This window comes from Sorex fumeus, unplaced genomic scaffold, assembly GCF_029834395.1.
Source record: "Sorex fumeus unplaced genomic scaffold, SorFum_2.1 ptg000072l, whole genome shotgun sequence".
NCBI classification, from domain to species: Eukaryota; Metazoa; Chordata; class Mammalia; order Eulipotyphla; family Soricidae; genus Sorex; species Sorex fumeus.
The window spans coordinates 11,647,416-11,788,453 of NW_026606129.1; the positions used below are offsets into that span (position 1 = coordinate 11,647,416).

The 141,038-nt window shown below is 58.0% G+C and overlaps 1 protein-coding gene across 1 annotated transcript; it reads left to right on the forward strand.

The window, feature by feature from the left end:
* The first annotated feature begins 16,755 nt into the window (after positions 1-16,755).
* Positions 16,756-61,469, forward strand: WNT7A (Wnt family member 7A). Its single transcript, XM_056129587.1, has 4 exons — positions 16,756-17,036; positions 22,507-22,730; positions 37,107-37,378; positions 60,895-61,469. Exons 1-4 carry the CDS (start codon positions 16,966-16,968, stop codon positions 61,372-61,374), a joined length of 1,047 nt encoding a protein of 348 aa, XP_055985562.1. The 5' UTR covers positions 16,756-16,965; the 3' UTR covers positions 61,375-61,469.
* Positions 61,470-141,038: the final 79,569 nt, after the last annotated feature.

Genomic DNA, 141,038 nt, shown 5'->3' on the forward strand with positions numbered 1-141,038 from the left:
GCATTGAGTGACAATCATGTTCAGTCCATAGTCTACTTTCAACATGTATCTCCCCTCCTGGGAGGATCCTCCAAACACCCTTTATTTGGTGTTCCCTTCTCTATTTGAGCTGCCCTTTCCCCTAGAGTGCCCAACTGGTCTCTAAGCCATGGAGTAATCCTCCTGGTACTGATCGTGGCTATTCTTGGGTATTAATCTCCTATTTTGTTACTTTATGTCCCCTAGATGAATGCAATCTTTTTATGTCTATCCCTCTCTTTTTGACTCATTTCGCTTAGCATGATACTTTCCATGTGGTACCACTTGTATGTAAAATTCATGACTTCATCTTTTCTAACAGCTACATAGTACTCCATTGTGTAGATGTACCAAAGTTTCTTTAACCAGTCATCTGTTCTTGGATACTCAGGTTTTTTCCAGATTCTGGCTATTGTAAAGAGTGCTGCAATGAACAAACGAGTGCAGATGTCGCTTCAACCATACATCTTTACCTCTCCGGGATATATTTCCAGGAGTGGCATTGCTGGGTCAAATGGGACCTCAATTTCTAATTTCTTGAGAATGGTCCATACTGTTTTCCAAAAGGGCTGAGCCAGTCGGCATTCCCACCAACAGTGAAGGAGGGTCCCTTTCTCCAAAACCAGATTTTAACAATCAGGAATTCTCACACCCTGGGCAGAAAGTTAACTCCGAATGTGTCGAAGACCGGTTGGGCACAGAACCCACCCCCCTGTCGCTGCATAGGGCAACCAACTTCAACGGAGCAGCATGGGAGGGCAGAGGTGCCTGATGCCCTGGGGCTGGGAGCAACTCCTGGGGCAGACCTGGCTCTCACAAACCCAGTATCCAGCTCCTCAGGGGCAGGGATAGTGGTGTTTGGAGCCGCCCATCCCGCAGGCAGCGCATCGGCGGGGATGCAGTCAAAGATGCGCTCTCAGCAGAGGGCCCAGATTCTCGGGCCAGGCCACAGCGCCCTCTGCTGGCCACGTGTGGGATGGCTGCCGCTGGTCCACATGGACCACTCGGTGCGGGTGTGGGTGGGTGGGCAGAGGGGTGGGCGGCTCCAGAAATAAAGGGATGTTTTCACTGTCTAAATGTCCACATCATAATGCTGTCAAAATGCAAAGCCCACTCCTGGCCGGAGCGTCTCTGGGAAAAGGAGGGATGCACCCTCATTTTTAGGGGAGTTGAGAGGCGGGGTCTCCAGCTTCTGTCTTGCCCATCCACCAAGAGCTGGGAAGGGGGACGCCCGGCAAGGCCAAGGGTCCTCCCCGTTTCTGCCCCTTTCGGGCGCAGGTCCCGCCTGTGCGAACAGAACCTGTAGGCTTGTCACCACGAGTCCCCTCCGGACCCCAAGGCTGTGGGGACCCTGGAGGGGTCAGCCCAGGGGTTCATGAGGCCCTTGGCAGGCAGGAGTGTGGGAGCCTGGGGCCATGACCACAGGGAAGGAGCTTGGTTAGGACCCCCCAGAATTCAGCTGCCACTGCGGGCCGGGTTGGGGGGGCTCTCCTCCCGCCCCACAGAAGTCGCCAGGTCGTTTGGGAAAAAAAAAACTCTTTCCTTCAGATGCCAGGAGTTCTGATTGTCCCTCCAGCGGAGGCCAGCAGGGCGACCCCGGGCTCCCGAGCTCAGCATGGACTGCAGGTCGCATCTTCCCAGTGTCTCTGCTTATCTCCTGGGGCGGGGGCGGCCTGCCGTGGAAGGAAGGGAGGAGAGGAGAGGAAGGAAGGAAAACCAGTTTGCAAAGTGGGTTCACACTCGGCTCAATTCTGAAATAAAATGTAAGACGTGGACGTGAACCGAAGAGAGACCTCACGTGCGCTCGAACCAAAGAAAAGCACTAAAGGGAGATGAGGCCTGGGCTGGCTCCCCCCCAAGCCCCCATTTTTCAAAATTAAAGAACTGTGATTTACAAAGTTATTCATAGTTGAGTTTTAGGCACAAAATATTTCAACACCAGTCTCACCACCAGTGTCCCTGGCTCCCCTCCCCACCCCGTCCCTGACAGGCACATGGCAAAGTCCCATGTTGGCAGCTTTGACCTCATGTTTTCAGGGCTGTGAAGCCCATTTATTTTATTTTATTTTATTGAATCACCATGAGATACAGTTACAAGCTTCCATGTTTGTGTTACAATCATACAATGACCGAACACCCATCCCTCCACGAGTGCACATTCTCCACCACCAATGTCCCCAGTATCCCCCCCAATTTCTAACCCTCCCCCTGCCTCGATGGCAGATAATTTCCTCCATGCTCTCTCTCTACTTTTGGGCATTATGGTTTGCAATGCAGATACTGAGAGGTCATCACGTTTGGTCCTTTCTCTACTTTCCCATCTCCCATCCTGACCGATGCCTCCAACCATCACTGACTTAGTGATCCCTTCTCGATCCCAGCTGCCTTCTCCCCCAACTCATGAGGCAGGCTTCCAACTATGGGGCAATCTTCCTGGCCCTGGTGTCTACTCTCCTTGGGTGCCTGTCTCATGTTATGTTACTTTATATTGGAGCCCATTCTGGATTCACGCCTCTACCTCTCACCCACATCCCCGGGATAACGGAAGCCCTGCTGCCCGCTCACCCATTCCTTCCCGTTCTCTTCTCCCCCCTGGATTTCTTTCCTTCCTTGTCCTTCCTGTCTCTGCATACTGGGGTCAGGGATGACCTAGGCACCCCCCCCCCTTAGTCCTCATTGTCTGTAGAGCCGTGGAAGTTCCCCACTCTCCTCCCGCTAGGAGTCATTCATCCTCCTAAATCAGAGGGTGCTTGGAGGGGCCCAGCCGAGGGACGCTGTGAAGAGGCTGGCGCAGCAGACGGCTCAGGTTCACTCTTTGTGTTCTTCTTTTTCTTGTTTTGATATTAGGGGCCACACTTTGAGGTGCTCAGGGATCACTCCTGGCTCTGCACTTAGGGATCACTCCTGGTGGTGCTCGGGGAACCCTATGCGATGCCGGGGATTGAACCTGGGTCTGTGGGTGCAAGGCAAACGCCCTCCCCTCTGGACTCTCGCTCCGGCTCCTCCTTGCACTATTCTCCCCTGTAAGGAAGGGTGAGGAAAGCGGTTCCTTGGCCGCACCCAGCATTCCCCGTCACGCTTTTGTTTTGTCAGGCCAGGCCTGGGACATCCCTGTCCTTGTCGGGGGCACCTCCCTTCCCTTGGGTGGGAGGTGAAAACTCCTTTATCTGGGACTGTAGCGATAGTACAGAAGAGAGGGCATTTGCCTTGCACGCGGTCGACCTGGGTTCAATCCTTGGCATCTTTTACGGTCCCCCTGAGCACCACCAGGAGTAATTCCTCAGTGCAGAGCCAGGAGGAACCCCTGAGCATAGCCGGGTGTCACTCAGAAAGCCCCAAAGCAAGCAAGCAAGCTAAGGAAGCTTCTCACCTGCCGTGTCTGCCCTGTCCATTCCCTCTTGGAGCTCCTAAGCTGCCTCCACCTCCCTTGGTGCAGCCCAGAGTGCAAATGGGAACTCTTGGGGCATGTTTGGAGACGCTGCTCATGGCCAGCTCAGTGCCCGGGTCAGAGGGTCCCACCTTGGCCCCATTCCAGAGACAGCCCCGGGGGAGCCAGAGGTCTAAGGACCTTCGGACTTGGGCTAGTGTCTGGGGGAGGGTGGTTACTCTCTCTTTGCTGAGGACAGAGGAGGCTGGACAGGCCCTAAGGGTAGCTCTGGTCCGGGGGCTGGAATCAGGGCCTGGCAAGATTCCTGGGGTACCTTGAACCCAGCCTAGCCAGACACAGCCTGGTCCCTCTGGCCTGCATCTGTCTGGAAAGAAAGGGAGAAAGGAAGAAAGAAAGAAAGAAAGAAAGAAAGAAAGAAAGAAAGAAAGAAAGAGAGAGAGAGAAGGAAGGAAGGAAAGAAAGAAAGAAAGAAAGAAAGAGAAAAAGGAAAGAAAGAGAAGGAAAGAAAGAGAAGAAAAGAAAGAAAGAAAGAAAGAAAGAAAGAAAAAGAGAAGGAAAGAAAGAGAAGAAAAGAAAGAAAGAAAGAGAAAAAGGAAAGAAAGAGAAGGAAAGAAAGAAAGAAAGGAAGAAAGAAAGAAAGAACGAACGAACAACGGAGAAGAAGCCCAACATGTCTGTTTTTGCCCTTCTAGAAACAGAGACAGTTTTCCAGGGTCTAAGCTGGTGTGTGTGTGTGTGTGTGTGTGTGTGTGTGTCGGGGGCATGAGGGGGCGCGTCTGCGTCTCCTTCAGCTGCTGGGGCATCCCCCCATCACCCAGACTGGCTTCTTCTTTCCTCCTCTGCTCCCTTCTCCAGATGGGGGAGACCCCGGAAGCAGGGACATGAGGGTCACCACAAGTCACAGGCGCTCCTGGCTGCAGGGACGCTGGGAGTGTCTGACCAGTAGGAAGTGGCGGGAGAGAGCACCGGCTTGGGGTACTACCTGGAGATGGCTGAGCCTCAGGACCCGAGCACCCCCTCATACTTAGACCCCCTGGGTTGACCTCTGGCCCGCCTGGAGGAGCTCCCCGTCCTCCTGAGCGTCTGGTGGGAGCCCCCCACCCTGAGGGGTCAGAAGCCTCTGCCCCAACCACTGCTAGCTGGTGCCCACGGGTCAGCCTGTGCTCCCTGGAAAATGGATGGGGGGTTGGGGGCTTGGAAATGTGCTTTCAGGGAATCATAAAACTTAAGGGGAAAGGGAATGCCCTGCCACAGAGGTAGGGTGGGATGGGGGGATGGGGGGTGGGAGGGATACTGGGATCAGTGGTGGTGGAGAATGGGCACCGGTGAAGGGATGGGTACTTGATCATTGTATAACTGAAACCCAGGCACGAAAATTTGTAAGTCTACAACTGTACCTCATGGTGTTTCACTAATAAAAATTTAAGGAAAAAAAAACTGAAGGGGAAGAGGGGGGCTGGTGAGAGCCCTCCCCACCTCAAGGGACCCAGCCGAAAACCTCCAGGACTCAACCACCACCATGCTCATGGCCGATCTCCACATGCCCGGGCCGAGCCTCACTCACGTGTGAATCTTTTACTGGACAGCGCGGCCGCATTCAGGCTGTGTAACACGACATACCACACACCCTACCCACACTCCAAGAGTACCACACTATATACAATGGGGTTCAAAGTAAAAGGCAACCAATCTTAAAGGGAAATTTTTTTTTACAGATATATACACACATATATATAAAAGCAAACAAGGCTCAACTTCTAACAACATGTTCGTGATCTCTTATAGAAAGGCTTAGTGGCCCTTGCGTGGAATACAACACGCCTCTCCCTCTTTCCTCTAAGGATACTTGTTGGCAGCATTTTCAGTGGTTTTTCATAACAAACTACAAAATCTATTATTTCGGTTCTGCTTCGGGGCAGGGATTGGGGTTCGGGTTGGAAACATCCGAAATTTGGTGGTGGGAAGGTGTCATGGTGGGGGGAATGGTGCTTGAATGTTAAATGTAATAAAATATTGTGGACTACTTTATAAAAAGAAGAGAGAGAGAACAAAAGGGAATGCCCTGCCACAGAGGCAGGGTGGGATGGGGGGGATGGGGGGGTGGGAGGGATACTGGGATCCTTGGTGGTGGGAAATGGGCACTGGTGGAGGGATGGGTATTCAATCATTGTATAACTGAAACCCAGGCACAAAAAAATTGTAAGTCTACAACTGTATCTCATGGTGTCTCACTAATAAAAATTAAAAAGAAAAAAAGAATAGTTGCAATGATTTGGAAAAAAAAAAAAAACAACCTTAAGGGGACATTCTCGAGGCCTGACACGCACCCAAGGGCATGACGGGCCACATTCCCCAGAGACACATCCTGAGCCTTTGCAGAGATGCTGACCCCACCCAGAGGCGCTCGGACCCCTCCGAGAAGCAGCTACAGGATTACATGAGACGGCGAGAGGACTGGCCCCCATGTAGACTTTCCAGGGACAAGCCCAGAGGAACTTTGGCTTTGGTTTTTGGGTCACAACTAATGGTGCTCAAGGTTTACTCCCGGCTCAGTGCTCAGGCATCAGTCGTGGTTCAGGGGCCGTATGGGAACCGGGGATGAGCCTGGGCCGGCCGCATGCAACCCAAGGGCCCCGCCTGCTGTACAGTTGCTCCACCTCTTAGACTAACTTTTTTTTTCTAGATAAGACTATTTTTTTTTCAGATTTTATAATACCTTTATTTATTTTGAGTATTAGCCATTTGTCATATGTGTTGTTAGTATATCTTTTTCTTTTCTTTTTTTAATTTTTATTAGTGAAACACCATGAGGTACAGTTGTAGACATACAAATTTTTGTGCTTGGGTTTCAGTTATACAATGATCAAGTACCCATCCCTCCACCAGTGCCCATTCTCCACCACCACTGATCCCAGTATCCCTCCCACCCCCCATCCCCCTCATCCCACCCTGCCTCTGTGGCAGGGCATTCCCTTTTGTTCTCTCTCCTTTTGAGTGAGATAAGCCTTATTTTTAATTTACTTGTTTGTATTAAATCACCATGAGATATGCAGTTACGAAGTTGTTCATGATTGAGTTTCAGTCATATAATATTCCAACACCCGTCCCTTTCCCAGTGCACATTTCCCATCACCAATGTCCTCAGTTTCCCTCCCTGCCACCGCCACCCCCAGTCTGCCTCTGTGGTATTTTTTTCTCTCTCTGTCTCTCTGTCTCTGTCTCTGTCTCTCTATCTCTCTCCTTTGGGTGTTAAGCTTTACTGAAAGGTTATCATCTATAATCTATATCCCTTTGCCTCCTTTCAGTACTCAGTTCTTGTCCAGAGTGATCATTTCCAACTATCATTTAGACTAACTTTTATGTCTGTAAAACTCAAAAAAAAAATTAGGAAATGTCACATAAACGCTCCTCCCGGACCACTCAGACTCCAGACCCCCCTCTCCGCAGACCTCTGTCTCGATGCTTGCCTTTGTTTTTTTGCTGCCTCATTTTCTCTGGAACACATTTCTCCTACCTCGCCCCCTGCTCCCCATCTTCCTAAGCACGTTTCAGTGGAAAAAAAATCTTGGAAGAAGTCGAAACAATCTTGCTTCCCTACTTCCCTGCTCCTAAAGTTTATTTATTTATTTTTTTGCTTTTTGGGTCACACCTGACGGTGCACAGGGGTTACTCCTGGCTTTGCACTCAGGAATAACTCCTTGTGGTGCTCAGGGGACTATATGGGATGTTGGGAATCGAACCCGGGTCAGCCGTGTGCAAGGCAAATGCCCTACCCGCTGTGCTATTGCTCCAGCCTGCTTCTGAAGTTCTTGTCTATGAAGGAGGCACTGGACCCACCGTGCCTGGTTGGGGCTGACCTGGTCTAGGCTGGGCGTTCCCCCAACACTGGGGGCCGAGGTGGGTCAAGCAGAGAGATGGGAGCACTCTTTTCTTGAGTCAACCCCCCGCCCCGTGCTCCCCCCTGAGCCACCAGCAAAGGGGACATCTGTCTTGCCAGCTGCCAACCGGCCTCACTGCAGAACCCACATTAACACGAGCAGCTCCCAGCATAGGGCACAGGCCCGGGCCAGCTGTCCAGCATGACAGGGGACGAGCAGACAGTGGGGTCCTCGCGCCTGTCCTGGGGTCCTCACCGTGTGCACAGCTCGCAGAGGGGAAGCACCATTGCCCGCCTCGTAGGGGGCTTCCGGGGGCTCCCACCACCCTCAGGGCCCAGGATCACAGCAGGCGCTGAGTTCAAACCTTGCTGAGTGATCCCAGTTTTCCTTCTCAGCCCATTTCCGTTCCTGCGACCTCGGGTCCGGACTCTCCCGGCTAAGGCCTCTGGTGGGGCCCAGGAACCAGCATCCCTGCTTCAGCTTTCTGAACCCAACCAAGTTTTCTCTCCGCAACCGGGGCACCGGGGCCAGAGAAAGGGAACCCCCTCCCATCCCCTCAACACACACGCCCTCTCCTTCTAGTTCAGAGGCCTTGGGTGCAGCCAGGATGAGCCCCGAGCACTGCTGGGTGTGGCCAGAGACCAACCAAAGGAAGCTAAGGTTCAGAGAGGCAGACACACTGCCCCCAAGTCACACAGCAAAGCCTGGGGCCCCGTGGAGCCGGGGCTGCGTGTCCCCATCTCTCCACCTCCAGAGAGCCGTCCTGGCTTTAGCAGGAATGCCTCTTCCCTCTGACTGCCGTTTCCAAGCAGGTCGAGCACCACCCTCTGACTAGGGCCATAAAGTCAGGGGGTCCCCCAGCTACCCCTTCTGTCCAGACAGCCCAGAAGCTTCCGCATGGGTGTGGCTGAGGGTCAGAGCCCCCCCAGGGTCCTGGCACCATCCAGCCGCTGAGGGCAGGGGTGTGGCCAGACCCCGAGATCCACTTTTTCCCCAGCACGACAAGCCAGGCGGGGTCTTCCTCCTCCCTGGCCTGGAATGAGCAACCCGGGAGGGCTGGCAGGAGGGCAGGGCCCAGCGCCTGCCCGGGGAGGAAGTCACACGCAGGACCCTGGGCTGACCCGGGACCGAGAGGAAGGGCCCGGCCCAGGAGATGAATCACCCGGGACACATTATCCCGAGGAAGACCTCGGGGTGCAGCCGAGATAAGCACCCTGGCCCCCAAGGGACCCGGAATGGGGAGGGGGCAGGCCAAACTGGAGCACAGGGGGGGATGGAGTAAGAACAGACAGCCCTCCCCCGCCACCCCACCCCACAACTGTTTTCCCTGTTGGCTCTACAGCGCCCCCTGCCTTGGGGAGGAGCGCCTGCATGTTAGGGATGAGAAGAGGTCTGGGGGCCAAGCCACCGGCTGGGGTCTCAGGCCCACGGTGTCCGCTTACGGATGTTGCCAGCCTGCATCCCTGGCACAGGCGCTAGGCAGGCCCTCTCTAGGTGGTCCCTGCGGGGACTGGAAGTGTCCCAGAGGCAGCCCTGCAGCGTCCAGCTACTGGGACCCGCCTGGCCGGGTGCTGGTTTGCATCTGGACAGCTCTGGGCTAGACCTCCGGAGGAGACGGGGACAGAGGGCTGCAGAGAGAGCCGGGCAGGGCCTCTTTCTTCTGACGGCTGTTTCCACACAGGGTGGAGCAGCACCCTCTGACTAGAGACCGGAAGCGTCACCGTGTCGGCCCAGCTGGCCAGTGCTGGGTCTGGCCCCTTTTGAGTACAGAGAAGGTGCCGAGCTCATGCTTCAACACGGGAGGCCCCTGGCTTGGCCCTGGTACCGTATGGGCCCCAAGCTCGCTCTGATCCAGCTGTGAATGCAAAATCTGAGGTACCCTGTCCCCCAGAAGCACTGGGTATAGTCCCCAAATAACCCCCAGACAGTGCCAAATGCGCAGACTCAAACGGAGAGAGGCTGTTTGTGGGGGCCAGCCCAGGGTGCTATCCGAACTGGAGATTGGGCGGCCCTGTGAACTGGCCCCCAAGGGCATGCACTCTGCCCCCACATATTTGATGCAAAATGGCCTGAAAAAGTGGTTGCGGCCTCCCAAATTCAGCAGGACTCCCTGTCTGCTGCTGGCCCAGGCCCCAGGGAGCCACAGCTGAGGTTCTGGGACATGAGGAAACAGCAGTCCTGGGGGAGGGGGGCCGCTAGGGCTCCCCCGCCAGCCCCAGGCTTAAGTGGCGCTTTGGTTAATTTTTATTATACCGTTGCCTAACTATACACCAGGCTGAAAACTAAAGAAGGCTCTTCCGCGATGCCCGAATCAACAAGCTCCAGAATAAATACAGACCGGCAGAGTCAACACGCCAAGGCCTAATTTCTTTTTTATTATTGCGGGACCACACCCGGTAGTTGGGGGTGGGGTGTGGTGGGGGGTGTCCCCGTGTGGCACTGGATGTGGGGTCCAGAGCAGGGTTCCTTGGGCCCCTGAGGAGACACTTAGTAAGTATTTCCTTTCCTTTTCTTTTTTCTTTCTTTCTTTCTTTCTTTCTTTCTTTCTTTCTTTTTTTCTTTTTGGGTCACACCCAGCAATGCTCAGGGGTTCCTCCTCTCTCCACACTCAGGAATTACTCCTGGCGGTGCTCAGGGCACCATATGGGATGCTGGGATGGAAGCCAGGCTGGCTGCAAGGCTAACACCCTCCCCTCTGTACTATCGCTCTGGCCCGACACCTTATGTTTTCAGTGAGTGACAGGGACCAGTGTGACACAGACTCCGAATTGGCTGCAGCCAAGGGGCCACATGAAAGCCAGTAAGGCACCGGCCGCTGCCCGCCAGGGGCCTGTGACATCAGACGTCCTGTGTGCCATGTGCCAGGAGACAATTGGCTCTCCCGCCCCTCTCCCAGGTGAACCCCCATGCCCCCGTGTCCCAACTCACTGCAGACCCCAGAAGCAGCTTCATGGCCATCAGCTGCGGGAACGCTGCCTGGCCCAGGGCTTCCTCCCCTCCAACTCCAGTGGAAATGACATCAGACCAATTTAAAATTTCTCCTTCACATCACCTGTCTCTGGAAACTCGGGACCTCCCCCATCCCAGAGCAGTGAGGCCTGGTCTCATTTTTTTTTTTTTTTTTGCTTTTTGGGTCACACCTGGCGATGCACAGGGGTTACTCCAGGCTCAAGCACTCAGGAATCACTCCTGGCAGTGCTTGGGGGACCACATGGGATGCTGAGTCAGCTGCGTGCAAGGCAAACGTCCTACTTGCTGTACTATCACTCCAGCCCCTGGTCCCATTTCTGAGTTTGGGAGTCAAAGTCCGAGAGGCCTGGCAACCTTTTCTCCCTTTCTCAGACCTCTTTGCTCTACGGGTTCATGTTCTCCCAGTGGAAGGAACTGGGTGCCAGCCTTGGTGGTCCCCCAGACAGAAGTGAGCTGTGTCCCACCCCCGGAGGTTTGAGCATGGACAGTGAGGACGGCGTGGATGGGAATGGCACAATGTCAGTGCCCATCAAGTCCAGAATCATGTCGCCAGGAGCCAGGAACTGCAGCTTGGGAGAGCTGGAACCTTCTCTCCCCCCCGCCCCCCATCTGCACCTGCAACCGAGATTCCCGCCCCCGGGAGCCTGAGCTGAGGGTGCCGACCTGGATGAGCCCAAAGGTTGCTTCCACTATTCACAGTGGCTGGAATCTGGAAGCACCTGAGCGCCCGAGAACAGACGAACGGATAAAGAAACTGTGGCACATCTACACAATGGAATACTACTCAGGCACCAGGAAAAAGGAAGTCATGAAATTTGCTTATAACTGGGTGGACATGGAGAGTATCATGCTGAGTGAAATGAGTCAGAAGGAGAGGGGCAGATAGAGAATGAACTGCATTCATTTGTGGGATAGAAAAATATATCATAAAAGATTAATATCCAAGGCCAGGGAAAACAAGGGCTAGGAGGACTGGCCAATGGTTGGAATCTGCCACAAGTGTGTGTGTGTGTGTGTGTGTGTGTGTGTGTGCGTGTGTGTATGTGGGGCGGAGGGTAGGTAAGATAAGAGAAGATAAGAGAAGAGACCAGTTTGACAATAACAGTTGGAAATGATGACGCAGAACAAGAACTGAGTGTTAAAAGTAGGTAATGGAATATACGTGACAACCTTTCAGGATCTGTATTGCAAATCACAATGCCCAGAAAGAGAGAGTCAGAAAGAGACAGACAGAGACAGAGACAGAGAGACAGAGGTGCCTGCCATAGAGGCAGGCTGGGGTGGGTGGGGGGGTGGTGGGAGAGAAGCTGGGGTGGTGTCGGGAAAAGTACACTGGTGGAGGGATGGGTGTTGGAACACTGTATGACTGAAACCCACTCATGAACAGCTTTGTAAGGGTTTATCTCACAGTGATTAAAAAAAAAAGAATTACTTCCAGTCCTGAAAATCCCGATTCCAACTTTGTTGTTGTCCTCGTCCTCTGCCTCTTCGCCAAGGGCGTTCACAGTGGTGCTGGGGACCCCACACAGGGCCTCGTACAGACAGTTGCAGGCTCAGCCACTAAGCTACACCCTAGCTTCCAGGAGCACATACTGAGTGCGTGACTAGTGCTGGACATATGTGATTGCGTGTCAGCCGGGAGGAAACTCCATTGTCCTTCTCCCCACTTTACAGATGAGAACACCGAGTCGGCTGTGGCCTGACTTGTGCCAGAAGCCCTGCTAAGGGATTCAGCCTCCTCAGGAAGGACTGGGCAGCCTCCTGCACCTCCTGACCTTGTCTCCTCTGCCCTCCCCTCCCAGCAGGCCCCTGGGGGTGGCGGGGGCAGGTGGTGGTTTGCAGGACTTGGGTCGCAGCACTGAAGCACAGGCGGTCACAGGTCCCAGCGTCCCTCCACGCTGGTAGGAGCCCCTTCCCTGCAGTCTCCCCTAGATGCATGCACCAGGACTCTGGGACCGCCAGACTGGCCCCTCTCTGCTGCGCTGACCTTGGTAACACACGCCTGTCCGCTGGCTCGTGCTCAGAGGCTGGAGGACACAAAAGCAGCAAGTGCAGGTGCTTTTCTGGGGCGCTTTTCACCAGCCCTGGGGCCCTCTGCAAAGACCATTTGTCATAAGGGTCCGCGTGGCGGTACTCCCTCTGAGTCAGGTGTGTGTGTGTGTGTGTGTGTGTGTGTGTGTGTGTGTGTCCCAACCTCACATTCCCGTAGCTTCTCCCAGGTCAGAGCCCTCCTTTCCCAGAGGGATGCGGCAGCCACCTGGTCCTCAGGGTCATCGCGGCCCCATCCCAGAGTTCTTGTCCGGTCTTCCCGGCAGGGGGCGCCAGAGCCACGGCGGGCCCTGGGCTGAGCCCACCGCTCGGTCCACCGGCCAGAGGGGCCAAAGCCTGGACACTTGGCATGACCCTGCCAGTGAAGAACTGCCCGTCCGAGGTCCCACGGGGACGTGAGACAGCACCGCCCTCGGTCCTGGTGTGGGGATGATCGGCCCCGCCAAGCCTGGGAAGACCCGGCAAGTCGGAAACTCGAAAAGGTTGGCCGCCAGGGGGCGCCGGAGCGGGGCTGCGCTCCCGGGTATCCGCCTCGGGTTTCTCCTCCCGCCTGTGGTCCTCAGCGGGTGCGCATCCCACGGGACGCAGAGACGCATCCACAGGGCTCAGAGACCCCAAGACGGGTCTTGGCCACGCGCATCCCACGGGGTGCAGAGACCCCAAGGCGGGTCCTGGCAACGCGCATCCCTCGGGGCGCAGAGACGCATCCACAAGGCGCAGAGACCCCAAGGCGGGTTCCTGCCAGCGCGCATCCCACGGAGCGCAGAGACGCCAAGGCAGGTCCTGCTCAGGCGCATCCCATGGGGTGCAGAGACACATCCACAGGGTTCAGAGATGCCAAGGCGGTCCTGCCCGCACACCCACATCAGCCGCTTAAGCCCAGACGGCCAGTGGCAGGGATGTGTCGGGATAGCTTGGGACCCCAGCAAGGGGAAGCAAGGGTGGGGGGAAGGGGTCCCCTCTGCTGTGTCACGGCTCTCTCCTGCTGCTGGCACAGGCCTGGCAACCTTTAATCCTGACTGAGCTGTTAGATGAGTCAATATTTGACGAATGAATGAGGAAGAGAGCAAGTGTCTAGGCTGGAAGCTGTGTTCACAGAGGAAGGTTTTTCCGGTGAGACCCTGTTTGGGTGACCCTGAGGGGAAGAAACCCACATGGGCTTATAGGGCCAAGTCCCTGTCTCAACTTTGTAAAGTCACAAGTGCACACGCACAGTAATGGACAGGGATGCACACACAATGGAAGTCCTGCAGTGTGCGGTGCCCAGTTGGTTCCAGGTTGCCATCTGTCCGCATCAGTGGCGCCCCCAGCGAGTGATCAGGGGACGGCATCCGAGTCTGTAGCCAGACTGCAGAGGTGCGGATGGGGGCAGTGGGGGCACTCGGCCCCTCTTGCAGGACTGACCCTGACCACTTCCTGCCCTGTGGAGCGTTCAGACCCTTCCTGCCTGCCATGCACAGAGGCACCTTCAGTGGCCTCTGGCTCCAACTCTCTACCCTCAGGCCCATCTGCCGCCAGTTCGGGCAGAGCTGGGGTCAGCCCTGCTGTCCTCTAGGGACCCCTTCATTAAAGCCGCACACCAGCGGCCCCCTGCTGTCCTGCTCAAAGCCCAAACCCACAGGCACGCTCCAAACGCATCCCCACATTCCCACACTCCCTGTTGAGCCCTTCCACCCCCACCCCCCATTTTCCAGGCCCGCAGGGTCCCGCTGGCATATACCTGGTGACGGTAGCTCCTGCCTCGGGGAGCTTCCCCTGACCCCCATTGGTTGCAGCCCCCCATCTCCAGGTGCCCACAGCCCTCTGCAATACCGCGACACCTGCCACCTTCATTCCCTAGTAGGGGCTCTGCCTCGCGGAGGGACAAAGGGCAGGTGTGAAGCTGAGACACTCTAGGCTCAAGTCCCAGCGCTGCCAGGGACTGGCTGGGGTGGGGGTGGGGGGGCTTGATTTCGTAGCAACATCGTGTGGTACCTGTGGCCTCCGCCTGTAAAGAGAAGTATAGGGACGACGTAATGGCAATGGCAGTAGAGAGAGGCCTCGCTGCCAGTGTCGGCACTGAGCGGGATGATCTGCGCAGTGAGTGCTCCCACACAGAGCGAAGGCAACCTGCATGGTGAGTGCTCCCTGCCAGGAACGAGGGCAACCTGCATGGTGAGTGCTCCCTGCGCTGAGTGAGGGTGACCTGCATGGTGAGTGCTCCCACACTGAGCAAGGGCGACCTGCCTGGTGAGTGCTCCCTGCACGGAGCAAAGGCGACCTGCATGGTGAGTGCTCCCATACAGAGCAAGGGCAACCTGCATAGTGAGTGCTCCGTGCATGGAACAAGGGCAACCTGCATGGTGAGTGCTCCCATACTGAGTGAGGGTGACCTGCATGGTGAGTGCTCCCACACTGAGCGAGAGCGACCTGTATGGTGAGTGCTCCCTGCACGGAGAGAGGGCAACCTGAATGGTGAGTGCTCCCACACTGAGCAAGGGTGATCTGCGTGGTGAGTGCTCCCTGCATGGAGCAGGAGCGACCTGCACAAGGGTCCCCAGTGTGGGAGACACTGAGTCACATTCGCAGCAGCGCTGGAAGCAGGTGCACCCTGGCCTTGCTCTGCCCCGGCCCCGTGCCAGCCTCTGCCCCAGCCTCTCAGTCTGTGCTCCCAGGGTCTGTGAGCAGCTGCGTGGTTTGTCTGGGAGGACCCTGGAGTGGGGCTCTGGGCACCTACACGGGCACCTGCAGAGCGAGAGGAGGAAGTGGGGCCCCAACCCTTGGCTGACCCAGGCCCCCCCACTCAGCGACGCCTGCCTCCACAAGGGAGCAAGGCCCCAAGCTGTCAGCCCTCTGCACAGGGTCCCAGAGGGAGTCCTACCCCCCTCTACACCCCCACCCCAGTGCTGCCAGGAGAGACCCCCAAAGAGAAGGTAGCCCTTTCAAGATGCCCACAGGAAGGGGCCATGTTGATGACATGGACACCAGGCTTGACTGGAAAGGCTGGAGCTGGGAGGCTGGGAGGCTGGAGACTGAGAGATTGGAGGCTGGGGCCTCTAGAGGCTCTTGGGCTGGGTCTTGCCAACACAGATCCTAACTGGGACTGAATTACACAGGGTCTCCTCCAAAGGCCGGGGCTGCTCCCAGCCCTGCACCCCAGGGTCCTTCTGGGGGAGCTTCAGGATGTTCCAGCCCCCAGCCTTGCCTCTCTAGACCTCGCCACGTGGGGTCCCAGCAGCCTCAGAGAACCTCCGTGTCCATGCAAAGTAGAACCCACCAGCGGGACCCCCTAGTTCCTGGACCTCCTGGCTCCACTTTGCCACCCACAGCCCCTCACTGGAGCTTCTGCACCCAGTCAGGTGGCTCCTGGCTCTTCTCTGCACCCCCCCCCCCCTCCTTCCCACCACCCTGTCATTGACATCAAAGCTTCCAGACCATCTGCTCAGTGGCTCAACGGTTGTGGAACTTTCTGAAATGCAGGGCAGGCCTCCCACGGTCCCCACGGAGTACCCTCCCCCAGCACCCGGAGCTGCCTCTATGTCCCATCACTGTCCTCATCTGTCCCTGTGTCACCATCCGCAAGGGAGGAGCGGCTGAAATCCTGGGTTAGATAACCTAGGACTGGCACCTTGAACCGGGACAAGGACACCCCATTCCCACAACCCTCGCTGCCCGCCGTGGTGCCTGGCACAGACCTTCCGCCCTGAGGAAGGCGGGGGGACAGTTGGCTTGGGTGAACCCCTGTGTAATTTAGGGGAGCAACTCAGCAGGCTGGCAGGCCTGGGGGTGGGGTGGGGCGTTCCTGGTCAGGTGCGCCTGGCTCCCTACCCGCTTCTGCCAGGCACCAGCCCTTGGCTTGGGGGCACCCCTGCCGCGTCCCTGCGCCCCAGCTTCTCTGGCCCTCTGGCCGTGACTTGAGTCCAGCAGCGCCTGATCTCGGGACGGGGCAGCCTTTGGCCAAGGGGTCAGCAAGGGGCGCGCTGGCGCTGCCCGGACCTCGGCGGGGCAGCGAGGCCGCGCGGCCGCCAGGTGTCGCCGCGAGCGCGCGCGGGCCCGGCTGCAGCTGGGGTACGGGGGGCTCGGCCGGACAGTGCGCTCGGAGGAGCGGGGACTCCGAGCAGGCTGCCACCCGCCGGGCATGGACGGGGACCGGGCAGGGCCGAGCGGCGCTCGCGGTCCCCACCCCGCCCGTCGACCGCGAGGGCCGAGTCCTGCCCGGCAGCCGGAGAGCCGGGGAGCCCGGCGCGAGGCTCGGAAGTCGGGGTAGTCGAGGGGGCCGCCCCGACGCCGGGGTCCTCCACCCAACCGTGCTCCCCCGCCCCGTCCCCGCCCCCGCCGGGCTCGGCACCCCGGGGCCGGGAGGGGGCGCCGCGGCAGCGCGTGGGGCCGGGTCCCGCGGCGCGGGGGCGCGGGGCGCGGGGCGGGCGCTCCGGGGAGGCGGGGCGGGCGCGGGCGGCGCCTCCGCACTCCCCGCGCCTGGCGCACCGGCCCCGGCCGCAGCCCAGCGTCGCCCCGCGCCGCGCTCGCTCCTCCCTCCTCCCGCTGCGTGCTCCCGCGCGCCCGGGCTGAGCCTCCGGCACCGACGGCCCGCGCCCCCCGAGCGGGCTATGGTGATTGCCCCGCCGGGGCCGGCCCGCGGGAGCAGCAGAGCCCGGCCCGCGGCCCCGGCGGCCAGCGGGGACTATGACCGGCCCACCGCGGCGCTGCCTGGGCCACCTCTTCCTCAGCCTGGGCATAGCCTACCTCCGGATCGGGTAAGGGCCCTCCAGCCCCCCGCGCGCAAAGTTGGCGGCTCCCGGGGACCGACCGCGCCGGTCACCAACTTCCTTGACCCCCCTCGGCGAGGCCCGGTGGGCGCACAAAAGCCCCCTAGTCCCCCCGCCAGCGGGCGCCCCAGGGGGTGCGCGGAGTTCCAGGGCACTGGGGGTGGGGGACGCGCTATCCCGAGGACGCGGGAGTCGGGGAGCCCCCAGAAGCAGAGGCAGCCGGCGGGGACACTCAGCCCGGGGAACCCCGGGGACGGCTCGCGGGTGCGGAAGGTCATTGTCGCCCAGGGACCCTCGGAGCTGGGCACTGCGGGTCCCGTGGCGACGAGAGCCGGGCGCGCACCTTCCCTGCCCCGGGGGAGCTCCAGCCGGAGAGGAATTCTGTTCCCCGGGGCGCGGGCGATCGCGGCGGCGGGCGGGCGGGTGTGAGCCGGGAACAGGTACCCGGAGGGAGGGACGCGCGCCGGGGCGCACCGCCCCTGGGCACCCGCAGGCGGCCAGGGGACAGCGCCGACCACCAACCCCCCCAACTCACGCATCGACACCCGCGTCCGCGCGCGGACACATACATAGACACACGCGCGCACAGGCGCGCGCGAACACACACAAACAGTCACACGCACGCGCGCGCACACACACACACACAAGCACACACGCACAAGCGCGCGCGCACACACAAAGGTAGGGCAAGAGATGGCTCCCGGGGGCAGGGAGCCCGCCAGAGGCCGCGCACCCCGGCCCCCGAAACTGGGCATCCAGGCTGCCCTCCTCGCTTCACCCCTGTTTTGGGGGGGAGGTGGCGCCCCGGGTCTGCAGAAGGGGCGGGGGCGGCTCGGGACGCGTCCCCCTTTGTACTGGGGAGATGATGCGCGGGTGCAGGGGGCGGGGGCGCGGGGCTCTCGGCGGTGGCCGCGGCGAGGGGCGTCGCTCCCGCTCCCCGCAGCGTCCCCGCGCCCGGAGCCGCGTCTCGGGCGGACCCGCCGCAGGTGCGCGCGGGCGGCGGGGCGGCGGCGGCGGCGGCGGCGGCGGCGGGCGGCGGGGCCGGGGCGCTAAGTGCTATTGATTCGCCCGCGTCGGTGGATTGTCTGTTCCCAGCTTTCATCTTCCTCCTGGCCCGCGCCCCAGCGCCCGGCGCATCCCTGTCCAGGAAGCGGGTCTGCTGATTGGCGCTGGCCGCGGGCTTTATCTCCCGGTTTAATTAGAACCGGGGCGGAGGGACCGGGCAGGAGAGAGAGAGAGAGAAAACAACAGAAATTCGTCCCCCTGGCCGCCCCGCCTGGCCGCCACTCGCCCGTCCGTCCTCCTGCTGGCCGGCGCCGGGACTTCAGCGGCCCCAGGGGTCCGACTGCCCTGGGGAGGGAGCTCCTGAGCGGGTCCTGCCAGCCCTCTCCCCGCCCCTGGGCCCTGGTTGGGGGGAGGGGGTGTGGAGCACTGTGAGAAGGAGATGGGGGCCCAGGCTCTGTTGCCCATCCAACCTCCGTGTATCTGTCTGCAAAATGGGCAGGCATTGTGTCAACTGTGACTGGCTGTAACTAGCTGGGGATTTGGCCACTGTAGCACGGTCATTGTAGCACAGTCCTCCCGTTGTTCATCGATTTGGCCATGTGCTTATTTTATGTGGAGAGTTTGCAGCTGGCTAAAATTAGGGCCACTAATGGTACTCATCGGTGGTAGTGATGGTGGGAATAGTAGTAGTAGTAATAGTAGTACTATAGTAACAGGCAGTGGTACTAAAAGTATTAGCACCAGCAGCTGAGTAAGGGCAGTAGCATTAATACCCAGTCATACCAGGAACTGTATGACTGTATTACTACAGCGCCTTTACTTAGTCCTTGAGATGTGTCTGGTGCTTCCTTTGTTTTAACGCATTAAATTTTCACAGCAAGCAGTGAGATGGGGACCAGCGACTGACCTTCTCACTTGAGGGGGGCATGAAGGACAGAGAGGGGCATCACCCACGGGCCACTCTGCCTGACCTGTGGGCAGGTCCTGTGACCTTGGCTGCTGTGCCCTCACAGCCTCCCTGGCAGAGCAGGTAGTCAGGGCGGCCCTGACCCCTGGCCGTGGTGTCTGCGGTGACTTGGCCCCGGCCACAGACCCTCGGCTGGCAGGGATGGCGCCTCGCCAGTGCCGCCTCTGCTGCCCTGACGGCCCCGTCTCCAGGCAGACGGCCTGTGTTCAGGGCTGGGAAATGGGTCTGGCTGTGCCTGGCCAGCAGGGCTGTCTTGAAAGGTCACTCGGGCGAATGCTTGTGGCCACACCTGCATACGCCTTGGCACGTGGTCGGGATTCCACGAAAGCTCATGGATGCATTCCACACATATCTCGAGGCCCCTGCTACGGTGTCGGTGCTCACCCCACGCAGCGTGTCCCGAAGGCCCTTGAGCCATTCATTCAGTAGCCCCGGAGGGAGGGTTCAAGCGATGGGACAGTGGGGAGGGCGCTTGCCTTGCACACGGCAGGCCCGGGTTGGATCCCCAGCACCCCATCTGGTCTCCTGAGCCTGCCAGGAGTAAGTCCTGACCTTGGAGCTGGGAGTAACCCCTCAGTAATGCCAGGTGTGGTCCCAGAACAAAACAAAAGAACAAAATACCCCCGGAAGCCAGCAAGCAGACACACACACACACACATACATAGACTTACACACACAATATGCACAAACACAGATGTACACACAATCACAGATACACACAGACACATACATGCAGACAGACATATACAAACAGATACACACAGACATACAGAAATAGACACACATACACATGTACACATACAGACACACAAGACACACACATACACACAGACAGACACATATAGACATACAGACACACACACAGACTTACACACACAATATGCACAAACACAGATGTACACACAATCACAGATGCACACAGACATATACATGCAGACACAGACATATACAGACAGATACACACAGACATACAGAAATAGACACACACATACACATGTATACATACAGACACACAAGACACACACATAAACACAGACATACACATATAGACATACAAACACACACAGAGACTTACACACACAATATGCACAAACACAGATGTACACACAATCATAGATACACACAGACACAGACAGATACACACAGACATACAGAAATAGACACACTTACACACATACACATGTACACATACAGACACACACACACACACACACAGGGATGCAGTCTGTGACCTGCAGGAGGCCAGCCTTCTGTGACCCCCAGCACTGCCGGGGAGCCCCACCCCCCAGGCACACAGCAGATGCATTCTTGTCTCCCCGTTCCTGAAGCCCCGAGCACAGAGGAGGAGTCCAGTGCTGCTGGGTAGTGTGAGGACAGCGTGGTGGCCGGGGAGGGAACCCCGAGGCCATGTGACTGATGACCAGCCAGTGGGCAGGAAACATCCGGGAAGAGGGAGCACGGCCAAAGGGCAAGGTCCATGGGGCCCGAGTCGTCGAGTGTGTGTGTGTGCTGGGGTGGGCGCCGGGGTCCCTGGCTGCAAGTGTGTGGCCCTCAGGCCCTCGGAACCCCGAAACAGGCCAGTGGGGCAGTGGTGATCCCGGGGAGGGGCAGTGCTGTCCTCTCTCTGGAAGCACAGGGCCACAGGGCCAGGCAGGCAGAGGGCCGCGAACAGGAGCGGGACGGTCTGCCCCATCCATTTCTGGGAGCTCCCGGGGTATCAGGAAGGGGGTCCCCGACCCCTGAGCTTCTCCTCCCTATTGCCTTTTCCCTCCCCCGCAGCTGCTGTGTCCATCTGTCCATCAGCAGGTGTCACCAAGGCCACCCTCTCACTGGTCCCCCTCAGCCCCGCCAGGGTCCTCGCCCTTGCAGCCCTCCCTGTACCCACCTCCTCAGGTTCCTGCTCCCCCACATCCCCACCCAACCCCCTTCCCAAGAAACCTGACTTCCTGTGCCCTTTGACCCGGATACTCTTCCCAGGTCTTCCCACAGCCAAGCAGGCCAATCAGGCCCCTGCTCTGCTCTCATCTTCCCGGGCAGCCTACCTTGAGCTAGAGTGGGCTCCCTTCGCTGCCCAGCCGCCCTGAGTGGCCATTGCAGGGGCCTCTGCTTCCTCTCCAGTGGGGACCCGTGTGTCATGGTCACTGTGACTATACCTGCTTCATGCCACAGTGGGGCTGGCCCATGACGGGTGTGTAGCAACCGGAGGATGAGTGCCGGCTCTGCCCGGTCCCCCCAGCACCCCCTGGGTGCCCCCATCCGGGCAGCATCGGCTGCAGGCAGGAGGGAACTGAACTTAAGAGTCTCATGGCGTGTAACACCCTGTTTTCTTGTCTGTCCAGAAAGCGTTTATTGACATACAAGAGAGGCTATAGAACAAGTGATAACATGTGTGCAGTTTTGAGGGCTCCTGAGCAGTGCTCCTGGGGGCCAGGGGGTTGTTCCCAGCAATGCCTGCATCTGGGCAGTGCAGGTGGTTGGACCTTCAAGCCTGACCATGAGGTGCTGCCCACTGCCCGGGTCTGGTTGTGCTAGCAGCTACCAGGGCCACGGCTGGTGCTGGGCACATACAGTTCATGGGTGGACCCCAAGTGTGCCCTGGGTGTGTGCTGCCTCCTGAACTGTCCCTCTACCACTGGTCAGTGGTGTTCTTTGGGTCAGCGAGAGGATTTGGGCTATTCTGGCAGTGCTCAGGGCTTAATCCTGGCTCTGTGCTAAGGAATCACACCTGGGGGTGCTCAGGGAACCCTATAGGTTGCCGGGGATCGAACTGGGGTCAGCCACTCACAAGGCAAATGCCTTAAACACCCCCTCCCCTGACTCCCATTCTACATTTGTGATTACAACACTTGTGCTTTTAAAATTTAAACATTTTTTTTAAACTTGGGGGGCACACCCTGGGGTGCTCAGGACTTACTCCTGGCTCTGCACTTGGGGATCACTTGTGGTGGTCTCAGGGCACCATATGGGTGCCAGGGATTGAACCCGGGTTGGCCGCATGTAAGGCAAGCACTGTCCACATCCCTGCTGTCCTGTGGCTCCGGCCCCAACAGTCGTCCTTTTAATGGCCAGCTCCCCTGCGAGTGTGTGAGGTGTAACTGACCGTTTCTGCCTCACCGAGGCGGTTCTGCCCTGAACTAGGCCGGATTTCGTTCCATGTGGCCCTTCCCTTCGTCTCCGCTGACCAGCCCATAACTCTCGCTTTGTTCCCCAACGCTCTGCGCATGGCACGCGGCAGCTTTTGTTTCCGTGGTATCGAAAAGGCGATCAAGCCTCGCCAGTGCACTGATTGCACGACTATGACCTGTGGAATGAGAAACAAATAAATTTGGGGGTAGGGTGGAGGGGTGCAAACAAAAAACTCAGGACCCCCAGCTGGGATGGGGGTGGTGGGGGGAGTGGCCAGGCCTGACTCCCCGGGACGGCCTGCGACGTTGTCCGCCGCCGCCGGTGTCCTAACACTCGCTCTCTCTGTGTCCCCTGCTTCAGTGGCCTCTCCGTGGTGGCTCTGGGCGCGAGCATCATCTGTAACAAGATCCCGGGCCTGGCTCCCAGACAGCGGGCGATCTGCCAGAGCCGGCCGGACGCCATCATTGTCATCGGAGAAGGCTCGCAGATGGGGCTCGACGAGTGTCAGTTCCAGTTCCGCAATGGCCGTTGGAACTGCTCGGCGCTGGGGGAGCGCACCGTCTTCGGGAAGGAGCTCAAAGTGGGTACGTGCTCGCCGAACCCCCCCTCCGACCCTGCCCCACTCCTCCCACCGGCCAGGCTCAGCCCTCTGCACGCACGGGGGGTCCTGCAGGCACCCACGCTGGGCTTTGGGACCCCTGATCACCACCCCGAGCCTCTTACGGCAAAGCTGGGCTACTCCGGGCCCCAACTCTAACCGGTTGGGGGATGCAGTGATTTAGAGCTTGAAAATTCTCCATCTCACTTAAAACGAGTCCCCAGGCCGCTTTGGAAGTATCACGCGTGGCGGATCCACCTGTCAGCCAGGAGCGTGGGTCCGTGGCGACCATCCAGCGCTCCCCCAGGCCACAGTCCCCACCACTCCCCACTGCTTTGCCCTTCACCCCGAGTCCCATTGCTGGCCCTCGCCAAGGCCAGGATGCTCGTCTGGTCTCAGGCCGCGCTGAGCAGTGCCGGGACGGCAGGTTCCGCAGCTCCCGGGCACCCGCCTGTATTCCTGGCTCCTGAGTGCTGGCTCGGGGCGGGCCAGGGAACTGCAGCTCAGCAGCCCCTGGACTCAGGTTCCCCTTGGGGGCATGTGTGGGTGCAGGGATCCCCCTGACAGAGCATCCCTGAGCTGTTACACGATCCCCCACCAACAGAGCCAATGGGCAGTGAAAATCTGTCCTTATTCTTTTTTCTTATTTATTTATTTATTTTGCTTTTTGGGTCACACCCGGCGATGCGCAGGGGTTCCTCCTGGCTCTGCACTCAGGAATTACTCCTGGCGGTGCTCAGGGGACCATATGGGAATCTGGGAATCGAACCCAGGTCGGCCGTGTGCAAGGCGAACGTCCTACCCGCTGTGTTCCAGCCCCTGTCCTTATTCTCTGACCCTCGTTCTGACCCCTGCATCCTGCAGACCCTCCCGCGGCGCTTGCCTGGGGTCTCCCCTGTTCAGCCACTGTGGGGGTACCTCATGTCCATGTGACAGTCCAGTCTGCCTCCAGCTCACACTGCCCCCTTCCATCTCTCCACCCAGACCCCCACCCCTCCCTCTCCTCCCCCTACTCCCCTCCACTACCCTCCCCTCCCCACCCCCATCTCCTGTTTCCCCATTCTGGTGCCTCTGGCACTGGTACCCCATCGCCCTATCTCAGAGCTTTCCCGTGGCTCTGAACCCCCAAACCCTGTTCTCCGTTATCCCTCCCGGCCTCCCTGTCCACCTGTCCAAGTTCCCCCACTACCGGCAGGTGCATCAGGCACTGACTGACTCTTTGCCCCCTCCCCTCATGTGTGCCAGCTCCGCGGGGCCGGTGCTCCCCACGGCTCAGCCCTCGAGGTTCTCTCCCCCATCTTAGGAAGGAGAGCTTCCCTCTGTCCGTCCTGTCCCCCACCCCACAGGGCGCCGTGTTCTCCAGCCCCTCCCCCATCCGCGGCGATGCTGGGCTGGGTAATGGGGGGGCTGCGGTGGGCCGCTCTGGAGGTTCCCTGGGTCCTGGAGGACCGCAGGTCTCTGCATCTCTTCCCAACCTCGGGGCTCACTGGCCAGCAGGAACCAAGGCCTGGGGCGAAGCGGGGACTGTCAGGAACCCCCGCCCCCATGATTGGATTTATAGAACGGGGGACCCAGCAGAGCCCAAGGCAGAAGCATATCCCAGTACCCACCACCGCTCCATGGGGTCTGGGACCCTGGGAAAGGCCAGCGAGGGGCAAAGCAGTGCTCAGAGGTCCCTGGGTCCATCCGGGCAGTTTCTCCTTTTCATGGAGCCCAGGGCCCAAAACAGTTGGGTGATGTGATTTTTTTCAAAGTTGCAACTTGAAAATTCTCTGTCTCACCTGAAACCATGGTCTTCTTTGGAAACATCATGGCAGATGCACCCATCAGCCATGCGTGTAGGCCTGTGATCGTGGCAGTTTGCTGAGAACCAGCCCAACCCCCCACCCCCCAAGCCGCAGTCCCCACCACTCCCCACTGCCACCCGGCCCCTTCCCCACACTCCTTGGAGAGTCCTGAGCGGGAGCACAGCTGCCCAAGTCAGGTGGCATCGTACGGCCCATCGTGCCACCAACACGGCAGCCCAGGGAATTCTGGGAGAGTCCCCGAGCAGTTCAGAATTCCCACATGCGTGTTGGCGGTCACTGAGTCCTGCCCTTGCCGAATACGGAGCATCCATTGGGTGCTGTTGGACACCCAAGGGAGCCAGCTGGGGGAAAATCCGGGGATAGCCTGCCAGGCAGAGACCCGTAGAGGCTGGTGCTGGGGCACTGGCTGGCCACCACAGAGGCTGGTCTGGGCGGGAGCACTGTGAGAGAGAGTGGGAAGGCTCAGTGGTTAGTGAGGTGCAGAGTCAGGTGTGGGCCGTCTGCTAGCCGAGCCCCGACATGGACGAGAGGAGGGGGGACAGCAGGCCTGGCTCCAGGCCGGGATGAGGATGTGCTGAGGACGGCTGGCCCATCCTCTTCTGGCCAGCAGCGATCTGAAGAAGAGAGGCAGCTGACCTTGCCTGGACAGGCTGAGGGAAGGGAGACGCAGAGGAAGAGGTCGATGGAACTCTGGCTGGGCTGAACAGTCCCTCCTGGACCTACAGGAGGCCAGAGGTGGGCACCAAGCATCCTAACAAACTAAGGGTGCAGTGCTACCAGATGCCGCATCGCTGGGGTCTTCCAGGTCACTGCAGCAGGACTTGGGACCTCCGGGACAACAGCTGGCCATGATGAGGACCACGCGGTGTCAGGGGTCACACCAGAGCAGCCCACGCAGAAGCCGGAGGCTTCACTCCTTTATTCTCCCATTTGACCCGCTTTTTGGTTGGGTTATATTTCAATTATTAATTTATTTAAGGTCTGGAGTGATAGCACAGCAGTAGGGCGTTTGCCTTGCACTCAGCCAGCCCGGCCGAGCCGGGTTCGATTTCTCCGCCCCTCTGGGAGAGCCTGGCAAGCTACCGAGAGTATCTCGCCCGCACGACAAAGCCTGGCAAGCTCCCCATGACGTATTCGATAGACCAAAGACAGTAACAACAAAGTCTCACAATGGAGACGTTACTGGACCCGCTCGAGCGAATCGATGGGCAACGGGAGGACTGTGACAGTAACAGTGACAGAATTTATTTAAGTAACATTTGTTTCTTCACTTAATCACTTAACTTCCCGTTAGTCGTCGATTTGCTCGAGCGGACGCCAGTAACGTCTCCATTTGTCCCTGTCGCGTGCTAGTGTAGCCCAATGGCATTTGTTTACAAGGACATAAATATTTATGACGTTTGGTTGATTTGTTTTCTGCTTTTTGGGTCACACCCGGTGATCCTCAGGGGCAACTCCTGGTTCGTCACTCAGGAATTACTCCTAGTGGTACTCAGGTATGGGATGCTGGGGATCGAATCTGGGTCGGCCCCGTGTAAGGCAAACACCCTCCCAGCTGTGCTATCACTCCAGCCCCCGTATCTGTGAGTTTTGGAGATGCAGAGTCACTATATGTAGCACCAATGCGCCTTTGTCCCTTTATCATGCGTGGAACCTAACCCTGTCCCCTTCCTCCCGCCCCTTCCGGTCATCTCAGTCTGTTGCCAGAGTCCGTGGGCTTGTTCCCGGGGACACCGCATCTCCTCCTGCTTTGCCCTCCGTCTGTCTCCCGAGGGTCTGCGCCTGCATCTTTCTCCTCTCTGATGTCGCTTAGACTCGCCCGCTCCGGTTCTGCTCCTGCAACTGTAGGGAGTGAGCTCTGCTCTCCTCTCCCGACGGCCCGTCACGAGCACGGACCCCACTTCTCTACCCCGCCCCTGCCATTGGGCACGTGAGCCAGGCCGGGCGCCTACCAGCACTGCTGCCGTGAGTGGGGCGGGCGCTTCTCTTCTCGCGTGAGTTCTTGGGCGGATACCTCAAGCGGAACTGGGCAGCCACCCGGTGACGTTTTCATTGTGTTGGTGTTTTGGTTTGGGGATCACACCCAGTGGTCCTCAGGGTTGACTCCTGGTTCTGCATTCAGGGATCACTCCCAGGGGTACTCAGGGGACCCTGTGAGGTTCCAGGGATCGAACCTGGGTTGACTGCATAGAAGGCAGCCTACGCAGGGCTTCCCTGGCCGCTGGGCTAGGCTTATTACCCTGAGAGGTCTCTATCTCACTTTCCACGTACAACCACCACCCCCCGCCCCAGCCAGGCCTGGAGGGGGGGTCCTTTTCTCCATCTCCATCAGTGCTGGTGGTTCCCCTGGCAGCGCTGACCCCCAGCTCCCCAGCCCCTGGTGGGAGGGGGACCCACAATCCCCTTGGTGGGGCTGTGGGTGTAGGGGGCTGCCTTGCCCTCTCCTGCCTCCCAGCCCCCAGGTGTGTCTGGAACCTCTTTCTGCACTCACCTACTCTCCAGGAGCCCTGCACCTGCTCTGGCCTGTTCTCTGAGCGTTCTCCCCTTGACTGTGTGGCTGTGGGGGCACCGGGGCTGGGGCCGGCAGCACCCCAGGGTATCGGGTGCGTATGCATGGGAGCTGGATTGGCAGGCCCAGAGCTGAGACACCCCTTCCCTGACCATACCCCCGGAGGCCCCGGGCTCCAGGAGGAGATGGGGTGTGGGCTTCCCCATGCCGGGTGCTCTGCCGGGGTTGCTGTCTGTCTCTCAGTCAGCACATGGGTCATATGGCCAGGGTCAGTCCCAGCCCCTGCCCCAGCACTGGGGGGCACCCCCCTCCCCATGGCACCTGGCATGAGGGTGAGCGGGGAGAGTTGGGGTGCAGTCTCTGCCTTCATCCCCAGTGCTGTGCAGTGTGGAGGAACTGCCATCCCGTCTCTGGACCTGAGACCACTGTTTGACCCCCACCCCGATCCTAAATCTGTCCCCCTTTTCTCTCCCCACTCCTTCCCACCTCTTACTGCACATCCCATCTTCAGGAAAATTCCAGAAGTCTCTGCCTGCTGCCCTGATCCACCCCTCACCGCCCCCCACCACCACTGCAGTGTCCAGTACAGCATATCAGATGTCCAGGGCATGGTGCTATTGCCCAGTGTCCAGTTCAGCACCCCAGGATGTCCAGGGCATTGGTGCTATGGCCTAATGTCCAGTACGGCATCCCAGAATGTCCAGACATTGGTGCTGTGGCCCAGTGTCCAGTTCCACACCCCAGATGTCCAGGGCATTGGTGCTGTGACTCCCCGTGGCTTTGAGCACGAAGCACCCACAGTGTCCTGACCCTCCAGAGACACTGGGGCCCTCCGCTGCCCCCTCCACCTGCACCGCTGCCTTCTGCCCCCCAGGCCTCCTGCCTCAGCTGTTCTGTCCACCCGGACACTCCTGTGTCCTTCTGCCATGGTTTGCAGCTCACGTGTCCCCCCCTCCCCCCAAAGACTCCTCCCGTCCATCACCTGCATTCTGGTCCTGTGGCTTGTCTGGGGGCTCCCAAGTGCTGGCCGGGGTGGGAGTCAGTGGCAGAGGCTCAGCCCCAGACCTGGCATGCGTACCAGCTAGAGGGGACTGGAGGTGGGGACTGCTCTGGGCAGTGTCAGCCCCTCTGGCCCTGCGGCCTCGGGGGACGCCAGACACCCCGGGCTTACAGTGTGACACCCCTTCCTGGGGAGTCTGTGTGTGTGCCCATCCATTCTGCCCGGTCAGCCAAGCCGTCACTCAGCGTGGGGGCCCATGTGTGGGGGAGGTGGCACCTGGTGGACGCTGGGGGTGGGTGTCTTGTCATCCAAGGCTGAGGTCCCTGCTGGGGGCACTGTGGTGTCTGTGGTCGGGGCTGGCAGGAGGGTGGCCGGTGGCGCAGCGCTGTTGTAGACCAGTGGATTTCCACCCTTCACCCCTGCAGACCAGTATTTCCTGGGTCTCTAAAGCAGAGAGAGAGAGAGAGAGAGAGAGAGAGAGAGAGAGAGAGAGAGAGAGAGAGAGAGACTGAGAAACTGTTTAGGGTTAGGGGTTCAGTTCCTGAGCCCGCTCATTGCCCTGTGGGCATGGCTGGGGCTAGCCCTGGAGGCCATGCGTGCTCCATCCGGCCTCACTCTCCCTGAGCATGACCCTGCCCCTCCGTTATCCATGACACCAGTGTCCAGAGTCGTAAGATCCGCAGGATCAGGGCCCGGGGTCCCCAGCAGTAACTTCCCATTTGACCAGCCGGAAGGTCCCGGGTGACAGCGCCCACTGGTTCACCTGTTTGTTCGCTGCCTCCGTGTCCTGAAGATTTGGGCAGAACATGCAGGTGCCCTGGAGTCCGTGGCTCCTGTTGACCATTAAGCACATGGAGGCAGCCGGGGGTGGGGGCAAAGGCAGCCCCCTGCACCATTGCCAGAGGCCACTTGCTCAGTTGCCATGCACGGGGCTTGGAAGGAGCCTTCCCAGTCTCTGCGTGACTCATGCAGGTAACCGGGCCCACTGCCCACACGTTTATCCGTTGACCTACCCCACAGGTGTCTGCAAGAACCTTCTGTGAGGTCAGCACTGGGGTTGGCCGGACCCCAAGACCTCACCGACTGGGGCTGGAAGAGCCAACTCAGCCAATGCTGAGGACCCCTGACCCAGGCCCCTTGGGTGAAGGGGGCCGAAAACAGCTGGAGTGAGAGATGGGGCCCAGTCAGCCCTGCAGGACCCTGAGGACCAGAATTGGGGTGTGGCTGGAAGATGTTGTGGTTCCTGTCCCCTGTGTCCAAGGGGGTGTGGGAAGAGGCCCCGAATGTTGGCACTCGGAGAAATGCGCCTGTCCCCGGTGATAAAGACAAATCACTGTCACCAAAGAAATGACCTTTCCGCCCTCTGGAGACAGCTGTCTTCTCCCCTAAACTTTTCTCTGTTCGGTGGGGGCGGGGGCCAGCGGCCCTGGTCAGGAATTGTCCAGGGATGGGTCTCTTGGCCCCGCCCACCCCATGGACAAACCAGGTAACTTGGGAGCGTTTCTGGGCTTCTGGTCTGTTTGTCCCCTCCTGGGGTCTTGGGTCTGGGCTCCACTGTGCTGTCCTTTCCCACGCGGGGCTGGGAGCGAGCCTCTGCGGGAGGGACTGTCCGAAGCCCCCGCCAGACAGAAGCCAGGGGCGGGACGCTCCACTTTCTGCCATCTCTGAACAATGCGCCATCTTGCCCCAAAAAAGACCCATTCTTCCCCTATTCTTGCTCAGAATGGAGGCGAACAAAGGACTTTTTGTCTCCTTGGCATTTTTTTTTTTTTGCAAGCTTCAGTTCATCCTGGGTTTTAGCTCCCGACACCAACCTCAGAGATGGGTCTCCGGTGCTTGTGTTTGCTTCCTCGGGTCCACGCGGCAGGCATGCACACGGACCCACATTCACGCATGTCACCGGCTGCCCCGGGCTCCCCCGCCCCCTGCAGAGATTCAGTTCCCCAAAAGTCGGGGGGGGGGAGAGGTCACAGCTCAGGTTAAGGCAGGAGTTCTGCCCTCCCCACTGCATGTGAACCACACGGGGAGGGGGGGGCCGTCCTGGCACCGTCAGAGGATCTCGGGGCTCCTTGCAGCTGTGTCCGTGGGGTGCTTACCCGCTGGGCGCGGCCTGCCTCGGGTGGGGCCTTCGCTTCTGGGCCCCTTCTGACCTCAGGAATGGGGTCGGGATAGGAGTCCACCCCTCTGGTCCCCCAAGCCCTGTTTTCCTCTTGGTTTTGGTTTTGGGGGGCCCTACCATGAGACTCAGGATTTACTCCTGGCTCGTGCTCAAGGGTCACTCCTGGCAGGGCTCAGGGCCACGTGGGGTGCTGTGGATGGAGCCAGGTCAGCCGTGCGGAAGGCTGGTGTTGTTCAGTCCCCGGGCCGTTGGAGAAAAAGGGGATTCCAAGGAGGGGACAGCACCCTGGAAGCGGAGGGCAGAGGCTGGAGGGGGCGGGGCTGAGACCAGGGGGCGGGGCTGAAGACAGGGGCGGGGTGTAGGCCAGGGGCGGGGCGGAGGCCAGAGGGGGCGGGGCTGACCCGAGGCAGGTGGTCCACTCGGGAGAAGCCCTGGGCTGGCTGGGATGGGGCCACGGCAGGGCCCCCCATGTCCATCTCCACGTGCGTGGTACTTCGCCGGGCTCAGCCAGACACCTGCTCCCGGCTCCCAGTCCTTCTGGCTGGCCCTCGGGATGCACCCTGGCTCCTCTGGGTGGGGACAGCGGGCGGGGCGGCGCCCGTCATGCCACGGGGCTGGCAACAGCAACCTTTTTCCATCTGTAGAGTTTCCAAATCATCATTTATTTCAGCTCGTGTCACTCTCTGACCCGTGCGCTTTAAATAACCCACGACAACAACAACAAGAAAAAGTACAATGCATTTGTGGTTTCCAGTAAGATACCGTAAATACACCCAGATAATATTCCGGTGCGAGCCATTTGCCGCGGCCACTCAGGGTGCAGGGCGGGGCTGTGGAATCTTTCAGGCTGGCCGGGCCTGGGGTTGTTTCCTCTGTCCCTGCCCAGGAGCTGGGACACAGGAGGGCGTCAGCCAGGCCAGCTCCACCCCCCCCCCCCTCAGTTTTCCCACCTCCGCGATGGGCTGAGCTTTGCAGAGCACCTTGGTGGTCAGTGACCAGGGCCAGAGATACCCTGAGTCTCATGCCATCTTCACGGCCTCTTGCCAGTGTCCTCCTGGTGGCCCCCATGACCCAGAGGGGGACACAGACACCGGTTCTGGCTGGCCAGCTGAATAAAGAGCAGAGGAGGGACAGATAAGCCCCATTGTCTCTGCTCACCCCTACAAACTTTACCTGGAGGTGGTGGGTGTTGGCCAGTGCGTGGAGGAGGAGGCGAGGGCAGGGCTGGCGGGGATCAGGAGAGCCTGGTTCTAACCGCCTGGACTCAGTCTGACCACTGGGGCCCCCCATGTTCCCAGAGGACGCCTGGACGCTGGGTCTGGGGCTCAGGGTACTGGATGATGAGAGCTGGTGGGGCCCGCCCCTGTCCCCAGCACTGTCCCTGACTCCCAGCTGGGCTCACGGTCGGGTTTTTTTTTTCTTCTTCTTCCTTTTTGGGTCACACTGGCGATGCTCAGGGGTTACTCCTGGCTCTGAACTGGGGAATTACTCCTGGCGGTGCTCAGGAGTACCATATGGGATGCCAGGGATTAAACCGGGGCCGGCTGCATGCAAGGTAAACACCCTCCCCGCTGTACTATCGCTCCAGCCCCTCATAGGTGGGTTTAAGGAACATCCTGGGGACTGAAGGGACATGAAGGAGAGAGGCTGGCGGGGGGGAGGGGGGGAGGCCGAGAGGGTGGATCCAGCCTGGCAGACAGGTGAGACAGAGCCAAGCTCAGCATCTTCCGGTCACCGGTCTTTCATGGAAGATCCAGGGAAGTGACGAGAGTGGAGGGGGCTTTGCTGAGGGATAGGGGAGGGGGATAGTCTCAGGACTGGGAGGCCAGAGCCTGAGCGGGCAGTGAGGGTTCATGTCCTTCTCTGAGGTCCATCTCTAGAGTGGACACAGCAGCAGTTTGGTGCGCAGGGGCCCATCTCTGGGTGTCAGGGAGTTGGACTATGGGGAACGTTTAAAACAGAGCCTGGCGAGGGACAGCCCTTGGGCCATGCACAGCCCATCCACCTGTCCTGCAGCTTCTAGAACCATCCACACAGACTCCAAGGCAGCATCCAGAAATCCAGAACACGCCCCAGCAGGAAACCTCCCCCCACCTGTCCCCCAGTCTGGCGTAGGACTCCTGGGTGTGGTTCGAGAATGGCACTGTCCCTGAGCCTTTGGGAACTTCAGGGCACTTGGCGGGGCTTCCTGGCGCTGCCTGGCTGAGTGGCCTCTTGGGCCTCAGTTTCCCCTCAGATATAATGCCGGGAGACTCTTCCCTGGGGTGGGGCAGGATGGCGACTGAGATGAGATGTCCCATCCCAGGGGCCCCCGGCCCTCTGAGCCCATTGTCAGCATCTGTCCTGTATCTGGTATCTCGGCCGTTTGGTGGGTGTTCTCGTTACTCATGTCCGTGTCAGCCGATAATGACCGGGTGACGTCTCCGGGCCGAGATAGGGGCGTCTGGATAAGGGCAGAGAATCTCAGCAATCACTCCTGGGTTCTCGGTCCCGGGGGCCTGATGGAGGTGGGGGGAGTGAGGCCACTTTCTGGGGGCCGGGGGGATGGGAAGACTCACAGGTCACTTGGCCCCTCAGAACCTCAGTTTTTTCACCTTTATGTTGTGAGGAAGGGACTCACCCAACAGACTGTGACAAAATGCCCTGCAGAGTGCCCTCCGGGAGTGGGGCCTGGGGGTGGGGACCCCGGGGGGTCTTTCCCCTCCATCCTTCTCCCCCTGAAGCAAAACCCGAAACAGGCTCTCTCACCGGGTCCGGCCCGGCCTCGCTCTGCCGCTTCTCTCTGCACCTGGTGGGGGTGCAGTGGGCACGGTGAACCTGCTCCCCCCCCCCCAAACCTCCTGCCTGGACCAGTGGCCACTCCGGAAGGGGCATGTGGTGCTGGGACTCTCCTGAGTCTGTCTGCTTGACTCACGGGGAGCGTGCCAAAGCGCCTGCTTTCCTGATGGTTCTATGCCCAGGGACTGTGGGCCGGAAGGGGTGTGTGTGTATGGGGGGGGACGGGGGGACGGACAGGTAGCGGCCAGGCAGTCCCGACCCCTTCCTGAGGCAAAGCGAAGTTCCCAGAGGTGACTTGCCCAAGACCAGTCCACTTCCGTCAAAAGTGGCCCCCGGTGGGGCTGGAGCAATAGCACAGCGGGTAGGGCGTTTGCCTTGCATGTGACTGACCTGGGTTCGATTCCCAGCATCCCAGATGGTCCCCTGAGCACCACCAGAAGTAGTTTCTGAGTGCATGAGCCAGGAGTAACCCCTGAGCATTGCCAGGTGTGACCCAAAAAGCAAAAAAAAAAAAACCCAAAACAGAAGTGGCCCCGGATCTGGGATCTGCTCGGGTGCCCCCCACACCCCGGGCTGCCCGTGAGCCATGAGAGCAGGACAGATGTGACCCCTGGGCCTGTGTGAGCTGGTGGTCACAGCGACAGCTTGGGGGGGCAGGGTTCAGAACCCACCTTGGCGGCTCCACCCAACTGAGCCCCCACAGCACCCTGTGGGTGCGGCCGTGCCCTTAGCTCTGGGGTTCTGGGGTTCACACACCTGCATATGTTCCCCCACCTCTGCCCCCAGTCCCAGAGAGCGGCAGAGCCTGATTTGGGCCCCCCCCCCGGCCAGCTGAGGCCCAGGTAGTTGAGGGGAGGCCGGGAGCAGGCAGTGGCGGCCCGTTGTTGGTGGGCAAGGTCAGAGGTCAGAGGCACAGGTCCCCAGGAAGCCTTTTACCCCCGGGTTCTGGGGTCCCTCGTGATATCAGAGTGCAGGGGCGAAGGCCTGGCGAGGCCCCTGGTCTGGGGGTCCCACCTTGAATCCGGGGACTCCCTGTGCCAGTGTGCCATGGTCCTTCCCCATGGGATGGGCGAGAGGGACCCTGTTGCTGTCTGTGAGTTTCCCAGGGACATGGGGGGACCCTGCCCTGCCCAGGCAGGAGCTTTCCAGAAGGACACGCCCCCGTGGCTCTGAGGCTGGGTCCCTCCCCACTTGTAGACCCTGTTCTTGCTCTGCTAAAGGGGCGCAGCCTCCCTCCTGCCCCCCACCCTGCAGAGCCCCGCTCTCCCCAGCATTGCGCAGGCTGGATGGGGGTCCGGAGGCCAGGGCTGAGCTCTGCTGTCTCCCTGGGCTGTCCCAGCCACTGGGGACTTTCCCTGGCCCTGGTTGCTCCATCGAGACCCCACTGCGTTCACACAGCCCTCGCACACGGGGTTTGTGCGGGGTTTAACTTAACGCAGGGTCACACAGCCCTGAGCGGCACCAGGGACTGTCCCTATCACCCCCGCCGTCTGCTTGCTGCCTGCTCCCCAGATTAATTTCCGGGTGCTTGGCCCTCTGTCTCCCAATTTTATCACCCAGTTTCTTTCTCAGTGGCCCAGAAACTCAGCGATGAGGAACCAGTGCCCCACTTGGCTGGGCCGCTCCAGGAGCACCCGAGCCCTAAGTCTGCACCTCGGCAGCAGGGTGGCCCCAGCCAGCACCCATCCAGGGCCCTCACCTCCTGGTTGCAGTCCTGGGCACCTTTGGCCAGGTGGGGGGATTCTCCCAGCTCCGGCATTTACTCTGCGAGTCCAGCTGTTGAATCTTTTTTTAAATATGAAGATACTTTACTATGTTTCTGCTATGTAGCATAATAGAGAATGTTTCGATTATATTTTGTCACACAGCAGATGGGACGGGTTTCTCTCCGATTCCGGAGAATCTCAACCTCATCTGTCTTTTGGATGAGCCGGTTTCTTCTTCTCTTCCTCCCTCTCGCCCTTCCTCCTCCCTCCCTCCTCCCTCCCTCCCTTTCTTCCCCCCTTTCTTCCCCCCTTCCTTCCTTCCTTCCTTCCTTCCTTCCTTCCTTCCTTCCCTCCCTCCCTCCCACCCTCCCTCCCTCCCTCCCTCCTTCCCTCTTTCTTTCTTTCCTTCCTTCCTTCCTTCCTTCCTTCCCCTTTCTTTCTTCTTTCCTTCCTTCCTTCTCCCCCTCCCTTCCTTCCCCTCCCTTCCTTCTCCTTCCTTCCTTCCTTCCTTCCTTCTTTCCTTCCTTTCTTTTTTCTTCCTTTCTTCTTCCCTTCTTTCCTTCCTTCCTTCCTTCCTTCCTTCCTTTCTTCATTCCTTCCTTCCTTTCCCTTCCTTCTTTCCATCCTCCCTTCCTTCCTTCCTTCCTTCCTTCCTTCCTTCCTTCCTTCCTTCCTTCTTTACTTCCTTCCTTCCCCTTCCTTCCCTCTCCCTTCCTTCATTCCTTCCTTCCTTTTTTCTTTCCATATTTCCTTTCTTCCTTCTCTCTCTTTTTCCCTCTTTCTTTATCTTTCCTTCTTCCTTTCTTTCGCAACCAGCAATGCTCAGAGGTTCCTGGCTGTGCACTCAGGAATTTCTCCTGTTGGTGCTCATCACATGGGATGCTGGGGATGGGACCTGGGTTGACCGCATGCAGGGCAAATGCCCTCCCCAGATCCAGTCTTATGGCTCCAGCCCAGATGCAGCCTCTTTGGATATCTGTGACGCCATTTGCAAGGGCAGTAATGGTGCTTGGTAGGACATTTTGCTAAGTTGCTCTGTCACGTGTCCTTGCTCGGAACACTCACTTTCCCCCTGTGATCTGGTTTTGAGCACTTGACTGTGTGCTTCTTCATGTTTGTGCACGGGCCTGGCAGAGGACGAGGCGTTGTGTGCCCATACGGGCGCCCACAGAGGGTGCAGTGTCCTCTCGCCTCACCCCCATCGAACCAAAGCGAGCTCAACTCTGTTTGAGCCGGAAGGAAGCGTTTCAGGACAGCTCTGCCCGGTGTTGCCCGTCTTACTGCCGCAGTGCCACAGAGCCAGGAACAATTCTCAGCCCTTGACAGCTGCTCACTGAGAACCCACCTCCTGTCTCCCAGCCGCCGAATCTCATTTCTTTCCTCCTGTCCTGCCAGGCGGGTCCATGGCCACTTTCCTTCCAAACCTCATCCTCCGCTGGGTCCCCCCAAACCCGAGCTGGGCACGTCTCGCCTCTCCCTGCTCCGCGGGGGTCCGTCTGCCTTTGGCTCCGGCCCTGCCGGCCTTCCCTGAGCCCAACCTCACTGGGGAGATGATCACAGACGTTGAGTCCAGAGGATCAAACCTGCTGGCCGCCACACCGGAAGCCAAGCTGCTGTGCGCTGTCCTGGTCCCGCTGCCACCCTGGGTGCTCTGTCCACATGCCCCGCGGGCAGGCTTTCAGGTGCTAAGTCCAGAATATGTGCAGGTCGGAGCCCAGGAGATTTTCAAGTAAACACCCTGCAGCCAGCCCCCAAGTTTGGGGGCGGCTGAGGGCAGCCTCTGAGTGAGAGGGCAGCACCCCAAGGTTTCTGAGGCACCCCGAGCCCCTCCCGCTGCTGTCCTGGTTTCCCCCAGGCAGACGGCCGCCCCACCTCATCCCCGTCCCCACCATCTGGGTCACATGCGAGCTTCCGGGCTCCTCTGCCAACACTCACAGTCTGGAGTGGGGTGGGGAGGGGTAGGGACAAGAGGCGGGGACAGACCCCGAAAGTCGCGTGCGCCCGGTGCGGGGGACAGACAGAGTTCAGGGTGTCGGTCTGCCTCATGGCACCAAGCGGCACCTGTGCCCGTCCCACAGCTGGAGGGACACGACCTGAGTTCCCGGCTGCTGAGGGAAGCCCCGGGGATCAGCCCCGCTCTGGCAGCAGGGGTAGAAGCCTCAGCCACCTGCGCAGTGGCTGGTCATCACAGCACTGGGGGACCCCTGGGCTGGTCCCAGGCCCAGCAGCCAGCCCGCGTTTTCCCTGCCTGCTTCTCCGTCGGCACCTGCGAGCAGTCAGGACAGCGGGTGGAGAGGCTCAGGCCTGGCACAGGGCTGGACAGGACAGGGCACGGTCCACATCTCCAGCAGGCAGTTTCTTGGTGACCATGAGCTTCGCCTCCCCTGGGCCTGCCCCTCCAGCCTGGCCCTGACCCCCGCCTCTCCCCACCTCTACCCGTAGGGAGCCGGGAGGCTGCCTTCACCTATGCCATCATCGCGGCCGGCGTGGCCCACGCCATCACGGCCGCCTGCACCCAGGGGAACCTGAGCGACTGCGGCTGCGACAAGGAGAAGCAGGGCCAGTACCAGCGGGACGAGGGCTGGAAGTGGGGCGGCTGCTCCGCCGACATCCGCTATGGCATCGGCTTCGCCAAGGTCTTCGTGGACGCCCGGGAGATCAAGCAGAACGCCCGGACGCTTATGAACCTGCACAACAACGAAGCGGGCCGCAAGGTAGGGGCGAGGGAGGGGGGGCATCTGCTGGGTCTCGCTCCCAGCACCGGGGGTGGGGGGGATGCTCAGCATTTGGGGGGTAGCCGGTCGGGGACCCCCAGAGTGGAATCTGGTTCAAAGATCGTGGGAGTCACTTAACGCAGTGAAAGTGGGCTGGGGGTTTGCGTTTGTCTGGGGGGGCCACCGGGTCAGCTGGTCAAGCCTGGGTTTGGACTGAGGAGGGCGGGGCAGGTGAGCTCAGTAGGAGCCGCCCGGCTGGAGCACCTGCCGCTGCTAATGTGGCCTAGGTCATCTCAACCAAGGTCTGGAGCTCAAAATAAAGGAGGTGATGGTTCATTTGCTCAAGTTCCTTCGGATCCTCCCTGGACTCAACTTCAAGACAGTCAGGGATGAGCCTGGTGGAGGTGGCCCGAGCACCCCTGCCCATGGGAGCAGAGAGGCACACAGGGCTGGGGAGAGGGGTCTCAGAGAAGCAGGCAGAACAACCCCCACTTTTGGGAAACTGATCCAAGCAAAAAGGGTGCACAGCTCCCTCAGGGCAGCATCTGAGCAGGGGCAGCTTGGCCAGGCATCCCTGGGCATCCAAGCCTGGTGCGGGCAGTGCACTGGACTCAGCCTGGAGTGGACTCTGGGGGTGCTCAGAGCCCCCAGACCCAGGAGGGGCAGGAGGGCACAGGTTGGGGCCAGCTGCTCAGGTGCCAGGACGTGTGTGGGCACTTCTGGGTCCCAGGGGTCAGGAGGAGAAGAAATGACATTAGCCAGGATGCCCTGTGTGGGGGACCAGGGGGGGCAGAGCGACTCAGCCGTCCGGGGCGCATCCCCAATGCCAGCTCTTAGGACAGGAGACTTGGTCCGCAGGGCCCTGGTTCCTTGGAATTCCTTCATTCACAGGCAGGGGCATCGTGAAGGGGCCCCATAAGTCTCAGAAAGACAGAAAAGGCAGGCCGAGAGATCGCACAGCGCAGAGGGCATTTGCCTTGCACGCGGCCAGCTGGGTTCAATCGTTGACACCCCACAGGGCCCCCAATACCTCCAGGAGTGATTCCTGAGTGAAAGGCCAGGAGTAACCCCTGAGCATCACCGAGTGTAGCCCCAAGCCAAAAGAAGTTAATAATTATTTTTTATTTTTTAATGAATCACCATGATGTGCAGTTACAGACTTATACACCTTCATGATTACATTTCAGTCATAAAATGATCGAGTACCCATCCCTCCCCTGGTGCACATTTTCTGCCACCAATGTCCCCGGTATCCCTCCTGTCCCCCCATCCTCCTACCTGCCTCTGTGGCAGGCACACTCCCTAATAAATAATTTTTTTAAATGTCAAAAAGCCTGGGAAACTACCTGTGATGTATTCGATATGCCAAACACAGTAACAAGAAGTCTCACAATGGAGACGTCACTGGTGCCCGCTCGAACAAATCAATGAACAACGGGAGGACAGTGCTACAGTCAAAAAAAGCTTTAGCAAAAGACAAAAAAAGGCGAAAAGAAGGGTCCTCATGGGGCTACAGCTGAGACACCAGCAGGGTAACCCACGCAGGGGCCGGGGCCCAGCTATCTGCAGGGGTCCTCAGACACACTTGTTGGGGGGGATCAGCCTTGAGGTGGCCCCTGGGAAAGGATGAGCTGGAGCTGGTGTTCTGGGTGCTGAGTGGAAACCAGGCCTGTGCAGGGGCACCTGCAGAGAGCAAGACAGGGCCCAGTGCTGAGCCAGCCATGGTACCGCCAGGTGGGACCCAGTGGGCAGAGGACAGCCTGGCCCGCAGGGGAGTCTGTCTGGAAGGGGTGCTGGGGGCCCGCCCCACCCCTCCGAGGCCTCTCCACATCCTGTGTGTCATTGCCTCAGGCCCACGTGTGAGTCACACAGAGCTCACCCAGCCAGCCCCAGGGTCACATCCCGGGGCCATGTCAGCCTGTGCCGTCCCCCCCACCCCCCGCCCTGGGCTCCAGATTTCTTAGGGCTGAGGCCACAGGTGATGGGCACCCCTCGCCCTGGCGGTTCTCACCCTCTGCAGCCAAGAGAAGTGATGGCAGCTCCCAGACTGACTGGGTGGCTCGTCGGCAGGGCCTGTCTGGGAGCGCAGGATGCGATTCCAAGCCTGGCCTGAGTATTCCATGAGGGGCCTGGGTTTCAAGAGCCCCACCACCCCCCCACCACCCGCACAGCTGTGGGGGCCACCCCCCCTGACTGACACAGAGCGGGAGGGGCCGTGCAGAGGTCCTCAGCCCAATCTTGGTAGGCTTCCTGGAGGAGTGGGCCCCTGCAAATGCATGAGGGTTAGCCAAACAGACGAGAGAGGGGATGCCCAGGCTAGTGTGGGCTCTGGTGGCCAGAGGTCAAGAGTCCAGATGGCTGGTCTGTGGGCCCCTGAGGTCAGCCGCAGGATCATGTCCAGGACAAGGTACCAGACAGAGGTCCTGGGGTGTCCACTCCCAGCTGCCCATGTGCAGAAGGGCAAGGGGTCCTGGGGAGCTGCTGGTGGGCTGGAAGAGAGACAGCGTCTTCAACATTAGCCCCAGGCAGGGATGCGAGGTCAGAACAGGGTCCACACTGGGGCTTGGGCAGCAGGAATGGAGGACCACGGCCATGCAGGGCAGGTAAGTGCCCATCCTAGAGCAGGGCTGGACAGCGGCCACTCAGCCCAGCCAGTCCCTCCTTCCCAGTCCTGTGACCTAAAGGCCCCACACATGTCCAAGTGCTCAGGGACCAAGAGGGCCCTCTGGCCTGGTCCTCAGTTTCCCGGACAGTCAAGTGGGCTCGCGAAACCCCATGACTCATGTCTCTCAGGCACGTTCGGGGCCAGGTGAGGGCCCCCATCGGAGCTGCCCCGGTTTCCTGGAAGGCACAGCCCTCCCGGGGAAAGCCCGGGGAAGGTTGGGCCGCCAGCGTGCGGCCCGGCCACAGCCACTACTCCTCTTGGAGCGTCTTGGAAACGCTCACAGATGTGTTTATCGCCGCTCGGGGCTCCCGCGGCAGGAGACAAGACTCAACCTGACGCGGCTCTGGGGCTCGTTGGCAGCTGGGGCGCGAGCAGGAGGAGGCGGGTGAAGCCGGGGAGGGGGTGTGTGGCCCAAAGGGCAAAGGTGGCCGGCGCGGGGTGCTGGGTCCTGGGTCCTGCGAGGTCTCTGTGGCTGAGCGGCTGGAGGGAGGCTGGGGTGAGCGGGTGAAGGAGGCGGCCGGCGCTGACATCTATCTCCTTGGGGGGTGGCTTTGGGATCAGAGTTTCTCTCTGTTGAAAGCCCAAGTGGTTCAGGTTGAGGTGGCTGGATATTCATTGGGGTCTGACTGCAAACACTGACATTGTGGGATGCCCCGTGGGAAAGAGTCAGAGGCCGGGAGCCGCTCGGAGTCTGTGGACGGCAGGAACCCGGGGGCCGGGGCTGCTTCCCTCTGGCTTTGGTGGGGACGACTCTAACCCTCCGTCGCTGTTGGGAGGTAGAGTTGGGGGGGGCGAGGATTCGGGGCTCCCTGCCAAGGGGGAGTGGGAAGCTCAGCCTGGGGGAGAGGGCCCCTCCTCTTAGCAGGCTGGGGGGCTGGAGGGCAGGAGCTCCAGGTGGACACAGTGGGAGGGTGGACAGGGCAGATGGGGGCGTCCAGAGTCGCGTCCTGGACACTCACAGCAGCGGCTGCGCTTAACAGGGCCCAGGACCAACCAGGCTGTGAGAACTGGGGGTGAACGGGGGTCCTGGGAGTAGAGGGGAACCTTTTGGGGGTCTGGGCATTCATACAGGGCCCTGGGGCCCTGGGGGGTTCTGCAGGCCCCGGGAGCCTCCTGTGGGGTGACCTGCAGAGACCATGCAGAGATGGGGGTCACGGGCTTCCTCTCAGGGGGGTCAGAGCAGCAGAGAGCCTGGCACTCTCACCCACACGGGCCTTGGAGTGGTAGCAGGAACAGCTGCTGAGGCAGCAGAAGAAACGGGACCGGCTGATGGGTGGTGGGTGGACACTGCCCCGCGCTGGGATGAGCAGGACCTTGGCAGAAGCCCCTGGGCATGGGAGCAGGTGATGGATGCTTGGGTCATCGACGGGACCCCGCGGCCAGCAAGGGGGGTGCCCGGAAGCTGCCACTCCCTGCATTTTCATTCAGCAGAGAGGCAATGTCTGAGCCCTTGCTGGCGGCCCCTGGCACGGGTGGGCAGGGCAGAGGGCAGAGCCCGGTCCAGGGGACACACAGTGGCCCAACTCTGGGTGTTAGGAATGACGGGGTCGCACCTGAATGACGAGGTCGGGGAGTGGCATCTGGGGTGCGTTCCCCGCGAGACAGTGGCGAAGGGGGCTCTCAGTACTGGCCCTCTGCTCCCTACAGCCCCATCCAGGGCCCCCCGGAAGCCCCCACGAGCCTCAGGAGGACGTGGCCACCGGCCGGTGGGCGGGGGAGATGGGGTGTGGGGTCCCCGTGCCCCGGGGTCTCCGGCGGCCGCTGGCCCTGCTGGAATGCACCGTTGGCTGCGGCCCGCTCTGGCGAGATGAGCTCAGGCCGATGGAATTCCACCTGAGCTCGAGTCCCCTCCCTGGCCCTGCCCAGCCCCTCGCTGGCTGGCGGAGGTGCCGGTCTTGTCCCTTCCTGCCCTGCCCCGTCTGGTCTGCAGCTCCTGTGAGCGGGTCCCACTCTGCCTGGCCAGGGGAGGCCTGAGTCAGGGTGTCCTGGGGGTGGGACCCAGATAAGGGCCGCTCAGCTATGCCCCTCTCTGCCGTCCTGAGGGCCACTTGCATATTTGACCCGAGAAGGCGTTCAGGGGTGGCATGTCAAGGGCCGTGGTGCCAGGCTCTACCAGGCCAGCTGCTGTGGCCTCCTTCCACCTCAGGGCCCAGGGCACAACTGGGTTGTCACCTTCTATGGACCTGGGTGCATCGCCTATCTCCAGGGTTTCCATAGTGGGACCTTCCTTCCAGCCCTACAGGGGTCTTACAGGGCGGGGGTGGACACTGAACCCGGAGAGCAGACACACACGCGCCCAGAGTTCGGGCTTATACCTGCCTCAGGGCCTTTGCACATACTTTCCTTTTGTCTGGAATGTCCCTCCCTTAGGTCTTTGCCTACCCACCTCCCAGGGTCCCTGCGGCTCCCTGCTGGCCTCCCCTGCAGCAGCCTCTGCCGACTCTGTACCACCCTTACCTGATTTCGCAAACACTTCAGCTCCGGGTCACGGTGCCTCCCTTCCACTCTCTGCCCTGTGTGTCTGCTGCCTGTGTCCACCCACACGCAGGGCCGCGCGAGCAGAGTGTCCGGCTTATCCCCTGTGCTCAGCGTGTTCATGAATGAATGAAATGACACACATGCACCCTGACCTTGAAAGTAGGACCCCCCTCCCCCGCCACACACACACACATACCTTGGAAACTCAACTTTGAGATGGACTGGGGAGATGTCCGAGTGAGCACGGCCAGATATCCGGGGGACAGAGTCTGCGACGGTGTTTTCTATCGCTCAGCCCCGTGAGATTTTGCCGGTTTCAAGGAAACGTTCGTTGAGATTTTATAGACTGACCCGCGCTGACCCAGACTCCCCAAGTGTCTGTCCTCTCAGCTTGATGGCTTGTCAGTGCTCAACTCTCCTCCTAAGCGGTCCTGTCCCGCCCACCTCCCCCCCCATCCCCATCCCCTCAACTCCCACTCCGCTCCCCAGCACAGCCAGTCTGTGCTCGACTCCTAGGATGGAATCATTCAGGGAAGTTGTAACGCGGAACTGTGCAGTGGTTGGGGTTGGCTTTCCCGGGCTCGGTTTTATTCCCTCGAGACTGCTTCATGGTGTTTCTGGAGAGTTCTTGCCCCTCACTGCCCAGTGATCCTTCACAGAGCAGACGCATCCCCGTGTGTAACCTTCTGCCTGTTGAGGTCCATCTGGGGTCCCTTCTGGTGACTTCAAGGCTCTGTGTGACAGTGGAACCGTTGGTTCTCTGTGCCGTGCCCAGCACGCAGGACTGGAGGGGCTGGTCAGTGTTCTTAGCCGTAGGGAAGTGTCCAGCTCCCAGCAGCCACGGTGGAAAAGCTTTGCCTGTTCCTGCCAGTACCACCCACGCGGACTGGTCTCTGCCCACTCCCTTGCCCTGGCATTGGGGTATCCCTTTATCAGCTGGCCACTCTACCGGGGCCAGCTGTGATGGGCATTTCCCAATGGGTCTGGTGGGTTTCGTCCCCTTCTCGACTCGCTGGCGATCCCTCCTTGGTGGACGCTCATGGCGCTTTTTGCCGGATTCTACTTAGACGCTTGAGCTTTGAGATTTCTTCATCTGTTCTAGAGGTTTTTCCCCCTCCGACTCATAGTTTGTCTTTGCAGAGGGTCTTTTTCAGAGCAGAAGTTTTTTTTTTGGGGGGGGGGGTGTTACACCCAGTGATGCTCACGGGTTACTCCTGGCTCCGCACTCAGGAATCGTTCCTGGAGCTGCTCAAGGGACCATATGGGATACCGGGGGTCGATCTTGGGTTGACATATGCAAGTCACACGCCCTCCCCTCTGTACCCTACTCCAGTCCGCCTCTGCTTTCTCTCTCACTCAACCAAGCATTCTTGGGACTGTCCCCTGCTGGAATGTTCTCTGCTGACTGGCTTGTCCAGCCAAGTGCTACGACATCCATCCAGGTCCTACAATATGGACAGTTTTTGTTCAGATGGTTTTTGTTTCGTGTGGAACCGGGCTGGAGCGGGTAGGGCGTTTGCCTTGCACGCGGCCAACCTGGGTTCGATTCCTCCGCCCCTCTCGGAGAGCCCCGCAAGCTACCGAGAGTATCTCGCCCGCACGGCAAAGCCTGGCAAGCTGCCCGTGACATATTCAATATGCCAAAAACAGTGACAGCAAGTCTCACAATTTGTTGTGAGACGCTGGTGCCTGCTCTAGCAAAATCGATGAACAACGGGAGGACTGTGCTACCATGTCATGCCGTAGGACCAACCATGCCCAGATGCCCAGTAGGGCTATTCCTTCTAACTCAGCTCTGTGTGGCACTAACTCCTGTTCTCCTAACGCTGTACTGTTCCTACTAGCTGTTCAGGAGTGAGCCTGGCAGTGTCTGGTTAAACTTGTGGGGTGCTGGGATTCTTACCAGGGTTGGCCACCTTCACCCCTGAGCTATCTCTCCTGTCCCCCTTACAACCGATGTTGAATGAATGATTCCATAAAGAGAACATTTGGCATCTGGGTCATGTGCTGGTATGTGAATCTCCCCCTCTGGCCATCTGTGTCTCCCAGCTCCTAGTGGACAGATGCTGGCCAGAGGCTCAACAGTGAGTGAGCAAAGGAGCAGGCCGCCCGCCTGGCCACCAGGGCTGGCCTCCCACCCGCCCCAGGGGAGCCAGGATGTGGGAGCTGCTGGTGGGGGCCCCTTGGGGCACAGCCTGAGGCACAGGCAGGCAGGCCAGGGCAGGCAGGCCTAGAGGAAGGTGCAGTGGACGCGACTGAGGAGGGTCAGGGTGGAGCCCAAGGAGGTTCTGATTTTACTGGATGACACAGCCAGGACAGAGCCCAGCCAGGTCAGGTCAGCAAGGGCCCCGCGGGATAGCCCAGGAGGGGCCCCGCTAGAAGGCCGAGTGGGATGTGGGATGCCATGAGGGGCCAGGAGGGGCCAGGAGGATCCCCCCTCGGGCCTCATGCCCCCTGGCCCCGGGAGTGCCCCCTTGACCCTGGGCTGCTAAGACACTCTCCGCTCCAGCCCAGGAAGGACCCAGAGGTGGTGGCTGGAGCTCGTGGCCTGGGAGGTGCTTGGGGAGCGCAGCCTGGAGTGACGGTCACGGCAGGTGCCACTGACCCTGTCACTGATGGCAGCGTGCGGGGGCAAGAGAGACACAGGGCTCGTGTCTGCGAGGAAGGGAGTGCTGAGGGCAGTCCGGGGTGGGGAGCGAGGGGTCACCAGTCCCACTCTGATTACCCTCACCCCACATCCCATAAGATAGAGCTCTCTGGGACTCGCTTCCCTTTGCCAAGGCCAGGACGGGAACAGAGAGCTTCAGAAACCTCCCCCTTGCTCACTCACTGTTGACCACAGCCTCGGGCCAGCATCTGTCCACTAGGAGCTGGAGGACACAGATGGCCAAAGGGACAGATTCACACACCAGCGCATGACCCAGATGCCAAATGTTCTCTTTATGGAGTAATTCATTCAACATCGGTTGTGTGTGTGGGGGGGGGGAGGGTGCAGGGACCGTTTGACCACTCCCGGGGGGCTACGGGGGCCACGGTGTGTCCATCCTTCACCCCTTCCCATGCTGGGGTGCATGGTTCATGCTAGCATGGGGGCCCTGGGGACCCCAGTTTTGCTGCTTGTGGGTGGAGTGGCCTCAGACATGTTACAGCTCCTCTGTGCCTCAGTTTCTCCATCTGTAGACCAGGAGCAGCGATCCTGGTTTGTGGGGTAGTGTGGGGCCCCGGGAATTGGGAGGAGCTTCAGTTCCAGGGTCCCGAAGAGTCGCTGGCGGCCCCCCATGAGTCCTGCCCTTGAAATCACCAGGGGAGCAAGATCAAACAGAGGCAGAGGCTACGGTGCCCGAAGGCCTGTCGGACATTAGGGTTATTGATAGGAGCCATGGGGGTCAGTCCTCCTGCCTTCCTGACCCCCCGCCAGCCTGAGTTGGTTGTCGGGTTGTGGGGAGAAACCTCTGGTTTCCTGGGAGTTTTCCCACCGGCTGCTGGGGCTTCTGCTGGGGCCTCACTTGAAACCCCCCAGAGGGGGTGGTGGCAGCCTGGGGGGGGGGCCTGGGAGGCTCCCCAGAGAGGTGGAACCTGGGCTCAGTTACACCCTGATGAGACCAAGTCAAAAGGCGCCCACCAGGGGACAATCGCCCCCTTTGTCCTCCAGGGCGCAGGACTCTGGGGTGTTATCAAATCTGCCGGGAGGGAAGAGGCAGGAAGTGGAAGGGGAGAGGGCCAGGGGGCCAGGAACACGGCCCCAAAACACCATTGGTGCCTGGCTGTTGGTGGATGGGTGTTGTCTTCCCGAAGCCCCAACACTTCTGTGTCCCCAGAGAAGTCCAGGGGCCCAGGATCTCCCAACGGGCTCCTCGACCCGCCTCCCGGCCACTTTCTGCCAGCACGCTCAGTGGCTTCTGAGGCTCAGTGAAGGCCGCTACTCTTGGGATGCCTGCACCCCAACCCCTGCTCTGGCTTCAGGGCTTGTCCTTGCTATGGCCTTGGCTCCCCACTAGGCCATTCCCGCAGATGGGCGGCAGGGCCCAGGCCATGTCCTTCGGGGTATCCAGGCTCCCAGGCAGTTCCCACTGCAGAATGAGACTCCCCTAATCCCAGAGTGCACCCCACCAGGATGATGCAAGGGGCCACAGGCGAGAGTCACCATTGGGGGTCAGGGCATGAGGCTAGGAGTCACAGGAAGGAAATGGGGCCCAAAGGGGGCCATATTTGGGAAAATGTTGAGAAGCACCAGCCAAGGCGTGAGGCATCCCGGTTGTCCTGGGCTCCAGGGAGGCTTCTGGCTTTCTTAACTTGAGCAGATGGCAGATAGGCCAGGGACGGGTAGGCCAAACAGTGGTGGGGTTAGAGGGATGGAGAATGGATGGGTGGGTGGGTGGGTGGGTGGATAGATGAATGAGTGAATGAGTGGACAGATGGGTGGGTGAGTGGATAGATGAATGAGTGGGTGCGTGGGTGAGTGGATGGATGGATGGATGGGTGGATGGATGATGGATGGATGGATGGATGGATGGATGGGTGGATGGATGGGTGGGTGGATGGATGGATAGGTGAATGAGTGGATGGATGGGTGGGTGAGTGGATAGATGAATGAGTGGGTGAGTGGGTGAGTGGATGGATGGATGGGTGGATAGATGGGTGGGTGGATGGATGGGTGAGTGGATGGATAGGTGAATGAGTAGATGGGTGGGTGGATAGATGGATGGGTTGGTGGGTGGATGGGTGGGTGGATGGTGCATGAGTAGGTAGATAGATGAGGGAATGAATGAGTGGGGTAAAGGATGGGCACTGGAGGATGGATGAGTGGGGGAGGGCATCTGGGATGCATGAGTACTTATTTAAAAGGATAATTGGTTGAATGAGCAGGTTGGAGAGCTGTTCTCATCGCTGGCAAGTTGGACATTTTCCCAGTGTGGTCACCAGACCTGCGGAAAGAAAGGGCTGGAAATCCACTCATTGATTCATCCCCTGGTGTTCGAGAAGCACCTATTGATGTGTCCGGTCATGTCTTAGGCCCGGAAATTAGATGGCACTTGCCTCGACGGGGTTGACATTCCAGAGGGAAAGCAGAGGGCACGCTCGTCCCCGAGAGAGTTGGAACCTCTGAGGGCCACAGAGGGAGAAATGAAGCAGGCAGAGGGGCCATTTCCCATGCGGGTCAGGAGGGCCGAGCTGGGAACAGGAAGTGCGGTCCCGAGAGAACAGCGGAGGGGCTGGAACCCGGCCCTGAGGAGGCAGGAGGGAGTGAGCTGGGTGTGTTGGGGCGCGGAGTGGGAGGGGGGGCAGCAGAACGGGGGCGTGGGGAGAATCACCAGAGGTGACTTGGACCGTGGGCTGACTCACTTCTGAGGCTCGGCCCGGCCTGTGGGTCCCTGGCGCGTTCCTGCCTCTCCCTCCTTGCTCTGGGCAGTTGGAAGCTGTCAGCGTTTAATTACAGCCCCCGCTCTCCGTGGTTTACAACTCGACCGTAAAACAGGCCCTGGGCGGCATGTGGCACCTCCGAGTGATTCACTTGCTCCCGTGTCTATATTTAGTGCCATTTCATGCCCGCGGGCCAGGCGCTCAGAGAGAAAAGGGAGCAGGAATTCAGGGCGAGTTGGGTAGGTTGGTTCGCGTTTGTCTTTCAGCACCAAGCCCTGCTCTCACTCCCTTGCTGAACCCGCTCTTTGGAAAGTGACTAGCGGCCTCGACCCGCGTTGTTCTTCGTTTCCAAAAGGGTCCCTGGTTGAGGCCCCTTCACTCCCGAAAGCTGTGTGTGGGCCCTGGGGAAGGGACTGGGGTATGAAAGGCCACTCAGGTGACAAAGGCCCCGCGGCCTAGACTTTCCCATGACGCAGGCTGAACCCTTGCAGACTGAGGGCCACGCCCTTCCAAAGTGGGGGTTCCAGAGACTTCCGGTCAGGTCATCTGTGGGCACTCCGGGTTTTGTTTGTTTTTTTTGGGTTTTGGGTCACAGGGGTTACTCCTGGCTCTGCACTCAGGAATTACTCCTGGCGGTGCTTGGGGGACCATATGGGATGCTGGGAATTGAACCCGGGTTGGCCTTGTGCAAGGCAAATGCCCTTCCTGCTGTGCTATGCCTCCAGCCCCACACTCCGGCTTTTGATGGTGCACCAGGCGCCTCAGAAACAGCCAAACTGCAGCTGCCAAGAACTTAGGTCTGTGGAGGCACCTGGACTCTGCACACCTGCCCCCAGGACCACCCAGCCCGGGAACCGCTGAGGTTCTGACCCTGTTCTCCTTGAGTGACTGGCGGGCTCCCCCCACCTAGTGGTCTTCGTGCTTCTCTGGCCACATCAAGGAGCGAGGAGGTCTCCTAACATCCCTCGGTGCTGTGGAATCAGCTGAGCGCACAGGTCCGTCCTCTTTCCTGCGGTCACGCTGGGTCTTTGGAATCTGGCCTTTGCTTTACCTTCTCTCCCAGCTCAGTTCAGGCCCAGGTCAGCTCCAGCCCGCAGGTGCCTCCGCTTTGGCCAGGGCAGAGCACCAGGCAGCTTGATTGCCCCTGGGAACAGGGAGCTCACTCTCCTTAGGACGCCACCTCCATCCTCTAGGCTCTCCCCAAGCCGGATGCCACCCTCTGTAGAGCACAAACCTGCAGAAACCTGGAGACTCGAACCGGCTCTCTGCCAAACCTCGGGGCCCGAGCACGGACCCTCTAGCAACCTGTCTCCAGTCTCTGCTAGCACCCTGACGTGGCTTCCGTTATTATGCACCCCCAGTTTTCCCGAGGCTCGGAGAGGTTAAATAAAGCTCCGTCACCCAGCAGCTAGGGGGTGGCAGAGCCAGGGTCCCCTGTACCACAGAGCCTGGCCTGCTGACAGAACCTCAGAGACGCCCAGGAGGGTGGGCGCGAGGAGCGCCCAGTGGCGGGACAAACCCCAAGTCCCTCTTAAGCTCCGGGTCTCAGCTCCCAGACAATCCCTGGAGTTTCAAAACAGTAAGAAACTGACTCCTCCTTGAGCATGACCCCCCATTTCATCGGCCTGGGGGGTGCTCCCCCCACACCTTCCCAGGATCTTCCCTGGGGACGGAGATAACCCTGGATGTTTCCCTGCCCCTCAGCCCACCACCCTTAGCTCCCACCCACCACCACCTGGCTGGAAAAACCTGACTCTGCCAGGACAGAAAAAATGACATCGCCAGGAGGTGTCCCTGCGCGGGAGGGGACCTGGGACAGGACACTGACCAGCACAGAAAAGAGGGAGTCAAAGGGCTTCATTGGTTTGGGGTCACCTGGCTGGACTTTGCAGGGGCTGGGTGGGCGCAGCGCTCTCAGCTGCCTCCCTGCTCCTCCGTCCCCCCTGCAGTGACTGGCCCCAAGACCCAGCTTGGTGCTTCTCACCCTGCTCCAATGGGGACGTGTCGAGACTCACGGCGGGCCCCCCCCCCCCCCCCCCGGGAAGGACACAGACTCAGAGAAGAGTGAGTCACCTGGGCTGGAGCGATAGCACAGCAGGGAGGGCGTTTGCCTTGCATGCAGCCGACCCGGGTTCGATTCCCAGCATCCCATAGGGTCCCCTGAGCGCCGCCAGGAATAATTCCTGAGTGCATGAGCCAGGAGGAACCCCTGTGCATCGCCTGGTGTGACCCAAAAAGCAAAAAAATAGAGTGAGTGACCTCACTCAGGCACTGATGCAGTAGCATTCAGAATCCCCTCATTTCTTCACTCATTTCTTTCTTTGCTCATTGAATTACTCATTCACTCACTTATTGACTCACTCCTTCGCTCTCTTACTCACTCACGTCTACTTGTTATTCGTCCTCATTGCATTGTTCACTCATTTATTAACTCATTCGTTCCTTCACTTATGCAGTCATGGGTCACTCATTTATTGGCTACCTGTCCACTCACTGCATTATTCACTCGTCTTTTTACCAACTTGTTCATTTGCCCGTGAGTCTGCTCCTTCATGCAGGCTCTCGTTCGCTCATCATTCATTCATTCATTCATTCATTCCCGCATCCTTTCCTCTGCTGGCGGAGGCCCCTGAGACGCATCTTTGAGAGCCTGCAGACGAGACAGAGTGCAGTTCCGTGGTGATGCCCCTCCAGTGCTCTGGGTGCTGAGAGGGGCAGCAAACCAGGATGTGGGTGCGAGGGTGCGTGGAGAGGTTGGTGGGGAGGGGCTGGAGCAGGGAGGTGTGCCATGTGCGTTCATGGGGGTCTGGGTGGGGCCGAGAGTCTCCCCCCATTCTCACCGCCCCTGAACCTTCTCTCTGTGCCCGTGGACTCGCCTTTCCTAGGCCTGGAGCGTAGACTCAGTGCGGGCTTTGTGGGGTCCACTGCCTTGAACGCTCCCTGGGTCCCTCCGAGCGGGTCAGGGCTTCTTCAGGTCACTGAGCCCCAGTCCCCGAGATCCTCCTGCACCCGCTGATGGACAGTGCTGAGACACAGTTCTCCTTCCCCCACAGGGCTGCAGACCTGGGTCTTGGGGGACAGTTTGTAGCTGACTGGCTGCTCCAGGGGGTTCTGGGGCCCAGGCTCAGGAAAGGGGTCACGGCTGAGCCTCCATCTGCACCCACTCGGGCCGCTGGCAAGGGTGTCTCTAATGCCACATGCCCACTGTCCCGTGGGGCCTCGGTCCTGCTGCCTGGCCTTGTCTCCTACGCACTGGGTGACTCTTGGACTGAGCACGGCTATGTCCAGCACCCCACAGCACCCGAGCCAGGAGCCGACGGGTTCAGGCCCTGCCTGGGGCAGCTGGAGAGAGAAGAGGGTGCAGTGGACCCCAGCTGCCCCTGCCCTGCACCCCCTGCACCCCCAATCAGGTGCCAGGCACATTACTTCCGGCCCTCTCTGGTTTAGGGCAAAACTTTTTGTGTCCCCCTCCTCGAAGGAATGGAAAGGAACAATTCCTCTAGAAGGCCAGGCTGATTCTTATCATGGCATTGTCTCCAAAGTCCCAGGCAGGGAGGGGACTGCCTGGGGCAGAGACAGGAGGGGCCCCCTGGGCAGTGAGGCCAGACAGCAGGACGGTCCTTGGGTCCTTGGCACTTTCCCTGGAGAGTCCATGGTAAGTGGGTGTGGCCAGCAGCACCCCCTCCCCCTCCAGAGGGGACCCCGGATCAGAGTGCCCCTGTCCCTTTTGACCACCCCCCCACCCTTCTGAGCAGAGGGGAAAGATGAGACCAGTGAGGGACTTGAGTACAGCGGGAGAGGGCGTTTGCCTTGCATGTGGCCTGCCTGGGTCCAATCCCTAGCACCCCATATGGTCCCCCGAAACACGGCCAGGAGTGATTCCTGAGTGCAGAATCACCCCTGAGCATCACTAGGTGTGGCCTGAGAACTTTTTTCAAAACTGAAAAAAAAATAGAATCTGTGATGAATCTGTGAATGACTGAATTAATGGCTGCGGCCGGCTCCCGGGGTACAGGGGTTTTCGTGGCCCCCCCGGCCATCAGCGCCCCGGAAGCCCTTTGAAAGGCTGGTGTCTGTCTGTCCGTCTGTCTGAGTCTAGGACGCACATGGCAGAGTTCATGGCATGGCAGACTTCTGTGTGAGCCCCTTCCCATGCCCTGTAGGACAAGTAGGAGCTGTTTGCGGGTGTGAGTGTGGGTCCGTGTGAGAGTGTGTGTGTGTGATTATGTGTGTATGAGCGTGTGCATGTGTGCCTGAGTGTGTGCATGTGTGCATGTGTGTGAATGCTAGTGTGTGTATGCCTGTTTGAGTGTGTGAGTATAGGCATATGTGAGCATTGTGTGCACACAGATGAACTTGTGCATACGTGTGTATGTATGTGTGAGTGTGTGCTTTTATGCTTGTGAGTGCACATGTGTCAGCCTGACTGCGTCTGTTCTAAGGGGCAGAGCGGGGCGTGGTGTGGGCACCCCTGCTCGGGTGTCGGGTGTGGGGTGGGGCGCGAGTGGTGAGGAGGGCGTGTGATGGGGTGAGCTTGGCAGTGTGTGCCCACTGCCGAAGGGGCCTACAGCTGTATCAGGGGGCAGGAACCCAAGAAGAGACGAGTCTGGGGTGGCCGGGGCGTGGTCACGAGAAGTTCTTACAAGATCCCAAAGCTGGCCAAGGCCACTGATGGGGCCGGAGAGTCAGGTGGGGCTTGGCGGGAGGCTGCTCGGTGCCCAGTGCTCAGGGCGAACCCTGCTGTGTCCTGGTGCCCCGATCCCTGGCACACCGCCCCCCCGCATCCCCACCCAAGATGGGAGTGTTTGTTGGAAGCCCGCATGTTCAATAGACTTCAAGAACGCGACCAAAAAGAAAATACTCGGAATGTTTCCCGAGAGGCTGTTCTCGCCACTTTCATCTGTGTCGCCCAGAGGAATACAGCTGCAGGGGCGTGCGGGGAGAGAGGGGCAGAGAGGGAGGGCTGGGGAGGGAGGAGCAGGGGAGAGAAGAGCAGAAGCAGGTGTGGCAAGGGGGGGGAGAAAAGGTAGGATGGGGGGAGGAGCAGGGGGAGGAGGGTGGGAAGAACAGCAGGGGAGGAGCAGAGGAGGAGGAGCAGGGGAAGGAGTTGGAAGAGGAGGAGGAGCAGGGGAAGGAGGAGCAGGGGAGGAGGAGTAGGGGAGGAGTGCAGAGAGGAGCAGGGGGGGAGGAGCAGGGGGAGGAAGAGCAGGGGAGGAGCAGGGAGAGGAGCAGGGGAGGAGCAGGGGAGGGGGAGCAGGGGGAGGAGCAGGGGGAGGAAGAGCAGGGGAGGAGGAGCAGGGGAGGAACATGGGGAGGAACATGGGGAGGAGCAGGGGGAGAGCAGGAGGGGAGGAGCTGGGCCTGCAGGAGGTCCTGGGTGGTCCGAGTCTGTGGCCCCCGCCCTCTGTCTGTGCTGGGCAGTGGGTTCGCGCCCCATTTCTCTGCTCATGTGCGCCCTGGTGCCCCGCCAGGGATGATGGGGGCCGGATGCAATGACTAGGTGCGGCTTGAGTGAGCTGAGTGAGGGGTGCCCCATAGAGGAGCCCCTGCTAGTGCCCGAGCCCCCCACTTCATGGTGAGACGTGGGGAGGGGGGAGGGGGAGGGGAGGCCCCCCAGGACCAGCCCGTGCTGTCCAGCCAGCACGGGGGAAGGACGGGGGCAGGAGAGATGGTGTGGGAGTTCCTGTGTGGTGGAAGGGCCTCCTGGAGGGTGGGGGACACCGGGAGACAGGTGGGAACTTGGGTCCCGCAGGAGCAGCCGCAGTCCCAGTCTCAGCCGCAGGAAAACGGCACTTGGGGCTCCGCAGTAGGACCACGGTCACTCCCTCCCGCTCTCCGCTCTGCGCCCCCAGTCCGGTCCGCCCAGGGCCACTGCCATAGAGTCTATTTCGGGTTTCGAATAAGGAGTGTCTCAGATCCGAGTTTCCCCGCGGGCCCCTCCTGGGCCGAGCCCCCTCCCTGGGCGATGCTGGGCTCTGGGCAGCACCTGGTACATTGTTGGCACCTCCCGGGGACCTGTCAGGGAGAGATTGATCTCCCTCCCTCCAGCGGTGCGGAAAATCCTTCCTGCTGCTCCGGGCAGGTCTGGGGCCGGGTGGAGGAGCCGAGACGAGAGCCGCCAGGCCCCACCCGGCCCAGGAATCCCCCCAGGACCCCCCCACTGCTCCCCAGCGCTCTGGGCACCCGCAACTCGTCCCTCCCAACTGTGGTCAGCTGGAGGGGATGGCTGATGTCCACCCCTGGTCAGGGGGGCGGGCAGTCCTGCTGCCTGGGACAGGGTGGCAGAAAGGGCGTGGCGGTGAGTGGGGACCCCAGAAACTGCCTTGGCCAAGCTAAGCAGCTCCATTCTTGCAGTGGGGGTCTCCAGCCCTCACCCCGCCCCGTCCCTGTGCTCTGCCTGTTTCTGTCCATCTGCTGGACTCTGGGCCCATTCTGGACACCACCAGCACAGACAGCCACCTCTGCCCTGCGTGGGCACTAGACCTCAGTTAATATGGCCCCAGAGGACTCTCATTTTGTCAGGGACCTTGACTGGTCACCCAGGGCCGCCCCTCTTGCCGGGTCTCCCCGTCTCTCCCTGCGGTGGCCAGTCATGGCTTCTAACACCCAGCCTTGTTCGTAGGTGCTGGCTGTGGCTGGCTCCGCCCTGTGCATTAGTCTGTGGGTACCCTGGGGCCCCTCCCTCTCCCCCTACCCCCTCCCCACATCACCCCCAGTCTCCAGGAGGCCTTTCTGCTCTCCAGGTGCCCCTGTGTCCTGCCACTCCTGTCCCCTAAGTTCTTCAGCAACCCTTGCCCGCTCAGGACACAGCCTCTGTGTCTGTCCGGCTCCATGTCACCAGGGATGCCCCCCGCCTAGCTCCCGCTGCCCACCCAGCCCCCCCTCTGCCGGGGTGACCAGTGGCTTCCCCTGTCTCCCCCCTGCCCCGCCTGGCAGGACCTGTGAAGGCCTCATGGCTGCCCCATGTGGGTGCCCCTTAGTGGAGCTCCTTGCTCAGGGACAATCTAGAAGCTTCCCAGCTGCGACACCCCCACCTCCCCACTCCCTCTGTCCCCAACCTGCCTCCCCCCTGCTCCTCACACCCCTCCCCTTCCAGGCCTGGGAAGAGTCTCCCCCAACGTTGACTCGCCCTCTTGCTCCCTGCAGGACCCTCTTGGAGTGTGGGGGGCTTCCCTAGTCTTCCTGGGCTCTCTCGCCCTCCTTACCAGAGCCCCCACTTTATGATGAGATGCGGGAGAACTGAGGAACAGGTGAGACCCCCCGGGACTACACAGCAGCTGTGATCCCCCCACGTAGCACCCCAAGAGGTTGGGGCCGTCACCCCATTCCCTCCCATCCCAGTGCCCCTGTGGCCAGGGCTAGGAGGGGGTGGGAGGGAGGGACTCGGGGCAGCGGTGCTGGCCGGGGTCTCTCAGGCTGGCCCTTCTGTCCCCAGTGCTCTATACCTTGTGCAGTCCGAGGCAAGTTCCCAACCAGGGGAGCGACGCTATGCCCCTGGCTGCCCGGGGTCCACCCTCCACCTTGGCTGGGAAGCGAAGCCTCCGCTGAGAGGGGGTCTGGGAAGTGCATCTCTGTGTCCGCCCCAAATGCTCTCGGCTGGGTGGCAGAAACTGCAGGCAGAGAACCACCCAGGGCCTTGGCCATGGAGATTCCATGGGTGAAAAGGCCACGGGAATGGTCCAGGAGTGGGGGTGGGGCCTCACTGCTCTAGCAATCAGGGAAGGCTTTATGGAGGAGGTGTCTTTTTCACACACACCACCACTAGTACGGTAGAATAGCTGAAAGGTACAAAATGCAATTCCCTGAAAGGGAAGGCAGCATGTACTCGGCCCTTCCTGGAAACAGGGGCCAGAGGGGCAGCCACCGTCACCAGCTTCTCAGCATTCTTCCAGAGGACTCTCTCCCGGGTGCTTACAGGAACACGCAAGCGTAGGGTCTTTCTCAACCCAGTCGGCGCGTGCTCGACGTGCCTTCTGCCCCGGGCATTGTTTTCTCTGCCTGGTATCTCGAAGATCGGCCTCCCACAAGCACAATGTGGAGTCCAGGCGCTCAGGCCTGTCCCCAGGGTGGGCCCCAGGGTGGACCTTTAGGCTCTTGGGGCCTCCTGAGGGATCAGATGGCGCCTGTGGGCAGCTCGTGGTCACTCCACACACAGGCACGCGCCTCCCGGGGGCTGCTCATGCTTCCTTCCTGAGGCCACGCTGGGCCTCCCTGATACAGGCCGGAGGGTGTAGGCAGCGAACGGGGATGCCCGAGCACAGGGCTGAGCCGCGGGTGGACGGCAGGAAGATGTGGATGGGAAGAAAGGAGAGTTCGGGAAGCCACCACTGGCCACAGGTGGGCCCCAGGGCAGCCACGGCAGGGAGGAGTTCTGCCCGTGCTCCCCACACGTGGGGGTGCAGCTGGGAACAGAGATGGTCCCAGAAGGCCACATGCTTTAGGTCCCTGTTTAAAGGAACTCTCTAGAACAGAGTGCAGGAGGGAGGAGAGGGCGGGGGACTGACCATTCATGCCCATGAGTTTCTTGCGGGGAGGGGTCCGGGGGGTGATGATACTATTAGGCAAGTCGTGGTGATGGGGCCATGACCCCGAATGGGGGAAGCCCCCAAATTTGTTGTTTCTCACAGTCACTGATGAGAGAACAAACTGATTTCTGGGGTGCCCACACCGTCTTCCCAGCCCTCTTCTGCCTGGGGTCCCCCGGACTCTGCTGCCCTCCCACACCTAGAGACATGTGGGAGAGTTTCTGGGGGTAACTGCATGGGTGCGGGATGTGCCCCCCTGAAGCTAGGATGGGGGAAACGGCCTTGTACCCAGCACTGCTGGAAGGGGCCTGACTGGCAAAAGTAGGTTAGAGATGGAAGGAAGGAAGGAAGGAAGGAAGGAAGGAAGGAAGGAAGGAAGGAAGGAAGGAAGGGAGGGAGGGAGGGAGGGAGGGAGGGAGGGAGGAGGGAGGGAGGAAACAAGAAAAGAAGGAAGGGAGGGAGGGAAGGAGGGAGGAAGGCAGGAAGGAAGATGGACGGATGGGTGCCTTGTCACCCCTCAGTCCCTCTACCGTCTCTGAATCATCCTTAATTCAAGGTTTCTGGAGCCCCGGGTGATGGTAATAGCCTCAGAGGGTGCAAAGACTTGAGCTTTGAGTTCGAGGCTGGCTCTGCTCTTAGGAACCACTCCTGGTGGTGTTTGAGGGGCCCTGAGTGATGCCAGAGATTGAACTAGGGTGGGCCACATGCAACACAAGTGCCTTAACCCCCAGACTATCTCTCTGGCCCCCAGAGCACGTGTCCACACACTTTCTATGCTAATGCCCCATCTTGGCGAGGGGACTGTGTACCCATCCAGCTGTCCACCTCGGCCACCAGTCCTGCCCAGGTTAGTGGAGACATAATTGTGGTCACAGTGGGTTCTCAAGATGCAGAGTTTGCTGGCTTAGAGATGGGGTGTTGATCAGGGCCTCCCCCAAATACTGAGATGGCCCCGGGGCTCCTAGTGGCCTCATGGGAAGAAGGGGGTTAATGTGTGAAAGCCACGAGCTGAGGGAGTGGCAGCCGGACCCAGCAGGACCCAAGGGCACCTGGGCTTCCTGCCCGGTGCCCACCGCAGCGAAAACACTTGGTCCCAGCCTTGCAAACACAATGCATCACTTTCCGCTAAAAGCTTAAAAAAAAAAAAAACCAAAAAACCCCAACCAACTTTATTAAGGTGTAATTCACGGCGCATGCCCCGGGCTCGCTTGAAGTGCATTGTTCTACACTTTGAGATATATTTGCAGATAATGGGCTGCCGTGGTGTGGATTGATTTTGTAATGTTTTTTATGACCTCGGAGGGAAACCAACACATGCAACCCAGCAACTCCCGGTGTCCTCACCTTCCAGCCAGCCCACGGATCTATCCGCGACTCTATAGATCTTTAAGTTCCAGATGGTGTTTAAATGCATCTTAGGAGGACAGGGCAGGGTGAAGGCACATGCCTGGCGTAGGCCCCAGCCGGGTTCGATCCCCAGCATCCCCCGATTCCCCTGAGCACCAATGGCCACACCTTCAGCACCCCTGGAGGCTGCTGAGCACCACTGAGGTGACCTTGGCGGCGCCTAGCACTGCGGCATCCTCTCCTCGGGCCTCAGCACAGAAGAAGCACGGCCTCATTGGTGGAGAGAAGGGCTGGGAGTGGCCCTGGGGCCAATTGGGGGTCCCCTGTTCCCCCTGGCCCTACAAAATGAACAAGCGCGGCTGAGGTCCACGTGGGGCTGGTTCTTCCCTCGGCCCATGGCTTCCCCCAGGCTGCGGCCCGTCAGAGCCTGTTCCCTTTGTGGCCGGCTCCCTGTTTTCTCGCCCGTGCCCCGGCTGTGGTGGGCTCGGGAAGGAGGCGCCCTTGTGCGCGGCTTTATTTATTTTTTTTCTTTTGGGGTCACACCCAGCGATGCTCAGGGGTTACTCCTGGCTCTGCACTCAGGAATCACTCCTGGCGGTGCTCAGGGGACCATATGGGATGCTGGGAATCGAACCCGGCTCGGCTGTGTGCAAGGCAAACGCCCTACCTGCTGTGCTGTCGCTCCAGCCCCATCTGTGTGCGGCTCCTAAGTCTCACCGCGGACCTTGAGTGTCCCTGCTTCTGGCCCTGCACCTCAGGAGCAGAACTGCCGAGCCCCTGCCAGCTGCCAACTCTGGACACCAGGGACGGGCCCCCATGCTCAGCAGGTGCACGGGCGTTGGAGCGCGAGGCCCAGGGCTGATGCGGCAAGAGCGGCCTCGGGCGGACTTCCGGCTTTCTGGCCAGCATGTTCTCCCAGGTCCTCCAGGGGCCTGGGCCGCGGTGTCTCCTAGTCCTGGGAGGCACTGTGAAGGCCCCTCCCCTGGAGCCCCGCTACCATGACCAACCGTCACCTTCAGGCGTTAGGATTTCCACCCCGGCATTTGGGGGTGGCACACACGTCCAGGTCTGCACCTTCTGTTCACATCCTGGATGCCAGGAAGCAACTGGGTGCTGGGCCTCTCAGCAGCCTGGCGCCCAGTGGAGCTCCTCACATGCTGATTGGCCACTAGGCTTGTGCTTTTCTATTTTTCTTTTTTTAATTTTTATTAGTGAAACACCATGAGGTACAGTTGTAGACTTACAAATTTTTGTGCTTGGGTTTCAGTTATACAGTGATCGAGTACCCACCCTTCCACCAGTGCCTATTCTCCACCACCACTGATCCCAGTATCCCTCCCACCCCCCATCCCCCCTATCCCACCCTGCCTCTGTGGCAGGGCATTCCCCTTTGTTCTCTCACTTCTTTTGGGTGCTGTGGTTTGCAAAAGAGGCATTGAGTGGCAATCATGTTGGGTCTAGAGTCTACTTTCAGCATGCTTCTCCCATCCTAGGCGGATCCTCCCAACACCCTTTATTTGGTGCTCCCTTCTCTATCTGAGCTGCCCAAAGGGTGAGATCAGCTTTGGGGCAAGAATGGCTCACGGGGCGGGGCCAGCAGGAGAGAATCATGAAGTCTGTCCTGGGCAGGAACAGAGGCCGGCAGCACCCAGAAACGCCCCCGGGTGACACCTGGGCCCCAGCGTCTCCTTTCTGCTGCCTTCACTTACCTCATTTACCCAACTGCACAGATGACTGAGGGGGCAGGCTCACAACAGGGCCGCGCCTTCCCACCCACATAGTACTCCCTTATGGAAATCCATGATGGAAGCCCAGGGGAGTTTAGAAGAAGGGAGAGGGCACATACCATGTAGCAGCTGCCAGGGATGGTAGACCCAGTGCCCGGGCTCTCAGACCCGATGTGTACCTCACCTGATAGGCATAAGGCATCCAATTCCGTGACCTCTGCTGAAACACAGCTTGTTCCCAGGAGGCAATAGGGAGTGGTGAGGACTGTGGCCGAGGGAGGGCAGGGAGCTCTAAAGAAGGTTCTCAGAGCTGTTGCCGTGACAAGGCTGGGATCTTGTGACATCCTGGGACAGCAGGACTGGGCTTCGGCATTGGTGGTCAGCTGTATGCCAGCAGGTCAGCACCCAGTGGTACCTGTTTATTAGAACAGTTGGATTTCTGCCTAGAGTTGCTTGGTGTTTGACTTTGCCAAAAAAATTAAAAAAAAAAAAGGATCTGCCATCAATGGCTTTTTAAAATCTCTCAGTTTTTCAATGTTGGTTCCAAAATGATTTTAAAAAAATCTATTTATTTATTATGATGTTGCGGTCCACGCCCAGGATGCTCAGGGCTGACTCCCTGGTGGGGCTCAGTGGACCATATGGGGTGCCAGGGACTGAACGGGGTTGGCAGCATGCAAGGCGCCCTCCCCTTGGCCCCTCCAAAATGTTTAGCCCTGTGCTGGCAGGCCAGAGAGAACCAGTGTATTGGTCTGAGCTGCCCAGAGCTCACCCACCTGCCAAACGAAGGGCCTAAGAGGAAGGTCAAGCAGGCTCCAGTGTGTGGGGTGGAAGGCAGAGCCCCAGGCCTGAGGTCAGGGACTCCAGGTCTGGGTTCCCAGCAGCAGGAAAGAAAAACATAAGTTTGGGGAGGAGTTGAGCAAGGCTGAGGTTGACCAGGCGAGACTGAATGGGTGGGGCAGCTCTGGGGTGGGTGGGGCGGGGTGAGACTTAGTGGGCGGGGCCTGATGGGCGGGGTGGGTCTGGAAGGGTAGGGCAAGGCTGGATAGGCGGGGAGAGACCCTGGGGCGGAGTCTTGTGGGCGGGGCCTGACGGACAGGTTGGGCGGGGCATGGGTAGGGAGGGCCTGATGGACAGGTCGGGTCTTCGTGGGTGGGGAAAGACTGGGTAGGCGGGGCGAGGCCTTTGGGGTGGGGCAGGGTGGGCAGGGCAGGGCTGTGTGGGCGTGGTCTGGGTGGATGGGCTTGGTGGGCGGGGCGGGACTGATGGGCGGGGCTGTCTGTCTGGGCGGGGATTGGTGAGCGGGGATTGGTGGGCGGGGCTGGTGGGCGGGGCCGGGCGGGGGCGGGGCGGGGCGGGCGCGGTACCCAGCCCTGCAAGCAGTGACGTGTTCCCGCCCGCTCCCCGCTGCAGATCCTGGAGGAGAACATGAAGCTGGAGTGCAAGTGCCACGGCGTGTCGGGCTCGTGCACCACCAAGACGTGCTGGACCACGCTGCCGCAGTTCCGCGAGCTGGGCTACGTGCTCAAGGACAAGTACAACGAGGCGGTGCACGTGGAGCCGGTGCGCGCCAGCCGCAACAAGCGGCCCGCCTTCCTGAAGATCAAGAAGCCCCTGTCCTACCGCAAGCCCATGGACACGGACCTGGTGTACATCGAGAAGTCGCCCAACTACTGCGAGGAGGACCCGGTGACGGGCAGCGTGGGCACACAGGGCCGTGCGTGCAACAAGACGGCGCCCCAGGCCAGCGGCTGCGACCTCATGTGCTGTGGCCGCGGCTACAACACCCACCAGTACGCCCGCGTGTGGCAGTGCAACTGCAAATTCCACTGGTGCTGCTACGTCAAGTGTAACACGTGCAGCGAGCACACCGAGGTGTACACGTGCAAGTGAGTGTGCCACGGTGCACGCATGCGGCACTGGGTGTACCCGTGCTAGGGAGTGCACTGGGGTGCACACGTGCAGCTCTGGGGCACGGACGGGCCAGTGAGCCCCGTAGCCCCGCCCGCTGCACCCCAGACCTCAGCGGACAGCACCGGCTCCCTGCCTCACCACTGCGGTTCACCTCCCAGATCTTTCCCGCGGCCATGGTAGCTGAGGGGGGCGCTCTCGTGGGGTTCCCGCAGACCCCTTCCTGCTGAGGGGACGCGCTCCCCAGCGCCCTCTCCTCCACCCACTGCTGCTCTTCTGGACCCCCGGACACCGCTGGGGGAGAACCCCTGGGCTGGCACCTAGCCCTTCTCCGCAGAAACTCTGGACCTTGGGCCTCATCATAGCAATATTTAACGATTTATTCTGATTAAAAATAATATTAATTTATTTAATTAAAAAGAATCCTCCCATCTCGCCGGGATCCGTTTTCTGCAGTCCAGGGATGGTCCACGTGCTTTCCTTGCAGGACTTTCCGCTGGGACCAGGAGCCAAGTCACAGCGCCAGACGGAGCCCCTCCCGCTGCGATGAAGGCGCTGGCAGGCGGGAGCAGGGCCCCTTCTCCTGGACCGGGCACTGGGCTTGGACGCACCTGTTTGCCGTTTGCTGCTACTTACCCAGAATTAACGTGGCGAGGCGTTTCTCACCCTCTAACCCTCGGCAGGCCAGACTCCAGTTTGGGGGAGAGAGAGAGAAAGGAAGAATAAAACTCCCATCCTTTGGAAGGTGAGGGTGAGCCACCACTGGATAAAGAGATTATTTTATAAGAGACTATTTTTATATGAATCTTTTATTTATACCGTATCCTTCCGCAGTCTGTGCTGTTTCTCATTCTGGTATCCTTGCCTTGGGCTGGGGAAGGGGTGAGACCCTGAGTGGCTCCATTCCCCCAGGGACCGTCCCCTGGGAAGTGGTCTGCGGGTCACTGCTGAAAACTGGGAGAGAAAGTGGGTCCCAGCCTCAGCTCAGGCCTTGGGGCAGCATCGCTGAGTGGTCACCACACGGTGGCCATGCAGTGGCCACGCGAAGAACCTGTCCAGGGGGGCCACACCATCCCCAGATGACCGAGATCGAGTTCAGGGACTCGGCCACCGGAAGAGACCAGCTCAGGGAGCCTCTGTGATGCCCCGCGATCCCAGAGTGCTGCCAGTGTCAGTGAGGGGACAGGAAAGCGATATGGGGGGCAGTTTGGCCTCAGGGCAGGCTGATGAAGCGGTGGGCAGGTGCCCTCGCCTCTCTGCCCACAAGGAGGGTCCTAACATGCCTCCAGGGCCTTTGCGTGTGTGTGTCTGTGCATTTAGGGTTTCTTGGGGGTGGTCATGTGACTTTGCACCTTCCATCCCCTCTGGGTGCTCGTGTCTCTTTCTGGACTCTGCTGTGGGTCTGGGTGTCCCTCTCTATGGGCCTGGGGGAGCGGGAATGGTGTGTCTCCTACATCCGTGCAGCTACTGTCCCCCGTGTGGGGGAGGCGAGGGAGAAGGATGGCAGGACCATAGGAGGCAGCGGCACCTCGGGACTCCGTGCTCTCAGACGCTGCTGAGATGACAGCTCTGTGGCCCCTTGTGCTGGACGCCCCTCAGATTCTGGCCATTGGACTTCCCCCTGAGGGCACTGTATCGGGATGACAGCGTTGGCAAATAAAATGGCTGGACATCTGGCTGGTTTCCTCCCTTGGACCTTTTCTTTCTCTGTCCTCAGGTGTCTGGATAGGAGGAACACATGGATGCATGTGTGTGTGTTTGTATGATGAATGCGTGAGCAGACACTTGGGTAGTTTCATGGATACGTGGGCCGGAGGCTGGAGGCGTGGGGGATGGATGCCGGATGAACAGGTAGGTGAACGGATGGATAAGTGAGGAGATGGATTATTGATGATGGATGAGTGGGTGGGTGGCTGTATGTATGTTTTGATAATGATGGACAAATGGGTGAACGGATTGATGGGTGGCAAGAATGAATGGGTGGATGGTTGGGTGAGTGGGGAGGTGGATAGAATGATCAGTGTTTGGGTACGTGGTCATGCGAATGGACAGATGAGCGGGTGAATGGGTGGGCGGATGGACAGACGTGTGGGGGAGAGAGTGGGTTGGTGCCTGGATATGAAATCGGACGCACAGATGGGTGAGGGGACCCCCGCGGGGTGAAGCCACAGTTCCTCTCTGCCTCGGAAAGTATCTGCCCTGAGAGAAGGGGCTCCCTGAGTGCATCCCCTGCTCCTGCCTCACGCATCGGGGGGGGGGGGATGATGACCAGCCTGCCCGAATGACCAGTTAATGCTGATTCCATCACCTGGTACCAATGAAGCCGCCAACCCACATCCTCCCTCACCATCCAGGTGAACCCTGGGCCTGGCATGAGAACAGTCAGACTTGTGGGAGAGACAGATGCTGTCACCCAGCTCTGGGGCCCTCACACCCCCAGCAGTGCTCTGAACCTCAGTTTCTCCACCTCTCAAAGAGAAGTGTTGGGAGGGACCTTCCTGTAAGCACTTTGAGCTCTCAGCCACATGGTTTTATTATTATTTATTTATTTGCTTTTTGGGTCATACCCAGCAACGCACAGGGGTTACTCCTGGTTCTGCACTCAGGAATTACTCCGGGCGGTGCTCAGGGGACCATATGGGATGCTGGGAATTGAACCTGGGTTGGTCGTATGCAAGGCAAATGCCTTACCCACTGTGCTATTGCTCCAGCCCTGTAATTATTATTCTTAACTATTACTTTTCTTTCCATGGGGGCAGAATTTATTATTATTGTTATTATTATTATTATTATTGCTTTTTGGAATGCTCGGAGGTTACTCCTGGCTCTGCACTTAGGAATTACTCTTGGTGGTGCTCAGGGGAACCATATGGGATGCCGGAGATTGAACTCGGGTCAACCACGTGCAAGGCAAACGCCCTCCCCGCTGTGTTATCCCTCCAGCCCACATTTCTCTTTCTGTCAGCTATTTTGATTGTGGTCGTGATGATGAGACTCACACCTGTGAGGAGTGACTCACACCTACCCGTGACTCACGGGCTGGGTGGCTCAGGCAGTCAGCCCACCACCTCTCTGTGCCTGGCTCTGGAGCAGGGGTGAGAAGCGAGTCCATCCGCGGAGCTGGCACGGTGGCACAGGCCAGTTGCAGAGCCTGGCTCACGGCGCAGGCCCGGAGGCACGAGGTCTGCGGATCGATTTCTGCTGCTGAATGCAGGACTTTGTCTTCCTGGCCGCTGGGTCCCCGGGGCCCACACACAGTTGGGGTTCACAAGTATCTAATGGACTAGAAGGAGCGAAGATGCAGAGCCTGGCTTCTGACCCCGCTCCTGTCCTCTTGGGAGCAGGGCGGGGGGAGGGGAGGGGGACCCAAGGGCCTTCTGGCTGGAGGCTAATGCGACCTTTGGTCTTGCTCTGTTTTGTTCCGTTTGGGGACAACACCTATTGGTGCTCGGGGCCACTCCTGGGCAGCCCCAGATCCCAAGGTACCCTGCAACGGGGCATCTATTTTATAGAGGAGAGAGTGTCACCCATCCTCCAATCGGTGAGCGCGGAGGCGTGGCCACTCCATCTACAGTGATCTGATTGGATCCCGTCTGCCCGACTCCGCCCCCTGCCCTGCGCTGCTTTTTCCTCTTTTTTCCCCTTGGCCGTGCAAAAGACGAGGGACTCGTGTGGGTCGGCACCAACTACAGGCAGAGGAGGCACGGGCTGGCAGGAAGCCCGAAGCCCGTTCTGTCGGGACAGGAGGCAGCCCAGAGTTGAGACAGAGCCAGAGAGTGCAAGAGCCCGGGGAACACGCTGAGTGCTGTGTGATCCTGGGCAAGTTGCTTAACCCTTCTGGGCTCCGCTTCCACCTCGATCATCACGTGAAGGTGTGCTCAGGCCCTGGGTCTCTCCCAGTGCTCACACTGCGTTAGATTCTGCTTTCAGCCTCAGCATCAGATTTGCCAGGACTGCCTGGCAAACACAGGGCTCACGTAGACCACGGGATTTCCTTCTGCATCCTTCGTTCTGCAGATCAGGGTGTCCCTAACCAAGACTCTGGCGGGTGGCACCCTCTTAGGATAGACAGGGCGACTGTGGCCTGACTGCTGTCCTTGGTATGCAGTGGTCACTTCCGCCCAGGTCTGCCCATGTGGTCCCGATTCGTGTCTCAATGTCCCACGACCCCCTTTGACAAGGACACCAGCCTTGTGACCTCCCATGGAGTTGACAGCTACAAAGACCCTCATCTCCACAGAACGGCCCAGTCTAAGAACTGGAGGCAAGACTCCCCCCCTCCCCCCCCACGTGCCTCGGAGGCACCACAGTCCAACCTGTAAGCCCTCGTGAGCGGTGCTGAGACAGGGAGAGTTTAAGGGATACACACCCAGGGGCCAGGGCAGGGCTGTGGCCAGCCATCGCGTCTGAGGCCCTGGGCTCGATCCCCCAAAGCAAACGGAAGCTAGGAGCAGGATTCAGCGGGCGTCCCAGAGCCCAGGTCCTCTGCTCTTAGTCCACACTGTCTGCGCCAGACCTGGCAAGCCTCCTCTCCAGCGGGTCCCGAAAGGGCTGATCTCTTCCCTCTGATGGACGGGACCTCAGAGGAAAGACTTACAGAAACACAAACATCTCAAGCTCTGGCTGTGGCAGCATCACCAGCTTGGCACGCAGGTGAAGACCCTCTAGACACGCCAAGAAGATTGGCACCATTAACAGTGAAGGCGGGAAAAAATCAACAGTCCAAACTGGACATTAGGACACCTGAGGAGGACGTTCAAGTGACAAGGTGACAGACAGACACACAGGTTCGGGAAAGACAAGCTGGGCTAAAGACAGAAAAACGGTCTCCAGGCTTGACACAGTGGGAGGAGCTGGGGCCCCTCGGTTCCCTGCGGAGAGATGCTTGGGGGAGGGGGTCCCCTGGCTTCCACCTTCATCCGCGGCCCCCGGGAAAGAGCCTCCAATGGCTCTGTCTTCCCTAGTGTGCCCTGAATTGGGATGGCCTGCGGGTCCAGTGGGGTGATCCACTGGACTCTCAGGACTGGGCAACAACTCCCGGGGAGGGTGAAGGGTACGGAGCAGCCTGGGTTAGCCCAGAGCTCAGGAGTGGTTGTTTTCCCCTGGGGAGTTGGGGGTGTTGAAATAACCCCCACTTCAGGCACAGGCACTGCAGAGAGCACTCATCCTGTGAGTCCTGGGCTTTGCATGGCCTTCCATTCTCCCCCCCCCCCGCTCCAAGTGGACTTTACTGATTTATTTCCTTTTTCTTTTTTTTTTCTTTTTGAGTCACACCCAGCGATGCTCAGGGGTTACTCCTGGTGGTGCTCAGGGGACCATATGGGATGCTGGGAATCGAACCTGTGTTGGTCATGTTGGCTGCGTGCAAGGCAAACGCCCTACCCGCTGTGCTATCACTCCAGCCCCTATTTCCTTTTTCTTGAGGAAGGTTCTTCCCAGTTCAGTTTCAGGTATGCAGTGTTCCAACAATGACACCCCCGCACCCACCCACACACATTTTTTTAAAAATTTTTATTAGTGAGACATCATGAGGTACATGACTTACAAATTTTGTGCTTGGGTTTCAGTTATACAATGATCGAGTACCCATCCCTCCACCAGTGCCCATTTCCCACCACCACGGGTCCCAGTATCCCTCCCCCCATCCCCCCATCCCACCCTGCCTCTGTGGCAGGGCATTCCCTTTTGTTCTCTCTCTCTTTTTGGGTCCTGTGGTTTGCAAGAGAGGCATTGAGTGGCAATCATGTTGGGTCTATAGTCTACTCTCAGCATGCATCTCCCATCCTGGGAGGATCCTCCCAACACCCTTTATTTGGTGCTCCCCTCTCTATCTGAGCTGCCTTTTCCCCTAGCGTGGGCGGCTGGCCTCCAAGCCATGGAGTGAACCTCCTCGTACTTATCTTGGCTATTCTTGGGTGTTAGTCTCCTATTTTGTTACTTTATCTTTCCCAGATGAATGCAATCGTTCTATGTCTGTCCCTCTCTTTCTGACTCATTTCGCTTAACATGATACTTTCCATGTAGTACCACTTGTATGTAAATTTCATGATTTCGTCTTTTCTAACAACTACATAGTACTCCATTGCCACACACATTTTAAGGCTCCTTCAGGCCCAGTTTTGCACCAAATTCCTTGGTAGCCAGGAGCCGAAGATTCCTTTGCTGGGGTTGGGGTGTGCCGGGGGAGCCAGAGACACCTCCAGCCGGACACCCCGCTGGCAGATGAACCCCCACACCCTGCCCAAGGGAGGGCGCCGTGAAACCCACCGCACAACCCTGGAGAATGAGGGCCACTGTCTGCGCTGGCCACTCCAAGGCGGGGTGCTAATGTCTGCCAGTCAGTAGGGAGAGGGACACATGGCTGAGAGGGAAGGTGGGGGCGAAGCTATCAGAGAACGGGGGTGGGGGGCAGGGGGGAGGCCGAAGAGCACGAGGCATGGGAGAAGGAACCGAGCAGAGCTTCCGGCCGTGACCTCTAAGGAGCGGCAAAGGAGGGTTTCGATGTATTTTAAGGCTCTGGTGACGATTGAGAATGGCTACCACCAGGTTCTTGGAGTCTGGACTCGTTTTAAAGTGCTCTGACCCCCAAGAGTTCTGTTTCTTGCTCCCCAAGGCAGCACCCCAGGGCAGAGGGCTGGGATTGCTCCAGCACTGTGTCGTGGCTGGGGAGGGGCATTTCCTGCCTCACAGTGGCCCCGGATCTAACCTGGGTGCAGCCAACCACCCTCTGCCATGGCCCCATGATGCCTTTCAGGAACTGGAGGACCAAGCGCCGGTGGTGGGAGCCCGGCGGGGTATGTGTGAATCTGTAGTTTCGGCTCTGAGGTGCTGGGGCTCCAGGGTCTGGGCCCAGCAGGCAGCCACGGGGAAGCCAAGAAAACAGGCAGACAGAAGGAAATGGCCAGGTCCCGGGAAAGCAAACAGGGGCCAACGTCCTCTTGCAGCCGCCAGCCGTTCCCAGGGCTGCTCCTGGCTTCCTCCTCAGCTGCCCCCGTGTTTGGACAGCTTGAGAGACTCGGGGCAGAGGAATCGGGGCGCAGAGAGCCAGGCCTGCCCGCCCAGCTGCATCCTCAGCCTGCCTGACCCTGGGCGCACACACACACACTCCTGCCCAGGGACCCGACTCTGAGGGCTTACGGGGAGGGGATGGCGGGAAGGGATGCTGGTGCAGGGCTGCAATAGCGTCAATGATAACGCTAAGCGTTGACGAAGTGCTTCCCAGGTGCCTTTCTTGGGAGTGAGTACAGAGTATTTCATTCCGTCCTTGGCCAATGAAGTCACAAAGGCCTGACAGCCTGCACGGGGCCGGTGGCCGCCCCCTTGCCCTGCCACACGCGACCTTCCCAGAGATGAGGGTGATGGCCACCGGGAGCAAACGTGCAGCATGCTTGATTCTCTTCTGTCCTGCCATGACCCGACGAGAAGGGCAGCCTCTCAAGCCTTGTAGTTTTCTAGATAAGGTAAACTGAGGCAGAGCAGTGGAGTCACTGGCTGGAGATACTGCAGGAAGGAAGCAAGGAGGGAAGGAAGGAAGGAAGGAAGGAAGGAAGGAAGGAAGGAAGGAAGGAGGGAGGGAGGGAGGGAGAGAGGGAGGAAGGGAGGGAAGAAAGGAAGGAGGAGTGAGTCAGGGCCAGTTTCTGCCCTAGTGGGGGTGGGGCAGGTGGGTCCCTGCAGTGGGTCTCAGCACCAGTGTGGGTGACCTTGGCTCGTGACCCCTACAACTTCCGAGCAGAAACCCCCTCAGACCTGCTGCCCCTCAGTTCCCTCCGAGGAGAATGGTCCAAACCCTGTGTGCCCGGGGGGCTCAGTGAAAGCCCCTCACTGCTGCCAGAGCGTTACAGGGGGGCTGAGCCCAGACTGTGCGCGGGGGGCCTGGATGTGGTCCCCAGGCAGCAGGACCGAGAGAGACCCCTGAGCAGGGCTGGGTGTGGCCTGGAGAAGCCAGCCACGTGGTCCTCCCTTCTCCAGACCCAAGGTTGTGGGTCAGGATGGGGACTCCCTGGGCGCCGCCTGCAAGCTACCCCATGTTCCCGTGGTCGCTGGGGCCTCTCAGAGGCGTGACTGTGGGCACCCTGGACCACTGCTCATGCCTGGCATCAGGGCTCAGATAGGTGTGGCCCTGAGGGAGGACGTTACGGGCCAGCCCTCCACCGCGTGGCCTGCCTGTCCCTCAGGGGCCCACAGCACCCCGATTCTGTTACTCTGGTGCGTGTCCAGGCCTTGGGGCCCTGCCCCTCCCTGGCACACAGAATGGGCTTGGTGGACAGCCACGCAAAGAGCAGGCAAGAGTGGCCTGGGGAGTCCTGGGTAGGCAGGGGGCAGGCCTGGGGAGGTCCCGGGGGGCCTGGCTTCTCAGGGGTGCTCTCCTGACTACTGCGGGGGGTCCAGGACTGGGCCGCCCCATGCCCACACTGCCTCTGGTCACACGGGGCTCCCAAGCCCCCAGATGGCTAGTTGGCCCAGCAGGAAGCAGAGCCAGGGTATTCCCCTCTGTGAGTCGGGGTGGTCCTCCTCTGTGGGAGCCGGGGTGCTCCTCCCCTGTGGACTCCGGGGCACACAGAACTGTTCTGGGAAGGTGGCGAGTCACAGGTCCCGTCCCTGCCCACGGCTGGCCCTGGGGCCATGCCTGCTGCCTGAGTTTGAGGGTGCTCCCCTGCTGCACCCGGGACCTGGTGGCTGGTGATGCCCACCCAACCAGCTGCTCCCTGGACTGCGGCTCCTCCCCTGGGCTGGGGCTCCTGGGACTGAGACTGGGGAGGCCGCTCCCCTTGGCCCACCCTGACCCAGCCCCCCGCCTACCACGCAGCTCCCTAGACTGAGGCTGCATCTCCCTGGGGTACTCACGAAGCTCTGGGTGGCAGGCACCATTGGCACTCGGGGGCAGCTGTCCTTGAGCCGGGCCTGCAGTCTAACCGGTTCGAAACTGTGTGACTTCGGGGAAATCGCTCAGCCTCTCTGGGCCTCTGCCGGAGCCACGGGTACCGTGAGCAGATGGACAGCGAAGGCCCCGACCGTGACCCCCACAGGGGCCACTTAGACGTCGGTGCAGCTGGCGACCTCCCCAAACGGGGTCTCCTTAACCCCTTACTTGCATGCCGGACAGAGTGCCCACAGAGGTCAAGCGACCCCCCAGGGCTGCGTGGGACCGGGGGGCTCCCCTCTGGGCCCGCTGCCCTGCCCAGGGCTGTCCCTTCTCCCCTTCTGTCCAGACTGCTGGGGACACGCAGGGGCCTTCAGCCGGGGCCACATGCCCCCCTCGCCTGGCCGGCGGGCCGGTAACCAGAGCCGCAGCGGCGGGGCCCGGCTCGCACAGGTATCAGCTGACCGCCCGGGTCCCGGTCCGCCTTCACACGCTGGGCAGCTAACAATGCCCGACAGTCCTCACGGGGGCCCGGGCCCCCCCGGGAGCGCTCCCCCGCTGCTATCGGGCCACACGATCTCGCCCCTTAAAAGGCCTGGCCTCCCTGCTGACAGCCGCACAAACGGAGCCTTCACTGGCTGCCAGCGCCCCTCCGCCGCCCTGGGACGGGCCCGGAACCCGGCCCCCGTGCCAGCCGGGCCACGAGGCGCTGCCCTGTGAACGCGCCTCCCGCGCACCTGACCGCTCTCCCTGCGGCCTGGATTACACCCCGTGAAAGCCCTTTGTTTGGGCCCTGGCGAAACTGGGCCTGGCACGGTGAGGGGCTGCCCGGCTCTGCCAACGGGGCATCTCCCGGTGGGCGGCCCCCTAGGGCCCGGCTGCCTCCTGGTGGGACCCCAGCGGCCAGCCGGGGGGCAGGGGGCAGTGAGGGGCCAAAGGGGCGCTGCTGCTCCCTGTTCAGAGTCAGTTCGGGGTGAGAGCCACGCGGACCACGGGCCTCCCAACAGGCAGGGTCACCGGCTCAGCAAGTGGCCGGATCTCCTGTGTGGGACAGTGCAGGTCGCTGGGACAGCAAAGGAGCACTGGGTGCAGAGCTGTGAACAGATGCCTTCCTGTGGGGTGCGGCATAGCCAGGAGCACTGGCTCTGACCATTGCCAGGGAGCCGACCTCGGACATGGCGGCCTGAGGGAGGATGCCCGGAGCCCCAGGCCAGGCCCTGCCCGTTCTCCAGAGGGGCAGTCAAGGCCCAGGGCTTCGGCCAGGGCAACGGACAGAGGAGGAAGCCGAGCCCGGAGGCCAAGAACTACACAGGGAAATTGTCCTTGTGGCTTTAAAAGATCCGGCTGCATCCTGCTCTGCCCTACTCAAGATGCTGGGCCTGCCATCACCATGGTAACGGGAGGAAAATCGCGCCTTGATTTGTAATCAGCAGCAGTTCCTGCTGCTTCCTGGAGCGCATTGTTCCCCCAGGAACCCCCCCCCCCGCCCCCCACCGAGTCCAGCCCCCAGCTGGCCGCTGACACCCTTTTCACAGCTGCCATGGCAGGGCCGCCATCCCAGCCCTGTGCTCTGCGCCCACATCCTGGCCCCTCACCGTTCCTGAGGCTCCACACAAAAAGGGGGAGCACCCCACTCCCTGCCCGGTGCTCACAGTCCTCCAGCCCTCTCTCCTGCTTACTTCTCAGCTAACCCCGGGCACAAGGACCAGGAAGAGACTGCACACTGTAAAATCACAAATGTCACCTCCTTCCTCCTTGGTGTAGATCTTCATTTATAGGACCTGAATTTAAGACAACTAGTCCATGAGCCCACCCGCCCCCTCTCTCCGTCTTTCTCCCCTCCCCCCCAACCCTGCCCCTGTTCAGGTAATTTCAGCCTTTGTGACAAGGCATCTACCCTAATGAGACCCACCGTCCCATGGCCTGTGTGATCTGTCCACTCGCAGGTCTCCCAAGGAACCTGACCCAGCCAGAGCACAGCCCCTGAGAGTGCTCCCGAAATCAGTGCTCAAGCAGTGCCTCAGCATCGCGGCTCCCCATCTTTCCCTCCACTGCAGGTCTTTGAGTTGACCTGGTTCCCCCCCCGCACTAGACCTCGGCTCCTCCCGGGGGCTTCAGGAACCCTCCCGGCCCCCACAACTCCCCTGCCCCTCCTGCCCAAGCCCCCAGCACCATCCCAGGACCCCCAGCCAGCATCGACCTGGCCTTGCCGGGCCCCGAGTTCACTCTGCCCTGCCTCACCCGGATCCCAGGCACGTGTCTTCGGGGTCCGGGCACTGCTGCCCATCGGTCTTGGGTGCCCTCCCCGCAGCCCTCAAACCCATGCCCCAGCCCTCCCCAGTTCAGCCAGTCTGTGTCATCATGTCCTACCCGATGGTGCTTCTTCTTTCGTCCCCACGTGGAGGAGGGCACCCCGGCCGGGCAGGGAGGAGCTTGGCTTGGTCTTCCCCAGCCCCGGTTCGGTGCTCCGTACACAGCAAGTGTCCAATAAGTGCTCGAGGGTAAGAGGGCTGAGTGGCGGCTCCTTTGTCCCATATGGCTGGAGACTGGTGCGAGGGGCAGGCGGATGTGACCCTTCTGCCTGGAGATCAGTTTCCCCGAGAAGCAGGTGATGAAGGGAGCCTCGAGGGCCCCCGGATCCTGACACTTGGCTCCGACGGTGTCAGCACCCTGGGCAGAGCCTCCCTGGGCACCCCCAGAATGTTCCACAGCCCCTGGGGGCAGCCTCTGTCCCCGAAGCATCCAGGCCGTGTCTGTGCTCCAGGGTCAGAGTTGACAGCTGGGGGACACGGCCTGGCCTTCTCGGACTGAGGCCCTTGTGGCCTGTCTCACCTGGTCACCAGGTGCTCTGGGCCAGGTGCAAGGCCATTCTCCCCATTTCACGGATGAGCAAACTGAGGTCCGTGAGACTTGGCCCGAGTTACATGGTTAGTGGCACATATGGGGGGATGCCAGGGGCTTTGTCGGCCAGCCTAACCCAAGGCCAGGGAGCTAGTCAAACTGGAGGGCCCGGAGCTGGACCTACCTGGGCTCGGGGGTCCTGACAACTCTGCCCCAGGAAGGTCAGACCTGGGGCTCCCACAGAGGTTCCCCCTCCCCACGGAGCAGGAAGGGCTGAGATAGGTGGGAGGGGAGTGAGGCAGGAGCACCCCCCCACCTCAGCCCAGGCCCCCCGCTCCACTGTTTGCGTCCTGTGGCCCCACGCTGGCCTCTAGGGCTCCCCTGGCTCACGCTGACCAGCCAGCCCTGGACCCCGTCAGTCACAAGTGGGAACGACCAGGCCAGGCAGGGGGGCTGGGGACTGTGTTCTAGGGGACTCTCAGCCGGGTCTGGGAGAACAGGGTGAGGGCGTGGAAGGAGCAGGGCAACCCCTCTCTTCACCCCTGCACCCCGGGTCTGGGGACGCAGCTCCATCTGGGACACAGTGACCTAGAGGACAGAGGGTTCACAGCGCCCCCCGCCCCGCCCCCTACTGCCTCTCCCGATCTCTGGAAAGGGGGGGGTCTCAGAGGAGCTGGACTGGGTGGTTGGGGCAGAGCAACCGGAAGCAGGGCCTCCCCTGCCCAGGGTCTCGGCCACTACTGGGGCGAGGGGACCTTTGTTTGCCCATCTCCAAAACGATAACTGAGAGGAGCCGGGGAGAGGAGGGCATTTGCCCTGCTTGTGGCTGACCCAGGTTCGATCCCCAGCATCCCAGATGGTCCCCTAAGCCCAGCAGGAGTGATTTCCGACTGCAGAACCAGGAGTAACCCTAGCTGCATGGGATGTGGCCCCCAAACTAAAACCAAACAACTACGACCAAAAAACCCTCCAAAACAAACAAAACCCCCACAAAAAAACCAATAAGGGGCCGGAGCAATCGGACAGCAGGTAGGGCGTTTGCCTTGCACGCAGCCGACCCGGGTTCGATTCCCAGCATCCCATATGGTACCCCGAGCACTGACAAGAGTAATTCCTGAGTGCAGAGCCAAGAGTAATCTCTGAACTTTAGTGGGTGTGACCTTCCAACCAAAAAATATACATATAAATAAATAAAACAAGGGAAGAGAAACAGGCTCTGCGGAGAAGGGGAGTGATGGCCAGCGTCCTCTGTCGCTGCTTGTCCTTCCTGCGGCCACTTCTGTCTCCCCCCAGGTGGCCTGACACCCCCCACCCACCCCTAATCCTGCGGAGGGCACAGGATGAGACTCTGGGAGCGCCTCCACCTGTCCCCCACATCCAGGCCAGGCCTCGGGGTGGAGCCACCGAGGGGCCCTTTGCCTTTCTGGGGCCCGGGGGCTCACACAATGGGCCAGGCCAAGGCCGGGTGGCCCAGCCCGCGCCCGCTTAGCATACAGGGCGGGGCCCCGCTCCTTCCCAGAGGCTCCGGGAGCGGTCAGAATGCCCCGATTGTCACACAATGCCATGATGGAGGGCCCTGTCACATTTTTGTCCCCGTTACTGGGGTCCCCATTCACGGCCACTGTCACCAAGTGCAGAGCCGGCCAGGCCAGGCGGCCTCCTTTGCATGAGAATGGGCCGAGGAGCGGGGCCTCTGCTATTCAGCTGGGCAGAAAACAGGATTAGGCCTGGGGGTGGGGTGGGGGGCCGAGGGGGCACCGGCAGAGGCTGCGCTGGCTTCAGTGTGGCCGGCCTGGGTCTCACAATGCAGCCGCGGGGTCCTGTGACCCTTCTCCCCCAGCCTCAGTTTCCCTGGAGGGAAGGCAGGAAGGACACGTCCACCCAGCAGCACATAGGAGATGCGAGGGGCTGGGGGGGACCCCAGAGGTGCCGTCATCTCTCCTCATCCTAGTGGGGCATCCCCCAGGAAGAAAACCGCAGGGCTGAGGCTCTTTTGGAAGCTTCTGGAATCAGTGCTCAGCAGCGGAAAGAAAACACAAACCCCTGGGAGGAAGGAGAGGCCAAGTGCAGGAACCCTGGGGATGGGGTTCTGGGGGGCACCCGGCATCGGGGAGATGGCCCGTCCAGGGGACAGCTGAGCACATCCCGAGGCCACTGCTCCAAGCAGTTAGGGGGTGTCTGTGCCCTGGGAAGTTGGAGGCAGAGAAATAGGAGCAGAGGCCAGACGCGGGCAGCAGCTCCGTGGCCGAGGTGTGTCCGGGCGCTGGTCACAGCGGCTCCCTCTGGCCACGGGCTGCGGAGGCCCAGGGGATTCTGGGGCCTGGCCCTGCTGCAGAACACACACACACACACACACACCCTCGCTGTGCCCATGCCCTGTGGCCCCTGGCCGGTGACCTCAATGCCCACAGGGCCCTGGGCAGGAAAACGAGGTTGAAAAGAAAATCCTCCTTTTACTCTGTGCTGTGTTTTATTATTTGAACTGTGGCATCTTATTTTCCTAGAAACATGCTTTGCAACATGCCTGCTACATGCTTGCGTTACAGCCTCTGCCCTGCCCAGGGTGCCTCTCCGGGTCCCCTTGCTGTGGCGTCACTAACGTCAGTCAAATAATACTGAGCACGGCCTGTGAGCACTCTGCATGCCCCACCGGAGGCTGGGGAGATAGTGAAGGGGTCAGGGTGCTTCTCCGCTCACAGCCACCCCAGGTGGCCACCTGGTGGGGCAGAGCCTCCCTGAACTAGCTAGCCAGAGTCACCCCCACACCTCAAGGCCCGGGCAGTACCACAACCTTGGACCTTCTCCTGAAACCACCAACCAGTGGGCGACAATCACTGTCAGGGCCCCTGGCCACCTGGTCCCTTTTGGGTGCCCCTGAGAAACAATTACTGACTCCCACGGGGCAGAGGCAAGCTCTGGGCCTGCTGAGCTGGATGCCACAGCAGGGGGTTGGGGGGGTTGCTGAGCAGCCAAGACGGGGCAGGGGTGCTAGGAGCTGGGCTCTGAAGGATGAAGAAGAGTTCTCCAGGCGGGGCTGGAGCAGGGAAGGCATTTCCTCGCACGAGGCCAACCCAAGTTTAATCCCTGGCATTCCATTGGGTCCCTGAACACCACCAGCGGGGATTCCTGAGTGCGGAGCCAGGAGTAAGCCCTGAACATCGCCAGGTGTGACCCCAAAGGAAAATCGAAGTTTTCCAGACAGAACATATCAGGAAGGGAGAGTTCTCAAGAAAAGTGCCAGCACACCGTGGGCGTGTGTATATGCACGTGTGCACGTGTATATTTGAGCGTATGCTCATGGGTCATGCATGTACCTCTCTGCATGTGTCTACACACATGTGTATGCATGTGCATGTCTGCTTGTGTGTACACGTGTGCATCCACATGTATGCCTGCATGTGTCTACATGCATGTGCATGTACACGTCTGCACACACTGTATGCATGAGTGTATACCCATGTGCACATGTGTGTATACAGGCATGTATGTGTGTGCATGTCTGCGTGTGTGTGTACGTGTGTGAACGTTTGCTGCTATGTATGCTTGTGTGTGCATGTACATAGCTGTATGTCTGCATGTGTGCATGCATGTCTGCAGGTGCGTTTACACGTGCACATGTATGTGTGTGCGTGCCTGTGCATAAGTGCATCTGATAAAGGGACCTGCTGCTCCTCCCCCGCCCTGCAGCTCCCAGCACACGCCAGGTGTCCAGTAGTCGGCCTTCCCGAGTGCCCAGCGTGGCCCGGCTCTGTTCTGCCTTTCCACTGGCCCATTCTGCTGACCCCGAGCCGTCTTTACAGATGGAGCAAAGAGGGCTGGACACTCCCAGGCAGCAGAGTTGGACCGGGGCAGTGGGCACCAGCTCTCCCCCCTCCCTCCATCATGCCTTTGCGCAGGCTGCCCCCCGCCAGCACATAAGGCGTGTGCGTGGCCCTAGGGAACCCTCCCCTCAGCTGTGTCCCCTTGGAGATCCGGGAACAGGCAGGAGCATCTCAGGGTTTCCAGCCTGGCCCCCAGCGCCTGGTCTCAGGAGCTGTCAGTGCGGGTTTCAACCCCGACATGCCCAGGCCTCTCTCGCCCATGTGCAGTGCCTCTAGAGAGTGGCGTCCACCCAGGTGGCAGGCCTGGACACAGGGGCAGCAAGGGGCCTGATCAGCAGGAACATCAGCCAGAAGGTTCTCGAGCCCACTCTCTTTCTCTCTCTCTCTTTCTTTTCTTGCTTTTTGGGTCACACCCAGCAATGCTCAGGGCTTACTCCTGGCTCTGCACTCAGGAATTACCCCTGGTCGTGCTCAGGGGACCATATGGGGTGCTGGGAATCGAACCCGGGTCAGCGGCATGCAAGAAAAACGCCCTAACTGTTGTGCTATTGCTCCAGCCCCTCTTTCTCTTTTTTTCTTCATTTTTGGACCACCCCCAGCTGTGCCCAAGGGTCCCTCCTGGCTGGCACGGGGACCATCTCGAGTGCTGGGGATCGAACTCAGCTGCCTGCAAGGCGAGCGCACTGCCCACTGTGCTCTCTCTCTGGCCCCATCAAGCCCATTCTTTGGGGGCGCTGAGCGAGTCAAGCCGCACACACGAGGGCCAGTGACTCAACCTCTCCTTGGATCTGGGGGCTCAGGGGAGGTCCCGGCAGTTGTGCCCTGGGGGCCAGCCTTCCTCTCTCCACTCCTCCGACGACGACGACATCCGTCCGGCTTTGCCTAAGACGTTCCTGCCGCAGTCCCGGCGGGACCTCTGACCCCAACCCCCGCAGCTGGGGAGCGCAGGTCCGATCCGCGTCAGCGGGTGTCCCAGCAGCTCCAGCTGTTCAGCTCTAGCAGCGCGGCCAATGGGGGCACCTCCCGGCACCCTGCCTCGCCAGCCCCAGAGACATGGCGGGAGCTCTGTTAGATTAAATGGCACTTACGGCAGCTGTAAGCACGCTTGCCTTGATCACCCTATAATTTGTATGCAGTTGCAGGTCATTAGCGAAATGACAATTAAACACCGGCACCCTGTAATTAGATGTTTTTATGAATTAGGTCCTCAGGTATTAATGTCAGATGTCTCCCGGTGGCCCGCCCCCTGCTCCCGTGTCCCTCCTTGGCCAGACAGAGGGCCCCGGGGCCCTGTTTGGCTTCCAGGACACCCCCGGGCTGAGTTCGGCCAAAGATGGGGCCATGGCGTGAATGGTGGACACCAGGCCAGGCCTCGGTTACAGTCCCCCAGGTGTCACGCCTGGAGGACAGCGACAGTGTCCCGGGGCTCGACCCCAGGGCATTGGGCTCCCTGAGAAAGGACAGGTCTTGGGGTGAAGCAGAGTTTGCAGGCTGCTGGGCAGAGCTGACCTGGAGCAGGAAGAAGCCGTGCAAATGTCCGGGGGTGGGAGAGCCAGGCCAGCAAGGAAAAGCCAGCCAGCTGAGACCAGTGACTGGGGCTGGGGTCTAGCCAAGGTCTAGCCCTTGGTGGGTCTGGGGGGACACTTTGGTAGGTGCTGGGAAAGTCTTTACGGGAGGAATAAGGGGAGCAGTTTCCTCCTGGGGGAAGGGATGGGGAAGGGGAGCATTTTGCATGTGGTTGCATTGCAGACTCATTCCCTGAACACCAGCTCTCTGCTTGGCAGTGCGAGGGGGAGGGTGGAGGGTGACTGTCCAAATCCCATGGGGAGGTCTCCATGGACCCCTCCACCCCCCCCCCCCCCCCCCCACCCAGTGTCAGAGGGAGGCTGGCCTGAGCCAGGGTCATTGTCATTGTGGAGCCTTTTTGTTCGGCAGGTTTGGGTCTGGGTGGGGACACACCGGGCAGTGCTGAGTCAGGCCTGACTCCTGGCTCTGTGCTCAGGGATCACTCCTGGCAGGGCTCAGGAGACCCTATGGGATGCCGGGGATCGAACCTGGTTTGGCCGTGTGCGAGGCAAAGGCCCTCCCCGCTGGACTATGGCTCTGGGCCCTCGTCATGGGAGCTGTGTAGAGGGGTGAGGCTGGGCCCCCGAGCTGCTGCCGGCTTCACGCCCAGCTCACCGCACCCCCACCCGCCTCCCTGTGTCATTTGGGCTGGGCAGTTGCCCGCCTCCACAACAGTTTCCCCTAGAATGACCCAAAGGGGAGGGAGACCTGCCCCCTGGCCCCCATGAGCGAGTCCCAGGTGTGAGAACCACCCCACTAACTCCGTTCCTCTCTATCCACGTCCCCAAGCCTGAGTTTCCCAGAGGTGGTGGTGATAAGGCATTCCTAAGGTGTAGCGCCCCCACCCCCTGTCCAGCTGCCCAGAGCATGATGGGGCTGAACCTTGATGCCCTAGTGATGTCAGGTGACCACACATTTCTTAATGCCTTGAGACGTAATTGTAATCAATAGAGGCCTTTGAAGGAGGAGGTGCTTACTTCAGGTCAGATGAGCCAAGATCTACGTCTAGCCTAAGGGAGGGGATGGCTCACCTCTGTCTGAGGTGGGGACACCGTGGATGTGGGTTCGAGCAGGAGTGAGGGCAGCCTGCCTCAGGAGGCCAGATCAGAACCAGGGTGCAGACCTCTGATCCAGGTGGGCAGCTGTCACACAGGAAGTCAACCAGAGCTACAGACTTCAGAACCCATCACTAGGGGACTAGGTGGACGCCGGGTCCACTGCCCCGCCACCTTGGGCAGTGTCAGTCAATGACTGCTGCAGGAGTGGAATCGAGGGCACTCTCCCAGGGGACGGGCAGCCGACTGCGGCCTCTTGGAGGGAGGGGCTCGAGGGGGACCCTGCCGGGCTCCCCCCCACTCCGCTCCCTGGGGGATGCCACTGTCTCTGGAATGGTGTTTTGTGTCCCCTGCCAGGGTGTTAGGACATGCCCGAGCCCCTAGACCCCCAAAGCCTGCGCTTGTCCTGGCCCCAGCATCCCAGCCTGTGCTCCCTTCACCTGCACGCTGAGGGGATGTAGTTCCCCACCCGCCAGCGCCCGGGGGTCCTGCTTCCAGAGGCAGACAGCGCTGGGCCTAGGGAGCCCTGGAACCTGACCACAGGAGCAGTCAGGCAAAGCCAGCACCAGCAGGTGTGTGGGGCGCTGTCCAGCCCTGGCCAGCGGGCTCCCTAGAGAAGGCTTCCCAGGGGCCCGTTGGGGGACTCAGCAGGGGCGCGGAATCCCTGAGGGGTCTGTCACCCAGATTCCTGGGCCCTGGCCCAGATCCGCCCAGCCAGGGCCTCGGGGCCCAAAGTTCATCAAGCTGCATTTGGGGGGCCGGAGAGATAGAGCAGGGGGCGTGCCCGCCGTGGTAGACCTTGGCTGGATTCCAGCCCGGCGCTGGGAGAGGACTCAGAGGCAAGGGCAGCTCAGGCTGTCCCCGCACGCGCCTCGGACCCAGGGCTTGGCTGCAAGGCTGGGAGGGTGGCGTAGGGGATGAGCCCCAGCCCCTTTGTGCCTTCGCCTGCCCTCCTTTGAGCCAGCTCCCTCCCCGGATCTGCGTTCCTGCCCTCCTGACGGTGACTTCCTGTGAGGGTGGACCCCAGCCTCGAACCTTTGCAGCTGAAATCATCATCGGACCCTGTGGCACGGGGGCGTTCGGAGGGGCAAGGGGTGAGACATTGGCATCATCACAACCTCCAGCTACTCTGGTTCTGGGCTTTTCTGGCCACCTGGAAGTGCTCCGTGCTTCATCCTGTTTCTGTGCTCAGGAGCACCAGGAGAACGCAGAGGCCGAGGACGAAGGGCCCCGAAGGCCCCGGGTGTCACCGTCACACCCAGCGAGGCACCATTCCCAGACTAGGGTGTCCTCTGCCCAACCACACACCCCGTTTCCGTTGCTCTGGGCTCCCAGAGGCCCCTGCTGACCCGGGATACCCCCCGCCCCCCCGCTTCTTGGATGGGAAACTCCTGTGTGCAGACGACTGGGGTTTCCCAAGGCCCAAATGTGGGTCTGCATTTGGGGTGCGGTGTGGTGCACACACAGAGGGCGCGGCAGAGAGCGCCGGTCCCCAGGGGGGACACTGCTCTGTCCTTCTGACCCTGTCTCCTGGCCGGCAGTGACCTGGCTGCTGGGATGGGCGCGGCCCAGACAGGGGCCCGGAGGGTCTCAGGGCTGGTCCCTGGAAACATCGGTCCAAATCCCCCAAGGTGAGCCCCAGACCTCCAAACGTGGGCGCCACTCCATGTGTGCTGGGGTTCAGGGGCACCTCCTGCCCATCCACAGTTCCCACCGCACCGCGCGGCTGAGGAGGGGGCTGGGTGGGGTGGAGGGGCTGGGCCGGCTTGACGCGGGGCTCCCGGGGACAGTTGGGGGACCTGGCCTGACCAGCTCTCTAGTAGGGACTCAGGAGATCGTGCACTGAGGGAGTGGCCGGGAGATCAGCGAGGGGCTGCTGGACCACGGGGACTGTGGCCCTCCCGGAGGAAGTGACTTTCCTTGTGTGGTCTGCAGGGACCACGGGAGACCAAAGGGCAGGTCTGGGGCCCCCCACCCCCGTGAAAAAGGTGGGGTGGGGCCTGGACCAGGAGGCGGCCAGGGCAATGGGTTCGGGGTCCCCTGCCCCCGAGTCAGCTGGGAGAGGGGACCCCTGCTGAAAAGCTGACCCCACCAGTGTTCTTCCAGGGTTCCCTGGCCCGGTGCTCTGGTGCAACTCCTGGACAAGTTCACTGTGTCTGACTATGACCCACCCCCACGCCCCACCCGGCCAGGGCTCTCCGGGACACTGATAGGACATCAGGGTGAGGGCACCCCACACTCAGCCCTGCTCTCTGCCTACCGCAGCCCCCTGAATTTCCCCTGCTCCCCACCCCCTGCAGTACCCCCCCATGCCCCCCAGGTCTCTGCCTGTCTTGGAAAGGTCCAGGCATGAAGAATCCCAGACACCGTAGGGGCCCGAGCAGGGGTTAGGCTCCTCCAAGCCTCAGTTTCCCCCTCTGGGGAATGGGCAGGCACCGTGGGACTTGCTGTCAGGCCGCTGGCCCCCGGCTGGCCCTTGGGGCGCCCCCCCTTCTTCACGGGGAGCCGGAGTCTGAGTGAGGCTGCCAGGCAGGCGGGCAGACGGGCAAGCCTGGCCCACTACAGGGATTAGGGGGTGCTGGCATGGGGATTATCGCCCCCCGCCGCACGGGGGAGCAGCAGGGGGGCAGTGGGGAGGGGGTGACTCCACACCTGCACATAATTACCCAATGATCCGCCTCCTGGGAATATTGTTTTATCTTAATCTTTTATTTGGTTCCAAATAAAATGCGAGAAGGACTGGGAGGCCCTTGAAGTGGGCAAGTGGGGGCCCCTGGTCAGGCGGGGGGGATGGTCCTCGAGGTCAGGGCACCCCACCCTCGAGGCTTGGTGGGCGCCCCCAGGACATTCTGACTGGTCTGCACCCCTGGGGAGTGGGGCCCTGTGGAAGCCAAGGAGAACCCCACATTCTGCCTCTGGGGGAGGGGAGAGGGAAGAGAGGCGGGGAGGGAGAGAGAAAGAGAGGGAGGGGAGAGGGAGAGAAAGGGAAAGAGAGCAGAGAGAGGGAGGGAGAAAGAGAGGGATGGAGAGGGAGGGCAGGAAGAGAGAGGGAGAAAAAGAGAGAGAGGGAGGGAGAGAGGGAAAGAAAGAAGGAAAAATGAGAGAGAGGGAAAGAGAGGAAGAGAAAGGGAGGGAGAGAGGGAAAGGGAAAGGATAGAGAGGGAGAGAGAGAAGGAGAGAGAGAGGGAGAGACAGGGAGAGACAGGGAGAGAGAGGGAGGAGAGGAAGGGAGAGAGGGAGAAAGATGAAGGAAGGGAGAGAGTGAGAGAGGGAGAGAAAGGGAGAGAGAGGGAGAGAGGGAGAGAAACGGATAGAGAGGAAGAGAGAGAGAGGGAGAAAGGGGGAGAGAGGGAGAGAGGAAGGGAGAGAGAGGGGGAGAGGGATAGAGAAGGGGAGAGAGAGGAGAGAGAGGTGGGAGAGGGAGGGCGTGGGCAGGCCTGGGTGAAGGGGTCTGGGGGTTCACCTGAGCAGTGCATTTAACTGAGCATGCGTGTGTGCGTGTGCGTGTATGGGGGGTGTAGCCTCTGGCAGGGGCTGCGTGAGTGTGATGTGTGCATGTGCGGGGGTGGTGGGTCTATGCAGCAAGAGATTGTGTAGGGACGCTGTTGTGTGCATGTGTGTGTGTGTGGGGGGGGGGCTCCCTGGCCTTCTCTTTGTCTTGAGAGGGGTCGGCCAGAGGCCCGAATCTGCACACCCAGGGGCCAGGATCTGAATGCCCCGGGCCTGGCTGAGGGTGTGGCTGGACAGACGGGGACACTGGAGCCCAGAGACAGGAGTGCCAGATCTCTGAGGGGTCCTCAGGGAGGAAATGGTCACTCTGTGGTGACCCCAGGCGTCCCAACCAAGGGAGTCTAGAGTGGGTGGATGGGGCTGTCAGTATCTCTTCCAAGAGGGTGGTCAGGGAGGGCCTCTCAGAGGAGGTGCCTCCTGAGTGGGCAGCCAGAGGCCAGGGTGAGCCCAAGAACGGAACAGGACGAGGTACCCGGGGCCCAGCAGGTGCAAAGGGCCTGCGGCAGCCAAAACTCAGCTACAGTGGATGACCTGGAGGAAGAGGGGAGGAGAAGAGGCCATGTGTGAGCTCCCAGGAGGGGACCTGGGTGCCGGGCTGACTGCTGGGCCTCCCTGACTGGGTCCTAAGTCTGACCGGGAGTCTCCCTGACCGGGAGTGCCAGCGGAGAGTCCAGGATGCCAGCCCCAGGCATGGGGCAGAATTCTGACAACAGCACCTGGTGGGTAGCCCCTAAGCGGCCGCGCCTCCCCGGGACACTGGACAAGCCTTTGGGGGACCCTGGCTGCTGGTGTCCAGCCTGGGACACGACCACATCAACGGACAATGCAGTGACGGTCACAGCGCCCGCCCTTGCGCCCTCTGCCCCGGGCCCTCGTCTCCACATCCCCAGGACAGCTGCAGGTGAGCAAGGGCGCCCCCCCCCCCACAGGAGCGGAGGCCCCACCAGGAGACGCCCTGCAACTGCACCCCTCCCCCCTCCCTCCCTCCCTCCCACAAACCTGGGCACTCCTGGGGGCAGCGGACCGGACCTGGTGTGCGCAGGCTGTGTCCGGGCCGGCAGGCTGGGCCCCGGGGTTTCTCAGTGAGCCCCAGCCCTTTTAGGCGGTGCCCAGGCCCCTGGTCTCTCTGACCAGGTTCCGGAGGAGACCCCTGCCATGCCCCCCATCTGCACCCTGGTGGTGGCTTCTCAGGGGCTCGGGGCCTTTGGGAAGGGGGGCTGTGAGACCCCCTCCCTGGGACGCGTTGGGCCACGTCATAAGAACCCCAAGCCCAGGACAGCTGAGGGGGGCAGAGAAGCTGAGGATCCGGGTGTGGGCATGGGGGTCTGCCGCTGAGGGGATGGATCTGGGGGTGTCCGGCTGAGTGAAGACAGACACGGCCAGGGACAGCCTTGGGGGTCTCGCTCGTTTGTGGAGCGTAAAGAAGCAGAGCGACGGAATAGCCGAGGCCAATGGGAGCAGAGTCGGGGAGCCCACGGGGGTGGCGGGGGGGGGGGTGAGAGGGGACTCTGTCTGCAGGGCGGGGAGGGGGAGGGGCAGGCGAGCCGTGGGAGACCTGCACCCTTCTCATTGGCAGCCCTGAAAACCTCGGTGCCTCAAAGAAAATATTTTTTTTTCTTTTTACTTTTTGGGTCACACCCGGTGATGCACAGGGGACCCTATGGGATGCTGGGAATTGAACCTGGGTCAGCCGCGTGCAAGGCAAACGCCCTGCCCGCTGTGCTATCGCTCCAGCCCCCATATAAGTATGTTTTTAATATTAAAAAATGGAAAACGAAATAAAGTTCCAAAGCAGGAAGCAAGAGATGAGGCATGTGGCGGGCGTCTCCCTGTCCCTCCTCCATCTCTGGAGCGGCCGGATTCTCCCTGACCCCACAGCCGGGTCCCGACCTCTCTCCGCTTCAGCCCCTCCCCTGTGACTGAAAAGAACCCCAAAATGCCAGCCTGGAAGGGCGGCGTGTCAGGGCTCCAAATGCCAGGGGCTGTCGGCAGGAGCTTGTTCAAGGGGTGTCTCCCCCGGACCCCCACATCTCCCCGATGCCTCCTCCCGCTCAGAGACGGGCACAGTCCCGGACAAACACGGCCAGTGGTCGCCGGTCCCCCACAAGTGGGCGGGCACCAGGCCTGGGAGCCCCCCGGGTTGGCTCCTTTTCAACCCCCCCCCCCCACAGCCCTATTTCTTTTGGGCGGGTTCTGATCCCCAGGGTCCAGAAGAGGAAACTGAGGCTCACGGAGGCAGCAGCCCGCCCCACAGCCCTGCCCAGGGCTGCTGCTCAGCCCCTGTCTGCCTCCCGCCGGGCAGAGGGACCAGCTGGAGGGGTCTGCGGGGGGGGGGGGGGGAGGCGGGATAAAAGGGGAACCCCCGGGCTTCCCACAGTGCTCCACGGCCCCTGCGCTCCAGGTGGGGAAGGGGGTCGGGAGCCGGGGCCCCAGGTGGGGAGGCGTGGGGGTGGGGGTACCTCTGGCCTTTCATCCAGAGCCCACAGCCCCCACCCCTCAGTGGGGGGCCCCACGATCACTCACCTGGAGCCATAAATGAGCCGGTTCTGAGGCCCACCTGTTGCCTGGCAGGTATGCCAAGACCCGCGAGGGGGAGGGGTCCCCACGAAGGCAGCGTCACCCCCTCAGCGCAGCCATGCCAAACTTTTGAAGCCCCATAAAAGCTCCCAGACTTTCCCTCTGCCAAACCTCACCTGCTTACCTGTCAGCCCCGCCCCCGCCCCGCCGGGCCCACAGCCCCTGCGCCTCCCGCCCCACTTAGGGGAGCAGCATTCCAGGGCACCCCCAGCCCCCCCACACCCCCTCTGGGGCAGCCACAGGGGTCCCGCGGGGGCGCTGGCCCGGCCAGGCCTTGCTCTGTGCGGGAGGGAGGTGGGTCCTGGCAGCCTGGCCCATCAGCTGTTCTGCGGTTCGGGGCTAAGTCTGCCCCATAGCGGGCAGGCTGGCTGGGTGGTCCCTGAGGAGGCAGCTGGGCGCCCGGGCCCAGACAACAGGCCCAGCCTTCACCTGGGGGCTGCGCGGACTGTCTGCCTGTCCCGCGCCGGGCGCCGGCTCCACTGAGCGCCTGCTGTATGCGGCTCCCAGGCAGCGGCGGAGGAGGTGAGACTGCGGGTCTCCAGGGCTGGAGCCGGCTCCGAGCAGCTGTCCTCGACCAGCCTGCCCCCGGGGACACCGAAGCACCTCTCTGAGCCCTGTCCACCTGCTTGGGCTTCAGGACTCGGATTTTCTAGAAAAACAGGTACGAGTGGAATGGAGACAGAGCTTCAGGGGCAAGCCTCCTGGTGAGGGATACATGCATGCACGCGCACACACATGCACATGCACACACACGCATGCACACACACGCAAACACACACATGCACACGCACACACATGCACATGCACACACATGCATGTACACACGCAAACATGCACGTGCACACAAATGCACGCACTCACACGTGCACACAAACACACACACGTACACACGCAGGCACGTACACACACATGCACACAAACACACATGCACACACACACACTCACTCACTCTCCCTCTTTTGGTCTCTCCCTCTCTCTTCTTTTTTTAATCTTCAAAGTGACTTGTGGAACCCAGGCTAATTAATTTCCCCAGAGCAGGAGGACTGTCACCTGTCTTGCTCCCAGCGCCCCACCCCGCCCCCCAGCACAAGGAGAGGGGTGGGGTGGAGGGGGGATGGGCTCCCCGCTCTGCATGCTCGGAGATGGCAGGGAGGGTAACTCAGCTGGCAGAGGCCTGGGGGGAGAAGCGAGGGTGGGTCTGGGCCTGGGAGGCTGCCCGGCCGGGATGCGAGGAGTGCGGGGAGATTAGAGGCTGCAGGAGCTGGGAGCAGGCAGGCCTCCACCTGCCCGGCCATCGGGACGCCTGCTCCGCCGTGCCGGGCCCTGCACGGAGCCCACGGGCAGCTGGGAACGTTCATTTCTTCATTCTTCCTCTCTCCTCGCTCACCAGCAAAATCGTCCAGCCGGGACCCGAACCCTCCTGTCTTCAACTAGGATTGGGGATGAAGAAACACATGCCTCCGTGGGTGGGGGTGGCCACGGGACAGTGGGAGCGAGCGGCAGGGCCCAAGGAAGTGCCAACGAGATGCTGAGGCAGACGCCAGGAGACTTGGGAAGCGTCAGAGGAGACTTGGGATCTAAAACGAGGTTTTGAGGGATGCGTAGGAGTTTGTCAGAGAGACCTGAGCAGGCAGGGTGTGCGGGCAGAGAGAACAGCCGGTGGCAAGAGCGGGGAAGGGCCCCACATGAGTCCTCAGTGAAGTCGGGGCTAGTTGTCCAGAATGGGACATTGGGCTCTCAGCCTCAAACCACCGCCTAACGCTGTTCAGGGCAACAGTGTTGTGTGTGTTAGCACCTGGGGAGATTGAGAGCGCTGCTGGGGGTCAGTGAGTTCCTGGCATCCCCCCCACCTCAGCCCACAGGAGCTATATGAGATCCACAGATTTCACAGCTCAGCGTGCTGGTGTTAACCAGCCCATAAACGGGAGAGTGTGATCTAAAGCATTAGCGCTGATGGAACAAGCGTTCCCAGGGGAGCCTGTGCTTGTTTCAGGGGTTCGGCCGCATCACAAGGAGTCAGCGTTTCCTTATTGCCCGTGCTATCACTCGCCATGGGTGCTCGCCCTCATGGCCACAAGAAGGCTGCCACAGCTCCAGCATCACAGCCCCTCATGGGAGCAGAGCCAACAAAGAAGCATCAGGGAGTCACCCTAAGGAGCTTTTTCGATGCTTGTCCCTCTCTAGGCAAATCATTCCCAAGGTTCCCCTCAGTCCTTCCTTAGAAACTATTGAGCAGAGCCAAGCCCCACGTCCCTCCCTGTGCCACCTCCAGGCGGCAGGCCTGCAACATAAGCAAGTTTCCCACGGTCTTCCAATCGGGCGCAGAACTGTCCCGCGGTCGGACGGGGTTTGGCCAGGAGCAGAGATACTCAGAGGGTTTTCCTAGCTCACTGCTCAGAGGCTCCTCTCATGGTGCTCAAGGGACGATGTGGTGCCAGGGATCAAACCCAGGGACCAGGACCAGGGATGGGGCCCAGGGATTGAGCCCAGGGGCTGGGGCCCAAGGCTTCCAGGGCCCCAAACTGGATTTTTCTTTTTTTTTTGCTTTTTGGGTCACACCCGACAATGCATAGTGTTTACCTCCTGGCTCCGCACTCAGGAATTATTCCTGGTGGTGCTCAGAGGACCATATGGGATGCTGGGAATCGAACCCGGGTCGACTGCGTGCAAGGCAAACGCCCTACCTGCTGTGCTATCGCTCCAGCCCCCCAAACTGGATTTTTTTTCAAAATCAGGAAAGACAAAATGATATCAGATCAACTCTTAAATTTGGGAAAAATAAGTTAAAAAATATTCCTGTCTTCCTCCCTATCCTAGTCCTATTTTCTTAGTTTTTTCTGCTCTGAATTGTCTTTTTTTGTCTGTTTGATTGTAGGTTTGGGGCCACACCCAGCGATGTTCAGGGGTTACCCCTGCTTCTACACTCATGGATCACTCCTGATGGTGCTCAGGGGCCTCTATGGGATGCCGGGGATCAAAACTTGGGTGATCCACATGCAAGGCAAGCGGCCTCCCCACTGCACTGTTGCTCCAGCCCCCTGCTCGGAATTTTTTTCTACACCTGCTCCCCACCAATGTTTCCACTCCGGGCATTCAGGAAATTCTCTGAGTTGACTCTGTACCGGAAGTGAGGAGGGGAGAGAGTGGAGGGGAAGGAACTGACAGGTCAGGGAAGACCTGTAGACCTGGAGACCATGTGGGGGACCGTCCACAGGGCTGGACCTGGGGAAAGATGCCCACGGGCAGAAGGGTTAGCGGACCAGGGAGGGTTTGTGCAAACGTTTAAGCCAGGAAGAGAGAATATGAGCCTGGTTACTGACAACAGAATGAGATTTTTTTTTTTTTTTTTGCTTTTTGGGTCACACCTGGAGATGCACAGGGTTTATTCCTAGCTCTGCACTCAGGAATGAGTCCTGGCGGTGCTCAGGGGACCATATGGGATGCTGGGAATCGAACCCTGGTCGGCCACCTGTAAGGCAAACGCCCTACCTGCTGTGCTGTTGCTCCAGCCCCAGAATGGGATTTTTTTTTTTATAATGAGATTTAAAAAAAAATTTTTTTTTGCCTCCTGGGGGTGGGGTGGGGAGCAGAGGCCCTTACAAGCCTTATTCACCCACTTCATCCCCCCACAATTTATTCAAACACCACGATGTTCATGATGATTATTTTTAATAGGCATTCAATATTCCACCCCCAATCCCACCACCACTGTCACCTCCCCTCCATCATTGTCCCCATTGTCCCCAACCATCCATCAAGCCTGCCCCCAGAGCAGGCCCACAGTCATTAAGCCCACACTGGGCCTTTTGGGTCACACCCAGTGATGCTCAGGGGTTCCTCCTGGCTCTGCACTCAGAAATGACTCCTGGTAGTGCTCAGGGGACCCTATGGGGTGCTGGGAATCAAACCCGGTTGGCAGCGTGCAAGGCAAACGCCCTACCCACCGTGCTATCACCCCAGCCCCAGTCATTTATTTTATATTGCTTGTGGCCACTAAATGGCTAATGAAATGATCAAAAATACTTAATGAAAGAAAAGTTGTGAAAATCGCTATAGCTCCCCATGGGACTGTAAGTTCCTTGCCTGAGGGTTTGCAAAGCTGGTGTTGCTAGCTGAGCCTTCTGTGTTCATGCTTTTGTTCATGTTCACGTGCGCATGGTCCGCTTCGTTGCCTTCTGCATTACATCCCTTTCCGTCAGGTGAGCTGCTACTGGGATTCAGTGCGGGGAGCTCAGAGATGTCACGCGGCCACATTCGCTTCAAAACTCCAGAATATTTAACTGGGCAGTGAGCTGACGTGGCTACAGTGTTGGAGTGTGGGTGTGGCTGCCGGGGCCTGAATGTGTTTCTGATTCCCTTCCTCCAGCCTCCGAGACCCTGTCTCTAACACATCTTCTCCCCAGAGAGCTCTCCTTAACGGCTCCCCCTCCTCCAGGAAGCCCTCCATGCTGCCTTCATTCAGCACAGGGCTAGGTCTGAGCCCTACTCAGCCTCCTGTCATCCCCTCACAGTGCTCCACGTGTGTATGTAGCAGATGCTCAAACACATGTTTGGATGTAAAAGGAACCAGAGACCCACCGTGGTTTAGGCTCTAGATGGCAAGGGAGCTCAGATGCACTGCAAGTTTGCACCCCACCCCGAAATTGCTGGAAGCCGGGGGAGGGGGCAACATGAACCCGGAGTCCAGATTGAGTGAGGGGCAGCTGGGGGTCTTGAGGCCTGAGCAAGACCAGCCGGGGAGGGAAGCAGGGAGCTCCTCATGCTTGAGCACCATATTCCCTAACATCAAAAAATCCCATTTTGCAGAGGGAAAAGCTGAGGCCCAGGGCCCTCTGCTTACTAGACTTCCCTCAGTTAGCCCTGACCCATGATTGCTAGCCCTATAGAAGTGGGCTCCACAGAGGGGGCTGCAACCCCCAGAGGCCAGTGGCTGTGGGCAACTCCGTCCACTCAGCTGGCAGGAGCCTGGGCGCTGCCCTGTCCCTCGGGCCGCCCACCCAGCTCCCTGTGCTGAGTCCAGGTCTACGCTCTGGTGACAGTCGCACGTGGCGTGATCTTCTTCATTTATTTCGCAGAGTTTTCCAGCAAATGGGCCTCCTGGCTGCTTCCACCGACAGCCAAGAAAAGCCAGTTTCTCTCTCCCCAAACTGCCCAGAATCATGGGCACTCCAGAAAACCACCTGCTGTGCCCACTTCACGTGCCCCCAGATGTCCTTCTGTCTGTCTGTGAGCCTGCCCGGGCAAGTCTCCCAGCTCCTATTCTTAGCCCTTATTTCAGAGTCTTGCATTATTCAGCGCAGGGGGCCTTGTTCCACGCGAGAGGCCATCGTAAATAGACACAGTGATTTGGCGATTCTTCTCCTCCCCTGCTGGCGGAGTCCTGCATTCGGGTCAGGAAATAGATTCTCTTTGTGCAAATTATTCTGTTTATTTCATACCATGTTGTATTGATTTGTTTAAATTTGGGCTTGGAAGGAGGTAATGTCATTTGTGAATCCGGTTTCAGGAGAGGAAGGGAGTCAGCGCGAGAGGTTTGTGGGAGAACGTCTGGGGGTGGGGCGTCTGAACCCCAAGCCGTGACCTTGGCCCAAGGGCGGTTCCCTGTAAATGTGACAGTGGCCAAAGCCACATGGCTGTGTGTGTTCTCACAAGCACTTTGAGGCTGTCCTTCTAAATCAGACTCCTGTCAGGGGCTGGAGTGATAGTCGAGCAGGGAGGGCATTTGCCTTGCACGCAGCCAACCTAGGTTCAATCCCTGGCATCCCATATGGTCCCCTGAGCACCACCAGGAATGGGGGTAATTCCTGAGTGCAGAGCCAGAAGTAACCCCTGAGCATTGCTGGGTGTCACCAAAAAAAAAATCAATCAATCAATCAATCGATCAGCCTCCTGTGAGGGGGGTGAGGGGGGTTAACCACTCTATTCCTGGCAATCATGAAGCACATACAGGTAGAGGTGGGGAAGGTGGGGGGGACCTGTCAAACCTGCCGCTAGTCTTTATCAACATTTGGGGGGCAGGGAAGAGAGAGTGGGTTTGGGCCACACCTGGCGGTGCTCAGGGGTCATTCCCGGGGTGTTTGGGGGGACCATGCGTTGCAGGGGATCAAATTAGCGCTGCCTACATGCAAGGCAAGCATCTCGCCCCTGCACTATTTCACCCGCCCGTCACTCATGTGTCATCCTTGGCAGGGCCCATGCTCGCTCTAGAGTGCTCCCATTTTAGTTTATACGCTGCTGGAGCGTGCACTGAGGGAATGCTCCATGAATTTGCCATTATTAGTAGCTTGGGGTTTTGTTTGTCTGGGGGGCCACACTCCTGGCAGTGCTCGAGACACCCTCTGGGGTGCTGGGGATTGAACCCAGGTCAGCCACGTGCCAGGCAAATGCCCTCCCCACTGTGCTGTCGCTCCGGCCCCATCACTAGCGTTTTTCAAGTCCTCAGGTCTAAATGAGAAGAGCGAGTTTCCTTTAGAAGGGATAGTGGCCACAGAAATAGAGTCACCAAAGGAATGAGGGGAGGAGGAAGGAGGTGATTTTCAGAAGTCAACTTGGACCTGGCAGCCGGGGGATCTGGGACCCTCGAGACTGTCAGGCACGACCTGGCCACCAGGTGGCAGAGTTGGCACAAGACAGCTTGGCTGCAGCCTCAATAGCGTACAGGGCCGAAAAGGGAGGCAGATAATGGGGTTATCGGGAGGGGAAAGCCAGACATTCCTATGTAGAAACTTGTCAAAAACCAAGGATCTGGTGATTTCAGCCCCAACTGCACTGTATTTTACATCTGTGCGATAAGCTGGGTGTTCTTTTTTTTTTTTTAATGCAATTGAAATGTATGTAATTGCGTACGCCACACGGGCTCAGAATAATGACGACCCTTCCAGAATGTCTGATCCAAACTGACTTAAGCAAAGGGGATTTTCCCCCTCACTAATTAAAAAGGCAAAGAGCATATCTGCCTTCAGGTAAGGCTTCATACAAGGGTCAAATTATGTTGCCAGCACCAGTTTCTCTCACTTCCTCTACGGGGTTGGCCCCCCTTGTCCGGACTCCCTTTGGGGGGTAAGGGAAGTACAGAGGTCCCCAACCATGAACCCAGCTCTCAGGGCATCCTAGCAAGAGAACTCAAAGACCTAGAACTCACTTAAAATTTATTTTCCATAAGTAGATTTTATTTTTTATAGGATTTCTGTGGGGGGCCCACACCCAGAGGAGCTCAGAGGTGACTCCAGACTCAGGAATTACTCCTGGAGGTGCTCATATGGGATGCCAGGGCTCAAACCTACATCGGTCTTGTGCAAGGCAAGAACCCTACCCACTGTACTATAGCCCCAACCCCTGTCTTTTCTCAGGACTTTTAAAATCGAGTCACTGTGAGATTGACAGTTACAAAGTTGTTCATGATTGAGTTTTGGTCATATAATATTCCAACACCGAGGGTGCACATTTCTGCCATCAATGCCCCCAGGTGAACTAGCTTTGCTTGTTCCTGATTGGTCGGGTTTCAGCCATGTGATAACCTTGGAACTAATAACAGTGGGAAGGAAATGATCACCGGATTAGCTTGGGTCAGGGTCGTGGAGAATGGGTGGAAGTTACCATGCCCAGACAATTTAGGCTCCGGTGCAACCAGAAACTGAATCCCCCACTGCCAGGTGCCAATGGCACTTCCTGTCTAGCTCCATAAGCTGTCCTCCCGCAACTAACGCCAGGAGAAACTCAGGGCCACTCCTGTTTCACCTTCCCTACCTCATTTCCCTGGAGCTCCACCTATACCCAAGGTAAAGGAAGATTTTGCACCTGTTGGATTATGTCCAAGCCTGGGATCAATAAGAGTTGAAGTTTTTTTTTAAATTAATGAATCATCGTGAGATACAGTTACAAAGCTTTCATGATTGAGTTTCAGTCATACAATGATCGAACGCCCATCCCTCCACCAGTGTACATTTCCCACCACCAATGTCCCCAGTATATCCCTCCCACCAACCCCACCCCACCCCACCCACTGCCTCTATGGTCGACAATTATTTCCTTCTTACTCTCTACTTTTGGGCATTATGGTTTGCAATACAGATACTGAGAGGCTGTCACGTTTGGTCCTTTAAGGAGTTGAAGACTTAACTGCGTGGGCCACGCCACTGCAGTTTCCAGCGTTGAAAGTTCAGTGTGATGCCATCAGCAAGCAAACAATGTTTTGCTTAAATTGTTATCAGCCTTGGATCTTTTCCTTCTTCCTGTTCTCAAACACTATCAGTCTGATTTTCATCCTTGATTAATAGAAGCTCCAAGAACCTGCAGGAAAATCAATAAACCCAGCGGGGAAATAGCAAGTGACTACAACTTGGTCAATATACAGAAGGAATTTGTGTTTTATGTATCAACAAACCACAGTGCAGGACACTCATCTTTAAGATAGAAATTATAGGAACCGGAGTGAGAGTACTGTGGGTAGGGTGCTTGTCTTGCATGTGGCCAACCCAGGTTCAGTTCTGAGAATTCCATATGTCCCCAAGCACTGCCAGGAATAATTCCTGAGTGCAGAGCCAGGAGGAACCCCTGAAAACTGCCAGGTGTGGCTAAAGGGAAAAAACCCCAAATATATATGTATGTGTGTGTATATATATATCACTATCACTATCACCCCGTTGTTCATCTATTTGCTCAAGTGGGCACCAGTAACGTCTCCATTCATTCCTGTCACATGCTAGTGTAGCCCGATGGCATACTGGGGGCTCTTTCAGGGTCAGGGGAATGAGAACCATCATTGTTGCTGTTTTTGGCATATCGAGTACGCCACGAGTAGCTTGCCAGGCTCTGCCGTGTGGGCAGAATACTCTCAATATCTTGCCAGGCTCTCCAAGAGGGATGGAGGCTTTTGGGGCAGCCTCTAATCACCTTTACAGGTGTTCCCAGTTAGGCATATATACAAGAAGATATTCTCGGTAGCCTGCTGGGTTCTCTGAGAGCAAGAACTAGAGCTTGGTTTTATAGTCTCTAGTTCTTGGCCATTGATGGGGTTACACGGCAGTTGGGGGGGGCGTAACTGTCTAGCTCCTGGAAGATGGAAGATCTGGGTGGAGGAGGCCCAGTCCTGACCCGAGCAGGCTTGGAGATCTCAGCCCCAGGTCCCGCACACCTGGGTTCCTCTGCCAGTTCCTTCATGTGTGAGGCTTGTCCTAGCTTGTGAAGGGTGGTCTCGGCATGGCTGTGGCTGGGTCCTGGAGGTCTTCAGCTGCTGGGGCTCTGCTCAGGGCGGAGAGGGAAACTCAACCCACCCCGCTCCAAGGGGCCCCTGTGAGGGCAGCCAGGCATGGGAGCAGGAGACTGTGTTGTTCTCCTCCGGGAGCTTGGTTTTATAGTCTCATACACATATATACATATATTCCTGGCTCTGTGCTCATGTATCATCCTGAGAGTATTTGGTGAGCCATATTCAGTGCTAGGGCTGGAGCGATAGCACAGCGGGTAAGGCATTTGCCTTACAAGCGGCCAACATGGCCGACCCGAGTTCGATTCCTCCACCTCTCTCGGAGAGCCCGGCAAGCTACCGAGAGTATTCGATATGCCAGACACAGGAACAACAAAGTCTCCAATGGAGACGTTACTGGGCCCGCTCGAGCAAATCGACGATCAACGGGAGGGCCTTTACCTTTACCTTACCTTTTATTCAGTGTCAGGATTTGAACTGGGGTCAGCCGAATACAAGGCAAGGACTTTAACCCCATGAACTATCTTTCCAGCCCCTCAAGGGGTTTCTCTGGGGACCTTAGGAGTTTTTATAACATCCACAAAATATTTTATTTTATTTTTATTAGTGAGACATCATGAGGTACAGTTGCAGACTTACAAATTTTTGTGCTTGGGTTTCAATTATACAACGATCAAATACCCATCCCTCTACCAGTGTCCATTTCCCATCACCACGGATCCCAGTATCCCTCCACCACCCAACCCACCATCCCACCCTGCCTCTGTGGCAGGGCATTCCCTTTTGTTCTCTCTCTCTCTCTCCTTTTGGGTGTTGTGGTTTGCAAAAGAGGCATTGAGTGGCAATCCTGTTTGGTCTATAGTCTACTTTCAGCATGCTTCTCCCATCCTGGGAGGATCCTCCCAACGCCTTTATCACAAAAATATTCTAGACTCAATAAACACTTCATAAATATAAAAGGAAGAACAACACGCAAAGACCTGTGTGTTCTGTACATCAGAAATCAACCCAAAGGTGAAGATGAAAAAGTTTCAATTCCATAAAATAGCATCCGTCAAGAAGAATAAAAGGCTCAGGAATAAATTTAATAAAAGCAGTTCTAGTCTTCTCTACTGCACTGTGCACGTTGCTGGAAGGAAGATCTGAGTAAGCGGGAAATAGGCCCACCACAGGGATGAGGTGGCTAATTAGTGGTCTGAAGGCAGTTGTCCCCAGACTGAGTGACAGCCTCAGACCACCTTACGCCAGACTTTCAACTGTCCTTGTTAGGGAAACTGACAGACTGACCCTAAAACCTATCAGAATAGACAAGAAACCCCCAGTGACCAAATGATACTTTTTCCCCAAATAATATTTGTATTTTCTTTTGTTTTTGCTTTGAAGCCACATCCCTCAGTACTCAGGGTTTACTCCCAGCTCTGCACTCAGGAATCACTCCTGGCAGTGCTCCGGGAACTATTGGATAGCCAGAGATCGAACCCGGGTTGACCCTGTGCAAGGCAAGCGCCCTACCAGCTGTCTTATCTCTCCAGCCCCACCAAATGATACTTTTTGTTTGTTAGTTCTGGGGTCACACCCAGTGGTGGTACTCGGGGCTTCCTCCTGGCTCTGTGCTCGGGGACCACTCCTGGCAGAGCTCTGGGACCCCTATGGGGTGCTGGGATTCAAGTTGGGGTCAGTTGTATGCAGGGTAAGTGCCTTAACCCACTAGATAGACTACCTGATTTCAAATGAAACTTGAGAAGAGAGAAGATGCAAGAGTCGGGCTTCTTGATTTTAAAAGTCAGTTCAAAGTTCCACGGACATTGTGGGGCCGGCGTGGGAATAAGAACGCAGATAAATAAGAAAGAACTGATGGATCAGAAATGACTCAGGCTATAGACCGAACAAGATTGCCACTCAATGTCTCTTTTGCAAACCACCGCACCCAAAAGGAGAGAGAGATAACAAAAGGGAATGCCCTGCCACAGAGGTAGGGTGGGATGGGGGGATGGGGAGTGGGAGGGTTACTGGGATCATTGGTGGTGGAGAAAGGGCACTGGTGGAGGGATGGGTACTCGATCATTGTATAACTGAAACCCAAGCACAAAAATTTGTAAGTCTACAATTGTACCTCATGGCGTTTCACTAATAAAAATTAAAAAAAAATAAATTAAAAAGTAGGTTTTAATTTTGCGAGTGATTTGAATAGACAAGCCTCCAACGATGCACAAATGGCCCATAAGCCCTTGAAAAGTTGTTTCATGTTTAACATCAGTCAAAGCAAAGAAAAAGAAAGTCATAGACGTGCTGGTGAGGATGTAAGGAAACTAACACTTTCCTACAATGCTGATGGGAATATAAAGCAACTGTGGGAAGAAATTTTGAGAGTGTTCTTGAGGTTGAACACACATGCTCTTATGACCCAGTGCTCCAAGGCATATAGCCTAGAAAATTGAAAACATAAAATCATGCAAAAGCTTGTGCACGAATGTTCATAAGAATACTTATGAACACACAGTAGCCAAAAGACAAAAACTGTATCAACTTTCAACATCTTTTGAATGGAATTTATATACCTATAAATATTCTTTTTGGTGTGGGTGGGAAATACTCAGTATGGTGCTCCGGGCTTACTCCTGATTCTGTACTCAGGAATCATTCCTGACAGGGCTCAGGAGATCATATGGGGCACCAAGGACTAAACTTAGGTCAGCCACATGGAGAGTAAGAGCTGCAACCAATATACTATGACTCCAGCCCCTATATATAAAACATTTATATTTGTGTATATATATGTACTTGGGCTGGAGCGATAGCACAGTGGTAGGGCGTTCGCCTTACAAGCGGCCAACATGGCCGACCCGAGTTCGATTCCTCCGCCCCTCTCGGAGAGCCCGGCAAGCTACCGAGAGTATTTGATATGCCAGACACAGGAACAACAAAGTCTCCAATGGAGACGTTACTGGGCCCGCTCGAGCAAATCGACGATCAACGGGAGGGCCTTTACCTTTTATATATGTACTTATATTAGGCTGAATAAAACAGTGGAATATTATTATTATTTATTTATTTATTATTTATTTATTTTTTGCTTTTTGGGTCATACCTGGGATGCACAGGGGTTACCCCTGGCTCTGCACTCAGGAATCACTCCTGGAGTCACTCAGGAAACCACATGTAAATGCTGGGAATGGAACCCTGGTCGGCCGCGTGCAAGGCAAATGCCCTACCTGCTGTGCTATCACTCCAGCCCCCCACAGTGGAATATTATTTAACAAAAAACAAGAAAAGAAACACTGGTAGGAGATTCACAGTATGAGTGAGCCTTCAAATATTATGCAAGGACCAGGGAGAGACATCAGCAAACTGAAGCGTAAGTCTGGGGTGCACAGGACCCTGGTTTGACCCTCATACCCCCCCCACAGCCTCCTGAGCATTCCTGAGGAAACCCCAAAACAAAAACCAATACCAAGGAAAGATTATACAAGCTGACGGAGCAGAGATCATATAGTTCTGATTCCCTGGAGTGCAGTGACCAAAGGGGTCAGCTATGGAGACTGACAGGGGGTCAGCACTCAGATGGCAGAGCCACAGGCTGCCAGAGGGGACCTTTAGGGGGGCGATGGCTTTCTGGAAGGAGAGAGCGTGGAAGAAACAGAAACCTGTGCCAGTACTAAGAACCCAACACCGTACCCTTGTTTGTTAGGTAAACTGGGGGTGGGTCACACCTGCCAGTACTCAGGACTTACTCCTGACCATTGCTGGGGAACCCTATATGATGCCAGGGATCAATTCTGGACTGGTCACGTGCAGGACAGGTAGGTCCCCTAACCCCAGGATCACCTCTCTGTTCCGATGAAATGTTTCTCATTACACGCTTTAAGTGATGACGTTTTAATGTATGAATCACACCCCAGCTTTTTTTTTTTTTTTGGCTTTTTGGGTCACACCTGGCGATGCACAGGGATTACTCCTGGCTCTGCACTGAGGAATTACTCCTGGAGGTGCTCGGGGGACCATATGGGATGCTGGGAATCAAACCTGGGTCGGCCGCGGACAAGGCAAACATCCTACCCGCTGTACTATCACTCCAGCCCCATCACGCCCCAACTTAAAAGAGAATAATAAATAATGCAAAAATTCTATACGGAAATAAGATGGAACATTCACGGCTGAGAGCAGAGCCAGGACCAGCCCCCGAATAGCATCGGGGGCTGCTGCTCATATCACGGGTTGTGTGGCTCAGACCTGAGTGTCGGAGCAGGGGGCCTGGTGTGGGGGCGCTGCCCTGGGGCGCACCTTCCCCCTTCCCATAGGGCGGCCGTGCAGTCAGCAGCGATGGCATTCCATGAATGTCTGAGAGCCTCTTCTTGCAGGAACCCACACGGCAATCCATCATCCCGTCAGGGGTGCACAGACGAGCCGGCAGGGGAGACGGTGACACCCAAGTCTGCTCCCAGTGCATGGCCGCCGGCGTCCTGCACAGGACCCCAGGGCGCAGCAGGGGCAGATGGTGGCTGCTCTCCGGGCCTCCCGGGTCAGAAACCTCCGTGAATGGGGACAGCAAGAGAGAACAACAAGCAGGGGACATTTGCCTTGCACGCGGCTGCCCTGAGTTCGATCCCCTGGTACCCCAAATGGTCCCCCGAGCACCACCAGTACTAATTCCTGAGTGCAGAGCTGCTGGAATAAGGGCTGAGCATTGCTGGGTGTGGTGCAAAAAAGAAAGAAAGAGAGAAGGAGAGAAGGAAAGGAGGAAGGTAGGTAGGGAGAGAGGAGAGAGACAGAGAGGAGAGAAGGAAGGGAAGGAGGGAGGGAGATAGAGAGAGGGAGAGAGAGAAAGAGAGGGTAAGAAAAGAGAAGGAAAAGAGAGAGGGAGGGAGGGAGGGAGAGAGAGAAAGAGAGGGAGAGAGAAAGAGGGAGGGAGAGAGAAAGAGAGGGAGAGAGAGAGGGAGAGAGAGAGGGAGAAAGAGAGGAAAAGGGAAGAGGAGGAAAAGAGAGAGGGAGGGAGGGAGAAAGAGAGGGAGAGAGTGTGTGGTCGTGTGGCTGTGAGGCTGTAAGGTTGTGAGACTATGCAGCTGTGGTTGTGTGGTTGTGTGGTTATGTGGCTGTGCTGTGTGGCCGTGTGGTTGCATGGCTCTCCTGGACAAGCTCAAGTCTGGTTTTGGGTTTTGTTGTTGTTGTTGTTGTTGTTGTTCGTTTTTAATTTAAAAAAAAATATTTAAAATTTATTTTTATAAAGTTGTTCACAATAATTTATTCCATTCAATATTCCAACCCCTATCTCACCACCATTACGCCTTCCCATCACCATTATTTCATATCTTCTCACCACGACCCGAGCTGTCCCCCTAAATAATTTATTTTGTGTTGCTTGTTATGAAAGTTTGAGTCTTTCATGTCTATATAGATATTAAAATTGGTTGCCTCTACTTTATACCCCATCAACTGTGTGCTACTCTTGGTACATCAGTGGTATGAAGTACGAGATGTTGCATGACCACAATGCAGCTATACGCTCCAGGAATTCTAAAATTTTAAATAGGGTGCTAGAGCTGGAGTTGAATTTTTAACTGGACGGAGATTTGGGGGTCCAGAGGCATCTCTGCAGCATGTTACTCTCTTCTGAGATTTACTTGTGGGTCTCTGGATCGTAGCCGTTAATGAACTTATATGGCGCCCAGAGGCAGTTCTGCCGTGGACATGACTGCCGGGCTTCTGGAAGCCCAGGGAGAGATGGGAGGAGGGCGCCCATTCCCAACTCTGTGCAATCCTGGAGGTTTCAGTCATTAAACTCGCATTCCTGGGTTTTTCAGCGGGTTCATTCTCATGCATGAGGGGTTTGTCCCAAGCTGGTGAAGATTAGCCGTGAGCATGGCAGTGATACGATTGGATTCTGGAGGTTTTTCGGCTACTGGGGCTCTTCCCCCCTATGAGATGCCCCAGATGAAGTCGGCCTGGCGCGGGGTGAGGAGGTATCTCGGCAGCGTGTTGTCCTCTTCCAAGATTTATTTGTGTGTCTCTCAGGTCTGTGTTTAGAGCCAACATTCCTGCTCTCTGGAGACAGGGAGGACACGGACTGACCTGGATTTCTCTGGATGTGGAGTGCAGTGCTGTGGATTCTCCAGCAGGCTGAAGTCCTGAGGAGCTGGCTCTCCTCTTACCCCTTACACAGCGGAAGAGACAAAGAGACAAAGCAACTTGCAGGAGCTGAGTGTGGAGGGTGCTGACTTGCACACGGCTGCCACCGATTTGATCCCCAGCACCCCATATGGCCCCCAAACTGCCAGGTGCAGTTCTCGAACACAGAGCCAGGAAAAAGCCCTGAGCACTGCAGGGTGTGCCCCTCCCCCACCCCCCAAATCTGTACTATCTAGAGAACAGAGCTGCCTTGCTCAGCAACATCTGAGGAGTGGCCTTTTCATTTTTTCATTTCCGGTTTTCATATCTCATATTCCCTTGGACAATTTTTTTTTTTGCTTTTTGGGTCACACCCAGCCAATGCTCAGGGGTTACTCCTGGCTCTGCACTCAGGAGTTACTCCTGGCGGTGCTCAGGGGACCATATGGGATGCTGGGAATTGAACCTGGATCGGCCGCGTGCAAGGCAAATGCCCTACCCGCTGTGCTATCGCTCCAGCCCCTTGGACAAAGTTTTGATGGGTGAGAGAGTCCTGGTGATGCCACATAAATTTCTTGTCTCCTCAGATTCAGCCCGATCATCTGCAGAGACCTGGATGTCAAACGGCTGTCTTAGCACACAGCACCACCACCCCCCCCCCCCCACCAGAGTAGCAGTACCCCCTTCCCAGAGACTTCTCTGCTGATCCACCACCCACTATCCCTTGGAAATCCCATAGTCCTCAAGAGTCAAGAGTTTGTTTGTTGTTTCAAATTGATTCACGTGAGTTACAAAGTTATTCATGATTAAGTTTCAGCTTGCAACAATGTTTCCACACCAAACCCTTCACCAGTGTCCACTTCCTCCCCCTAATGTCCCCAGTTTCCCTCTCGCTATCATTAGAAGATTTTTTTAATTTTTCTTTTTGGGTCGCACCTGGAGATGCACAGGGGTCACTCCTGGCTCTGCACTCAGGAATCACCCCCGGCGGTGCTCAGGGGACCATATGGGATGCTGGGAATCGAACCCGGGTCGGCCGCGTGCAAGGCAAATGCCCTACCCGCTGTGCTATCACTCCAGCCCCTAGAAGATATTTTTAAGGACTAGGTATTCCTTTATAGTTGTATTCCAATTGCGTTAGCTTATTTTTTATTTTTTGTTGAATCACTGTGAGATAGACCATCACAAAGCTATTCATGATTGGTTTTCAGTCATACAGTGTTTTAACACCCATCCCTCCACCAGTATACACTTCCTACCATCAATGTCCCCAGTTTCCCTCCCCACCCACACCCCACCCCCTTCTCACCTCTATGGCAGGGACCTTTCCTCTCTCTCTCTCTCTCTCTCTCTCTCTCTCTCTCTCCCCCCCCCCCACCCCTTTGTGCATTATGGTTTGCAATACAGGACTAAGAGGTTATCGTTTGTTCAGGGAGTTCAGTATTTTTATTGGGAAGGTAAAACTGGGGTATCTTTAAACTGGGTGGCAGCTTGGGGTGTGTACATGACTTCTGAGGCTTCCAGAAGTACAAGGAGGTGGGGGGGGAGGTAGCCCACCCCAACCCCGAGAAAGCCTGGAGATCCCAGTCATTAAACCTGCATACCCAAATTTTCGGGCTGGAGCAATAGCATAGCGGTAGGGCGTTCGCCTTACAAGTGGCCAACATGGCCGACCCGAGTTCGATTCCTCCGCCCCTCTCGGAGAGCCCTGCAAGCTACCGAGAGTATTCGATATGCCAGACACAGTAACAACAAAGTCTCCAATGGAGACGTTACTGGGCCCGCTCGAGCAAATCGACGATCAACGGGAGGGCCTTTAACTTTTTAACTTTAACCCAAATTTTCAGCAGATTCATATCTTGGTGAGGTTCATCCGGAGTCATTGGAGTCAGGGCAGGGACATGGTAATGATTTTGGATTGAATTGTGGTAGCAAGTGACTGCTGCGGACTCTGGGCAGGCACCAGGCTGACCCACCACCCTCCGACTTACCCCAGTCTGTTCAGTCTTATGCATGTCCAAGTTTAACTGCAGCTTTTGATCTCTTTCAAGATTTATCTATGGGTCTCTGAAGTGAGGCTGGCGGCAGAGCTTACATGGTGGCGCTGGGGTTGGTTCATGGAGGTGACTGCCGGTGCTTCCAGGAGTATTGGGAAGTGGGGGGAGGTAGCCTGATCGCTTTGGCTTTAAACACATCAGAAAACTCAACACCTGCTCTGCACTTGGGAAATTTTCAAGTGGCCCTAGAATTGGCCTTGACTCTTCTGGTAGCGAGCGGTACGGCCAGTTTCTCTTCAGGCCACTCTTTTCCTATAGGAACAGTTTCTACAGCAGAATGCCCTGTAACCTCATTAAAAATATATTATTGATTTATTTGGGGGCTTGGGGACCACACCTGGCAGTGCTCAGGCCTCACTCCTTGCCCTGCTTTCAGGGATCACTCCTGGAGGAGGGGATACAGGGGGGCAGGAATCAAACCTGAGTCAGCCACATGCAAGGCAAGTGCCCTGTCCACTGTACTATTTCTCCAGCCCCTTGTTAAAAATTATTTATAGCATACAAATAAGAGAGAGAAAAATAATGTTTGCCAAGACCAGAGCCCACCCCTATGAGTGGGTGGATCAGTGACTTTTATGATATTAAATTATGCCAAAGTCATTTCAACTTAGGTGTGAGTTTAGCTCTGTATCTTTACACTTGAATGCATCTTCAAAGACACAAAAGATTTAACAATCCATGGCTCAGAGGCCAGCTACACATGCTAGGGGAAAAGGGAGCTCAGATAGAGAAGGGAGCACCAAATAAAGGGTGTTGGGAGGATCCTCCCACGATGGGAGAGGCATGCTGAAAGTAGACTATAGACCAAACATGATTGCCACTCAATGCCTCTCTTGCAAACCACAGAACACAAAAGGAGAGAGAGAGAGAACAAAAGGGAATGCCCTGCCACAGAGGTGGGGTGGAATGGGGAGGATGGGGGCTGGGAGGGATACTGGGATCCGTGGTGGTGGGAAATGGGCACTGGTGGAGGGATGGGTGTTTGATCATTGTATAATTGAAACCCAAGCACAAAAATTTGTAAGTATACAACTGTACCTCATGGTGTCTCACTAATAAATTAAAAAAAAAGATATAACAAAAAAATTAAGTCCGGGGGCTGGAGCGATAGTATAGTGGGTGGGTTGTTGCACTGCACGCAGCCTACCCAAGTTCAATCCCTAGAATCCCATATGGTCCCCTGAGCACCACCAGGAGAAATTCCTGAGTGCAGAGCCAGGAGTTAACTCCTGAGTATCACTGGATGTGACCCCAAAGTTAAAGAAAGGCCATTTTTAAGCATCAATATGCAGGCCAGGATGGGGCTCAGTGGTAAGGACCCCCCATTTACACATGGGTTTGAACCCCAGCACTGGAAAAATACCTGCCTGTATTCTTATCTAGCATTTTCTCCACCAAACCTCCAAATACTCTTGTTAATGCCAAGGCCATCAGTCATGGTTTGGTGGCCCTAACTTTGTAGTCACTTTCACTCTCCAATAAACTTATGCTAATGACTTTTTAAAAAATTGTTTAAGTATTTTAAGAATTTTTGACTATGAAACAATTGTTTTTTATATCCAAGTCATTCAAGCTTGGATACTTCAAAGTGGAGGGCTTTAAACGTGTTTGCATTGAATCGTACCTGTGTCTGAATAGACTGTTACATTATTTTTCCAGCTTCTGATTTTCCTTTTTATTTCTTTAATTTTACATGCCTTGGGTTTGATTTTAATTTTTTGGTTTGGGGGCTACATTCACAGTGCTCTAGGCCTGCTGCGTGCAAGGCAAACACCCTCCCTGCTACCCTCTCTCTGGCCCAAGCTTCTGATTTCCTTTTCTCAGACACTTTTCTTCTCTCTCCCCTCCCTTCCCCTCCCCTCCCTTTCCCTTTCTTTCCATTCCCTCACTTCTCTTCCCCTTCCTTCCCTTCCCTTTTTCTTCCCTCATCTTCCTTTCCCTTACCCCCTTCCTTCCTTCCTTCCTTCCTTCTCTTTCTTTCTTTCTTTCTTTCTTTCTTTCTTTCTTTCTTTCTCTTTCTTGGTTTTGGTCCACACTCCACAATGCTCAAGACTCATTCCTGGCTGTACTCAGGGCGTGGCTCTGCAGTGCTCAGGGAACATATGCAGCAGCAGAATCCAAACTGGAGTCAACTATGTGCAGAGCAAACACCCTCCCCACTGTACTATCTCTGGGTCACACCCAGTGATGCGTCGGGCTTACTCCGGGCTCTGCGCTCGGGAATTACTCCTGGCAGTGTTGGGGGAACCATATGGGATGGCGGGGATCGAGCCCAGATCAGCCACGTGGAAGGCAAACACCCTCCCCGCTGTACAATCTCTCCTGCCCCTTAGACCTCAGTTTTTGAGGAAAAACATTGCTACTTGTTCTTCTACCCCTGCTTGCAGGCGGGGAGCTGACCCTGAGACCCATCGGCCAGAGTCTGTTGGAGTCCTGGCCCCATCTGGTCACTGACAGCTCTGTGACACTTCCAAAGCAGGTGACACAGCCTGTAGCACTGCCCGAGGGTCTGTGCCGGGAGACTTCACTGTTGATAGAGTCCTGAGCAGGTCGCTCAAAAGCCCTGCCAGCCCTGTGACCCCAGGGTCGGGAGAGACCAGCCAGCGGCTTCAGGCCGTCTTGGGCCTGGGAGGAAGAATCGGATCAGGGCCACTTTGTCCTGGTAGACCAGGATTGGTGTTGCCAAGCGGACACAGTGAGGTGGTGCCACAAGGCTCCAGTGCCAGCTCCTGGCTGTGTCCGGTGAAGCTGCTGCCCCCTGAGCCCCTGCGCCCCGCTTCTCGGCATTCACCCCCTTTCTTCCCTGCTTTTTCCAGAAATGTGACGCAGCCCTGTGGGCCCCCAGGCGCTTGCCCTCCCCAGGGAACCCGGCCCCAGGGGCACCTCCAGGCGACTGGGGGTGATGGTATCAGGGAATGAGCAGTGGGGATGGGCCTCTGGGTAGGGCCGGGTGATGACCTGGGAGGGTGGGAAGTGGAGCACCACGGGCCGAGTCCTACCTGCTGTATGGCACCCAGGGACCTCAAGTGGGGCCGGTGCTGGCTCTAGCCTCTCGGCACCCAATAGGGAGCCCCAACAGCCTTGCAGGGAAGACATCGAGGAGTGAGACCAAGGGGAGTGACAAGGCGGTCAGCGAACAAATAGGGGAGGAGGGGTGGGGTAAATGGACTGTGGGAGACGCTAGAGCGGAGGTTCCCCAGAGGGACCCTCTGATTAAGAGCAAAAGTGGGTGAGGGAGCCAGTTTCTAGAGCAAGATCCAGAAGAAAGATCCATTGCACAGACCCTGAGATAGGCTCGTGCAAAGGCCTTGGGGGTAGACTTGTGCAAAGGTCCTGGGGCAGATTTGTGCAGCGTCCATGGGTCAGGCATATGTTAAGACCCCAGAGCAGGCATATGCAAAGGTCCTGGGGCAGGCACAAGACAGGTGTGTGCTCTCAGGAGCCAGGAAGTTTGGTGGTTCAGAGAAACCAATGACCCAGATGCCCAGTAGCAGAGGCCAGCAGACCCTCAAGAGGGTTTGTCTCTGCCTCTGAGGAAGATGGAAACCACAGAGGGAACACGGCAGGACTCCCTGTCCTGTGTCTGCCTCTGGCTGCCTACAGAGAAATGGGTTCTAGGAGAGCGGGAGAACAGTGCAGAATGGCCCTGATCCCAGCACTCATGTCAACTCCTGGGGCCCCGGCCTCCGCGTGCCCTGCACCCCAGCCCAGGGCGCGTTCGCTCCGTGGGCTCTGCCAGCTCCCCCTCAACCCCCCGCCCCCGCCCCCTCCCGGGAAGGGCCCAGGCTAGCGGAAAGAGACGTTCAGAAAGCGCCAACCCTGCAATTACCGTAAGATGGATTCTTCTCCCTGACAGGGCGCAGGAGGCAAGGAGCCTGTTATTACCAGGCCTAATTACAGCGTCTCGGCCTGCAATGCTCCTCGCGAGAGAAATACCAGCGGCCTGCAAAGCGGGGCTAATTGTTCCCCCTCCCTCCTTTCTGTCAGAAGCACTCAATCTGCCCGAAATAATTACACCTCCTCTCCCCGAAGGCTGGATTCGGCTTCTCCCGGGGCTGGGAACCCGGGTCCTGCATCTAGACGGCCAGCAGACAGCCTAGCCAGGGGCCGCGTTGCAATGGGCGCTCCAGGCCACTGTTCTTGGCGTGCTGGTCCCACACCACCCAGGCCAGTCAGGGTGTCCGGTCAGAGTCACTCTCAGTTCTGGGGTGCAGAAATTCACAACTCCCTGAAAGGGGTCCCTGCCTGCTCCCATGGGGCGGGAGAGGTTCTCGGTACTTGGTGGCCAGCCAGCCGCAGAGTCTGTGGATGAAGGATGTGTGTGTGTGGGGGGGTCCCCTGTTGCTCAGACGGACGCTGTCCAGGATGGTCCCGCAAGAAGCTGGCAATCGTGGGTCAGGAGGGAGTCGAGTGAATGGTCTCCTGTCAACCACGTGCCCCAGATGACCCAGGAAAGAGGGAGTATGATTCCAGGGCAGGGCCTGCAGCTGACCCTGGAGACGGCCACAGCGGCAGGTGCCACAGCATGGGGAGCCAATGACTGTCTGAGAAGCAGCGTCCAGCCTGGGGACCAGGAGCAGGCGAGCCCAGGCCCAGACCCAGGGTTCCTGATGGGAGGTGCCATCGGGCACCTGAAGCCTGGGGTCTCCCTGATTTCTTCTCCTGTGACTCCCGGGGTACATCTCAGCCTGCCCACAACCATGGGACCCTCCTCTGTCATGAGGACCCCACAGGGCACACTCAGCTTCCCCTGCTCACCCTCACCTCCATCCCACTGAAGAACTGAGCCTCACTTCTGCCCTGACCTCTGACCTTGTGTCCAGAGCGTTGGGGCTGGTTTGGGTTTTGTTCAAAGAGAATCTGTCAAGCTTCCACTTATTTAAGTGAAAATGTGAATGGCTCAAAAAGCTACTATGGTGACCCAGGTTTAATTCCCGCATCATATATGGTCCACCCCTGGAAGTGATCCCTGAGTGCAGAGCCAGGAGGATGCCCTGAGCAGCTTGGGGTGTGGCCCAAAACCGATAAAAGAAAATCTAAGGACAAGTGCCCTGTGGAGATGGCAGCCACGGGGAGCGGGCGATCAGTTGGAGGACAACCCCAGGGTTACACTCAGGAGCTCCCTGTCTGGGTCCCGAACAGAGAATGCCACAGAGAATGTCACAGAGAGAATGCCATAAGAGAATGCCACACAGAGAATGCCACACAGAGAATGTCACACAGAGAATGTCACACAGAGAATGCCACACAGAGAATGTGACACAGAGAATGTCACACAGAGAATGCCACACAGAGAATGCCACAGAGAGAGTGCAACACAGAGAATGTCACACAAAGAATGTCACACAGAGAATGCCACAGAGAGAGTGCGACACAGAGAATGCCACAGAGAGAGTGTGACACAGAGAATGTCACACAGAGAATGCCACACAGAGTATGTCACACAGAGAATGCCACACAGAGAATGCCACGTGGAAAATGCCACATGGAGAATGCCACACGGAGAATGCCACACAGAGAATGTCACACAGAGAATGCCACATGGAAAATGCCACATGAAGAATGCCACACGGAGAATGCCACCAAGAGAATGCTACGCTGCCAACTCCCCCCAGCCCATGCAGCCTCAGCTGTGGACCCAGGGCAGCCTCTATGATACTCTCTGCAAAGGCCTTGGGCCTCAGTTTCCCCAGAAGAGAAGGGCCCGTCCTTCGCAGCCCTCCCAGCCTGGGTCCCCTACCAGGTGCCACCCCTGAGTGAGATGTCAGGGCGGGGGTGCGTCTGGGCTGATGTGCTAATGAGGGGCCCTGACAGCCCGGGGACCTGACATGTCTATTTCAGGAAGTGTAACATCTGGCGCCGACCCCGCGCTGCTCGGCACCACCTGCCCGGCCCAGCGCTCGCCAGCCGCGTCTGTGCCTGACAGATTGCCCCTCTGATATCTTTATTATTGCTTTGAAACGACGCCATGGTGGCTCTGACCCACAGCCCCTTCCTGGAGAAACGCTCCCCGCAGGGCGTTCCGATGTCAGCGGGTTAAGGATGTGACACCACAGGCAGTTCCTGGCCAGAAGTTCCCCCTGTCACCCGGACGTCTCCATAAATAATGCCCAGCCTCTCCGAGAGGGCTCGGGAGCTGCAGGTGCTCACACGGACACAGCCGTTCCCACACTTCCTGCCAGAGGCCCGTTCCTCAGACAAATTCAGAGAAATCGGATTCCCAGCAACGCCATCAGGAAGGGAACCCACGTGCCGTGGGGCACACGCTTCCGGGGGCGTGGAGGTGGGATTCCATCCTGTCCCACTCCCCTGAACACACCTGTCTGAGCATTCATTCCACGGCATGCGTGGATCTAAGGGGCAATAAAAGGCATGGCATGGGCAAGGAGAGACGGGTGACCTATGAGGACCTTCGTGAAACTTCAGAAACAAATGCAACTCGGGGACCTTGTTTGCATTCTTATTGTATTCTGACAGTGGCGTTCTCTTGAACCACCATCGTTGAACACAATCCAAGTTAGAAAATAAGAAGTCGCCCATATTATTTAGATGCTTGACGGTTTTGTGGTTATTAAGAAATATCCTTAACTGGGACTGGAGAGACAGTACGGCAGGTAGGGCGTTTGCCTTGAATGCACATGACTTGGGTTTGATCCTTAGCACCCCATTCGGTCCCCTGGACCTGCCAGGAATGAACCCTGAGCCCAGGGCCAAGAGTAAGCCCTGAGCATCATTGGGTGTGGCCTAAAAGCAAAACCCAAAACAAATCCTTATCTGTGAAATTTGGAATTCCTTGAAATTATCCTAGGCAACTCCCCTGCAACACCCCCTCTTCATACACACACACACACACACACACACACACACACACACACACACACACAGGCTGGGACCTGAGTTTTACCTGTGTAGAGCCCTCAACTATCAAGTTCTCAGACCAGTATTACTGGGAGTGAACCCAGATCTCTAAACACAGCTGGGAAAACTATCCCCTTCCAAGGAAAAGGCAAAATCAACGGATATGGGGGGCGGGGGGGGGGGGCGGGGGGGGGGAGAGAGAAACGGGATTATTTGAGAGTCACGCCCAGCAGTCTTCTCTCTGGTTCTGTGTTCAGAAGGGATACCTGGCAGTGCTCAGAAGACCAGATAAGGTGCTGGTCGAACCAGGGTCAGCTGTGGTTGATCCAAAGCACAGGTACAGAACTGTGTACTTTTGTGTAACGAAGAGGCCATGCTCTCTAATTCTGAGAACGTGTTTTCTCTTTTATTTTTGGTTTGGGGCCACACCCAACAGTGCTCAGGGCTCAGTCCTGGCTCTGTGCTCAGGGATCACTCCTGGTGGTGCTGCGAATCCAACCTGGGTCAGCTGTGTACAAGGCAAGTGTCCTCCCTGCTGTGTTGTCGCTCCAGCCCTCAATCCAAGAACATTTTCAATGTTTATAATGAAAACAGATGGAAGGAGGTGTGTATAAACTCAAAAAAGACGGCCACGGTCTATCTCTCCCGCTGCCCGTGTTCAGTCGTCCCACGCTGGTTCTCCCACCCCGGGGAGGTCGATGGCGATGGGCAGGCGAAGGAAGGAAACGAGGGCCAGGCTGGTTGGTGTCAGCTGCAGTTTATTCCTTTCCCATCTCCATTCTCCGATTCTCCTCCTGCCTCTTCCTCCCCCATGCTACTTCATTCTCCTCCTCAACCCCCCTTCATTCTCCTTCTGGCTCTGGAATCTGGATCCCCTTTCTCCTTCTCCTTCTGGAGTCTGGATCCTGATCCCCCAGCCCATTCTTACAATCTAGTTATATCCCAACCCACGAGGAGTTGGGGCTTACACATAGGTGTGGTCACAATCAATAGGGGTAAAGTTCTTTCCCTCGGGGAAAGCAGCTTCTAGGACAGAAACTCCCTCAGCAGGACGACCCACCCTAGAACAGAATCCCCTGGGTGTGTTTCTCCTCTCCTTGTCCAACAAACATATAAGCATACATAATATAAATCATTTGGTATGGATACAGTAAGAAATACCTTAAACTTACAGAATTGCTCTCCTGGGGCCATCTCGATCTCAGACTACAGTGCTCAGGCCAGATAGTCTTTCCTATCCCTAGCAGGGTCCTAGTCTCGTCGTTAGTTTTGGATCATGACAGCATTTGTCTTTGATCAAGCACTTAACCTGTAGTTAAGAATAGTGGCATTTTGGCCTGGCCCATTTCGATGCCAGGGTAGCTCTCCGCTTGCCCTGGGTCCATTCAGTCCCTCGTCGGGACCCTGCTTGTAGAATGTTAGAAACTAAGGGCAACTGAATCGTAAATCGAGAAAGCAGATGCCCGGGAGTGAATAATATTCAAAGCCAATTAAATCCTAAATTACAAAGCATAATATTAACTGTCTTCCTGTATCTATACAAAAAGGACATTGCATTAAACTATTCAAAAGACATAAGGAGAGGAGAAAGGCAACATTAACTTACAATTTCAGTGTCCTAGAAGGACCTGACCTTACAAATTAACAGATTCTGATTAGGGGGGAAAGCTGATTAACTGGTTGGGAAGAGAGCAGAGAGAAGTGGTTACAGATAAACAAAGGAATGGGAGTGACTCGGGAGCACTGTGATGGGTGTAACCTGATAAACCTAAGCTCCTTGTGGCAAGGGACAAAGGACAAAGCAATGTCATCCTACAGAGGTGGGAGCCAGCAGCCAGACCAAGCTGCAGGCTGGCTACGGAAGTGAAATGGAGCTCAGAAATATTACTTCCTGCTGCACATCTTCTGTAGCACAGAGCTGATGTTCTCATCTCTGAGTAGGGAAGATGCAGAGTCTTGGAGCAGGTAGGGCCTTGCACACAGCAGACCGGGCCGAACCGGGTTTGATTCCTCCGCCCCTCTCCGAGAGCCTGGCAAGCTACTGAGAGTATCTCGCCCACACGGCAAAGCCTGGCAAGCTACCAGTGATGTATCTGGTATGCCAAACACAGTAACAAGAAGTCTCACAATGGAGATGTTACTGGGCCCGCTCGAGCAAATCGATGAATAATGGGAGGACAGTGACTGTGACAGATTATATTGTTTGACAGAATATTAGATTAGTTTGAGGCACATGATATGTTGCCTTGACACATTTATATTTATTTATCGCAGTTTTATTATGACCCTGGCAATAGCTAACATCTCCTCACATCAGATAATTATCTCTTCCTTGTGCGCATGCTTAAGTTCTCACTTAATTTGTTTTGAAGTTTCCAGGCATAGTCTCTTTATCATCAAAACAGAGTATCTCGCCCGCACCGCAAAGCCTGGCAAGCTACCCATGACATATTTGATATGCCAAACAGGGTAACAACAAAAAGTCTCACAATGGAGATGTTACTGGGCCCACTCAAGCAAATCGATGAACAATGGGAGGACAGTGATTAAATGTATTAAATCCAAAAACAAAGAGAAAACCTGAAAGCAGTAGAGAAACACGATTCTTTGCTTACTAGGGAAGCCTGCTGAAAGAGATTTGTGACTTCTCACAACAGCAGAGGCCAGATGCAAGGAGATCAGGTGCAAAGTGTTCAAAAGAAAAAACTGTCAGCCAAACTCCTATACCCAGCAGAACTATCTTTCAAAAGCAAAGATACACAAAGTGTTTGAAAACCGAGGACTCATTCTAGCCCACCTACAGGAAAAGCACTTTAGGGCACAAATGGATGGAACACAAAAAGCATGAGCGGCCACTCTAAGAAAGCTGGAACGACTATACCTCATCAGACCAAACGGTCCTGGAAACCAAACAGTTCCTCGAGGGGCTGGAGAGAGAGCGCAGCGGGTGGGGCACTTGCCTTGCTCACGGCTGACCCGGGTTCTAATCCCAGTACCGGGTGAGGGTTCCCCTGAGCACCTGCCATGTGAGCCCTGAACACAGCAAGTTGTGACCCAAAGTTATGACAGTTAATAGAATTAGTTTGGGATTTCTTTTTTTTTGCGGCGGGGGTGGAGGGCACACTGGACAGTGTTCAGGATTTACTCCTGGCTCTAATCTCAGGGATAACTCCTAGTGAGGTACAGCAGATCATATGCGGTGCTGGGATCAACCCCAGTTTGAATGAGCAGAGCGCAGGCCCCCAATTCACTGTACTATCACTCCAGCCCTGAGAGCATTAATTTTTAAGTTTGTTACATCAGGATGCTCTAATAATTATAAACACATGTGCTCTTAACGACAGAACCCAATCGCATAAAGAAAAAAAAACGAGGGGCTGGAGCAATTGTATAGCAGGTGGGGCGTTTGCCTAGCATACCGCCAACCCGGGTTCTGTTCCCATGTGGTTCCCCCAAGCACCACCAGGAGTCATTCCTGAGTGCAAAGCCAGGAGTAATCCCTGAGCATCACCAGGTGTGGCCCTAAAATAAAATAAAACTAAAGAAGGGACAGACTTGAAAGAAATTAAAGTTAATTCGACATGAACAATTGGAAGTTGTTAGCCCCCAACTTTAGTAATGGATACAACTAGACAATGAAAGAGGAAATAAATGACTTGAACGACGCAGTAATCCAGCCAGACCTGCCGGAGTTCCCACTCAGCAACAACAAATCCACTTTCTTCTCAGGTACACACGGGACATTCTTCAGCACAGATCACGATAGGCCACAAAATGAAAGCCCGTTATTCCAAATGAAATAATCTACCCATTTTAACAAGCAGGCTGAAGTTATAGACCAGTAAAGAGGGGGAAATGGAAATTCACAAGTATTTGGCAAATAAACAATGTTCTCCTTAACATTAATCCTCTGAGTCAAAGGAAACTTTTAAAGATTCTTCTTTTGTTTTGCTTTTGGTCCACACCCAGCAATGCTCAGGAGTTACTCGTGGCTCGGCACTTAGGAATTACTCCTGGCCGTGTTCGGGAGACCATACGGGATGCTGGGGGTTAAATCTGAGTCAGCCACATGCAAGGCAAACGCCCGACTCAATGTACTATTGCTCCAGCCTCCAGAAAATTAAAAATTACTTTGAATGAAACAAAAGTACTTACAATGAATGAAACCAAAGACATCACACCTCAAAATTATTTCTGATATTTTCTAACAAAAACCCCAAAATGATGTCTAGTAATATCTGAGACACCGCCAACGTCACTTAGAAGAAAACTTAGAATGTTTAGATTTAAAACTTACTGTAAATAACTAGATTTTAAAAGGATAAAGAGAGGCCAGAGATAATACAGCGGAAAGGTGCTTTTCTTGCCTGCAGCTGACCCTGAGCTCCACCAGGAATGACCCCTGAGCACAGAGCCAGGAGTACACCCTGAGCACTTCTGGATGTGGCCCCCAAAACAAAATTAAAAAATACAAAATAAATCAATACAAAATAAGGCACAGGCTAAAGCACGTGCCTTGCATGCAGCCAACCCTCACTCCATCCCGGGCACTGTTTACTGGCCCCCTAAGAACCACCAAGAGTGATTCCTGAGCACAGACCCCTGAGTACTGCTAGGTATGGCCTGAGTACTGCTGGGTCAGCCCCAAGTACTGCTGGGTTAGCCCCAAGAACTTCTGGGTCAGGCCTGAGTACTGTTAGGTCAGCCCTAAGTACAGCTAGGTCAGACCTGAGTACTGCTGGCTCAGCTCCAGGTACTGTTGGGTCTGGTCTAAACACTGCTGGGTCAGCCCCAAGGACTTCTGGGTCAGCTCTGAGCACTGCTGGGTCAGCCTTAAGTACTGCTGGGTCAGCTTTTAGTACTGCTAGATTAGCCCCAAGTACTGTTGGGTCAACTCCGAGTACTGCTGGGTCATCCCTGAGTACTGCTAAGTATGATCTGAGTACTGCTGGGTCTGGCCTGAGTACTTCTGGGTCAGTCCCAACTACTGCTGGGTCTGGCCTGAGTACGGCTAGGTCAGCCCCGAGTACTGCTGGGTCAGCCCTTCGTACTGCTTGGTCAGCTCCGTGTACTGCTGGGTTAGTCCTGAATACTGCTAGTATGGCCTGAGTACTGCTGGGTCAGCCCCAAGTACTTTTGGGTCTGGCCTAAGCATTGCTGGGTCAGCCCCGAGTACTGCTGGTCTGGCCCAACCCACACCCCCCAAATAAATCAAAGTACCAGGCAGTGCTCAGGCACTTCCCACCCAAATCCTTTGCGGCCTTTGATCGTTTCACGGGGTGGGGCACCTCCCGCCTGTTGGGTTCCCTCCCCCATCACCTGGCGCAGATGTCTGGTGGACGGACTCAAGCTCAGCCCCAGCACACACCCAGGTATCGGGGGCTGCTCTGGTCCTGAGCAGTTCTGTTGTGGCTGCCTGTGCCTGCCCCAAGTCGAGGGGTTTCGTTTCGTCCTCCTGGTTTTCATTTCCGTTCACGAAGATGGGAAGGTTGATTCCATGAAAACACTAGGCAGAAAAGCAAGTTGTCGGCCGCTGAGCCTGGCGTGCTCACTTTGTCCACACCAACTTCCCGTCTGCCGACAGAAGAATCGCTCTGGCCAGGGGAGGGGCCCCATGGCCGGACGGGGCAGGAAGCTGACTTGCCCCAAATTACTTCTCACCCTTTTTGATTTTTCAACCGTGTGAGCATAACTCAGGTCCCCCCAAAAAATTAAATGAAAAAATAAATTTAAAATGAAGACAAGCGTGAAATAAATGATGGCAATGCTCACTCAGAAGGCAAGAATCTGCACTGCGGCGCCCGAGTGGCTGAGCGGGGGGTAGGGGTGGCCGGCTTCTGGTGGTGCACTGCCCACCCATTCTCCACGCTGGCCCTGGCTCCTGGGGGACCCAGAAGCATGCCATTTCCCCTCTGTTCTTGGGGCTGGCCTGGAGGGTCTGCCCAAGCTGGACCCAACCCACCCATGTTTACCCCAGAACCTAGAGACCCCACCTCCCAGGCAACACTTGGTTAGGTCCACGGGCCAACAGGAGCAGCTGTGGACAGTCCGATGAGACCCTCAAGTCCCTCCTCACACCCACCCTGGACGGTAGTAACAGACCAACACTCCCGCAGCCCCCTTGTTCTAGACTCTCCAGGACACAGCAAAGCCTTCCTCATCCGCAACTATCCTCTTCCTCAACTGCCACTGTCACCGTCTTCATCCTCGTGATCTTCCTCCTCCTCACTATCCATATCATCCTCCTCCTCCCTCACTATCCATATCATCCTCCTCCTCGCCCTCAACCACCACCATCCCCTCTGCGTCCCCGTTTCCCTCACCCTCATCCTCCTCATTCTCTCCTTTGCCCAGTGAGGACGTCGAGGCTGGGGGAGGCTAGGCCCTGAGGTCACATACCGGAAAGGCAGAGTTGAGGTTCGAACCCAGTCATCCCCCAGAATATACATCCCTTCCCCACACAGTCAGAAGCCAGGACCAGAGTTGCCTAGGGGTCTGCGGCCGCATGGCAGACAGGAAGGAGGCCAGACCCCAGCCTGGTGGAGGGTCCCCTGCGACTGGGGACATACCTGTCTGTACCTGGTGACCGCCAAGCAGCCCCACCCACCGCCCCTCCCTCCAGCCAGTCCTGCCCCCTGCAGTGACCTCCTGGCCTAGAGGAGGTCACAGACATTGTGGAGGAACAGCCATTGTGGCATTGTCCTGGGGTACAGCCGCGTCCCCATAACAAGGCAGACTCTAGAGTGACCCTTTGGAGTCCAGACCTGCAGGCAGGGGTCGCTGGCACTGCGGGGTCACCTGGAGTCAGCCGGGATCCAAGCCTGCCCCTCTTTCTCAGTAAATGGGGTTTCCCAGACACCCAGCAGCTCCAGCTGACGTGTGTGAAGCAAACACGCAGTGCCGTGTGCGAGTCTCTCCTCTCTCGTCTCTCTGTGCCTCAGTTTCCTTACTTGGATCTCGCCCACTCTGACAGCGCCTCTGAACTCCTTCCTGAACGAGCTGCAATATTAGGAGGTGAAGGAGCACCGATCATCAGTTTTCAATTCTTCCCTTTGTTTTAGTTTTGGGGCCACATCCGGAAGTTTTCAGGGCTTACTCCTGACTCAGTGCTCAGGGTTTTCTCCTGACTCAATGTTCAGGCATCACTCCTGGCAGGGGCTCAGGGGATCAAACTCGGGTTGTCCTTGTGTAAGGCCGATGCCCTACGCACGGTGCTAGCCCTTGGTCCCTGATGACCCCTTTATACGGGAAAATTAAGAGCATCTCCAGCTTCCAGAAGTGACCTACCCAACCCCACTGAGTCATATACATCAATCCTAAACCCAGCAACACTGAGTTAAGTGGGTGACACCTGGGACAAACCTGCACCTGAGCACAGGGCCAGGGGTCCCCAGGGATGGGTGCTCGGGCGACCACAGAATCAGATGCTCCGTCTCCACCTTCTGCCCTGGGGGCAGAGACCCTTCCTGGCTTCCTCTGGGGCTGCCAGAGCCAAGTGACCAGTAGGACCTTGGGAGCGGGGGCGGGGGGGGGTACCAGAAGACCCTTGAGGGGTTGGACGGGAAGGGGGGACAACCCCCGCTACAGAGCTCTGTTGGGACCCCGTCCTGTGGGACCACCCCTAATTGGGGCCCCAGGTGGACCATGTCCTCACCTCCCCCACCCCCCACTGTCCCTGTCCCTACCGCAGAGGAGCCCGGCCAGAGAACCAGCCTGCAAGGGGTGTGGGTGTAGTTCAGCCCCCTACCTCTCAGCCCTGCATGGCCTCCCCAAGCTCATGCCACCCCCGGGCCCGCTTCCTCCCCAGAAGGCAGCCCCCAGCCGGCCCCTGTGCAGAAGGGGGGCAACAGACCCTGCTCCCCTTTTCTCCCAAGACAGCCCGTTGCCCTGGGAGCCTCCCGTGTGCCCTACAAAGGCGCCATGTCAAACCCTCCCACTCCTGCACAGATGCCATCACTGCTGTCTGGGGTCGCGTCCCTCGCCCACCTTCTCCCCCAAGGAAAGTTTCCTGGCCACTCTCTGCTCCGTCTCCTCTTCTCTGGGACCAGATGAATAGAACGATGAGACCTTCTTCCCTGAATGACTGGGGAGTTGTTTGAGATAGCCCATGCGCAGAGGTGAGGTTTATTATTACTGTCATCACTATTATTATTATTATTATTATTAATACATTGTCTGGAGCGATAGCACAGTGGGTAGGGCGTCTGCCTTACACGCAGCCAACATGGCCGACCCGAGTTCGATTCCTCCGCCCCTCTCAGAGAGCCCGGCAAGCTACCAAGAGTATTCGATATGCCAGACACAGTAACAACAAAGTCTCCAATGGAGACGTTACTGGGCCCGCTCGAGCAAATCGATGATCAACGGGAGGGCCTTTACTTTTACTTTACTTTACTTACATTGTCATCATTGTCTTTGCAGCCATTCCTCTGTCCTCCGGAGGGCAGCGATGGGGGCTTGTGGCCAGAGGGGTGGGGGCCTGCCTCTGGATCCTGAGCCTGCGGGGGGACATGAGGCAGCTCAGAGGAGTGGACTCGCGGCCAGTCAGCTTCCCTGGTCTCCAGGAGCATGTGGAAAGTTCCATCTCCACAGGCTTCCCAGAGACCCCGGCCTCTCAGGAGTCAGGGGTTGGTGGTCTCAGCATCAGCAGCTCTGTGCCTGGCAGTTGGGGTCACAATGAAGCTTCACTCTCCCTGGCCCCTGTGTGCTGGCTGCCTCCTCTGGGCACGACCCGGCTCGTCTCCCCAGGGTGCCACACCAGCAGCCGAGGGCAGCCGGGGAGCAGCTTCCACAGAGACTCAGGTGCAGACACGTGACCTGAGACCCGCCCGGGACCCCTAGTCCTTGTATTCCTGAATCACACCCCAGTCAGCATGAAACCACACAGGAGAAACCCAGCTACCTAGAGACCAAGAAAGGGTAGGGTGTGGGGATAGACAGTGACCTCAGAGCAGCTGCGGCAAGTTAGAGGATGTGCAAAGGCCCTGGGGCAGAAGGGTGAGAGGGAGCAGCTTCTTGATCGAGGGGGTGGGGGTGCAAAGCCAGGTGGTAGGGGTAGGCTACAGGAGGGTGTCCAGTCACAGCACTGGGACTCAAGAACATCCAGCGAGATCGGGGAGATAATGCAGCTAGTTGGTGCTTGTCTTGCGCACAGCCAGCCAGCTGGGATCCCCGACACCCCATGTGGTCCCCCAAACCCTCCAGAAGGGACCCCTGAGCACATCAAGGTGTAGCCAAACACCAAAAAGACGAACAAGCCTTGCTAAGGGTTCTTTCTCCACCCCTGCACCGTTTGCCCAGCCCGTTCTCTGCTCTCTGCTCTCAAGGAGGGTCTGCAGGGTGGGCGGGGCCGCAGTTCTGACCCCGCTGCTCCTCTTCTCCCAGCTCAGCTGTGCAGACTGGGGTGCAGGTTCCCTGGCCCCCCCCCCAAAATGCTGGGGGACACATGCTCTCCAGCTCAGCACAGGAGAGAGGCATGCTGGCGGGGGGTAGGGGGGCACTGGGGCTGGGGACGAGGAGACCCTGGTGTGACCCCCAGCACTGCAGGGCCCCCCAGCCCAGGCGGGAGAAGGCCCTGAGCATCACTGAGTGTGATCTAAACCACATCCCACTTTTTCAAAATGAGATTAATACAATGGATCTGAAAATGGGGCTCCTGGGATCACCCCAGGACCCAGGCAAGCCCCCCCCAGGAGGCAAGAGGCCTCCCCCCCAGACCATCAGCTCGGGAAGAAATTACCAGAAATTACCATCACAAGCACGGTGATGAGCTAATCCACTCCCGCCCCCCAAAGCAACAATGCAGCAATCAGCACCTCAGGCCCCAGGGTACCCGGCTGCTGCCATCTGAATTAAAGGGGAAGATGGAACAGCTGGTTCTGGGAGGCTGGAGACCCTGACACACACGGGCAGATACACAGGAAGGACACACCACCCACGCGTGCACACAGGAAGAACATGTGCATAGAACGATGTGTATGAAGGTCACACACGCGCTCACACGCAGGAGGCATGACATACAACGTGTACAGAGGAAGAATGGCATGCGTGTACACAGGAAGGAGTCACACACATGGGGAACGCCAGCACATGGGTGCACATTAGATGTGATCCACATATACATATTAAAACATGCACGTGCATAAGGAAACAGCCATGTGAGGGCTATACAGATGTACAAACACACATGTGCATGCACAAGGACACACGTGTTGCACCCCATGCAGGCTCTTGTGCCCGTCTCCCTCACAGTGACTCACATGAGCCGCCGTGGGCGCCCCTCCAGCCTGGAGCACAAGGGTCATGGGTCATACATGCAGCCCTCCGCCTCAGACAGATGCTACCCTGGTGAGACTGAGCCCCAGGCATGGGGTCCTCCCTTTCCCCAGGCAGACCCCTCCACACACACACATCCTGTCTAAAGGGTCCTGTGTGGAGGCCCCTCCACCAACCTCCCCTCTTAGGCCCCTCCATTCCCCCTCCCCTCTCAGGAACCTCCGTCCCCTGTCCCCTGTGAGTTTTGTTCACGGTCTGTCTTTGTTCATACCAGGCCAGTGCCCTCCCCCGGGTTTCTGGGGTCTCTGTGATGCCTGCATGGTGCAAGGGCATCTCTACCTTCCACAAAGGGAAACTGAGGCCGAGGCAGGGAGTGTATCCCCGAGCTGGTGCATCCCAGAGTTGGGAATCAGAGCCAGCCTGTGAGGTCAGTTCTGTTCTGCCCACAAGAATCAGCCCAGGAAGACGCCTCTGCACCCAGACCTGCCTCGTGGCAGCAGCTCAGGGGACCCTGTGACCCCAAGGACACCTGCATCACAGGAGTCTCTGACAGTCACATGTGAAGGGCTTCCCTCCCTCACCCCAAATGTTGCAGGTTGTTCTGCTGGGGGCAAGCTGGGGTAAAGTCGGGCTTCCCCCCTCCGCTGCCGGCCCCCCACAGAGACGAGTGGGCTATGACCCTAGTGACCCTAGACTGAGGCGCGGGTCTGAGGGGCCTTCCAGAGTTTTCTACCGGATTTCCAGGCCCTGGGTGCTAGTCCCCGGGAGGACCCTGTGCCCTGACAGCCCCTTCCAAGGCCACCGTGGAAGGAAAGCAGAGGACCTTTGGAGGGGGGCCAGGCCTAGAGTGGGGACACCCTCTGCCCACAGAATTCTGGGTCAGCCCCTGGACTCCTCTGGGAAGACAGGAAGTGGGGCAGGGGAGCCCTTCCGCCTTCCTGCACCCCCAGGGGACACCCCTCTCCCTGCGGTCACTGCAAGGTCTGGGAGCCTCTGAACAAGGTTTGGTGCCCACTTCTGTCTCTCCCACTCACACATACACCACACATACATACCACACACACACACCACACACACACCACATACACACACCACACACACACACACCACACACCACAGACATATACCACACACACACCACACACACAAACACACATGCACATCACACACACACCACACACACAAACACACACGCACACCACGCACACACCACACACACCACACATACCACATACATATACCACACACACAAACACACACACACAAAAACACACACGGTGCCTCGGGCTGGGGCCAAGAACAAGAACCTTCCCAAGTTCCTTCTCGGGCTAGAGCAGAAGTACAGTGGGGAGGGTGTTTGCACGTAGCTGACCCGGGTTCTATCCCCGGTATCTCTTATGGCCTCCTGAGCCCACCAGGAGTCATTCCCGAGCACAGAGCCAGGAGTAACCCCTGAGCATTGCCTGCCTTGGCCCAGAAACCATTCAAAGGAAACCAGAAACTGACACTGACCGCCAGGGGGCGCTGCCTCTAGTGAGCCTGGCAGGGGTGAGGGACCAAGAAGTCACTGTGGGGGCAGCGGGGATGCACTGTCCCCCGTTCTGCAGCCTTAGACTCGGACCTGTGCCTCTGCTCGTGCCTCCACCGCCCTGGGTTGGTGTGGGGCAGATTCAGCCCCCAGAGGCAGGAGCCCCGAGCCGGAACCTGAGCCTGGGTGGATGGACAAGAGGCCGTTCCCGTCCAGCACACCGTTCCCCGGGCAACACTACTTCCCCCTCGCTGCATCCCAGAGGCCCGTGTGCGGCCACCCCCTCCCATCCCCGACCCGTTTCTCTCAGGCACCCTGCCCCGCCCCTCGGTGTCAGAACCCGTCGTGAGACAATGCTGTTGAGGGAATGTTGGGGGAACCGTTGTCACCCCGGCCACAGCTGGGGGGTCGCCCAGATGCATCTCCTGCACTTCACACCCAGAAGCCCTGCCCCCCAATTCTATTTTTTTTTTTTTTGCTTTTTGCTTTTCGGGTCACACCCGGCGATGCACAGGAGTTACTCCTGGTTCATGCACTCAGGAATTACTCCTGGTGGTGCTCAGGGGACCATATGGGATGCTGGGAATCGAACCCGGGTCGGCTGCGTGCAAGGCAAACGCCCTACCCGCTGTGCTACTGCTCCAGCCCCTGTCCCCCAATTCTTTATTCCTTTGTAGTTCCACTGCCAAGCCAGCTGGGACACTCCTGGAATACCTGAGAAGGGCAGCTGGATGCTGGCCAGGCCCTCGCGTGCGTCCCTGGGGCGGCAGCTGCGGGTATGCCCCGGGGCTCCTTCTGCCAGCCGAGTCATCCTGGAAATAGAACCCAGAGGACTGCACCCACTCAACGATGTCCCTCTGCATCCTGTCACCTGCGACCGGCCAATGGCACCTACTTCCGGTTCTCAGGCTCATGCTGCAGTTCCTAGGATGGACTTAGCGTTGGTCCGGGGAAGCTGGCCCCTAACACACATCCCCGGAGCCCACTGCCCATCAGCCCTGCGGACACCTTCTCCTCGCCCTGGCACTGGCCTGCGTGGCTGGGCCCACGGCCTCAGCTGCTCCTCTGGGACCACAGGACCCTTCTCTGGCAGGTTGGCCTGAGAGAGGTTCATCCACTGTCAGGACGGATGCTGGTTGCAGAGTCGGGACGGACCAACGCTGGGTGTCTGGGTCCTGCCTGGACTATCGATGCTCGGGCACCCCCAGGGCTCTGCTGCCGGCACTGTGTCCCGTGGGTCCCAGGCAGATGTGGGAGATCGTGCTCCCGACCGCCCTGGGTTCTTCTCCCTGACCTTCCTCCCATGGCTCCCTGACTGCTCCTCAGGGTCCCCTTCACCTCCGCGTGCCCAGCACAGCCGGGGTCAACGTGTCGGGAAATTAACAGGTGAGTCACCCACCAGCGATTGTCCCAGTGGTGGCCTCTCACCCTGGCTTCCCCACCCCTCTTCCCCATGTGTGTTCGGCTCCTGATCCCATGGATGGGGTCCCCACACAGACCACCCAGTCCTAGTCCTTGTCTCAGGCTCCAGTTTGGAGGAGGCTAAGAACCAAGGGTCTTTGTCTTCGTCGAAAAGTCAGTGAGCCCCAAGCTGTCCTGTGTGACCCCGGGGCTCCAGGCATCCAGGGGCCACGCTGCCTTCGAGGGGTCCCTGGTCCTGTCCAGCCTACAACAGCAGCCTGGTGAGCTTCAAATGGCCTTTGGGAAACTCCCTTTGTGCCCTCGGCTCTAGGGACTGACGTGTCCATCCCTGGGAGACGGGAAGGACAGACTCAGCTCAGCATCCTGGAGCTAACACTGGCCTGGCCCTCTTCTTCCTTCACTTCCTCGACATGGACACCCACAGATCATCTCTACGGATTAGGGGTGACTTGCATTCCCCCCAAATCCTCATTTTGTGCTCACTCACCAGCCTTTCAGAAATGACGATTTGGAGGCAGATTTTTTCAAGAGCTCATCAAGTTAAAATGAGATTCTGAGGGGCCCTCATGGATCCGACGGGTGCCTGCAGGGAGAGGGAGTTAGGGACCACCGTGCCTAGGAGAGGAGAAATCGTGTGAGGCCAGGAAGAAGGCGGCGAGGGGGGAGGCCCCAGCCTGGTCGCTTCAACAACCTGATCTTAGACTTGGACTCGGGCCTGTGGGATGAGAACATCAAGGTGTGCAGCTCAAGGTCTGTGTGACCCAGACGGAAGCAGCTTCACACACACACACACACACACACACACACAGATACACACACACAGGGATACACATTCATACACACATGCACACACACTCATTCACACACAGATACATACACACACACTTATACACAGATACACACACACAGATGCACATTCATACACACATGCACACACCCTCATTCACACACAGATTCACATGCACACACACAGATACATACACACACTCATACACAGATACATGCACACACACTCATACACACACACTCATACACACAGATACACACTCATACACATGGAGATACACACAGATACACAAACAGATACCCACACTCATATGCACACAGAAACACACACTCATACACGCTCAGATATACACAGACACACACACGCACACACACTCATACACATAGTTATGCACAGATACACACACTCATATATACACAGATACACACTCATACATACTTTCACGCAACACACACATGCAGCTTGCAGACATGAACACATATACCGCAAATATGAGCATACAAACACACATGTGCACACACATGCACACACTCATGCACATGCATGCCTCCACCGTGGTTCTGCTAGAAGGTCCCTCCCCAGCTCCCCAGCCTACTTCTTCCCCTGCCCTCACGGTCCCCCTTGTTCGGTGGGGCCTGACCTGGAACCCCCACTTCCTGCCTCTACTGAACAGCCTTAGTCACACCCTGCCCCAGCCAGGGGAGGAGGGGTGGGAACCCCAGCCACCAAGTGTTTGCAAAAACAAAGGCTCACAGCTCCCACAGTCTCTGAGGAGGGACGCAGTGTCCCCATCTCTCCCGGACCAGCCGCGTCCTGGACCTGGGACCCTAGAACCTGCTGTCCCCGCCAGGGTCAGCCCGCTGACCCACCAGCACAGCGGCCTCCAGAGCCCCGCCCCACACGGGCACGATTCTGTCCCTTTTATTCTGTCTAGTCGGGCCCTGGATGGGTGCCTGTCAGCTGGTTCCTGCTGGAGGCCTCAGCCCAATGACAGGGTATGCAAATGAGATGCTAATCGCGCCCCTCAGCAGAGAGCGGTCCCTTTCGCATCCTTTAGCGAGCAGCATAGCAACTGTTGGCATGGAGACCGGTTTCCAGTGTGCTTGAGGGGCAGGCCAGGAGTGGGCCTGCTGCTCCTTGTACACCCTGGGCACCCCCAGTCCCCCTCCCCACCCTGAGATCAGCCTCCCGTGAGAGTGTGGGGCCTGAGTGGGAGCCAAAGGATTTGCCCCCAAAGAAGGTTCTGACACCCCCCACCCCCGCCGCCATCACCACCACCAACGAGCTTCCAAGTCACACATCCCCGGGTTTGAACGCTCCGCTGCGGGGTGTAGGACCAGCTGCCAAGGACCTGGGGACTTCATGCCCTCGGCTGTCAGTTGGCTGCATCTGGCATGGGGTAGGGGACCGGGGAGCTGTTGGAAGTGAGAGGGGACCACATCCCCCACTGCAGTGGCCAGCGGCCCAGCCTGAGGGAGCCAGGAACCGCGGTGTCTGCAGCGCGCAGGAAAGACTTGCCGCCGCCGACCTTCCTCCCACACTCGCCTCCTTCTCCGGCTATTTGTGTTCGTGTTTGGGTGGAAAAGAGCAAGTTAAAGCAGAGCACGAAATCCGAGGAAGATTCCACCTTAAGGGGAAAGAAGAAAAAAAAATCCATCTCTGCAATAACAAATAGTTGAAGCCGCTGGTGGTGCCTTCCCGTGGGTGAAACCGTCCCCTCGAGACAAGTCTAAACGTTGCAGCATCCTGACAACCCGGAGGACCGCTTTGCCCCTGAGAATTTATGGCCCCGTCATTCCTAACAGACAGCACGCCCGCAGCCCAGGGCGTCCCTCTCTCCACGGGCCAGGGGGCTGCGGAGCCGAGCTCTGCGGCAGGTCACATACTTCTGCATGTTGAGGGGGTGAGGGGTGGGGGCCGGCGAGGCGGGCCTGGAGCGAACACTCAGGAAAACCCTCCCCAGAAGGCAGCCTGGGAGGGCCCCCAGATCCAACGGAACCCCCTGCCCCCGTCGTCTCCATCCCAGCTAAAAGTAGGCTGGGTGAAGACCCCCGTTCCACGCCCCCTCCCCTGCAGGAAACGCTTTCATCCTGAAGACGGAGAAACCAGCACATGCCTCCGTGGAAAGAAGCTTCTAGATACTTCTAGATGCTTCGTGGCTGCCTGAAAGGAGTGTAAGGAATTCTGCCAGGATCAGAGTGGCTGGCACGGGGTCTCGCCCTCGCCCTTGGGGGCGGGAAGGGCATGGCCAGACCCTGAAACAATCCCCACCCTCTTTCAGCCCACAATCAGCCTCGTTGGGTGACACGTGTGTGATCAACAGGCCCTGTGGCTCCCAGTAGCTCTGGCCCTCGGCAGCCCCGGGTCACCCCCAGGACGAGTTTAATCCCTACGGCCCCTTCCCTGCGCGTCCGTCCAAACTCTCCCCAGTTTCCAATCTCTCAGACCCGGTTCTCTGTTGGTGATTTCCGGTGGAACTGGGTGTGCCTAGCGGAGCCTCTCGGCCACACAACGACAGAAACGGGGTCCGAGAGATTCGGTCTCTCTCCTGGGGTCATACACCCTGGTAGAGCCAGAGCCGGGCTCAACCCGGGGTGTCTTTGACTTCACGGCTGAGGATGCTCCCCACCTCACCTACCCTCCACCCCTCCCCCACCACGTCCCCTACATCAGCTCCTGAGCACCGGTGAGGTGCGGAGCTGCCTGCCCTGGGCCTCTCAGCCGCGGCAGCTTTTCATTCCCTCTGAGGTTCAGAGAGGCGGAGTGACTGGCCCAGGGTCACACAGCAGTGAAAAATGAGGTGCAGAGTAGGAACCTCGAAGGGCTGGAACTCGAGTCTGACGTGCTCTGTGCCCCGAGTTCTACCCCTGGCGCTACAGGTCCTCTTGGGCACCGTGAGGGACGACGGTGGGAGCCCAAGTGTCCTTGGGAGGAGCCCCAGCCCCTCTGGGAGCCCCTCCCACGAAGAGTGCGGCAGGATTCCAAGGCTGGTCAGGTGACGGGGGTCAGGATGCTCAGCCAGGCCACCAGGCCGGCAGGGGGTGCCAGGGAGGATGTGGCTGGGGGGAGCTGGGTGATGAGAACCCACCGGGTTGGGGGTCCTTGGTCCCCTGGCTGCAACTGAGTTCTGCTGCGGAGGTAACTTCAGGGACGCTGGCCAGTGCTTGTCCAGGACACAGGTCAGACCGGCTGCCAGGACAGACCGAGGGCAGGACAGGGCCCCCCGCGGAGAGAAAGACCCGCAAAACGGAAGAGGAAAGTAGGCAAAGACGCCTGCCCTGCTGAAGGATCTCCACACGGGGGCCATGAGTGAACGTTTCCTCCCTCCCTCCCTCCCTCCCTCCCTCCCTCCCTTCCATCTTTTTCTTCCTTCGTTATCTCTCTTTTTCTTTCCTTCTCTTCTTTCGTTCTTTCTTTTTCCTTCCTTCTTTGTTCTTCCTTCTTTCCTTCCTTCCTCCCTTTCTTCCTTTCCTACTTTTTTTTTCTCCTTCCTTCCTTCTTTCTTTTTCTTTCCTTCTCTGACCTTCTTCCTTCCTCCTTCCTTCCTTCTTTCCTTCCTTCCTTCCTTCCTTTCTTCCTTTCTTTCTCATCTTTTCTTTTCTGTTATTGTTTTTTTGCTACACCAGGCAGTGTTCATGACTTACTCCTGGATCTGTGCTCAAGGGTCACTCATAGCGGGGCCCGGGGGACCCTCTGGGGTGCCAGAGACTGAACCCAGGTTGGCCGGGTGCCAGGCCCGCACCTTCCACTGTTGTACCATGGCTGGGGCCAGAGCACCTGCTGCTTCCACTGTCCACTGTCCTCCCATTGTTCATCGATTTGCTCGAATGGGCACCAGTAACGTCTCCATTGTGAGACTTGTTGTTACTGTTTTTGGCATATTGAATACGCCATGGGGAGCTTGCCAGGCTCTGCCGTGTGGGTGGGATACTCTCGTAGCTTGCCGGGCTCTCTGAGAGGGACGAAGGAATTGAACCCGGGTCGACCACGTGCAAGGCAAACGCCCTACCCGCTGTGCTATTGCTCCAGCCCAGCTTAAAAAAGGTAAAGGTAAAGGCCCTCCCGTTGATCGTCGATTTGCTCGAGCGGGCCCAGTAACGTCTCCATTGGAGACTTTGTTGTTACTGTGTCTGGCATATCGAATACTCTCGGTAGCTTGCCGGGCTCTCCGAGAGGGGCGGAGGAATCGAACTCGGGTCGGCCATGTTGGCCGCGTGCAAGGCAGACGCCCTACCCGCTGTGCTATTGCTCCAGCCCAGCTTAGGACTCTGGAAATACAAACACCCTCAGCTCTCTGTGGTTAGTCAGGGTGTTTGGAAGGGGGCCGCTGACCAGCCCAGGGTCGGGGCTCGCCACCACCCGATGTGGACCCTGGCTCTGCCGCCCTCCCCGGGGGCACCGGGGCCAGGCCTGGGCCACGCATCACAGACCCAGCCCAGGAGAGGCTGGCAGTGCCAGGCCCAGCGCCCAGGTGCCCGCACGGGCCCCCTGCTCGCCTGCCCCGCCCCATGGCTGCTCCCTTTGAAGTTCAAAGTGGCCTCACCCTCAGCGGTAAATCAGGCAGGAGAAAGGAACCTGTCCCAGGCCCCTCTGCTCCCTGCCTCTCCCCGACTCTGCACTCTCCGCTCTCTCCTTGGGGATAGGTGGCACTGCTGCTTGCAGACCTCCTGTGAAGGGGGCTCACCCCCACACTGACCCCGCCCCAAGCTCACCCTTCCCTGCATCAGGGGATGTTTCTGAGAGTTCCCACCCTCCTCTCCTGCTGCCCCGTGGGCACACCTCTTCTCTCTCTCTCTCTCTCTCTCTCTCTCTCTCTCTCTCTCTCTCTCTCTCTCCTCCCTCCCTCCCTCCCTTCTTCCTTCCCTCCCTCTCTCTCTCTTCCTCTCCCTCTGTCCCCCCTCTCCTCTCTCCTTCCCCCACCCAGGGACAGGGCGACCTCCTGATGGTTCTGGGTTTCAGAGCTCCCAAGGTTATAGGCGTGAAGTGGGGACCAGGCATTTGTGGTTGTGCTTGTGTGTACTCAAGGCTGTGGCCTTGTGGGTGGATGACTGGGTGGGACCAGGGGTGCCACAGGTGTGACTGAAGCTCTGGGCAGCATGCAGGGGCCAGGCCTGTGAGTGTGTGTGTGTGTGTGTGGCTGGCGGGCTGTTGGGGGAGTGGGGGCTAAGTGGGGGGCAGTGCACGTTCCCCATATGTGATTGTGTGTTTGCGATGCTGTTGTGTGTGCCTGTGTGATGAGGGGTTGTGGGGTGGGTGTGGGCATATTGTGTGTCTCTGAGTGTGGGTGTAAGGTGTGTGGTGTGCCAGTGTGTGATTGTGTGTCTCTAGGCATTGTGTATCTGTGTGCACTGTGTCTGTGCATTGTATGTTTGTGTGATTGTGTGTGTTGTTGTGTGTGTTATTGTGTTTTTCTATGCATTGTGTGTCTGTGTGACTATGTGTCTGTGTGCACTGTGTGTCTGTGCATTGTATATCTGTGTGATTGTATGTATTATTGTGTTTCTCTGTGCATCGTGCATCTGTGTGATTATATGTCTGTGTGATAGTGTAGCTCTGTATTGTGTGTCTGTGTGGTTGTGTATCTCTGAGCATTGTATGTCTGTGTTATTGTGTTTCTCTGCATTGTGTGTCTGTGTAAGAGTGTGTCTGTGTGATTGTGTAATTGTGTGTCTGTGTGAGAGTGTGTCTGTGTGATTGTGTGTCTGTGTGATTGTGTATCTCTGCATTGTGTGTCTATGTGATTATGTGTGGCTTATCTGTGTGTGTTGCGTATGATGGGGAGAGGTGTATCGCCACCAGGGCTGCATCGCCACCCTGGGGGTCCCAGTGACAGGGCGCACTGCAGTGACTACTGATCCACTCCGGAGGCTGCCTGACCCCGGCTGGGTCACGGAGGCTTAGAGAGGCAGCTCTGCAGGGCAGCGGCCCCGGGTGCCCCTACAGCCCACCCAAGCCCTGGCCCAACCCTCAGCGCTCCACTCCCTGGGGCGGCCTAAGGGCCCCTCAAGAAGCCCCGGAGAGCCGTAACCTCACGCTCTGTGACACCTTGTGACCTCAGCGTCCACGAGGAGGAAAAGCAGGGGACAGTGCTGCCCGGCCCAAACCACACCACGGCCGGTCCTGTGTGGGCCTGGGATGAGGCCGGGCACCCCAGGGCGGGAGGACACTCAGCCCAACTCATCCCTCCCGCCTCCGCCTCCTTCCTCACCCCTCCTGCCTCCTGCCTCCTCCCTCATCCCTCCTCCCTCCCTTCCTCCATTTCCTCCTTTCTTTGCTTCCTTTCTTCCTTCCCTCCCTCCATCCTTTTTCCCTTCCTCCCTTCCTTCCCTTCCCTCCTTCCTCCCCTCCACCTATGCTTCCTTCCATCCCTCCATCCTTTCTCCTTCCTCCCTTCCCTCCTTCCATCCTCCATCCCTTCCTTCCTCCACCTGCCTTCTCCTTCCAGATCATTCTCATCCTCAAGCTCTCCCATGACTCTCTCCAGTAGATCTGTCCCGCATGCAAGAGCTGTAAGTTCTGGGAGTTTTGGAAAAGAGTCGAGGAAAAGCCCCGGGTCTGTCAGAGGGTAGATCAGGCTCAGACTGGGGGACTGTGCATAGGGTGGGGGGCTGCAGGGGTCATGAGCTGTGTGGGGGCACAGCACCGCCATGGCTTCCAGGACCCTCATTCCCAATTCCGGGGACCCTATTGGAGAAAAGGGGTGCTGCTCCCCCGCCCCCAGGCTCTTTGCTCCGAGGGCTCAGAGTGCCCGACTTGCTGCGGTGTCATGGCTGGTGTCTGCGTCTGGCCCATCACCCTCTGAGCAAGGACGTGGGGGGAGGTAGGGGACACCATCAGCAATGAGGGTGCACCTCCAACCCTTCTCTACAAAGCAGCAACAGCCTCGTTTAGGCCGGGGAACCGTTGTATCCGGGCCAGTCCCCTTGGCGTCTTGGACTGTTCTGTTTTGGAGGTTCACCTATGTTTGCGTTTGAATCTCAAACTCATCACTGGAATTGAACCAAATAAACGGAAAGGCCCAGCAGAGCCCCGCGGAGTCCTAGAGAGAACAACGGTATGGGCTCTGTGTGAGTGGGTGACAGCAGGGGTGTCAGGGGGGGATGGCGTCCGTTCTGCAGTGAGAGTGACGCGGGCGGAGGGACTTCAGGCGTGCAGGTGAAGACCACACAGCAGAGCAGGGGTCTCTGGTGACACAGAGAAGGCAAGGCTTTTTGTTTGTTTCATATATTTTTTTAATTGAATCACAGTGAGATACACAGTTACAAGGTTGCAGTTACAAGGTTGATCATGATCGGGTTTCAGTCATACAATGTTCCAACACCCGTCCCTTCACCAGTGCACATTTCCCACCACCAATGTCCCCAGTTTCCCTCCCACCCCACCCCCAGCCTGTCTCTATGGCAAATACCTCTCTCTCTCACTCTCTTTTCTCTCTCTCATTTTTCTTTTAGGCACTGTGGTTTGCAATCCTGTTCAAAAGGGTCACTGTCACCGTCACTGTTACTGTCCTCCCGTTGTTCATTGATTTTCTCGAGTGGGCCCAGTAATGTCTTCACTGTGAGACTTGTTGCTGTGTTTGGCATATCCGATACGTCACGGGCAGCTTGCCAGGCTCTGCCGTGCGGGTGAGATACTCTCGGTAGCTTGTTGGGCTCTCTGAGAGGGGCGGAGGAATCAAACTCAGGTTGGTCATGTTGGATGCTTGCAAGGCAAACGCCCTACCCGCTGTGCTATCACGTCTATCCCTTTTACTCCTTTCAGCACTCAGTTCTTGTCCAGCGTGATCTTTCCTCACTATCATTGTCACAGTGGTCCCTTCTCTGTCCTAACTGCCCCCCCCCCCCCGCTTGGTGGCAAACTTTCCGCCGTGGACCAGTGCTCCGGGCCCTGGTTTCTACCATCTTTGGGTATCGTTCACATACGAGGTGGTTGTTGCTTTATATCCCACAAACAAAATATATTCTAGGCCTGCCCCTCCCCCTCTGAGTCATTTCACTCTGCACGATCATCTCCACGTCCATCCACGTCTAAGCAACTATCACAGAGAAGGCAACCCCAAGGGGGTCTTCTTGGAGGTGGGGGTCTCTGTGGCGCAGAGTCTGAGCATCACTGACTGCCCTGGAGAGTCTTGCTCTCTTTCTGAGCTGGGCACCCCGACTCCAGTGCCCCCAGGGCTCTGTGATCTCATCAATACAGTCCTGCTCAATCACGTCACCCACACTGAGCCCAGCCTGCGTGAGCATCAGGCAGGCCAGAGCCGAATCCTTCATGACGAGGGTCAAAGTCCCTGGGTGGGCAAAGGCCGTTCCTTGGCAGAGCCTCGCTGGGCACAGCCACCACCCACGCCATGGAGCCCTGAGACAGTCCTTTAAGACGAGTGCAGGGACACAGAGTAACAGTCACGTGCAGACAGGAGAGAGTACTCCATAAGCAACTGGAGACAGAAGTCTGGACTAACGGCGTGACGTGGTTCGTGCTCTTTCCCAGGAAGTTTGTGCCCTTCTACGGAGGCAACCAGAGATGTCGCGGTTCTCCGTGTTCTTGTCTATGAAACAGGGCACCAACCCCTACCTCACAGACACGCTGGCTGTGAGAATCACCTGAGCCCAGAGCATCAGACACAGGGGCCCCTGTTCCCTCAAGGCCTCTTCGTGTGTCATGTGGCTTTTGCGTCAGGAAGGATGCTTTTGGTGGCAAAAGCAGAAAACAAATTTGAACTAGTCTACACTAGAAAGACGGGGGGGGGGGGCAGGAGGGTTGTTAGAGAACAGGATGGATAATTCTGAGCAGAGATGACATCAGGTACAGTTTGATCAAGCAAAGGCTACGAAGCAAACTACCGAGGCAGCGCTCCTTTTCGGGGGGCTATTTCCGGGCATTTCTGAGGGTGTGTGGGGCATAACCAAGCCTGGCCTCGCCCTGCCCCAGGTTCTAATTGCATTTCTGCAGGCACGGCCTCCCTAGAGCCCTGGGCCTGTCCGCCAGGTGCCACTCCGGTCTTCACACTCCAAGGCCATTAGGTGGGGGCTCAGCAGTCACTGGCCACGGAGGCCACTAAAATGAGCCACTTGGTGACAGGGCCACTGAAACCTCATGGGAAGGGGGACATTCCTGGCTCGTCCTTCACACCCTACCGAGGTCACGGGTTGCCCCCCACGAGCGGCTCTCTGGCACTGCCATGGCTCCAGAGCCACAGAAACCAATCTCATAATTATCTGACTCTCAGCAGAAATACTTCCAGGCTTAATAAGTAAAATATCAGAAATCCAAAATCATTTGGTTCTTGTAACCAGCTGTAAAAAAACAAATTATTTCACAATGCCTTTTCAGCAGGTCTGATTTTGGGGTGTAAACTCTAAAGAATAATGTTGCATCTTTTGTTGAAACAATGAATCTAATCAAAGTAGATAGAGTGTTTACTAGAATTCATCTGCCTCACAGGCATTGGGAGGGGTGGGAGGGGGGGTTTATTGGGGTTCTTGGTGGTGAAAAATAAATACCGGTGAAGGGAAATGTGTTTGATGATTGCATGACCGAGACTTAAACCTGAAAGCTTTGTAATTTTTCCCACAGTGATTCAATAAATAGATTAAAAATAAATAAATACAATACAATAAAATAGTAAGTAAAGGTAAAGTAAAGGCCCTCCCGTTGATCATCGATTTGCTCGAGCGGGCCCAGTAACGTCTCCATTGGAGACTTTGTTGTTACTGTGTCTGGCATACCGAATACGTCACAGGGAGCTTGCCAGGCTCTGCCGTGCGGGCGAGATGCTCTCGGCAGCTTGCCGGGCTCTCCGAGAGGGGCGGAGGAATCGAACTCGGGTCGGCCATGTTGGCTGCGTGCAAGGCAGACGCCCTACCCGCTGTGCTAAATAAATAAAATGAGCCACTCGGCCTTGTGGGGAGCAGCCCCACTGCACGTGCTCAGGGGCTGTGTGGCTAGTGCCCCTGCCCCCTGGCCCCAGACTAAGCGGGTGGCCACTTGCCCATTGCTACAGGAGTTCCACACTAAGCCACTAGGGCAGAGACCCCGACTTCTCTCTCTGACCCTGGTGACCACTGACCCATCCAGCTCTGAGCTTCAGTGTCCTGCAGTGGGAAGTGACCAGGGCTTTTCTCAGAGGAATAAAGCTGGGACATGCTAACCCTTAACAAGGGGGAGGGCTGGCGGCAGTCTGGGGGCAGCAGTCTCGCTGAGGGGACAAGGAAAGTATTTCTTTTAGGGGGGCACACCTGATCATGCCCAGGGATTACTCTTGGTTCAGGGAGCACTTCTGGTCGGGCTCAGGGGACTGTATGGGATGCCGGGGATAGAACTCGGGTCAGCTGCATGCAAGGCAAGTGCCCTCCTCACTGCACTATCTCTCCAGACTCTGGAGGAAGAGTTTCAGGCGAGGGAAGATTTGGGGAGTGTACACACACACACACACACACACACACACACACACACACACACACACACAATGTCATTCTTTCTTTCTGCTTATTAGTTGGACCCTTGTTAGCCCTGAATGATCGCCTTATAACCCATCACACCTCTCTCAATGTGATTCTGGTGGATTAAAGTGTCATCAGAGGGGACTGGGGAGACTTCTGGGAAGTGTTTCCTCCCTGAGGGGGGACCCAGCAAGGAGAAGACAATTACTGAGTCCTCTGCCCTCACTTCCTGCTGCAACAACTGGTGCCTTGGCAGCCACTCTGGCACCAAGAAGCAAGCACTGCAGGAAAACAAGTACAAGACGCGATGAGAGAAGCCGGGGAGTCCTGTGTCCAGAGGGTCAGAGCCCAGGCTGCCCTCCCCACTCTCAGACTCAGTGTCAGGTCAAAAGGATTGTCCTTGATGGGTGAATTTCCTGCATCCCAAGTGCCATCGGGAATGAGTGCGAGGATGGCAGGCGGGCAGCGTGCCCAGGTCCCCGCAGGGAGGGAAGCAGTGCATGCCAGGCGCACAGGTGCGAGAGGAGCCACGTGCCTTGGCCCAGGCTCGGCTCACAGTGACACGTGGAGGCAGAGGGAGGAGCGCTGCAACCTCCGAGGGCGCTGCTCTGGATTCCAGGGAGTAGAGGTTGAAGGCAGGGAAGCCCAGGAGGAGGCCAGGTGAGAGCTGGACAGGAGAGCAGGGAGAGGCCGGGAGGAGCAGACAGGGGCTGCAGGCAGAGAGCACTGAGGATGGGCCCAGAGGACAGAGTCACTTGGGGCGGTGAGGGCAGCTGGGAGGTGGGGGGCAGGAGGTGGGGGTCCTGGTGGGAGGCAGAAAGGGGCTCCAGGAGGTGGGTGGACCCTAGGCTGCACACTGCTGACATCACTGGTCCTGCCTTCCCTGCTCAACCCAGAGCCCACCTCCCCGGCTCCCACCCATACCTGCACCCCACTTAGAGGCCTGTTTCAGCAGCCACAGGGAGCCCTACAGAGCCTAAGCCAACCACTCCCCTCCTCTGTGCCACACCTCGCATGTCTGCCTGACCTCCCATGGGTGCCTCACCTGTCTTAGTTGCCACACCTTGCATGGCTGCCTCACCTCCCATGGCTGCCTCACCTGGCTTAGCTGCCACACCTTGCATGGCTGCCACACTGCCCTTGGCTGCCTCACCTCCCATGGCTGCCTCACTGCCCATGCCTCACTGCCTTTGCCTGGCCCCAGAGAGCTCCTCCCAGCACCTAGCACCCCCAGAAGCCCATCCTGCCCCGAAGCTCTTTTCCAGACCTGTCAATGAAGCCCAGACCCTCCAGTGGGTGGTGGTCCCACTAAGGCGGGTGTGTCTCAGCTCTAATCTCACCCCCCTGTGCCTCCCATCTGTCCAATCTGGGACCCACTGACCCAAGTGCCACAGCACTGACATCTCCTGAGCCAGTGGTGACTCAGGGATGCTGGAGGCGGGGAATGGGGGCCACCAGGGTCATACCTCACTCAGGACAGGCTGTGGAGGGGGAGCAGCCGCTGCAGGATCAGGGGGTTAGGAAGCAGGGGGCCATCAGATGCAATGGAAGGGCCCACGGGGGGTCATCCAGATGGGCCGGGGTGACGGAGCCACAGGCCATGGGCAGGAGAGAGAGACTGAGCCAGCAGAGCCTGCGGGTCCTTGACAAAGATCCAGGAGTTGGGTGCCATGATTCCCATGTTCTCTAGAATAGGAAAGAACTTGTAAAACCTTCTGAAAGCCTCATGAAGGAGGCTACCTTCTGGGCACGTGCCCAGAGAGACGCCAAGCGACTTCTGTGATCACACAGCAGACTGATGTCAGAGTCAGCGTCTGAGCTCTGGAGGAACAGTTCAGGTCGGGGCTTGTCTGGACAGGACTCGTCACTGACCGTCTGAGGCCGAGTCACAGAGCTCCTTCCCCAGCGGGGTCCTAGACGCCCGGAACCGCAGCTGCTGCTGCGGGCCAGGGGGACCCAGGGGCCTAAAATCAATAACTCTCCACCTGATACAGGCCGAAACTGCTCAGCCAACAATGAACTTGAAAGGTGGGAGAAACTGTTTCCCTCTCCCGGGCCATTTCCTTGGGTCAAAAGCGTTTTGGACAGGCCGTTTTACCAGCAGACCATGAAGACCTGAACTTTTCCACGATAGGCAGTGAAATATGCCCTCGGCGGGGAGCCCGCGCTGGCACCGGGTCAGGCTGCCAGGACTCACAACTCAGTCTCTGCCCGCGGGCACCCGAGCCCGTTCAAGACGCTTATTTATTGCTCCCAGTCAGTCTCCCAGAGCTGACAGCTCAGGAATGAGCTGATACGATCAGGCCGATCCATCTCTCCCCGCCCTCCCGGTTTCCCTCCCCACCCACCCCTCCCCTCCTTCCTTTTTTCCCCAGCCCAGACCCAGGAGGAATTCCATTGAAGGCACAAAGGAGTGACGGGCTGGAAGGGGATTCGTGTGAGTTCCGGAAGCTTCTGATTCATGAGTTTGGTTCAGGAAGACAGAGACGACCTTTGACCCCTGGGAAGGTGACTGGGAGGACAGGAGACCTGGGTGGGGGGGACCCCCAGAGGCTGGAAGGCCCTAGAGATGCCCTCACTCTCAAGGCCCAGAGAGGGCGTGAGGCCTGGGTGTGGTCACACAGCCAAAGCAGAGACCATGACGGAAGACTCAAGTCCCAGAGCCCGTGGAGCCCTGTTGAGGGGCCTGGGCGAAGCTCTGCCTCTGTTTCTTCGGCTCTAAACCAAAGCCTCAGTTTCCCTTTCTCTAAAGTGACTTTGAACATGGGTGCAGGGCTTACCAAACTTTGCTCAGAGGTTGAACTCCTATTTCCTGATTGAGTGAAAACATTCAAGGAAGCGTTCAAAAAAAATGAAATGAAATGAAATAAAAGGGCCTGGGAAGAAAGCACATTTTTTTAGGTGGGCGCTCTGGTTCGAGCCCCAGCACAATTAACTGCAACCCCCAACTAAACCAAACCAAACAAAAATAAAGGGTTTTTGTTTTTGTTTGTTTGTTTGTTTCTGGGCCACATCCAGCAGTGCTCAGGGGTTACTCCTGGCTCTACACTCAGGGAGCACCCCTGGCAGTGCTTGGGAGATCATATGCGATGCTGGGGTTAACCCAGCTCGGCTGCATGCAAGGCAAACGCCCTTCCCGCTGTCCTATCTCCCTGGCCCCTAAAGTTTTCTTTTTAAGTAGTAATTTCTCTCCGGTGTCATCTACCACAGATGTTCAGGAACCCCACAAAAGACAAAACTCATTAAAGCAAGCGCGGAGTGCAAGACCACCCCCCGTAGAAGTTTTGGGGTATGGTGATGGGTGGAATCTTCTTCCTGCCGGGGCTGGCTAAGGGCCTGTTAGCCCCCCACCCCCCAACCCATCTCCAGCTCCATCTACTGCCCCATGGCAGAAGGGACCCCAGCCAGGAAGGGACAGAACTGACCCCACTAGGGGCTCCAGCCCACCCCCTTCCCCAAGGCCATTAGCCAGAGGGCTTTTGGGGTGTGGGGAATAAATCCCTGGGGGGGGGGGGGCAGAAACGGGGCAGGTTCAGTGATTCACCCGCTCCCCAGGGCTCTGGGAAAGGGGGGCTCCATCCAGAGTCAGTCTCCCTGCAGGAATAAAGAGGGGTGCAACAGCAGCTAATTCCCACTGCTTTAAGGAATGGGGGTGGGTGGGTGCCTGCCTTGCACACAGCGAGCCAGGTTGGAGCCCCAGCACCCCCTATGGCAGTAAAAACTGCCAGGAGTGACCTATAGGTGCAGTCAGGAGTCAGCCATGAGCTCCGCCGGGTGTGGTCCCCAAAGCAAAATAGCAAACAAATGGGGGTGCAGGAAGAGGGGAAGACTAGAGCAGGGGGGTCTCAGCTGCAGTCCCCATGCTCAGGGGGTGAAAAACAAGGAAGGGGAGAGACCCCCTGAGCTCCAGAATCATTGCAGCTTCCTGCCCAGCAGCGTTGGCCACGCTCTCTGGGTCCAGCCAGGGCCAAATGGACGTAGTGGCCGAAGCTGTTGGCAGGAGCCGCCGTGGGTCCAGGAGACCCTCAGGCAGGGGAGAGGTAGAGGCAGGGGGCTGCCTCAGGCAGGGAGGGCTACCTTGTCACATCCCCCCTGGCACTCCCCAATCTTGGGTCTGACCCATGGAAGCGGAAGTCGGGAGAGGCAGCTGGAGGGGTCAGTGGGAACTCAGTCCGCAGTTCATTCATTCGCCGCCCCTTCTGGGCCCCCCATGGGTGCTAAGACTGGCTAAGAGGTGACTGCTGTGGGTCCCTCTGTGGTGAGTCCTCTCTCCCCCTATGCATTGTCACACCATCACGGTGTCTCTCTGAAGTGTCCTACAGAGCTCACAATCAGTAGATCCCTTATGAGTGTCAATATCTCAGTTCCGCTCAGGGAATCACTAGCGATCCCAGGAAAGTCCAGGGCACAAAGCATTTGCCTGGAACACAGAGACCCTGGTCCAGTTTCTGGAATTGCTGGTGGTCCCCTGAGCACCCCTCCCCCAGGAGTGATCCCTGAGCACTGCTGCGTGTGGCCCCAAAATAAACCAAACCAAACCGAGTCGCAGAGACATGAAAGTGTTGGTGCATCGTGAGGGTGAAGAGGTAGGGGGTGGGTCTGGGTTAGACAAGGACTGGCCCTGGCGCTGCTCTGGCTTCATCTGTGTCCTCCCCCAGGTGGCAGAGGCCACACAGCAGCACTAGGTAGGGCCCCAAAGCAAGAAGGCATCACCACACCACGCGTCACACATCACCAGGCACCAGAGTGGCTGTCACGTGATCCGATAGATCTGAAATCATGTGACAAATGTGATTCTCTAACTGTTGGGCTTGGGACATGCGCTGGCCTGAGCCTGGTCTGAGAATCAGCTGAGCCCCCGAGTGTAAATCTGTTTCCAGTCAAGCCAGGTCATTCCCCAGATAAGAAATCCTCCAGAAAAAGCAAGAAGGGACTGCAAAGGCCACATTCAGAGGGCCCTGGAGACAAGTGGGGATGAAGATTGTTTAGACACAGAACCCAGTCTCAGACTCCAGTTTACGTGGGGACCACAGTCTGATGCAGGTGGGTGTGTGGTTGGATGGATGGATGGATGGATGGATGGATGGATGGATGGATGGGTAGGGGAGTGGGTGTATGGCTGGCCAGGTGGGTGGATGGATGGATGCATGGATGGACGGAGGAAGGGTGAGAAGAAGGAAGGGATATGGGAGGGGCAGGGATGGACAGATGACTGGGTGGATGGTGGATGAACGGTAAGTGAGAGAGCAGATGGGAGGGTGGGGGCACATGAGTGAGTGGATGGGCGGGTTGGTGGGTGGGTGGAGGATGGTTTGTGAATAGATGAGTTGGCGAATGGAAGGATGAGTGAATGGACGGTGGGTGGGTGGATGTACAGAGAGAGGGAGAAAATAGGGGAGAGAAGAGATGGACAGAGGGATGGATGGGTGAGGGATAGATGGTGGATGGTCAGCAGACGGGTGAGTGGATGGATGGGTGGAAGGAAGGTTGACCGATGGGCGGGTGGGTAGGAGTGGACATATGGATGGGAAGGGCAGAAAGCCAAAGATAGATCTGTAAACGGACAGACGGAACGGATATCTCCCAAGGTCACCTGTCTCTCTCCTGGAATCCAGGGCTCACTCAGCCGCGACCTCCTTCAGCACCACACACTTGCAGATGGGGGTCCTGGCCCCGCTCTCTGACCCTGCCTTCTGCCTTGACCCCCGAATCTGCCCCACACCCCGTTTCTGAGCAGTCCTGTGGAAATGGGACAACAGAAGACCTGGACCTCAAAGGTGGCATCTCCACACCCCCCTTCCCAAAGGATCTTGTCGCAGTGAGGGGTCTCTGCAGTGTTGGGGGGGGTCCTTCGGGTCGCAGGACTCGGGGTCATCTGCTCCCCTATCACGTGGGGACTGAGCTCTGGGGCACAACTAACCCTCTCGGCACTGACTTGTTTCTGGGAAGGAGGGCGAGGACAGATGCTTCGTCCAGTCCCTTTAGACGCGGTGGCTGGGCGCAGAGGCGCCCAGAGCCCAGAGCTGACCAGGAGCTGCCCACATCTCTGCACAGCTCTGCCTCCCCCTGGCACCCCTGAACCCCCATGGCTGCCCTGGCACCCCTGTCTGCAGCAGGAGGAACAGGACCACAGAGAGGCCGCACCGGAGTCGGCCTGACCCCTGAGTCGCCTTTCCCTCCCCCTGACCTGGGGGCACCGTCCTTCTCCTTCCAGAAGCTTCCCAAAGACTCAGTCCTGCTTTGCCCCAGGAATCACTGTCCAATGTCGGGATACAGGTGTGTGTGTGTGTGTGTGTGTGTGTGTGTGTGTGTGTGTGTGCGCTCTATGGGGGAAACTGAGGCTGGGGCAAGGACATACCTTGTTCGAGATGTCTCTGGAGAGCCAGATCAATACTCCCCACCTGCAGGCTGGGCAGGGCAGTGGTTAGACATTCCGAAGCTGGTGACTGTACGTAGCAACTGCTGGGGTCTTACCTGGCTGAACTGTGGACACGCTCTGGGCGGGTGGGGGGGGGAACGGCATCCCACCACCCAGGGGCTATGGGGCATGAATGAGTCAGCGCCTGGACCTAGGAACAGGCCAGAGAGCTGGGCATTTGCCTGGTGCTGTCGGCTGGCACGAGCTCCTCTCCCCACCTCAAGGCTGGTCTGCAAACTTGTGCCTGTCGGGCCTGGGGAACCCAAGATGGCCACTGCATGTCCCCACCTGCCCCAGGCACCCTGCCGTGCTGAGGGCAAGAACG

What these genes read in the sequence shown, in the direction of transcription:
- WNT7A (XM_056129587.1), top strand. Translation starts at nt 16,966, where the DNA reads ATGACCGGCCCACCGCGGCGCTGCCTGGGCCACCTCTTCCTCAGCCTG. An exon ending in CGGGAAGGAGCTCAAAGTGG is followed by an intron (nt 22,731 to 37,106) that starts GTACGTGCTCGC and finishes CTCTACCCGTAG; the next exon opens with GGAGCCGGGAGGCTGCCTTC. An exon ending in ACAACGAAGCGGGCCGCAAG is followed by an intron (nt 37,379 to 60,894) that starts GTAGGGGCGAGG and finishes TCCCCGCTGCAG; the next exon opens with ATCCTGGAGGAGAACATGAA.